Genomic DNA, 121,896 nt, shown 5'->3' with positions numbered 1-121,896 from the left:
TTCCTGATGAAGGGCTTATGCTCGAAACGTCGAATTTCCTGTTCCTTGGATGCTGCCTGACCTGCTGTGCTTTAACCAGCAACGCATTTTCAACTGTGATCTCCAGCATCTGCAGACCTCACTTTTTACCCGAAGATTGTTCCCTAACCCCCCGAGTTTCTCCAACACTTCTTGTTTTGATTTCAAATATCCTGTGTTAGCTCTTCGCCTCTGGCAATCACCCTCTCATAGAATCGTAGCCATTCGGCCCACCCGGCCCGTTCTGGTTGTTTGAAGCCCAGAGCCGGCTTTCCATTGGTTCAACTCTCGGCTCAGCCATTGTGATTGGTGTACGATTCATGATGACTCATCCAATCAGCGAAGGCGCCCTGTAACCCGGAGCAACGGTTTTTCTCCCGACGTACGCTCAAAGCTTTGGCCCACCTTTCCTCGCATGCGGTCGACCTTTTGATTAGTTTTACGGAGCAAACGTTCATATAGAAGCCTGTATCGCTTTTGAATAAAAAGTAACGTTTCCGCGTCGATTGGAAACAGTTTGTTTTTTTAAAAAATTTCTTTCGATGCAAAAGAAATAACAACGGTGTGTAGTCTTGAACTTGGAGGTTAAAGGTCGGAATCAAAATGGCCGCCCTGGCAGACGGCGGTTTGAGAAGGCGCGTTGGGGGGAAGCGGAGGGGCGATGACGACAGAGCGTGAGTGTTGGCCCAACCGCTGGGCGCGAGCTTGAGGTGTGGGTTCCAACAACCGGCGCCCCTCCCCCCACCGAAGGCTCAGAGCAATGAGAAGCAACGGTTGCGGGGAGCCGTGTGTCGCTTAACCCAGAGTTGCGAGCGGTGTGCGCGGCCCAGCTATAGACATGAACAGGAAGAAGGGAGACAAGGGGTTCGAGAGCCCGAGGCCCTATAAATTATAAGTATCTTCCTTGTCTTTTTTCCTCGGTGTAACGCGTTTTTTTTCCTCGTTTACGCGAGCGCAACTTTATTTCTTCCATCGCCCCCTCCCCTGCATAACCTTCCCCACAATCTCCTTTTCCCGATAATGCTTTGGCCAGATGTTGCAGTTCGAAATGAAGGCTGCAAGCCATCCAGCAGCACAAGATATTCAACGGGACTTGGAGATTTCGGAAAAAGAGCTCTTGAATGGAAGAAAAGCTGTGGATATAACTGAACCAAAGGGATAGTCTGCCCTTCAGAATATTGCCCAGATCGGTCTTGGAGGAATTTGAGTAATAACAGCAGTTGGCAATTGTGCATATAGAGTCTTTAACTTAGTAACAAATTGACCCAGTGACATGAAATACTAAAGGAAAAGGTAATGCTAGTCTTTAAGAGTGCCTTGAAAGAAGACAGGGAGGTTTAGGAAGATAGAGCTTTGAGTGAGCTCAGATTTACAGGATGCTGCATTTTACGAAGCCAGTTGTTATGTTTGGAGGTATCCTAAGCAAAGATGAGGGTGAGAACTGGTTATTGTATTTGAACGTGGACCTCGATTCAGTGGGAAGTGTGGAGCTTGATTTAGGCAAGTATAGTGTAATATCTTGTGCTGTGAAATTCTAGAAATAGCTCAAGTTTTTGAAGGATTTGATGAGGTGAGTGTTGCTTAAATTGATACCGCAATAATGAAGCTGTTATGAATGGATATTCATCTCTAGAGGTGGTAAGGTAGGAATGTAATGGGCATTTTAGTTTTGAGCCCTCAGATTTACCCTGAGTGAAGAGCTAGGGTATATCCATATTTGATAGTTTTATTTAATTAGTGCTTAGAGCAGAATGTTGTGCTAGAACTCTGATAGATTGAGTGGCAGAATTTTGGCAAATGGAATTTTAATGCAGAAATTTGGGAAACTTGGGGTCTTAACAAAGGAGCTAAGAGTACTTTCTGGATCATAAGGAGTTAGGATCTGAAACAGTAGGCAAAGTTCCATGAGGAACTATGGAAGAGGGTTTTTAAGTGGAACATAAATGTTGGCAAGGAATGGTTGAGCCAAATGACTTATTTCTGTTATGTATTCTGAGTAATGTTGATGCCATGTAGAGAAATCAAAAAAGCTAATGACAGGGTACAGCAATGGTTAGACTTAGAAATGGAATATGAGAAGGATAAATTGATAAAGTAAATAGTAACCTTTATCTAGAGCTAATGTACAAATGGGTGAAAGTGATACTGCAGTTATTTAAGTTTCTGTTGGCTACATCTGAAGTGCTGTGCATGAATGGATTGCATCCAGAAAAAAACCCTGTTTTTGAGGTGTGTTAGATGTAACATGAAGGTAACAATCTCAATTAGATCTAAATCCATCAGGGATTATGGTCTGAATACAAGGACAGTGAAAAATTGAGGATGGATGGTCTGCCCCTGTTATATAGAACACTTCAGCCCTTGATGTTGTGCTGACCTGTGAAACCAATCTAAAGCCCATCTGCACTTACGAAATTGGTTCCAATGCTATGTGTTGAACACTGTTAATTATCAAAACAGTGACACAGAATTCATTTTATTCTATGCTTGGAATATGTGTTAATTGCATTCACAACCTCAACATTTGGGAGTAGATTAGGATATGTGGTCAGCATGGATGTGTGGGATTTAAGAGTCGTCTTCTGAGCTGTACATTTCTATGACTCCATGGCACACTTTGTGGCATAACTTTAGAATCATGGCTGCAATTGGTGGGAGTACGCTTACCTCTTAATCAGAAGGTTGTACTGTATACAGTACTGAAGTCTCATTCCAGAAACATGACCATGTGACAACTAACTTGCACCATAGGATCTGCTGTCTTTTGGATAAGATCAAATCATTATGGAATTCCTACAATGTGGAAGAAGGCAGGCAGTTCAGCCAATCGAGACTATGTCGACCCCTCCGATGAGCAGCCCACCTAGACTGATCCACTACCTGTCACCCTGCATTTCCCATGGTCAATCCACCTAATCAACAAATCTTTGGACTGTATGAGGAAACTGGAGGAAACCCACAGAGAATGTACAAACTCCACACAGACAGTTGCCCAAAGGCGAAATTGAACCTTAGTCCTGGCACTGAATCTGTGGTGCTAACCACTGAGTCACTGTACAGCCCAGATGTTTAAGTTGAGGTTCCACCTGCCTTCAGGTGGGCACTATTTTGAAGAGTTTGGTGCCCAGGTGAATATTTGTGCCTCAACCAATGTCTAAAAACCAAATTTGATCATTGTTTCCTTTTGTGTAAATTGATAGGCATGTTTTCTATACTACAGCACTTTAAAAGTGAGTGCATGAAAGGCACTTTATCACTGGAAGCTATTTTATAATCTGGTAATTGTGCAAAAAAAGATGATTTTCATTGGAGAACCCTGCAAATACTGACCCCTTCCTGTGGACCCCATTTCAGATAAAGCCAGTTACCAAAGTGAAAACGGACTATAGCATGAGCCTTTAATTTTACTAGTATGCAATGAGAAGTAGTTTGGAGAAACAGATGAGTTTTTGAGATGTTGATTGTAATGTACAGCATGGGTGTCTCCAGGGAGATAAATCTGATATTGTGAACCAATTTGAAAACCTATGGACTAAAGCCAAGAGATGTAAGACCACCTTTAGTCTGGCTGGACTCCAGGCAGAAGGATTATTGGGAACATAAAACTGAATTTTCAACTCTTGTTTTTGTTCGAAAAGGGTCTGTGTAATGTAAGATTTGAATAGCGCTTCGAACTTGGGTGAAAGCATACGTGCATAGAGCTCTGTTCTCCTCAACCAGCAACGTGCACTTGGAGGCATAGCATGGAGCACCCCAGTATATACTAATAAAGAAGTTTTGTGTTTTCACAGCTGTTCTTTTTTGGAGAAATTCATGTGTTGCTTTAGAGCTTTCAGCATTTAGTTAATTATTACAGTTCATATTTGTAAAATAGTGTAGGAAGATAGCTTTGAAGTTAGTGTCAATTTAAAGGGCGTCTTGTGCACAAGCACAGAACAATACTTTTGGTCATTATTGGGAAATGTTGATACCTTCCTAGTGTTTCTCAAAAGCTGGAAACAAAAGTGAAAGTAGTCCAGTAATCACGTGGAATGAAACTGAAGCATATTTTCTTTTGTATTGCTTAATGCTCCCGACAGTGTCGATCAGTTATAAATTCACATCAATCTGCTGTTGAAAATATTTCCTCATGACTTTATATAACAATTATAAAATAATTTTATATATTTTTTAAAAAGTGGATTGATATTTTACTGTTTAGTTAAATTCCGTAATGGGTTGGATGCCAGGTTCAATATTTCCTTTGTTGGAATTTCTGTGAATTATATTAACGTTGCGCAGCCTTGTGCTTAAAATACGACTTCACCGCTTCTGTGCATATGTCAAGATATTACTGCATCTTCAATGTCAATATGAATTAAACTCTGCAGAATGTTAGGGCTGTCATTTAATGCTGTGAGGGTCCTGTTAATGGGATTACTTGTTTCTAATTATAATTGGAATTATAAATTGAATGTTTGTTGTACAAATGCTAGAAAGAGCATGCGACCTTATTCAAGTAAAATTTATTTGTTTAACTGATTAAACTGATTTAAAAAATTTTGTTGTGGATTCTTGCCAAAAGTGAATAAATTCATTATAGTTTATGTAGATTGGGAGTTTACCTAAGTATGTAGACCACTAATATGTAACCACCAATACCATGTTCATTCTACCTAACGTATGAGCATAAGAAACAAATTAAAACTTGATCTTGATGGAGTGTAAGTTTTAGTCATTTATTTGACACATTCCGTTTAGGAAATAACTCAAAACTACACATTTTCTTTGAAATGTAACTTGATCAATATCTGTTAAACAACCTCGTATCTAACTTGCAATTTCAAAACTCTGTTAACCATTCAAATACTCATTTGATTTTTATGAAAAGATGGAGTTTGATTCTGCTCATTCAGCAAGATTGTAAATGCCCTGATATCCACTTGCTCTTCCAACAATTTGCAGTCAAATATAAATTATTGATTAAGGGTGAGAAAATGGTTAGACTGAAAACTTGCTGCACAATACTACAAAATATGACTGTCATGCAGCTTGGGTTTGTCGGCAAGATTGGAGGGAGGACAGAAGCCGGAATTTTAAAAAGGACAATTGCAGCTATTCTCAACAAGAAAAAAAAGGCATAAATTTAAACCCTAGTTTCATTTCTATTTTATTGGTTTCCAATAAATGCCTCGTCACCACTTGCTTGCAAACTCGTTTATCTTTTGAAAAGAGCAATTATTGGAATATCTATAGTGTCTTGGAATTTTCTCAGCATGTACAGCTTAATTTGAGGAACACTTCAGTAGGTGTAAGCCATTCAACCATTAAGTCTGCTATGTCATTTGTTAGATCATGGCTGATCATTCAGTTCACCACTTTTAATGCTAATCATATATTCCTGGACGTAATTTAAGACTCAAATCTATCAATTTAAAAGATAAATGATTGACCTATAACTGCCTTTTGAAGTAGAAAGTTCTGAATATTCGCCACCCGAAGAAATTTCTCAGTTCAGTCTTCAGTGGGTTAAAGGCTGGCAAATCCCCAGGGCTTGATAAGCTGTATTCCAGAAATGGCACCAGAAATATTGGATATATTAGTGGTTATCTTCCAAAATTCTATAGACTATGAAGCAGTTGTTACAGATTGGAGGGTTGCAAATGTAACCTCATGATTATAAAAGAGGAAGATAAAACTATCTCAGATCAATTAGTCTTACGTCAATAGTTGGGATCAACTGGTTTCTTTTTTTTAAAAGGATATTTTCATATTTAGGGATACCTGTAGTCTGTTTGCATCCTTTGGGAGAGGGAAAAAAAGCTTTGCTTAACTCGAACTGATCAAAAGTCAAGTTTCTTTTTCACCCAAAGGGCTAGAACTCAGTGTCTGCTTTGAAAAACCATCAGCTTTGAGGTTTCTTTGGTTTTCAGACATGTGGATAATGGCTACCTGACCTGTAGTGGGAAAAATGCTGGAATCTTTTGAGTTGTGATAACAGAACGTATGGAAAGTATTAACCGGATTGGATAAACCCAAAACGCGCAAAAACAGATTGCTGGGGAAACTCACCATTGCTGTCCATTCTGAATAAGGATCACTGAATTTGAAATATTAATTCTCCTTTCTGTCCACAGAAGCTACCATACCTGCTGACTTTGTCCAGCAATTTGTTTTTGAGTTTGATTTGCAACATCTGTTTTTTTTTAAGCGGATAAAGCGATTAGGAGTAAATCATGTTTAACTAATCTACTGAAGTATTTTGAGGATGTAACTAATAGAATAGAACCAGTGGAATGTGCTGCATTTGGATTTCAAGACCGATTTTGAGAAGGTCTGACATAAGATTTTAGTGGGAAAAATCAAAGCAAATGAAATTAAAGATAATATGCTAACATTGCAAATTGTTTAATAGACCAGAAGTGGAAATTGAGACTAAATGAGTTTTTTTTCTGGTGACACTTGGTGACCATTGTAATAGACACCAGCTATTCACAACAATTGAGGAAGATGCAAGGAGGCTTCAGGGCATTTATAGACAAGTTGAATGAGTAGATAAACATCTGGCCGATACATCATGGCTGTTATTTAAATGATATTATTAAATGTGGAAATGTGAAGAAATCTGGGTGTCCTTGTATGTCAGTCAATGGAAGTAAAGAGGCAGGTGTGGCATTCGATTAAGAAGGCAGATAGTATGTTGGCCTGACATGATTTGAGTTCAGAAGTAGGATGTCTTGCTGTGGTTGTATAGGGTTTTGATGAGTTTGCACCTGGAGTATTGTGTGCAGTTCTGGTATCCCCACCTAAGACACTATATTTGCTGTTGAAGGAGTGCAGCAAAAGTTTACTTGGCTGATGCTGGGGCTGATGGTGAATGAGGACAGATTGATTTTACAGGGGCTGTATTCCCTATATATTTTTGAAGAATGAGGGGATCTGATTGAAACGTATAAAATTCTAACAGGTCCAGACAGACAAGATGCTTGGTAAGCCACTTGGGGCTGATATCAGGAAACATTTATACATGCAAAAATTTACTACCATTGAAAGCTGTGGGGTCAGAGTATGTTTAGGAGAATGATTGTTTGTTAAAGTTTTAGGTAATAAAGGCATCAAAAAGAGAAATTAGGAATATGACATTGAGATAGAGGATCAGCCAAGTTCTTGAATGGCAGAATACTCCTAATTTCTGGTTTGAAGTGGCCAGCTCTTACCCTGTAATCACAAACTATGTCCCTTCATGCCATAGCCGAATTTCTGAAAAATATTACTTTGAGTTTGAACCAAAGGAACAAAATTGTGTTCTGTTCTGTTTTATATATATTTGTAGTTGACTTGTTCTGACCTCCTTTGACTCCTCTCTGGACCATGTGAGGCTTGAACCTGAGCTTTTAGACTGAGATAGGGACACCTCCATTGCATCACAAGCTATTAGTGCTGCTATTATAACCACCCCTCCTCAAATCTAACTGCTTGAACAATGCCAAATAATTATTTAATTTGTTGTCTGAGCGCAAAGTACAATGAACTGTCATTTATTTTTGATTTATGTCTTTATACAACTCACCAGGTCGTCTGCATAAATAATATTAACTTCCAGAGGAAGTCTGTCATAGTAAGTATCCATTATAGTTTTCAAATTTTTACCAATGATGATTTCAGATGGACTAAACAAGAATTTTGTATACTCATGTTTGTAGGGATTTGTGGAGTTGACCATATTCCCAGCACTTGCAAATCTCAATAGAATAAAACTGAACAGCAAGCAATGTCGGATTTATAGAGTAAGAGTAAATGATTTGGAAGCTGCATTTATTTACAATGACCCGACTTTAGAAGTCTGCCACCATGAATCAAAGCAGTAAGTATTACTTTGTAATAGTTTAAGTGCTGAAAGTAAGTGATGGAAAGAAAGGATATGTCTGAAGGGGACAAATCTCAAGACTTTAGTCAAATATGATTTGCTGTTCATCAGATTTAGACAGCAGAAATTTGCATCTTTGAATGTTAACTATTGAATTTTCAGTTTTTTCAAAAAGAACCAGAAATGTTAACTACTATAATTTCAGAACAGCATTAAGATGTTGCACTTTAAAATATCAATTCACTAGGTGTTTATTAAATATAAAATGCATTATTACTCTACTTCTCAATGCTGATTTGTTGGAATATAATTGCTCAGAGCAAGCAGTTCAAGTGGCTTTCTTCATGTCAGCCAGGATAGTAACTTGTTGGCAGGCTGTTCGATCAGAGATGTCAGGCCATTAGAGCCAACCAATATTCTGTTGTCATTGAGGTCATGGATGTGTACGTCCAGCAAGGACCTGTTTAATTATGCCAGAAGCGGAAAAGCAGGTTATTTTAGTGCTGTATTGGAGCCTACGAGGGAACAGGCGATACTGGATTTAGTGTAGTGCAATGAGGCAGACTTGATAAGGGAGCTTAAGGTGAAGGAACTGTGGGAGGCAGTGATCGTAATACGATTGAATTTCCTCTGCAATTTGAGGGGGAGAAGATGGAATCAGAGGTAATGGTATTACAGCTGAATAAAGGCAATTGCAGAGGCATGTGCGAGAAGCTGTTGAATTGACTGGGAGAGGAGCCCGAGCAGGATAGACAGTGGAACAGCAATGCTAGGAGTTTCTAGAATAATTCAGGAGACACAAAAGAGATTCATCCCAAGGGAAGAAAGCATGGTGCAGGGAGGACAAGACAATCATGGCTGACTAAGGGAAGTTGGGGATAGCATAAAAGCATAAGAGAAAGCATATCATGTGGTGAAGGGAAGTGGGAAACCAGAAGATTGGGAAGCTTACAAAGGCCAACAGAGGGTAAATAAAACTAGAAATAAAGAGGGAGAAGATAAATATGAGGGCAGACTAGCCTTTGATATAAAGGAAGTCTGTAAGTTTCTTTAGATATGACAAGGACAAAAGAGAGGCAAAAGTGGACATTGGGTTGCTGGAGAGATAGTAATGGGAAATAAGGAAATAGCTGAGGAACTGAAAATTTACTTTGTATCAGTCTTCACAGTGGAAAATATGAGTAATATCCCCAAAATTTGAGTGTGTGGGGACAGAGTTGAGTATTGCGGCATCACCAAGGAAAAGATGCTAGAAATACTGTGCTAAAGGTCACCTGGACTACATGGAATACACCCCAGATTTCTAAGGGAGATAACTGAAGAGAGAGAGGAGGCATTAGTGGAGATCTTTCAGAAATTGCTAGAATCAAGGAGGGTCCCAGAGGACTGGAAAACTGTTAACGTCACACCTCCCTTTAAAAAGGGAATAAGGTAAAAGATGGAAAATTAGGCAGATTAGCCTAAGCTGGCTAAGATGCTGGAATCCATTGTGATGGATAAAATTTCTGGATACTTGGAAATGTGTGGTAAAATGGGGTAGAGTCAGCATGTTTTCATCAAGGGGAGATCATGCCTGACAAATCTTCTAGAATTCTTTTGTGGATGAGTTTTGAGTACAGGAATTGGGAGGTCATGTTGCAGCTGCACAGGACATTGGTAAGGCCACTTTTGGAATATTGCATGCAGTAGTGGTCTTCCTATCGGAAGGACGTTGTGAAACTTGAAAGGGTTCAGAAAAGATTTTCAAGGATCTTGCCAGGGTTGGAGGATTTGAGCTATAGGGAGAGGTTGAATCGGTTGATTCTGTTTTCCCTGGAGCATCAGAGGCTGAGGGGTGACCTTTGTAGAGGTTTACAAATTCATATACCCATCCAGATGCCTTTTTAAATGTTGCAATTGTACTAGCCTTCACCACTTCCTCTGGCAGCTCATTCCATACACGTACCACCCTCTCCGTGAAAACGTTGTCCCTAAGGTCTCCGTCATATCTTTCCCCCCTCACCCTAAACTTACACCCTCTAGTTTTGGACTCTTCCCATCCCAGCGAACAGACTTAGTCTATTTATCCTATCCATGCCCGTCATGATTTTATAAACCTCAATAAGGTCACCCCTCAGCCTCTGATGCTCCAGGGAAAACAGCCCCAGCCTATTCAACCTGTCCCTATAGCTCAAATCCTCCAACCCCACCAGCATCTTTGAAAATCTTTTCTGAACCCTTTCATGTTTCACAACGCTCTTCTGATAGAAAGGAGATCAGAACTGTACGCAATATTCCAAAAATGGCCTATACACCAATGTCCTATAGAGCCGTAACATGACCTCCAACTCTTATACTCAATACTCTGACTAATAAAGGAAAGCATACCAAACCCCTTCTTCACTATCCGATCTACTTGTGACTCCACTTTCAAAGAGCTACGAACTTACACTTCATGGTCTCTTTGTTCAGTAACACTGCCTAGGACCTTACCATTAAGTGTATAAGTCCTGCGAAGATTTGCCTTCCCAAAATGCAGCACCTCCCATTTATCTGAATTAAACTCCATCTGCCACTTCTCAGCCCATTGGCCCATCTGATCAAGATCTTGTTAGAATCTGAGGTAACCCTCTTTGCTGTCCACTATACCTCAATTTTGGTGTCATCTGCAAACTTTTTTTTACATTAGATTAATTAGTGTGGAAACAGGCCCTTCGACCCAACACTACTAACTAGCTGTCTAATGCTCACATGCAAGTCATTTATATAAATGATGAAAAGTAGTGGACCCAGCACCAATCTTTGTGGCATTCCACTGGTCACAGGCCTCCAGTCTGAAAAACAACCCTCCACCACCACCCTCTGTCTTCTACCTTTGAGCCAGTTCTGTATCCAAATGGCTAGTTCTCCCTGTATTCCATGAGATCTAACCTTGCTAATAGTCTCCCATGGGGAACCTTGTCTTTACTGAAGTCAATATAGATCACGTCCACCACTCTCCCTTCATTAATCCTCTTTGTTACTACTTCCAAAAAAAACTCAAATCAAGTTTGTGCATGGGAAATCATGTCTCACTAAGCCATGTTGACCATCCCTAATCAGTCCTAGACTTTCCAAATACATGGAATCCTGAGGGACAGGATGTACTCCAATAACTTGCCCACCACCGTCAGGCTCACTGGTCTATAGTCCCCTTGCTTGTCCTTACCACCTTTCTTCTGTGTGGAGTTTGCACATTCTCCCCATGTCTGCGTGGGTTTCCTCCGGGTGCTCCGTTTTCCTCCCACAGTCCAAAAATGTGCTCGTTCGGTGAATTGGCCATGCTAAAATTGCCCATAGTGTTGGTGAAGGGGTAAATGTAGGGGAATGGGTCTGGGTGGGTTGCGCTTCAGGTCGGGGTGGACTTGTTGGGCCAAAGGGCCTGTTTTCACACTGTAATCTAATGTAACTAATCTAATCATGAACAGTGGCACCTCCAGTCTTCCGGCACCTCACCTGTGACTATCGATGATACAGATATCTCGGCAAGTGATCCAGCAATAACTTCCCTAGCTTCCCATGGTTCTAGGGTATACCTGATCAGGTCCTGGGGATTTATCCACCTCTACCCGTTTCAAGACATCCAGCACTTCCTCTTCTCTAATATGGACATTTTTCAAGATCTCACCATCTATTTCCTTGCATTCTATATCTTCCATGTCCTTGATGTCTTTGTAAAAACCTTCAGATTCTACTTAACTTTATTTGCCAAAGCTATCTCATGTCACCTTTTTTGGCCTCCTGGTTTCCCCTCTTAAATATATTCCTACTGCCTTTATACTCTTCAAAGGATTCCCTTAATCAATCTTGCCTATGCCTGACATATGTTTCCTCCTTTTTCTTAACCAAACCCTCCATTTCTTTAGTCATCCAGCATTCCCTATACTTACCAGCCTTTCCTTTCACCCTAACAGGAATATACTTTCTCTGGATTCTCGTTATCTCATTTCTGAAGGCTTCCCATTTTCCAGCCATCCCTTTACTTGCGAATATCTGCCCCCAATCAGCTTTTGAAAGTCCTTGTCTAATACCATCAAAATTAGCCTTCCTCCAATTTAGTACTTCAACTTTTAGATCTGGTCTATCCTTTTCCATCACTAAACTAATAGAATTATGGTCACTGGCCCCAAAGTGCTCTCCTAATGATTACTCAGTCATCTGCCTTGCTTTATTTCCCAAGGATACGTCAAGTTTTGCACCTTCTCGAGTAGGTACATCCACATATTGAATCAGAAGAATTTCTTGTACACACTTAACAAATTCCTCTCCATCTAAATCCTTAACACCATGGCAGTCGCAGTCTATGTTTGGAAAATAAAAATCCCCTACCATAACCACCCTATTGTTCTTGTAGATAACTGAGATCTTACAAATTTGTTTCTCAATTTCCTGCTGACGATGAGGGGGTCTATAATATGATCCCAATAAGGTGATCATCCTTTCTTATTTCTTAGTTCAACCCAAATAACTTCCCTGGATGTATTTCCGGGAATATCCTCCCTCAGTACAGCTGTAATGCTATCCCTTATCAAAAATGTTACTCCCCTCCTCTCTTGCCTCCCTTTCTGTCCCTCCTGTAGCACTTGTATCCGGGAATATTAAGCTGCCAGTCCTGTCCATCCCCGAGCCACGTTTCTGTAATTGCTATGATATTCTAGTCCCATGTCCCTAACCACGCCCTGAGTTCTTCTGCCTTCCCTGTTATGCCTCTTGCATTGAAATAAATGCAGTTTAATTTGTCAGTCCTACTTTGTCTCTGCTTTGTCCCTGATTGCCCTGACTGTTTGTTTGACTCGCTTCTGTTCTCAACTGTACCAGTCTCAGATTGAACTCTTTCCTCACTCTCTCCATGGGTCCCACAACCCGACCTTACTAATTTAAAACCTCTCGAGCAGCTCTAGCAAATTTCCCTGCCAGTATATTAGTCTCCTTCCAATTTAGATGCAATTCGTCCTTCTTGTACAGGTCACTTCTACCCTAAAAGAGATTCCAATGATCCAAAAATGTGAATCCTTCTCCCATACACCAAATCCTCAGCCATGCATTCATCTGCTCTATCCTCCTATTCCTGCCCTCACTAACTCATAGTACTGGGAGTAATCCAGTTATTACTACGCTCGAGGATCTTTTTAAATTCCGATCTAACGCTCTGTATTCTCCCTTCAGAATCTCATCCTTTTTCCTTCCTATGTCGTTGGTTCCAATGCGTATAATGACTTCCTGCTGGTCCCTCTCCCCCTTGAGAACATTTGCACCCTCTCTGAGACATCTTGATCCTGGCACAAGCGAGGCAACACACCATTCTAATTTTTTGCTGCTGGCCAAAGAAACATCTGTTGTGTCTCGGAGGGTCCCCGAACACAGATGACCTCTTGGAACCCGATGTACCCCTCAATGCATAGAGTCAGCCTTGATACCACAAAGTTGGTTGTTCATGCTACATTCCCCTGAGAATCCATCACCCCCTACATTTTCCAAAACAGCATACTTGTTTGAAATGTGGATGGCCACAGAAGACTCCTGCACTACCTGCCTGTGTCTGTTACCTTTCCTGGAGTTAACCCATTTATGTGACTGTATCTGCAACTTTTCACCCTTCCTATAATTGCCATCCATCACATCCCTTTGCTCTTGTAAATTCTTAATAGCCTCTGACTGTCTCTCCAACCCATCCATTCGATCTGATAGGATTTGCAACCAACGGCATTTATTGCAGATGTAATCCTCACTAACCCTTAAACTCTCCCTCAACTCCCACATCCAACAAGAAGAGCATATCATTCTACTAAAGGCCATTTTTGCTTGTTTCAATCTACAGACCCAGAAAATAGCCTTGTCTTGTTCCTCTACAAAGCACTGCTCCAGGCTAACTTAATACTTATGGCTAATATTTTTAAGTTTAGTCAAGAGACATATCTCAATGAAACATATAATCAAGAAAGAACCCACTCTACTCACTACTGCAGACTTACTGCAAGGCCACACTTAAATTATAGACTGATCTATTTCTGTGCTGTGACCTCTCCCAAGCAGGTTCCTCCAAGATTAGTTATGAATTTCACTGTTTGTTAATTTTCCCAGACGCACTTCAATGTCCAGCGATACATGAATTCAAACAACAAAGGCAGTAACTGTTCACTACTGTGTCAGGGAGCAGTTGTTATGTCAGAATATATGGAAGTTTTGGTTTTGATAAAACAAATTCAGGTATTTACTATGACATATGCAATGCAAGGATGTAGATACTCACATGTCCAAGTTAGTGAAACCTAGTGTTTATGTACAAAAAGGCACATATAGTATTTGCTTTTGTATCTTGGCATTTCTTGTAATTCAATAGTGAAACAAGATTCTACAGTTTGCAGATTCTTGGACAGATTCCTGGGTACGAAATGGTGCATGTAGATTTAGCAGAAGTATATTAGCCCTAATGAATTAATTTGAAGTCCGTTTTAGTAGGAATGGCTTGACTAGATAAAAACAAATTATTTCTCCCATTAGAAGTATTTAGAAGTTAAATCTGCTTGTGTGCTTTTTCTCTGATGGAAATTCAGAAACTGTTTCCTCCAGAGACAGTTCTTCCATGTAGCACCGAGTACTGAATAAACTAAAAGCTTCAAGGATAAGCTTGATATTGGGATATGAATTGGGGTACAGATCTACCATAAGCTAACAAAATGGAGGCACAGGTTTAATGGGGAAACTACATATTAGTGTTCCTTTTGAAAGAAATAATTTAGATACTTTTGCCACAAGTCATATTATCAGAGGATATGTTTCTGTCATCTGTGTACTTAATTTTTATACAATCCATTCTGCTATAACTTGCATTCTTCAATACAAATAGTCTATAATGCGATTGACGAATTTAGACCATTATTTGTAGAATGTGAATTTTCCTTCTCTGTATAGGGTAAGGTCCCATTGCTTTAAATGGTGCTGCTATTACTTGATTTTCTTATGAGGGATTGCATGGGAACAGAATTATTGCGTACATCAGGACAGTCTGTACTGTGAATAATTAATTTAAAAAGACTTTTGCTCATGTAATTTTTTTATCACATTGGATATTTTCTAGTGCTGTACTACCAATAAATACTTGTGAAAGTACAGTTACTGTTGGAGCGTAGGGGGCACAGCAGCTAACTTTTACTTGACAAAATTCCACAGATAACCATGCAATAATTTCAGGATTTTTTGTGATGTTGAATAAGGTATCAATATTGGTTAGGATACAAGGGATGACTCCCTTGCTCTTTTTCAAAGTAGTACAATCAGATAATTTACTTCCCTCAAAATAGCCAGATGAACCTTGGGTTAATGTCTTGCTGGAAAGATGCCACCTCTGAGAGTGCAGTGCTTCTTTAATACTGTACTGGAATGTCATTCTTGATTTTTGTACGCAAAATAATTGGAATGGTGTTTGAACCCGGAATCTTGTGATGCCATAAGTAAACGCAACTGACACACAAAATACAAACTGTTCTCTTTGCTTCCTAAAATCAACAAAGTTTATTAATGAAATTAGTTAGTAATGGCTGCAAATAAGATTAATAAAATTTGATCATGAAGGAGCAGAAGTAGACCAATTAGCTCTTGGGTATGTTAAAATATGGAATACATCAATTTTCTTTCTTCCCTTGGATTCTAGGCGGAATCTTAATTATTTTTCCAATGCCTATGCGGCAGCAGTCAGCGCAGTTGACCCAGACACAGGAAATGGAGAGCTGTGCATCAAAGTCCCATCTGAACTATGGAAACACGTTGATGGTAATTATAAGTGCATGCTGCAAAGCAAAGTGTTCAGGATACAGGCAATCACTTAGAACTCAGATTGAATTCAAGTTCTAATATGGCAAAGTTATTAAATCTATGAACTTCTGGACTAATAACCAAGTTACAGAGTCATACAGGTTGGAAAAAGAACCTTTGGCACAACTTGTCCGTGTCAAGCAGGCATCCCAATTTGACCTAGACCCATTTGCAAGCTTTTTGCCCATACCTCTCTTCACCCTTCCTATCATATACCCATCTAGATGCCTTCTCCGATTCCTTGTTCCATACATGCACGACCTTCTGTGTGAAGATGTTATCCCTTTTTAAATCTTTCCTCTCTCATCTTAAACCCAAACTTCTAGGTTTGCATTCCACCACCCTAGACAGAATACCCTGGGCTATTCACCCTATCTATGCTCCTTATGATTTTGTAAACTTTTATAAAGTCACCCCTCAGCTTCTGACACTCCAGGAAAAAAGCCCCAGTCTATTCAGTCTCTCCCTATAACTCAAACCTTCCAGTTCTGGCAGCATCCTTGCAAATCTTTTCTGAACCCTCTCAATTTAACAACATGAGGTAGGCAATAGCCTTATGGTACTGTCACTGGCCTATTAATGCATGTAATGTTCTGGGGACCCATGTTCAAATCCTGACATACCTGAGTTCAATAAAAATCTGGAATTAAGAATCTAATGATGACCATGAATCCATTGTCAAGTGTCTGAAAAACCCTTGTTTACCCTATCCCAAAAGTTCACTAATGCCCTTTAGGGAAGCTTACCTGGTCTGACCTACATGTGACTCAGGTCCACAGCAATGTGGTTGACTCTTAACTGCCCGTTGGGGCATTGAGGAGAGATGATAAATGCTGCTGAGCTGGTGACACCCTCATCTCATGAATGTTTTTTAAAAAAAAACTCTGTAGAATGGCAACCAGGGTTGTATGCAATATTCGAAAAGTGGCTTCACCAAAGTCATGTGCGCAACATGACCAATGAAGGGAAGCGTGCCAAATGCTGCCTTCACCACCCTGTCTACCTGTGACTCCACTTTTGAGGAACTATGCACCTGCACCCCTAAGTCTCTTTGTTTGGTGACACACCTGAAGACCCTAACATTAAGTGTATAAGTCCTACCCTGGTTTGCTGTACCAAAATGCATCACCTCACATTTATCCTGGCTAACTTGTAACTCTCAAGCACCTTAACTGAGCCATCACACCTCACCCTAACATAATCAGCCTTCTTCCTCTTGACAAGAGATTCAACTTCCTTCGTAAATCACAACTCCTGCGCTCGACAGCTTCCTCCCTGTTGAGCCGTACATACTTATCAAGGACCCGCAGTAGCTGTTCCTTGAATAAGCTCCACATTTCAATTGTGCTTATCCCCTGCAATTTCTTTCCCCATGCTAAATTTTGCCAAATTGCCTTTCCCCCCGATATAACTCTTGCCTGCGATACATACCTATCTCTTTTCTTCACTAAAATAAACATAACAGAATTGTGGTCACTGTCACTGAAGTGCTCACCTCCCTCCAACTGTCCTGCATGCATTGGACAAAAACAGACCCGTCTACTTAACTGTAGTGTCCCTGGTCAATAATTGGAAAGTTAAAGAGCCCAAAATAATTACCCTGTTATTCTCGTTCCTATTGAGGATCATCTTTGCTATCCTATCCTCTACATCTTGAACTATTTGGAGGTGTATAGAAAACTCCCAACAGGGTAACCTCTCGTGTTTCGAATCTCCGCCCATACTACCTAAGTAGACAAGTCCTCAAACGTCCTTTCTGCAAACTGTCCTTAACTAACAGTGCCACGTCAATTCCTCTTTTACCATCTTCTCTGTTCTTACTGCAACATCTAAATCCTAGAATCAGCAATAACCATTCCTTTCCTTTCCCTGCTCTACCCATGTCTCCAAAATGGCCACAACATCAAAATCCCAGGTACCAACCCATGCTGCAAGTTCACCCACATGATTCTAAATGCTCTAGACACTTTAAACCAACTTCTTGCTTGCTGGCGCCTTTTTGCGATCTTGAAATCTTTGTTCTGACATCGCTACTCTTAACCTCCCATATACTTGAACTACAATTTCGGTTCCCATTTCCCTGCAGAATTAGTTTAAACCCATCCGAAGAGCATTAGCAAATCTTCCCCCAGGATATTGGTACCCCTCTGGTTCAGTTGAAAACCATCCTGTTTGTTGAGGTCCCACCTACCCCAGAAAGTGCTCCAAATATCCAGGAATGCAAAACCCATCCTCCCTGCACCATTCCTGTGGCCCTGTGCTCAACTCCCCTCTCGCTGGCAACAAACCAGAGATAACAATTGTTTGTTCTATCTCCAAGCTTCCATCCTAGCTCCCTGAATTTTTGCCTTAAATTCCCATCTCTCTTCCTACCTATGTCATTGGTGCCTGTGTGGACTTCGATTTTGGGCTGCTCTTTCTCCCCTCAAAGATCCTGAAAACACGATCAGAGACATCACAAACCCTGGCCCCTGGGAGGCAGCACACCAACAGTGAATGTCTTTCGTTCCCATAGAACCTCCTGTCTGTCCCCCCCAGCTATAAAGTCCACAGGAACCAATGCTGTGCTCCCCTTCCCCCTTCCCTTTTGAGCAACAGGGACAGACTCTGTGCTCCCTGAAGTGGTTTTCGAGGACCAAGAGTTGGGTGCATTTTCCACAGATGCAGTCAGCAGCGACACTACTGGTGACTCTTACCGCCCACTTTTTGCTGGAGGAACATTGAACTCCATTCCCACTATCCTAAATTCCCAACGAGACTACTGAAAAACTCAAAAGAAAAGAAACTAGTCACCTTACCAATGTGATACACAGAACCTTTTTTTTGGTTAGTGTTAAGTGGATGCACCTTGAATAACCATCTTAACTTTGTGTTATCCATCAACTTGGCTATAATACACCTTCCTCATTTCCATCTGTCTGTATCTCTCTCGCACATCAGACACACAAACCTTATCCCAATTTTCTATCTTTTTATTACCTGTAAAGTAATACAGCAGAGAAAGAGGCCCCTCAGCCCATCATGCCAACCAACAAACACCAGACTATTTTAATCTTATTTGTGTTGTTTTGGCTCAAAGCCAACTATGCCCTAGTTTAAGTGCTTATCCAGTGTTCCTTAAATGTTGCAAGACTACTTGCCTCCACCACTATCTCTGATCGCACTTTCCATATTTCTACCATCCTCCGGGTGAAATTTGTTTTCTCCAATCTTCTCTAAACCTCTTAAACTTGTGGTTTTTAGACACATCTGGGGAAAAGATTCTCACAGTCTGCCCTACTTATGCCACTCATAACTTTATTAAGCCTAACAAATACTCTATAATATTGCAAAGGACTTAGCTATTCCTTTTTATTTTCTATAATACAGGAGGAAGCAGAGATGCTGCTCCAGCTCCCTATTCCTTTTTATTCTGTGTCCTGGCTAATTAAGACAAATCAACTTCACCACCCTGTCAATCTGTGCTGACATCTTCAGAGATCTATGGACTTCTACACAAAGGTCCATGAATTCCTCTGTAGTCTCAGGACCTGCCATTCATCGTGTAAATCCTTTCGTCATCAGACCTTCCAAAATACATCACCTCTCACTTATCAGGATTAAATTCCATCTGCCATTTCTCTGCCCAGTTTATCAGCTGATCAATATCAGACTGTAGCCAGTGACCATCCTCCTCACTAACAATAGCACCAACAATGTTCATGTCACATACAAGTCATTTAAAGTACGTAACAAACAGCAAGGGTCCCAGCACTAATCTCTGTGGTGCACTGCTGGTCCAACCATGAAACAACCTGCATTATCACTCTCTCCTTCCTATATGCGATCCAGTTTGCCAACTTGCCTTGGATCCCATGCACCCTTATTTTTTGGACCAGCCTTCCATGTGAGACCTTGTCAAAAGCCTTACTGAAGTCCATATGAACCACATCAAATACACAACTGCCAATCTTCTATCCATGCTAATATGCTATCTTCAACACCCAGGGTCTCTTATTAAGTAGCCTATTGCATCTCAAAAGTCTTCTAGAAATCCAAATATATTTCATCCATTGCTTCCTCTTTAACTATCCTGTTTGTTACTTTGAAGCAGTCTAATACATTAGCTAGGCATGATTTCCCCTTCATGAAACCATGCTGACCCTGCTTCACTATATTATATTGTAAGACTGTGCTATTAAAACCTTTATAATTGGCTATTGGGAAAATGTTGGAGCCTATGTTAAGTTAACTGCCCATAAGTTATCTTTTTTCCTGTCCCTTCTTTTTTGAGTAAAGGTGTTGCATCAGCATATCCAATACTGTAGCATTTTTCCAACATGTAAATAATTGGCAAATGTACAGTGGGGGTACATTTGGAGGAAAATATTTCAACAGTTATTTTGATCTGGACTACACTCTTTGAATATATGTTAGAATGAGACTTGATAGTGGCTTTGAAAGAGGGTGTAGAAAGGAGAACTTTACTGTACTGTACTGAAGGAGCAAGGGTTTGGAAGTGAAAAGCATTCTCAATGTGTCGACACTGACTTGTTTGGTAAAATGCCATCCTTCCATGCGGCATGCTTCTGTGTCAGCTTGGCTCAAGTAGTAGAATCCATGTATTTGAGTGAAACACTGCTGGCTTTGAACCCACTCCCAATAATTGATTTCATAATTGATAGCATGTTACTGAAAATTCAGTCTTTCAGAATATGTTTTTAACTTAGGAATAGAGTGCTTAAGTTGAGTTCATGTGAAAGAAAATGTGGTGCTGTTATCTTGGTTGCTATGTGTCCCACAAACAACATTACCAAGATGAGCTGAGGATTTATCTAATTTATGGGACCTTGCATGCACATTATTGTTACATTGCCTATATAACTGCATGGCTGCATTTCAAAAGTAATTAATTGGCTGTGAAAACAAAGCATCAATCAGAATGTTGCAGACACTTAATTGATCTTGCCAAATATAAAATAAAAACTTCGCCAAGGTTCTTTATTTCAAGGCTGAAAAGCATTTTACTTTAAGTTTAATCCATGCTTGCTCACTAGTAGTTGAAATTATCTTTCAGTAAAGGGGCACAGTTTCACGAAGAATAAAGCAGCATGTATTGCTCCCACGTAAAATGGCACGGTGTAACAAGGTTTAGAACTGTAGCCTCACAGCGCCCAGAACCCAGGTTCAATTCCAACCCCGAGTGACTGTGAAATTTGCATGTTCTCCCCTTGCCTGCGTGGGTTTCTACACATTGCTCCAATTTCCTCCCACAGTCCGAAGATCTAAAGTGGCTTGCCTGTGTTAAGTTGCCCCATAGTGTTCTGAAATATGTGGTTAGTTGGACCTAGTATGGTAAATGCAGGGTTATGGGGATAGGATGCTGTTCAGTTGGTTGATGCAGACTCGGTGAGCCAGATGGCCTCTATTTGCATTATAGGGATGCTGTAGTTGTATAATTTTTATTTCATCTACTGTGACCAGTGCCATAGGAAACTTCATATTACATTCAAAGTATATCTTTAGCATGCAGTTCTTATCAATTACATATCTCACTGCAAATTGATATCTCACTTTAAAAGCAGCCATTCGGAATGCATACAACCTGATATCCAGTTAATCTTAAAAAAAAATGCAAGGTTCTTGACTTGGTCGTTTCTATTAGAAATGGTGAGCTATTGCTTTTTTTTGTTCTTCTGACTCAATTGTCTGGTCTTTTCCTCAAGGAGAGGAATCATAGAGCAATATATGTAGAAAATTGTCCAAATAATAATTGACTTCTGTCTGTTCCTGGGTGTGTATTATTCAGATTATCATGCTACATGAAGTGTCTAAACTGTGATATGAAGACCAGTCAGGTGGACAAGTGCCTTAACACACTTGCCACATATGGTGTAATCTTTTGTCATTCTGTGTTAGTCCATTATATAAAAAATTTGATAATTATGCTGATAATTAAGTTGTAACCTACAGTTGTTCAGTAACGTACTGTCAATAATTTTATCTTTGGTATTATTAGAGATGAAAGTTTTGAAGGTATATATTGAATTTTCCTTGGACCAGCCAAAAGGAGGGCTTCATTTTGTTGTGCCCAATATGGAAGGTAGCATGGCTGAGCGAGGGGCGCATGTCTTCTCCTTTGGTTATGAAAACTCTACAAGGTGAGTAAGTTGTTCGAAATCTTATATGCAAGGGCATTTTATTTTTAAAGCTTGTCTAATTATTGCTATAATTACAGACTAATAAAGCACTATGCAGTCTTTTCAAAAGAGCTGAAAAGTTAGTCCCATTCCCTTACACTTTTATCATATCTCTCTGAAATTTTCCAGTTCAAGAATTTAGGCAACACCTTTCTGAAAGTAATTTAATTTGTTTACACCACTCTTTGAGTTCATAATGCATTCTCCTCATCTTGCTTTCACCTTGTCTTGCAAATATATCAAATTTGTGTCTTCTGGTTCCTGACCTTTCTATCACTGATATTACATATGCTTGTTTAATTATTATAAATGCCCTTCAAAATTTTAAACCACCTGAATTAAATCTGCCTTATTTTTTAATTTAAAATGACAAATAGTTGCAGAATATGATTTTAAGATCTGAAAATCACTTTTGTCAGGGGGAGAGTAGACTTTAAGATACTTGAAACAAGAGGAGGTGTAATTACTTGAATTACAGGGTTGAGACCTTTTGAGCTCGTTATCCAACAACATAGGTGTTAAATCCACAATTTGGGGTTCCTTGGAGAAATGCTGCAGTTTAGGAAAGGAGAGCATTAAGTTGATGCAGTGACTTCTGTGTTGAATAAATTTTGGTGTTTGAACTACTTGAAGGGAAGAGGATCTACAAGACTTTTGACAGCTTATGCCTTTGTTTGTGATTTGCAGATTTTGGTTTCCCTGTGTTGACTCTTATTCTGAACTTTGCACTTGGAAATTGGAGTTCACAGTTGATGCTGCTATGGTGGCAGTTTCCAATGGAGATTTAGTGGAATCTGTTTATACCAATGACATGAGAAAAAAAACTTTTCATTACATGCTGACTATTCCAACGGCAGCGCCAAACATTTCTCTTGCTGTCGGTCCCTTTGAAATACTAGTTGATCCTTACATGCATGAGGTAAATTGAGCAAAACTGTATTTGGTTTGATTGTTTTGATCTCTACTTTTATTCCTCTTTTTATACTTAAAATCACAGCAATCACTTTTTAAATTATATTTACTGCTAAATATTTTGTGTTTATATTTGGAATTTGTGTGAATGGTTTAAATTGCTTTATTTAATGCATAAAGTACATTGATAATGTAAGTATCTCCATTAAGCTTGAGCAAATGTTTCTGAATCGATCCAATCAGCAAGCAATGAATTATCAGGAAAAAATATTTAAACTTTCCCAGGCCAGTGATTTTTAATCCAATGGCAATTGACCTGCTTGGTCGATTGTATCGATAACTTCAGAGAGTTGGACAGAGAACATCAGATAAGAAATTTTCTATGCCATGCTCAGGCCTGACAGAGTAAAATAGTATTTTATAAATTTGCCTTTGAAATTAGAAACACTTAAAAGCTACCACACCTTAATCCTATTTGGTGTCCCCCATGAGCTCCTAAAAGTGTGTAATTAAAAGTCAACATCCATAAAATAAGATCAAAGTGTCATACTTTTGAATATTTGCTACACGATGATAAATTCAATTACTGCAGCCATGAGAAATCTGAAACTTTTAACTTAAAAATAATCTACATGGTGAAAATTTTCAGACAGCAGTATGAAACACATTTTCAGTTACTAGCAAAATGAGACTGAATTGTAATGTCTCTCTTTATCTGCTGAAGAGTTTGTAGGTTTAGTGGTAGGAGTGGTTATGGTTGTTTTCATGGCAACTGCTGTTGTCTTGATTGTATAAGCTAAAGAGGACATTGGTTGACTTCATATCATGCTGTTTCTTTAACTCAAAATACCAATAACATGCTGCTGTGTAATTCAAGATTTTTCTTGGAATGCATTATGTTTGAAGTACTACTCTATGATACTGGCTTCCTTAAGTTTCATGTCATCTTTGATTGTCAGTAAAGTACAGCATTGTGAAATCTCCTCTAGGAACTTTGAGAAGGTTGTTTTATGAACTTGCTTTATATAGCCTTTCATATTAAGAAAATCATAATTAGTTTCAAGTATTTATGATCTAATTGCTGTTCCAGTCCCCTCTAATTCTAGGATTAAATAATTATATTTTAAAGAAAACATTCATGTTATGCCGTTCAAAGAATGAACAGTTTTAGGGTCCTGTTCAAGCAAAAAGTGAGGTCTGCAGATGCTGGAGATCACAGTTGAAAATGTGTTGCTGGTTAAAGCGCAGCATGTCAGGCAACATCCAAGGAACAGGAAATTCGACGTTTCGGGCAAAAGCCCTTCATCAGGAATGAGGAAAGTGTGTCCAGCAGGCTAAGATTAAAGCTAGGGAGGAGGGACTTGGGGGAGGGGCGATGGAGATGTGATAGGTGGAAGGAGGTCAAGGTGAGGGTGATAGGCCGGAGTGGGGTGGCGGCGGCAGAGAGGTCAGGAAGAAAATTGCAGGTTAGAAGGGCGGTGCTGAGTTCGAGGGAATCGACTGAGACAAGGTGGGGGGAGGGGAAATGGGGAAATGAGGGAACTGGAGAAATCGGAGTTCATTCCTTGTGGTTGGAGGGTTCCCAGGTGGAAGATGAGGCGCTCTTCCTCCAACCGTCGTGTTATGATGTTCTGGCGATGGAGGAGTCCAAGGACCTGCATGTCCTTGGTGGAGTGGTAGGGAGAGTTAAAGTGTTGAGCCATGGGTTGGTTGGTCCGGGCATCCCAGAGGTGTTCCCTGAAGCATTCCGCAAGTAGGCGACCTGTCTCCCAAATATAGAGGAAGCCACATCGGGTGCAGCGGATGCAATAGATGATGTGTGTGGAGTTGCAGGTGAATTTGTGGCAGATATGGAAGGATCCCTTGGGGCCTTGGAGAGAGGTAAGGGAGGAGGTGTGGGTGCAAGTTTTGCATTTCCTGCGGTTGCAGGGGAAGGTGCCGGGAGTGGAGGTTGGGTTGGTGGGGGGTGTGGACCTGACAAGGGAGTCACGAAGGGAGTGATCTTTGCGGAACGCTGATAAGGGAGGGGAGGGAAATATATCCCTGGTGGTGGGGTCCGTTTGGAGGTGACGGAAATGACGGCAGATGATACGCTGTATACGGAGGTTGGTGGGGTGGTAGGTGAGAACCAGTGGGGTTCTGTCCTGGTGGCGGTTGGAGGGGTGGGGCTCAAGGGTGGAGGAGATGCGGTGGAGGGCATTGTCGATCACGTCTGGGGGGAATCTGAGGTCTTTGAAGAAGGAGGCCATCTGGGCTGTACGGTATTGGAACTGGTCCTCCTGGGAGCAGATGCGGCGGAGACTAAGGAATTGGGAATATGAGATGGCGTTTTTACAGGGGGCAGGGTGGGAGGAGGTGTAGTCCAGGTAGCTGTGGGAGTCAGTCGGTTTATAGTAGATGTCTGTGTTGATTCGGTCGCCCGAGATAGAAATGGAAAGGTATAGGAAGGGGAGGGAGGAGTCTGAGACAGTCCAGATGAATTTGAGGTCGGGATGGAAGGTGTTGGTAAAGTTGATGAACTGTTCAACCTCATGGGAGCACGAGGCAGCGCCGATACAGTCATCGATGTAGCGGAGGAAAAGGTGGGGGGTGGTGCCAGCGTAGTTGCGGAAGATGGACTGTTCCACATATCCTACGAAGAGACAGGCATAGTTGGGGCCCTTGCGGGTGCCCATGGCAACTCCTTTAGTTTGGAGGAAGTGGGAGGATTGGAAAGAGAAGTTGTTCAGGGTGATGACCAGTTCAGTCAGTCGAAGGAAGGTGTCAGTGGAAGGGTCCCTCCTCCCTACCTTTTATCTCAGCTCCTGTTCAAGCAAGTCTGTTTTAAATTTTAAAATTCTAGGCTGGTGATTAAGAAGTGTATAATAATTAGCCTGCTGCATTGTAGCATAGTGTGTTCTTTTTGCTTAGTCAATAACCTTAAGTTGAGTTTTTATTTTTTTTTCTTCATCCTATTTGCCTATTAAAAGTTAAGAATTGCCTTCTTCTATAACATTTTAGTTATGTTTTTAGTTCATATTTTTTTCAGGCTTAAAATGTTACCAGTCGTGATTTTGAAACTGGGATAGATATAAGTTTTTTTTAAAAAAACATGTAGTTGAATGAAATATTCGCAATAACATAGGAGTGCAGCATGAAACGGCATCTCTTTTTATCACTCTTGGATCAGAGTGTGTTGACAGTAGTGTCCATATTAGTGTTTCCACTAAGTGGGAATTGGTCACTTGCTGAGAGCAGGTTAGCTTCCGAGAAAGGCCAAGAAATGTCCTATCACTTTTGGTCGTTTTTGCATCAGAACATATTTCTATTTCAGAACATGTTGTAAATTGTCTTTAAAAGTGCTATAATTTAAAACATACACATGGGGGCAGCAACGTGTGATGGATGGGAGGTGCTTACATTTAGATATGGATGAATTAAACTGAGTACCTCAGTTCTACAAGCAGTTTTGAGCAGTATGTGCTGTATAATACTATGATATGAAAACTTAACACCTTTCTGTTTTGAAAGTATCCATTTATCATGTAAGCTGTTTTGTTAAGACTGAACAGAAGTATTTGAAAATAATTGCCCAGATTACAGATTTTGAAAATATTTAAGAAATGACATTGTTGCATATTTCTTCACAAAACATTTTAAGTCCCTCAAAATCTTAAAAATATTGATGTTCAAAGAGTCTTGGATTTCCTTCGTCAGAGATGCTCATATTCTCTGAGTGAATATTTATTTTTAAAAAAAGCACCAGAAGCCAAGAAAGCTATGATGCAATTACATCAAGCAGTTACGAAAACAAATTGCATCTTGGCCTTTGTAGCAAGGAGATCAGTCTATAGGATTAAGTCTTGTACAGTTGTGCAGGGCTTTTGATAAGATCACACCTGGATACTGTGGTCTACATATTTAGGAAAGGTTATCCTTGGCAATCGAGGCATTACTCTGAAGGTTAACTGGACTCCTCTCTGGGATGTCAGAGTTGTCCCTTGTTGAGATGTCGAATAAATAGGGCCTTTATTCTCTAGTGTTTGAGTGGTTATTGAATTAATTCTGAACAGACTTTGTAGGGCAGATGCTAAAATGTTGTATTGGCTGGCTGGCAAATAAACGACACTGGCTGTGTGGGGGTGTGATAATTGAGATGAGAAATGTCTTCACTGAAAAGGTTGTAATACATCAACTTAGCAGGTTGATGATGCTCCCTAGTTGATTATCTACAAGACTGAGATTTTGGTGTCTCTGGACATCAAGAAGTATGAGGACTGTATGGTACTGTGCTGATGGTGCTATACTGTACGAAATGGAGGAGATGGCTTGATGGGCCCTTTGGTCTACTCTGATCTCTTATGCACCTAACCAGAAATAATTTGTGTCACCATGCTGTGTTTTAACCTAATTGTAAATTGAATACTCTGTAATGTAATTTAGCTTGTTACATCACGGCATAAATCCTCCTGCTTAATTTTAAACCAGCCGCACAAGAGATTTATCCCGTGTAATAATCTGAAAATTTGAGAGGCCAAGAACTATTTCAAGCAAAAATTAACAACTTTATTTCTTCAAGTATAACATGGAATAATTAACTAACAACTATTTACAATTCCTTCCTCTAACTTAACTTTTGCTTCTCCTTCTATAATACTAGTTCAATAAGATTCCTGATTAAGGCTTACCAGAAATTCAAATTTTCAAAACCAGCCAGATGTTGAATCTCGTCTTATATCCTCCTTGGTTGTCTTTTCCTCTTAGGGATTTCTGTTTCACAGGTTACTGATCGATAAAGATACCTTTTAAGATAATTATTTTTTCCGGGCAGTCTGCAGATGCCAGTGGCTTGGCAGTTCTCCTCCCAACTATTCAATTTTCCCCGATCTCATAACACCCCCCCCCCCCCCCCCCCCACATCAGATTGTGTCATTGGCTTTTAAGATTGTCAATATACTAAATTCAAACTAGATTGGAGTTTGGTATTTTTGGGGTATAATGTAAACTGATTGGCCTAATTCAAATTTGTTTTGTTGTCTCCAGGCAACCAGCTAATAGAGTTGTTCGACCAAATGTTACATTATATCTTGTTCAGAACACTTGGTGCTGAGTCAGGTAGTTCTGCTAGCTTTTAACTCTCTTAAAGGTACAGTACATCGACATCATCTGCATAACAAGCTTCAGAACATTCTTTGCTGGAAGTCTTACAAAATTGTTTAATATGTTAAGAGGAGTGAAATCTGATACAGTTACTGGCTAAGTACAAGAACTTGTTTGACTAAAGTTGAGTCATAATGGAATTAATTCCTTGTAATGGAAGTTATATGCTGGACAAAACTTGATATATTAATGAATTCAATCTGATTCGAAATGTTTTATTGGAATGAGTGTTTCATATTCTGATGCCTCCTTTTCCAGGTGACACATTTCTGTTTACCTCAACTGTTGCCTCTCCTAAAACACACCACCTCCTTTCTGCATGAGATTTTTGAATTTTATGAAGAGATTCTAACCTGCCGATACCCCTATGCCTATTACAAGACTGTATTTGTTGATGAAGCCTTTGTAGAAGTAGCTTCGTATGCATCTATGAGTATTTTAAGGTGAGTCTCCATTTAGAAAATACCTTCGTTCAGAAGTATTGAATGAGGTGTTGTCCCACAGTGGGCTGCTTGAAATGAGATTTTCAAGCTGATTTCAAATATTTGTGAACTGCAAATTCAAACAGAAATGCCAGAAGCTCATGAGTAGAGTGTTTGCCTGCTTGAAACTTGGTTTTGACGCAGGTTGCTGGGTGAACAGTAAAATGGAAAAATCTAAATTTTTTTTAAACTATGGTGTGACAGTTAAGGAAGCAGTTTGAAGTTTTAAATGGAGCATGCAAGTCACCTTATGCATTTATTGTTGAAGAGACACTCACTAGAAAAATACCCAGAATTGCTGATTTCATCCACACCTTGCTGAAGAAGCTGATTTTTAATAGCGTGGTAATAGAGGGGTCAACAGCCCAAGTTAGAACTTTAGATTGAGAACTGGAAAAATCGTCAGAGGGTGAGGGGCATCAGAGTATGCCCAAGTCTTGTCCTGGTGACATCAACAGATTCTATCATAGATACTTTGGGAATAATTAGGAGCAGAAATCCTGGATTTTCCTTACTGAAACAGTTGTAGTCCTTTAGCAATGTCTCAATTGTCATCAGCTAACTGGGCATCTTTTATAGACTCAACCAATGATTTGTAGGATCACTAGAACAATATAGGGTGTTTAATGAATTGAGCCATCAGGGTAAGTCTGCTTGTAAATCTTTGTGAAAGTTAAATTTGAATGACACCCAAGTTTGAGATTAGTTTTCAGGACTTTTGAATGGAAGTCAAGCGCCACGATAACTTCTAACTCTCACCAAGTTGTGCTCAAGTTTCTTAGATTTCTTAGAGTTGAAAGTTATATTCAAACCATCTAACTAAATGTACAATGAAGAAAAAATAAAGTCGAGGATTGACTACAGGTGTTTCTGTCCCTGGGGAGAAATGAATTTGTGGCTAGTTTTTAGATGTTATCAAACTAAAGGTTCAGATTTTCTTAAATCTCAGAAATGCTGAGCTTCAATTTGATCTCCACTTTAAGAAATTAGTTCCTCAAATTGTAATTCAGTAAAGTGGGTAACAGTTAGCAAGTAAAAATAATGACTTATTCAGATTTTTAAAAAATAAAATTATGTCATTTCGTTTGATAGTTGGGGACTATAAGCCCTATTTCAGAAAGTAAGTTTTTTTTAAACTATTTGTCTCGATGGTTGAGAGGGATAGTTTCCATGAGTGCTGCTTGCCTTGCTACCTCATCCAAGTGGTCACTATTCTATATCTGGAGATAATGAGGACTGCAGATGCTGGAAAGTTAAGAGTCGATAAAATGTGGAGCTGGACAAAGCACAGCAGGCCAAGTAGCATCAGAAGAGCAAGAGTCGACGTTTTGGCCAGGACCCATCAGGACTGGGGAGGGAGAAGGGGACTGAGAAATAAATAGAGGGAGGAGGGTGGGATGGCGATAGATGGATGCAGGTCAGGAGATTGAAATTGCTCAGTGGAAAGAGTAGAGCGGATAGCTGGGAAGGAAGATGGACAGGTCAGGGGGCTGGGGCAGACAGGCAAGGTTGGATCCCAGCCTAGGGCTGTAATTTTTTTTATTCTTTCACAGGATGAGGACATTGCTGGCTAGGCCAGTATTTATTGCCCATCCCTAATTGCCCAGAGGGCCATTAAGAATCAACCACATTGCTGTGGGTCTGGAGCCACATCTGGGCCAGACCAGGTAAGGATAGCAGTTTCCTTCCCTGAAGGACATTAGTGAACCAGATGGGTTTTTCCAACAATCAACAATGGAATCATGGTCATCATTAGACTTTTAATTGCAGATTTTTGTTGAATTAAAATTCTACCATTTGCGGTGGCAGGATTTGAACTCTGGTCCCCAGAACATTATCTGGGTCTTTGGATTATCTGTCCAGCGATAATACCACTAGGCCATCGCCTCCCCAGTACTAAAGGTTGAGTTGTAGATGATTTTCTTTGTCTTTTCATCTGGGATGAGGTGGGTGCTGAGGAGATTTGGAAGCTGGTGAATTTTATGTTGAAGCCATAAGGTTGTAAGCTTTCAAGGCGGAAAATGAGGTGTTCTTCCTCCAGTTTGATTGTGGCCTTATTTTGATGGTGAAAGAGGCCCAGGATGGACATGTTGGGGAGTGGGAGAGGAGTTGAAGCGGCTGACAAAAGAAGGCCACATACAAACTGGGGGAAGACCACCTCATCTTCTGACTTGGAAGCTTGCAATCTTATGACCTCAACGTAGAATACATGGCTTCTAAATTTCCCCACTCCCCCACCTCATCCCAGATCCAGCCCCCCCTCACTGTCCGTCTCCACAGCCTGACTTAACCTAACCTGTCCATCTTCCATTTTCACCTACCTGCTCCACTCTTCCCACTGACCAATCTCGATCACCACCTACCTACATCCACCTATCACCATCCCATCTACCATTTCTCAGCACCCTTCTCTCGTTCCGCCACCCCCCCCCCCCCCGTCCTGATGAAGGATCTTGCCCAAAGCATCAACGCTCCTGCTTTTATGCTGCTTGTCACACTGTGCTTTTTCCAGCTCCGCATTTTCTCATCACTATTTTATATGCGATGATCCTAATTTTAATCATGTTACTCATCAATCCAAAGGTTGAGTTGTAGAAGATTGTCTTTTCATTTGACGCTGTGGCTAGATGTATTGAGATTAGTAAACTTATCACAAGCTTATATTGAAATAGAGGTCTTCATATCCTTAATGACTCACTGCCATAATCAGTGAATAACCTTAGCAGGGATGCAAAGATAGGTGGAGTGACAGTGTTGAGGGATTGGGGAGGGTGCAGAAGGACTTTGGACGGGGTAGGATATAGGGCAACGAAGTGGCAGATGGAAAACAATATGGGGAAGAAAAATTGACTTTTTGTACTTTGGTAGCAAGAGCAGAGTCATAGCCTATTTTCTAAATTGGGAAAGGCTTCAGAAATCTGAAATGAAAAGATACTTGAAAGTTGTTGTTTAGTGTTCTCTTAAGGTTGACATGTAGATTCAGTTGGCAGTTCAGAAGGCAAGTGGAATGTTAGCATTAATTTCAAGATGGCTAGAATAGAAGAGTAGAGATATACAGACTCCAGCAGTACAAGTCTCTGGTCAAACTGAATTTGGAGTATTGTGAGCAGTTTTGGGCCCTGTATTTAAGGAAGGATGTGCTGGTGGTGATTGGGCTGCAGAGGAGGTTTGCAAGAATGATTCCCAAGATGAAGGGCTTGTCATTTGGTGCAGTTAAGGATTCTGGATCTGAACTGAGTGGAGTTTAGAAGGATGTGGGGTGATCTCATTGAAACTTGCAGAATATAAAGTGGATTTGGAGATGACATTTCCGCCAGTCAGAGAGGCCAGGACCTATGGGCACAGCCTCAGTGAAGAGAGCACTCGTGAAATGAAATGAGGAATTTCTTGAGCCAAAGGATGGTTAACCTGTGGGACTCATTGCTGCAGAAGGCCATGGAGGCCAAGTCATTGAATGTATTCACAACAGAGTGCGTTTCTCAACTCAACCATGATTGAATGGATTCTGGATTAGTGGTGCTGGAAGAGCACAGCAGTTCAAGCAGCATCCAAGGTGCATGATTGAGTCTGCTCTGCCATTCAATGAGCTGAGTGGCCTAATTCTGCTCCTATATCTCATGGGCTTCTGGACTTGGCTGAAATCTTTGTGCAGTCATATGATACACTCGTCTCGAGCCTTTTACGAAGAAGGAAATTGAGCCATTAAAAATAGAGCTATGCTAGTCTCTTTCACACAGGGGCAAAACCAGTTAATATAGGATGAACAAAAATGCAATTGGCCAATTTGAAAATATATTAGTGTTCTGTGAGAATACTCATATTTGTTTTACCTTTTGGCTAGGGAATTATGTATGCTATGAAGAAGGCAGGCAAGTTATTAATTAAACAAAGCAGAAAATGGTTATTACAGTACAACTAACTAAGGACATCACTGTATGATCAAGCATCTGACCAACGTTATTAAATTCTTAGTAGTTGATGTACTGTTTCGAGATTTTGAGTGCTTTTAAAATATTTTGCATTCATTGCCAATTCTTCTTCTGTTGATTGTGGTCACTACTAGCTGAAAAGCTCAGAGCACTTGGTCTTAACTAAGATAAAGTTGATTAATGGATATTGCAAACATTGAATTTGCAACAGCTAAATAACTGCCAGTTATGTTATTATACAGTGTAAGTTTAAAGAATTAATATAAAAGGGTTGGCAGGCTTCAAGCTTTCAGTTGATGAAATACAGAGTCAGCCTTGTTAACATTTGAACTGAATTTGTTACCTTTAAAACACTATTTGTTTTGACTAAATAAAATCTAATGCTTGCCTGAAAACATAGTCTATTTTCTCATCTTTCATTTAGCACAAACCTTCTGCACAGTGCCATGATTATAGATCAGACGCCACTTACCAGACGGTGTTTAGCACAAGCTTTGGCTCAGCAATTCTTCGGCTGTTTCATTTCCAGAATGTCATGGTGAGTATATAAAATGATGAGAACCAAGGGCATACACCATAAATTTACAATACTGTAAGTTTTATGTAGACTACTCCAGCACAACAAAAACTTTTACTAGGGTTTTTTTAAATAAAAATCATAATGAACAAACTGTGAAATTAGTATCAAGATCAGCTTGATTGTGTTGATGACATACTTGCCTCGGAGATAAAATGTTATGGGTTCTCATCATCCCCATTGCTGCCATCGCCGCCACCACCACCATGTGCATCAGCTACCAGCAAGGAAGTTCTAGAATTTAACACCTTGTCTGCCTGTTCAAGTCAATGTAACAATGACATAGGACTTTTCAAAGAAGTTCTGGGAATACTCCTGTTCTAGTGTTATGAGCCCTTTAGAAGCTGTTAACTTCTGAAAAGAGATATGAAATTTCCAGAGACTGATGTGCAGACTTTTATAACAAAATATCATGTTCTAAGACTTTTACTGTAACAAGCAAAATAAAATCAACACAAAATATTATTTAATGGATCACGAAGATGCTAATAAACAGAGGATGTTTGTCCTTTAACACAGGTAAAAATGTATGCCATGTTTCAATAATATATCAAAATTTGGTCTTCTGTATTGTCTCAAGGCCCTTGTGGTTTCAATATGATCTCTTCTGCATGCCAACTAGGGTATTATGTAACTAATCAATGTAAAGGATGAGCCATGGATGTGCTTCAAAATAATTTAATTTTGTGCAGTTTGGGATATTTTAGAATTGTGAAAGGTGTTTTATGGTTATAAGTTCCTTCTTAATTAAATATTAAGATTGAGATTTGAATTCACAATATTTGAAGGTAGTAATTCAAAACAATGCTCTAAATTCTACAATGTTTGAGATGGCTGCATTTAATATAGTATAATGACATCTCACTTGTGATTCTGAGTGCATGGCCAATTTTAAAATAAAGACAGAAAAGACACTCAAGATTGGAAAGAGCATGCAATGAGAGAGATAATATCAGGTCCGTGGCCTGAAGGTTCTAAAGGATTACTTTTGACAGATTATTGCGAGTCATTTCAGATTATTTTGCATGTCACATTTGAACAATCTTTCAAGTGTTCAAACTGGGTTTAAAAATTTGTGTGCACAATGATATCTGACATGAACTGCTTGTTGCCCTTTTTTTTTCCCTGTATAATTTGTTTTATTATCTTTTCCCAATATTACTAACAAAAATTGACAACTCCACCATTTTCAGGCAACTGCCAGCAGTGCTATTTAGCTGGATGTGAGTGACTCGATGATTTACCTGCTTTCATTCACTGTTGGAAAACCTTGTTTCTGCTTTGTGCTTTCCCATAACTCTCAGCACCCTATTCTGTGGTGGTACACATATTCAAGTTTTAGTATGTAGAATGGCTGTCATCCCTCCATGTACTAAAGCTGTGCATTGACCTTTGTCCATGACTAGGCAAAATGATGATCTCACTGCTGCAGTAAAATTGTTTGATGGCAGCCCTGTTTGTATCATTTGGGTGCTTATCCAATTTAAAGTTGTAAAGTTATAAATAATCATTCTGAATCTATGAAATCATCTACAATTAACAAGCAAAATATTTTACTTCCAGACTGTATGCTGAAATAGTACTGGATGCAATGCCGACTGGTATTTCCTTGAGGATAAAAATTATTGTTACATTTAAAGAGGGATACTATCAAAACAGACTGTGCTTGGTCACTAGGCATGTTTAAAGAAAACTTAGATGGATTATGTGTTCAGTCGATAATTTAAGAAATTAGAACTTTAATTTATTTTGTTTGAATGTTTACCTGAAGGATGAGGGAAGAATTTTCTGATGAGCATGCACCTCAATACAGACGTTGTCAGGCAGGAAACAACGCTTTGAAAATTGCAAAGGAAATTGAATACTGAATGAGTTAATTGAAATGAAACAAAGATTATTTGTGATAAAGAGTGTGTTTTGTGTTAAAGATAGAAGTGACATGGGGAAATAATTTACACATTGTACTTATGTAGCTACTTTCAGCTTGGAATAACTTGTTTTCCACAGAAGTCCAACTAAAAGCAAGTATAAGAGCAAATGAGTTTTGTCTTTAAAGTCTTATTTTTTTTCATTGCTTATGCCACATGTACTATATCTATAACATACCTTGTAAAATTGTTAATTAATTGCTTCTCATTATGTATGATGCAAGTGCTGCATGGGAAAGAGCTTCTTTGTTGCTTTTGATACGTTTGTAAACCTGTCCATAGTGGTAATTTTCCCCCTAATTCATCATGTTAAGTATTCAGTTGAAAACTTTGATTATTTATTTTGCACCACATCTGGCAGTTAGGGAGAAATGCAGTATTTTTGAAAATTGGCATAGTCTGTAAACTAATTTTAAATTTCTTTATCCTTTAGTGTACTATCTTTCCAACTTTGTTTTTGCAGGTCAGATGAATGGGTGTTGAAGGGGATCTCTGGATACATTTATGGCCTCTGGATGAAAAAAACATTTGGCGTTAATGAGTACAGACACTGGATTAAAGAGGTAGCATGAACCACGCTGGTAATCCTATTTGAGAGTTAGCTTTACTGTAAAAATAGTGCCAGCTTTATTGTGAACGAAATGAATATTGATTTTGGAGGTGCCGGTGTTGGACTGGGGTGGACAAAGTTTAAAAAAATCTCTCAACACCCGGTTATAGTCCAACAGGTATATTTGGATGCACTAGCTTTCGAGGTGTTGTGATTTTTATGAAGTGAATATTGACACTGATGAGTTCATGACCTCTAAATCAGCTGACATTTGTGGCAGAACATAGAAGTTAATTTTAAAGTAAAACTAGTCAATTTGAAGTGTTTGTATGAATTATGGCAATCAATTAATGTCTAAATCTACAGCAAAGCTTCACAATAGCATGAGCATTTTGCTACAAAATGCAACTTTTAAAGGATAGCCACATAATAAAAATCATGCCTGCAGAATTAATCTGTGTTTTATGAGTTCCAGGCAGGCAAAATATCTAATTAATTCCGTTCTGATCAGGTCTTCAGGTGTAGCTATACACTGTCAATTATGCATGAAAACCAAATTATTTAACTCATTAAGAACTAGTTTAAAAACATAGATTTTTTTTATGTTTAAACATAAGCATTAAGAGTAGAGTAGATCATATGGGCTGTTGAGCCTACATTGTCTTGTAGAAGATTATAGGTAACCTCTGACTCACTCTGTTGGTTTGACCTATCTGCCTAAGCATTGATGCTTTCACTATCCAAAAACCTGTTTGATTTCAAATATGTAATTTTTTTTTATGGGATGTGGCAAGTCCAGCATTTATTGTCCATCCCCGATTGCCTTGAAGAGATAGTGAACTATCTTCTTGAACTGCTGCATGTCAAGTGGTGTAGGTGCACCCACAATGCTGGCACGAATTAATAAAATGCAAACTGTAATGTTTAAAAATTAACACTGGCTTTCATGAAAATAATGTTGTAGATATGGCACTGAGCTTAAAATGTAGATGTCATGAGTTTAAGTATCACCGCAGTAAATTTTAAATTGAATTCAGTAAATATTGTAATTTTTGGACTAGCTTGTTTCCATGTCAATGGTCAGCATGGTGTTATTCTTTTCTCTCCATACCTATGTTAACTTACAAAAATTACTTTTTTTAATTTTAGTTTTTTGATGCTGGTGCACAAATTCATTCTGCATGATTTGAAAAGGTTCAAGAGAACATGGGTTGCGTACCTTAAAATTCCACTGCACAGTGGCAAAAATGTGTACCATTTACAAGATGCAGAATGTCAATTTACCAGGGTTTCTTTGATAGCGGCTTGTGAACCTGTGATCTCTACCGACTAAGGATAAGTAGGGTTCAGCAGGGTTACTATACTAGACAGGGCACATTGGGAGGAAATTTCAAAGCTTTGAACTCACCCATCCAAAAGCAGTAGTAAATGTTTGACGACTAAAATCTGAGGTGTACAGGGGCCAGGGTTCAGAGAATACAGAAAATTGTTTATAATGGTTGTACAATTAATTTTGAGGAGATGAGGCCAGGATGAGGTTTGAAATGGATGAAAAATTTCAACGCTGAGGACAGAACCAGTGAAGGATGACTTGGGTGATGGATGGATGGATGACTTGGTTTTAAAGGCAGATTGAGTTTTGAATGAGATTACAGCCAAGAGATCATTGGAGTAATTACATTTGGCAGTATTAAAGAAAGAGCTGAACATTACTTAAATGGGGGAAAAATTGCAGAAAACTACAGCACAGTGTGATTTGTGGACCCCAGTGCATAAATCACAAAAAGCTAGCATCCAAGGTCTGAGGTTAATAATGAAGTCAAATGGAATGTTGGCCTTTCATTCCAAGGAATGATATATAAAATGGGCAAATCTTGTTAAAACTAAACAAGGCGCGAGTCAGGCTACATCTGCAATATTGTAATCAGTGTTGGTCCCTTTATGTGGGGAAGATACACTGGCATTGGAGGCATTCCAGAGAATGTCCACTGGGCTGACACCAGGTATGGAAGAACTATCTTAGGAGAAGAAGTTCGGCTTGTACACTTTGGAATTTAGAAGATGAAGAAATATTGAAATAAACATCCTTAGAGGTTGTTCTTTCTTGTGGAGAGAGTCTTGGACCCGAGGTCATAACCTCAAAGTAAGAAGTCATTCATTTAAGATCAAGATGTGGTTACTAAGGCTACTGAATCTGAAATTCTTTACTGCAGAAAGCTGTCAAGGCTAGGTCACTAAGTATATTAAAGGCTGAGATAGACCAGTTTTTAATTTCTGAAGGGAATCCAAGGTGTGGGTGGAAGTCACAAAAGTGGAGTTGATGGTGATCAGATCAGTCATGATCTCATTGAATGGTAGAACAGTCTCAATGGGTTGAATCACCACCACCTGTTCCTATGTCTTGTGAATAAGGGGCTAAGCAAACATAAATGTTTTAATTTTCATCAAAGGACAATATTTAAATGATCGACTAAATATGTTTGTAACTTATAGGAGCTGGACAAAATAGTGGAATATGAATTGAGAACTGGTGGAGTTTTGCTGCATCCCATATTTACAGGGGTGAAAGAGAAAGAAACGTGAGTGGTCTCCTATTTGTAATTGCCTGCTATGATAGTTCTTTATCGCTTTCGTTTTCAATCTGTGTTCTCTCCTTGAAATGACTATATCAATTCAATTTGGTAGTGGTTTACAGTACCTGATTATTATCTGGACTATAAAAAATTGACTTAAGTTCATAGATCCAAGAAAGCTGACTTGTTGTATGTAGATTTCTGCAAAGCATTCGTAGTTGCTTCAGTCTGTTTTATCAGTTAACACTGATCACAATGATCAAAAGCACAGAGATATGTGCATTTGTTATTGATTTTAGTTTCACATTTTTGAAGCTTTATTAAAAAAAAACTAACTCACTGAGCCATCAAGCTGTCATAATCTTAACAACAATTAAGGGACACTATCATGAAGAGGATAGAAGGTTGAGATGGGTTAGGGTGGGTGAAGGGAGGGGTAATGGAGTTGCTGGTTGTGGGCAGGGATGCTATGGGTTTGCTGGTCACAGAGCAATGGGTTGCAGGTTGTGGGTGAGTGCCGGGGGAGCTAAGGTTCATCACAAGGCACAAAGGCGAGAAAGTAGGAAGGTGATTTGGGAAGTGTTTGGATTTTAACAGTCTGGTTAAAACAGAATAGCGAGGGTGACCAGGAGTGGCAAAGGTCAGTTAATGGGGGTGGGGTGGGGTAGAGAAAGTCCCAGGGAAAATGGCTGTTGAGGGTTTCTTCATTGCGGAGGGTAGGCATTGGAAGGAAAGGGTCAACTTGATGGGGTTTCTTAGAGTCTGAGGATTGAAGTCAGGCAGAGATGCACAGAGGAGCATGTGCAGTTAGCTATGTTCTAAGTTGCAGGAGGACGGGGGCAGGTGGAGCACTGTAAGTCAAAGTAGTAGAGGTGTGGGCTAGTGCAAATTAAGGGAGGAGGGTCATGGGTAGGAGGTCAGTGAGGTGAGCGGGAGCAACCCTGCCTGAGACAAGTGGTTGGTGAAGAAGGGATGATGTTGAAATTTGTTAGGGAGACTTGGGTGGGAGGCAGGTCGTTATGGGTCACTGGCAAAGAAAATAGTGCTGTGTTGCGGCTGGCAGAAGATGGTATGGTATGCTGGAGAGGATGTTGCAGAAGGAATTGAGGAATAGAGTTCAGAAGAGGCATGTTTACTTCAGTGCGAAAGTTCCAGTTGTAAACCTTCTACACGTGGAGCATTTCCTTAGAAATGTGAATGCTATTAGAAGCTGTGAAATTACAAGTTCTCAGTACTGAGAGTGCAAGAAGATTCCAGAGATTGAAGCAGAGGAAATGAACTGGAGAGAATCAGTTAACTCAGATCTTTAAGTTTGGTATGAAGAGAATTTCTCTTGACTGAGAATCTCAGTAGCAGATGGTGTTGGGAAGTGAGGTGAGACCTTTCCAATTGTATTCTGTATTTGTGCAGCTTTGTTTGTTTCATAATGTTCACTTTTGTGTATAAAGAAAGTTTGCAGCCTCATGTGACTATGCTTCAGTGACTGAACCATATCAATTAAAATGAGAAAATCATCGAGCAGGGCAGGTTTCATTCTACTTATCAAGTAATGCTGTAAGCAGGGATCATAATGGCCCGGTACAGTGAGATTGTTTGCTAATTTTAGGGCCTCGTGACCAAAAGGTTGGAAACATTCTGATTCAACCTCTAATGGATGAGCAATAGAAGGAACAGGTAATTGGGGACAAAGCAATTTGGTCTTCCAAATGTTCAATTGGAGGAAATTTCTGCCAGGAAATACTAGATGTCATGACCTTTCAGTGGAGAAATCAAAAGTAGCAGTGGGATGAGCTTCATCAATGTATATGTGATTTCTGCAAACACATTCAAAGGATGACACAGATGGGAAGTGGATGGCCGAGGGTAAACCTCTGGGTGCTGCAAGAGTTAATGATATGAGCGATGGAAAATAAACCATTACAAGTGATAACAACCGAATGTTATGAAAGAGTAAGTATATACTGTACCTTTTGAGAGAGAGAGGAAGCTGTCAAGGATTTACAGAAGCACATAGTGTGCTGAAAGAATTAAAAATGTAACATCTGGTTGACACAAATAACTGGTGATGTGTTGCCAGGGAACAAAAACAAATTTAAATTCAGCCAATCAGTTTAAATTGTGCCCCAGTTATCAAATTTCGATCAAATTTGAATTTTACTGTTTGGGATGACATCAAACCAATGAAATTATCTGAATTTTGGCATATAAAATCAGACATTTTTGAACAGTTAGGGGCAGGACAGCAACAAACACAAACAAACAGACTACTTGTCAAATAGTTTTCTGAAATGTACCTGTCTATAAGAAATTTGTGCAGCAGAACACCAAAGTCAACCTAGAGGAATCTACAGAGAATGTTCGGCATCCGAAGACTATACCCGGGTTTGAAATTGATTTTTGCTGTAAATTTAAGAGTGAATTTCAGACCGGTGTTTTAGAGTTGCAGGTAAAAGATCGGTTTAGAAAAAGGAGTTGTAAATAGGAGTTGGTTAACTGTTCTTTTATGGACTTAAAGAATAAAATTGTTAATTTTTACTTTAAATAGTGACCTCTGGGATAGTTCTTTGCCTTTCGAAATTTAACAGATTACGGTGCGAAGTGAGCTTCTGTGTGTCGGGTTTAAATTGGCAGAAGGGTTTACATCGTGTTGTAACGGAAAGAACATCGGATGCTGGAAATCATAAACAAGAACAGAAATTGTTGTGAAAGCTCAGCAGGTCAAGCAGCATCTGGAGAGAAATCAGTTGCTATTTCTGGTTCAGTGACCCTTCCTCAGATTCAATAGCTAGAAAAATGTCATTTTATATGCAGAAGATAGGGTGGGGGGAGAGGCTAAGGAGTAAACTGGAGTTGGAATCTTCTATATATAAACTGACATTTTCCTAGCTGCCATCCCTTCTGAGGAAGGGCGACTAGACCTAAAATGTTAATTCTGATTTCACTGCACAAATGCTGCCAGATCTGCTGAGCTTTTTCAGCAGTTTCTGTTTTTTGTTTCATTACAACTGATAGATACTCTGGCTCCTAATTTCAATTAGATGCATAAGAATGGAACGATGAGTAAAAAGCAACCCTATCCACCAACCTGACAAAATAGAAAAGCTTTGGCATTGAGGATGTAGTCAACCATGCAAGTGACTGCAAACATATCTTGAAGGAAAAAGAGAATTTTCCTGTGTCACACAGAAACTACTAAAATTTGTGCTCTTTATTGATTAGACCTGAGCTGTTTTTCTTGTAATTTCCCCCAACTATCTTTTGTTTTCCCTTCTCTATCTCTCTTCCTTTACTTAGTGATTTAGCTCACACATGAATTGTTGCTTGGATGACTGTCCATTTCTGTTCTTCACTTGATCTTTCCTTGCTTGAGCGTGCTCATTTTGTTTTTTGTGCTCATTTCTGGTTTGTGCACTTAATTTGTTTATTTTCAAACTTACTATAGCACATAGTAAACTAATGAACTAATTATAATCTTGCCTTCAGACACAGATGACATAATTATTGTCGAGCATAGTATTACATTCACATATGAACACATTTGTTTTTTAAATTTCAATGTTTTATTCAGTTTGCCGCTAATTTTGCATCTCCAGTCTGGAGGTAATTGCTCATGTTTAAGTTCAATTCCACATGCACTGGGCGGTCATTCAAGTGACAGTTCGTATGTGAGCTAAATGGGGAGGGAGAATCAATTTACTTCTCATCTGTGCCTACATTTAGGCATTTTCCAATTGGGTCATTTTCATTGTATTCAGGAATGAGGGCTCTTTATATTTTAACTCAAGACTCCTAAAGCTATTGTGCTTCTAACCACTTTACTGCCTGAGATTTCACTACATGAGCGAAGTCTAGAAATAGAATTTGGATTTTTTTTTCCTTTATACCAAATCAGATACTTTGAATATTTACATATTTAGATTAATTTTGTATTAAAGACAGTGTTAAATATAGTGCATAGGTGAATTTGAAATGGAATACACAATGAATATTTGGTTCTCCTAATTTATATGGAATTCATGCTGTTGCTTGAAACAGTGACAGTGCTTTTACATCTTTTTTTTCAAATCCTTACAGACCTGCTCCACATTTGCACTTTTCCATTCGTCATCCTCACACATTGTCCTGGAAGTATTACAAGATGTTTCAATGTAAAGCCCATCTGGTAATGCGACTCATTGAAAACAGGATCAGCATGGAGTTCATGCTTCAGGTTTGCAGTAAATGTATCCCTTGAAAGTTGTTTCCTCACATTTGAACTAGTTCACCCTGAGTTTTGACTTCAGTTTTTATACTTAGTTGTTTAATTGGGAACATGGAAATTTGGCCCATGGCAGGATGTGAATCACCTTGTTTTGTTTGTGGTAGTGAAAATTGTTTTCTCTGACAGTGTTTTCCAGCTCCTGGCCCATAATTGGTTATGGTGCTTCAAATACTTTTCCAAGTTCATTTCTCAATATGAAAAGATTTTCTACTGTATCATCCTGTCAGATGGTGAATTCTAGAACCCTATCAGCAACTGGATAAAAATGTTTCTCAACTGTGCTTAATTCTTTGACCAATGAGTGGAAATTTGTGGGTCCCTGGTTATGGCATCTTAGGGACTTAGGTGGTTGTTCTTATCCACTTTATGCCCTTCATAATTTATCACCTAAATAAATCTTTCCTCCGTCTCCTCTGTTTGAAAGAAAACTGCCACAACCAGTCCAATTTATCTTCATAATTAAAATTCTCCATTTTATAGTGAAGCCTCACTGCTGTTATATATTTTCATATTGCAAATGAAGGAAAGTTTTCACTTAATCACTTTTTCTACTTAATCTTAAACCGTATATGAATATTCATTGTTGAAAACAACAAATGCTTGAGATCACAGTGGGTCAGATGGCATCCATGGAAAGAGAGCAAGCTAACGTTTCGAGTCGAGATGACTCTTCAGAGCTGAAGTGTGGAGGGGGAAGGATTTACACTGACCCACTGTGATCTCCAGCATTTGTTGTTTTTAGTACAGATTCCAGCATCTGCAATAAATTTCTCCTACATTATTGATATTCGTTCTAGGGTGCTTCTATTTGTCCACTCTTCTCAGTATCCCACCGTTTATTATGTATTCTTTGTCTTTCTCTCCCTCCCAAATACTTAATTCCACATTTCTCTGGATTGAATTCCATTTGCTGTTTTTCTGCTCACCTAATCAGTTCAGTCCATCTGCAGTCTATCACACTCCTCTTTGCTGTCAATGAAATAGCCAATTTTTGTGTTATCTACAAATGTCATAATACTCCAAAACTGTAGTTTAAAATCTTCGATATAAATCACAAAAAACAAAGGACCTCATACAAAGCTCTGACTGGAAATGGCCAGAAATTCAGCTGTAAACAATGGCCATTTGCTTCCTGCTAATGCACTAATTTTGCATGCAACTTGCCATTTTTTCTTTGGATTACATGAGTCTTCTTCTTAAACAGCCAAGAGGGTCTTGTTAAAAGTCTTGCTAAAATCGATGCAGACCATGTCCACTGTGCTGCCCTTTTTGACTGTCCTTGTTAGCTCGAAAGAAAATAACTGAGTTAGCCAAACATGTGTTCAGTCATCATGGCTATTCTATACTCAAATCCTCTTTACCCATAATTGACTTATGTCCTTTTACAGCTTTTGCTTAAAAAAAGTCCCTCTTGCAAAATTGACTTGACCCAGCAATTTCAACATTTTGATGGAGAATGTTCTGGATATTCTTTATTTGGGGAAAGTAGTTCCGCATTAAATTCCGAATTACCAAACTGTAAGGTTATAATAAATTTGTTCTGGGTTCCCACCAAAAGCAAATGTTTCATGTATCTACCCTAATTAATTCTTTAGTCATTTTAAATACCTTTTAGATGAAGCCCTCAAATCTCATAAATTCAAGGGGATGCAAGGCAAGGTTTTAGTACCTGTTCTGATAAATATACCTGCACTGTAGCTCTTCCAAGGCTTGTAATTGTGTGAATGGAAAATTAAGTTCCTCAGTTCCTCCATAGATTCTAGTCCCCAGTATTAAGAGATTCTGATTTGTTCGTTCTCAGATCCACTTCCCCAACTGAACTGTAATTGTTAACTGGCATGGGGTGAAGCCATGCAGAATAGCAGCAATCTTTTCCTCCAATCCCCTGCAAGCAAATATGCTTGCAAAATGTTTCTTCATTTAGCAGACCAAAGATAGCAAACATGAATTCTTGGATTGTACTGACTTTTACCTCCCAAGTAATCACAATCTTTAAATTATATTTTGATGTTTACAAATGCAAAAGGAAAATTTCAATTTTTAGGACGTTTCACAACCCCAGGACTTCTGAAAGGGCTTTGGTTTGAAATATTTTTGAAATGTAGCTATTTGAAATGTCAGCAACATGGCAACAAATCTTTACACAGCATATCTCATAATTAGCAGTGTGGTAATGATGAAATCATGTGTTTTTGTGATGTTGATTTGATGGATTGACGTTGAATCAATTGTTAGGGTTAACTCCTTGGGTGTGTCTTTTGTCATCCACCGATAGCAGATAGGCCCTTGTTTTGAGCTCTCCTCTAAAAGAAAGCACCTCCATCTCCATTCTAACTGATTAAAGACTTAACAGCCATCTAGGTTGGTTCAATACATTCACATCAGTTGAATGACCTTTTGATTCTTGTCTGATGTATTCTATCTCATGAGCTACCTGAAGAAGGCGTGGGGCTCTGAAAGCCTGAGGTTTCAGATAAACCTGTTGGTTATAATCTAGTGTGATTTTTGACTTTGTCCTCCCCAGTCCAACACTGCCACCTGTATATCACTAAAAGTTAACACCTAAATCTCCACTTTTTAGTGGAATATTAGAAGAGCATGTTAAGCAGTTATCTGCTGATACTACTTTAATTCGGAGTCAGCTTCTTTTTATGGTAATAGTAGAAACGTATTGAGGTAATGGTAGACTTTCAAGAACTAAAATTTGAAGTTTCTAAGTTTATAAATGTATTTGCCACGTAATATAAGGCTGTCCAACAACATTTGTTCACTGCTTTAGGTCTTCAACAAACTTTTGAGTTTAGCCAGTACTGCCTCATCACAGAAGTTTCAATCGCACATGTGGAGCCAGATGCTACTTTCAACAACTGGATTTTTAAAATCAATTTCGAATGTTTCTGGAAAGGATATTCAACCTTTAATAAAACAGTGGGTGTATCCTTTTGAGATTTTGTTACTTCTCCAAAATTTGAAATTATTATCAAAGTTTGGATGTAGGTTTGCTCGCTGAGCTAGAAGGTTCGTTTGCAGACTTTTTGACACCATACTAGGTCACATAATCAGTGAGCCTCTGGGTGAAGCACTGGTAGCATGGCCCGGTTTTTATGTGTTTAGGCTTCCTTGGGTTAGTGATGTCATTTGCTGTGGCAACATCATTTCCTGTTCTTTCTCTTGGGGGTGGTAAATGGGATCCAAGTCAATGTGCTTGTTTATAGAGTTCAGATTGGAATGCCATGCTTCTAGGAATTCACTTGCGTGCCTGTTTGTTTTGTCCTAGGATGGATGTGTTGTCCAGTTGAAATGCTGTATGTAAGGACACTAGTGAGAGTGGGTCATGTCTTTTTGTGGCTAGTTGATGTTCGTATATTTTGGTGGCTAGTTTTCTGCCTGTTTGTCCTATGTAGTGTTTGTTTCAGTTCTTGTAAGATATTTTGTAAATGACATTAGTTTTGTTTGTTGTCTGTATAGGGTCTTTCAAGTTCATTAGCTGCTGTTTAGTGTGTTGGTGGGTTTGTGGGCTATCATGATGCCAAGAGATTTGAATAGTCTAGCAGTCATTTCCGAGATGCCTTTATAGGGGAGTGGCTAGGGGTTTTGTCTGCTTATTGGGATTTATTGCTGAGAAATCTGCAGACTGTGTTCATTGAGTACCCATTCTTTTTGAATACACTGTATAGATGATTTACCCCTGCTCTGTGTAGTTCCTCTGTGCTGCAGTGTGTGGTGGCTCGTTGTGCAGCTTCATTTGTGGGTGTAGAGATGATTGCTTCTGTAGTTCAGTACTTGGTCAGTATATGTTGTTTTCCTGTAGACTAACAAACACATTGACTTAGATCCCATTGTCCACTCCCTGAGAAAAAGAACAGGAAATGATGTCACCACAGGAAATGACACCACCATCCCAAGGAAACCTAAACACATGAATAGAAAGTGGGCTATGCCACCAGCACTTCATCCGGAGTCTCACTGATGATGATATTACCTGGTATGGTGACAAAATGTCTGCAAACTAACCTTCTAGCTCAGTGAGAAAACCTACATCCAGAAGGTCAACCTGAGCTGCAAATCTTCTCAAAACTTGAAAATCAAATTTTGTTCTGGTCATCATGATTGTCCTTTAATGTTGCTGTTTTAGCGTGCAAATCATCTCATTTGTTCCAGATATTTCTACAAACTACAGACCCACAGCTCTCCCCACATGTTATGGAATATTTTTGAGTTGTTAAACTCATGTCATCAGTTCAGATGTAGGTATTGCACAAACTTGTGTGGATTTTCTTTTACTAAATTGTCAAATTTACTTGAAATTGTTTCATTCATGAAAAAATCCTTAATTATATGCACTAGTGACCAGAGTGGTGTTGTGAAGTTTTTTGGCAGCTTCGCATTTAACAGAAAACGAAACATCTTGGAGTTGGAACTGAAGCAAGATTGTACTTCTTTGGGAACTCAGAAATATGTGGTAAGGATCATTGAAACTCAGTTTTATGAATGCAGTCCTGATCTTTCAATTTATGTGGAGACCACCTTAGGTTGCAGAGTATTCATAATGCACTTTTTCAGTTAAAACTATTAGAGTTATAGACTTCTGGATCTAGTATATGTGTGAAATTTGATGGATGAATTGTAAGTAAACCAATCATTGCACGTCTGGCGAGGTCTCTTGCAAAACTGTATTATTGGATCATTTTCACAAACGAGGTAAATATTCAAACAATTCCTTCCTTTAACCTAATTAGGCCACTTTTTCACATTTTTAAAGTGTTATTAATTCAGCTATCTTCTAGAAGTATTTTAATTGTTCATTCTTAAATAAAATATAATTTGTCCTGCCAAAGTTTTTCTTCTTTTTGCAGGGACCACTGAAAGTGACAGTCCAGGAATTAGATGGATCATTTAACCACACACTACAAATTGAAGAAAACAGCCTCAAGCATGATATTCCCTGCCATTCCAAGAGCAGACGGTAGGTATTTGTACCTTGGGAAATAAAATGTCTGAGCTAAAATAGAGGTTAAATTGTTTTTTGTTTTCATTTGGAGCAAAGAGTTCAGTAGGATTTGGTCCCTTTGTTAGAGGTTGCATGTTTGAATGGAAAGCGCATTATGAAAGGTCTTTCATGACTGTAAGAATATCCATAATTAGAAAGAGTAAGGCAGATTTTTACTGCCTTAGAGTATCATAAAATCAGTTAGTGGTGTTATTTCTGACTTAATCCAAAAACTAATAATTTTTAAAGAAAATGTTGAATCAGGCTCATTCATTTCCAGATTTTCTCCAGTCAGCATAGAATGTCTGGAAAATTATGTACTGATGATTAGTTGTCGAGGTAAGCAGGTGATAAAGGAGTAAGGGAGGATGAAAGGGCTTGTGGGTTGGAAAATTGATTTGTATGTGAATGAAGAAGAAGTGGATCATGGACAAATGAGGATGAGACTGAGGTTGGTATGGCAGCAATTTTGGGAGTCTGGGAGGTACTGAATGGAAGATGCAACTGCCTGGTAGGGATGAAATTGAGATAGTATGAGAGTGATGAAAGAAATGAGATGTGTATGGCCTGAGAAGAATAATGTGGGAAAATGCAATGGCATCTAACATAGACTTAAAGAAATACTGTCGCAGTACAGATACTAATTTCACTGTAAATGTTTACAAGTCTGCTTACAAATTTTAGAACTATTTGTAAAATATTTTTATTCTAATACTCCATTGTCATAAGGCTGTTACAAATACAATAGAGATGTGAAATTGTGTAACTATTGACCTCAGAATGTTTAATAGTCGCAGGGATCTGAAGATTATATTCCTTTATGTATCTTTTTACCATTCCATTACTCTACAGCCTCATTGGATTCAAGTATATTCTTTTGCTTCCTTTTGACAAACAAAATTGGTAATCTTACATTTTATTGGTCATTTTAAAAATGCATAGCAATTGTTTTTGAAGTTTATGAAACTAAGATTAAAAATTTTCAAGATTTTGTTCAAGTTACCACCTTGGTGAGTTCAGTGTCCAAGTTTTATTTTGATAAAATGTTGATCCAAATAAAAGTTAATTAATTCATTTAGAAATGGTGTTTAGTTTCAAGATTTTATATTTTGCTGGCAAGCGAGCACGTAGGTATTTGTATTTTCTGTAAGTGTTGTGCAATGAGAGCAATTCAGTCTTTCTCATCTGCTGATCTGTTCCTCAGTCCATTTACCCATCGTGACCCAACTGATCTTATTTAGTGATTTATCCATTCGAAAGCTTGAATTGATCAAGAATCCAGATCATTTAGGGGCAGTTACCGTTTGAATCCTAATCCTAATCCAAAATAAATCTTGTGCGTAGCCAAACTCCCAGTAGAACAGTGTCCTAGTACTATTTGTTCTTATTGTGTAATAGTGCAAACAATCTAAAATGTTATTTGAATTATTTTACATGGTGTGTATATAAGATATTGCAAATTTCAGTTATTTTATATAAGTTAATTACCATTGAGAAATCCATATATCTGCAACTGCAACTGATTGAATGTGAAAATAAGATTGATAGATTTTGGCAATTAAAAATAATGGGATTTTGATGTCTGGGAGTTGTTTCAAAGGTAGATTTTTAAAACCAAAAAAATAAGATGGCTTATTCATGTTGATCTGTTGGTAATTTTAATTGAAAGTCATTATTCTTCCATTTAGGAATAAGAAAAAGAAGATTCCGTTATTGAATGGAGAAGAAGTGGATATGGATCTTTCTGCTATGGAGTAGGTCATTTTCACTTCTCTAAAGTAATTTTTATCCAGTGAAATTACTAACTTTAGGCATCTTCTGTTATTCAGAAAAATCGTACTTATACCTGACAAATTATATTAAAGGAATCTATTCAATTTGCTTTTTGTAGTGCTGATTCCCCATTACTGTGGATAAGAATAGATCCAGACATGTCAGTTTTGAGAAAAGTGGAATTTGAGCAGGCTGATTTCATGTGGCAGTACCAGCTCCGCTTTGAGAGGGATGTGGTTGCACAGGAGGAATCAATTCATGCTTTAGAAAAGTTTCCTACTCCAGCATCCCGGCTAGCACTAACAGATATCCTGGAGCAAGAGCAGTGCTTTTACAAAGTCAGAATGCATGCTTGCTTCCGCCTGGCAAAGGTGAGCTACAAAGAAATTCTGTAACTGATTAAGCAGTATGACTTGTTGAAAGGCTGGGAAAGAGGCTTGTGTGTTGGGGGTTCCTAAGAAACTGACTATATTTCAAAAGAATTACTTTGTCTCTGAAACCTTTAAACGTCCTCGGGCTGTGAAAAGCATTATCTACATGCAAGCTCCTCTTTCCTTTGTGTGAAGAATTCTGTGGTTCAGTGAAAGATGGAGCATGTGCTTAGAGTCAGAGATGTACAGCATGGAAACAGACCCTTCGGTCCAACCGTCCATGCCAACCAGATGTCCCAACCCAATCTAGTCCCACCTGCCAGCACCCGGCTCATATTGCTCCAAACCTTTCCGATTCATATACTTATCCAAATGCCTTTTTAAATGTTGCTATTGTACCAGCCTCCACCACTTCCTCTGGCTGCTCATTCCATACAAGTACCACCCTCTGTGAAAAAGTTACCCCTTAGGTCTCTTTTGTATCTTTCCTCTCTCACCCTAAACCTAAGCCCTCTAGTTCTGGACTCCCCGACCCCAGGGAAAAGACTTTGCCTATTTATCCTATCCATGCCCCTCCTAATTTTGTAAACCTCTGTAAGGTCACCTCTCAGCCTCCAACACTCCAGGGAAAACACACCAGCCTGTTCAGCCTCTCCCTTTAGCTCAAATCCTCCAACCCTGGCAATGCCTTTGTAAATCTTTTCTGAATCCTTTCAAGTTTCACAACATCTTTCCAATAGGAAGGAGACCAGAACTGCATGCAGTATTCCAACAGTGGCCTGACCGATGTCCTGTACAGCCGAAACATGACCCCCCCCCACCCCCCCCAACCCCTGTACTCATTACTCTGACCAACAAAGGAAAGCATACCAAACTCCTCTTCCACTATCCTATCTACCTGCGACTACTTAATGCTATGATTCTTCCTGTGATATTTCTGAAAACAGTATTGTTTGATTCTATGTTAATGTTGAAGTCTCATTACCTATTTGTTTTCGGATTTGCTTATCAAGCTGATTTCTTTGCAAATTTTTAAAGCAAATCGAATATTTGTGTTATCTGTCGACATCAGAAAGTGAATATTTCTCAGGAGAGTGATGTTATATGCACCTTTTTGATGATTTCTTTATAACAATCAGCCACCTGACCACTACCTGTTCTAAAATGTCACTTTTGGCTACATGTTGAAATGAATTTATTCTGCATTGATTTGTTTGGTTGTTTCACAGTCAGGTCTTTTTTGACCTTTTAACACTGCAGTGGTCTCTCTTCCAATTCCTGTTCTGTTTCATCTGGAGAACTTAGCTTTCCTGTTCCCCCTCAGTGACATCATCTAAAAGCAGTTTCCAGAAATAAACTGACAGTGCTTAACTCTACGTGACCACTAATTATGACTACCCTATTGCTGCTGTTAGTTCAAAATCCATTTCTGCATGAACAAAGCTTTCCTGCACCTACTCACTGGAAGGACTTGAAGTTATTGCCTTTGATAATTGCCACGAGCTTCATCCCTCCCACTGACTCCATTCCTCTCTCTGGCAATAAAGGTTGAATCAGGTTTTTGCAACCTTAATGTCATTACTAACCTGATTTGAGTTTATGGCCACGTGCCTAGCTTAGACTATTTGTTATGTCAGTTATCTCATTCTATATCAAAGGTTATCGTAACTTGAGGCTTCAAGTAATCCAATGCACGGTCTCCAAAGTTCTGCCCCCTTCAGCCAAAGCATTGCTTCCTGTTTCCTAACTCACAGCAAGTCCTGCTTGTCCATAACCATATGCTTACTAACCTGCATCGACTCCTTATTAATCAGTCGAAAACGATGGCACTGGAAAAGCACAGCAGGTCAGGCAGCATCTGAAGAGCAGTAGAATTCACGTTTCAGGCATAAGTCCTTCATCCCATTATCATCTTATCTCTCCATGCCCTTGTCCCTCTCAGTCTTTGTAATCTCCTCCAGCCCTAGAACCCTCTAAAGTATGTATACCTGTCCTCCTGTACAGTCTGATTTTAATTGCTTCATGCTTCGCAGTTGCATAATCTGCTATCTGCTGCCAAGATCCTAAGTTGTGCAGTTTTCTCCTTACACCTCTACACTTCTCTTCCTCTTCCTTCCTCCAAAATGCTCCTTAAAATCATACTCTGAACAAGCTTTTTGTTTTTGTCCAATATCTTCTTACATGATTTGGTTTCTAATCTTGTTTGATAATGTACCTGTAGTACACACTGGAAGATTTATTGAATTTTGGTGCTTTATGGAGAGAGGTTTCTATTAGTCTGACATTTTGTCAGTACTTTACTGACACTTAAGATGAAATTACCCACCTTGTGAGAATTTCTACCTGACGAAAAGTAGATCCCGCTGTAATTCACTATCCAACCCCTTTATGATATTTGGGAAATCGTCTCAATCAGGCATCAAGCAGTATATCTGTAACTTTACTATTTGAAGGCATAGGTGCTCAACAGAGCTTAGTGTGTGGTTAATGTCTGATTTTGAAATTTAGTATCTTGCAGAGCTAGAATGGTTAGATTAATCCACAGGTTTCTCAACTTGCATGTCAAAGACTGGCTGTCTAAGACCGAGAATTCAGCCTCAAACAAATAGTCTGCGATCAATCAGCCTAGGGTCCAGCAGTGTAAATCATTGTTCATTTAGAAATTGAAATGTGGGCACTCTCATTAGGCAATACTTTAAATTTTTGTATGTTGTCTGGAATTTTTCCTTCAGATTGCAAATGCAATGGTGAATACTTGGACAGGTCCTCCAGCCATGAAATCACTCTTTACACGAATGTTCTGCTGCAAGAGTTGTTCAAACATTGTTAAGACCAATAATTTCATGAATTTTCAAAGTTATTTTCTACAGAAGGTAACCTTTTTTAATAATAATCCCACTGTTGTAGAAGAAATTAATTACTTGTGTTAATGAAATGTTGGTGGAGATATTTTTCATTGCATAAAATGCCACCATTCACTTTCTTTGGTGAAATTATTCTTTCTGTCTGCCAATTCTGTCTTGGATTTGCAGTTTTTAATACCTCTTACGATGATGCTTATTTCATTTTGAATATGACACTGATCCAGAAACTGAACTCAACCAGCTAAATAGATATTGTGGCTTCAAAAACCAGGATTTCTGATGTAAGTATCACACCTTTTGTTTTCCCAATGCCTTAACAACATCTACAAGGCACGAGTCAGCAGTGTGATGGAAAACTGTCCACTTGCTTGGATGAGTGCAGCTGCAACACCACTTAAAGAGCATGACACCACCAAGGGGAAACCTGCCTCCTTGATGGGCATCTCAACCTCACCTTCAACATTCACTTCCTTCACTGCTGATGCACAGTGGCAGCAGGGTGTACCATCTATAAATATTGCACCAAGTTCCCTCTTAAAATCTTCTAAACCTATGACTACTGTGTAGCAGAACAAGGCAAGCAGATGCATGGAAACACCACTGCCTGTCAGTTCTCCAAGCCACACATCATCTGTTGTTTCTTCACTATCATTGGGCCAGAATCCTGGAGCTACTTTCCTAATAGCACTGTGGTATTACCTACTCTCCAAAGACCACATTGGTTCAAGAAGCTCACTGCAATTAAGGATGGACAAGAAATACTGGCCTCGCCAGTGTTGCCTGAACAAACAATAAAAATAACTTTGCATTGTGCTTCTAAACTGCAACTTTTGATGAAATGTGGGGAGCCTTAAGCACTGATTTTAAGGAAGTTTTGAAACATTTTACACCTTTGTCTGTTGTGTATTATTCTGACTGACAATTGTCTAACCTGTCAAAGTTAGCTCTAGAAGGAATAGCAGAATGATTTTCATAAAATAATAGAAAAATTGCAACACAGAAAAGGGCACTTGATCCATCATGTTTGCATCAAATGAAAAACAAGCCCTTGAGTCTAATCCCAGCTTCCAGCCTTGTCCGGAGCCTGCAGGTGCAAATGATTTAAAGGTTTCTATATGAATAGCCCTCCAACTTTCTGGATGAAAACTTTTTTTCTTCATTTCTTCTCTAATCTTTCTATCAATCACTTTTTAAACCTAAGCTCACTGGCCACTTGCTAAGGAAGTAGAACCTTCTCATTAACCTTATCTAGGTCCTTTGTAATATTGTGATTTTAATTAAATCCCTTCTCTGCCTATTTCTGTTCCAAGCAAAACAATCCAGAGATCTAATCTTTTCACCAGAGTTTCACTTTCCTGTTCCCTGGCAACATCTTCATTAATCTATAATGCTTTCTGTAATTCTTTCTGTATTGAGGTGGCTAGAACTCCACACATGACTCAAATTGTAATCTGTCTAATGATTTATACAGTTCTAACATAATCTCCCTGCTCTTACAATCTACACTTTGACTAATTCCCTGTACCTTTCTTACCACCTCATTGACCCTGTCCTGCTATTTTTCGGGCATCTGCAGTCATTCACTTTGTTTCCCCTGCACCACTCCACATTCTGTCATTAGTTGTGCATTTTTTTTTATCTTTCTTGACAACCCCAAATGGATTTCCCCCTCACTTTTCTGGGTTGATTTCCACTGAAAGAGCATGCCCATCTGATCTGTCCATTGATATTTTTCTGTAGTTTGTAGTCTCCCTCCTCAATAACAAGCATGCAGCTAATTTTTCTATCACCTGCAAGCTTCTTAATTATGCATCCTGCTTATACTTACAAATCATTAACATATACTACAAAATGCAGGTGACAGTGCAGAACTCTGTAGAATCCAACTGGCAACAAGTCTCAAAAACACTCCTCAAACATTACTCTGTTTTCTGAAATGAACAAACTTTGTATCCCGCTTTCTATAGAATCCTGGATCCTCTATTTAAAAACCAGTCTGTATAGAACTTTTTTCAGATGCCTTGCTAATACCCATGCAAACCACATCAACTACATTACCCTCATCATTCCTCCTTGTTGCATCCTCAAAAATATTTAAGCAAGTTAATCAGACCGGATCCTTCCCTAACAAATCCATGCTGACTACTTTTTGTTTCATCTCTAGTTTTTGACAGTTATCCTGTCTTTCAGAATTTCTTCCAATAATTTGCCATGGTGAAGTTAGTTTAACTGGCCTGTAACAATTTAATCTATTTCTCAGTCCCATTTTTAAACAAAGGGGCAACGTTGGCACACCTTCAGTTGCCAGTACTTACACCTATTTTTAGTGAGGTTTGGGAACTAGTGGTCAGATCTTCCAGCATATACCCTCAGCTTCTTTTAACAGCTTTTGGTCTGTTTGGTTCTGCTTTGTGATTTATCCATTATTAAGGATGCTTATCAGTAATATTTCATCCCTCCTTATATGTATCTCATCCATTACTTCTCGCTCCTCTTTAACTGCGATATCTACACATCCATCCTTGTAAAATCACGCAAAGTTTTCATTAAGAGCTATATCAATATCTTTTGTCTCTACACATTGGTTACGTTTGTAGTCTGTAATTGGCATTGCTGTCTTTAGTTATTCTCATTATTAATGTAGTGATAAGACTTTTTAGGTTCACCTTGATTTTGTTGGTTAATGTTTTTGCTTTCTCTTTGCTTTCCTAATTTCCTCTTTAATTTCGATCTCCACTGTTGATACTCCTTTTCTAGTGTTTATTTCTTGATGTTGAACTTGACCTTGGAAGCTCCTTGACATCCAAGGGGCTCTAGATTTTCTTGTTACACCATTTTTTTTGTGGAAACCTGTTTACTCTGAAGCTGCCCACTGAATGCCTCCCACTGCTCTGTCAGTGATTTGTGTTAAAGTCAGTGTTCATGGTCCAATTTTGCTAAATCAGTCTTTAGTTTAGATTAGTTGGCCATGCCCCAGTTTAGTCCACTCAGTACATTTTTTCTATAAATATGTTAAAATTATGTTATGATCACTACAACCAAAATGCCTTTCCTTCTACTTGTCCAGCTTAATTTCCTAAGACTAAGCCTAGAGTTGCGCTCTGATTTGTTGCAAATGCTACTTTCTGGCCAAATAGGTTTTCTTGAATGCATCTCATGAATTCTGCTCTGGTTATGCTAAAACTATTTCAGTAAATTGAAGGAGATGCAGCATATTTCCAAGTCTGGGTGGTAAGAGTCTTGGAGGAGAAATTGCAGAGGCTTGAAAATCCCTTTTTTTGTTCCTTAGCTTAATCCATATCCTAATCAAATCCTTAGTGTTGAATTGATTAACTTTATACTATAATCATCCCACCTCAAAGTTGTGATTTGTTTACTTGAAATTGCTATTCACTTAACATTTTTAACACCCCTCACCAACTAATATGAAATTGAATAGGCAGGCCTTTGGATCTACCATTCATATTCTTCCTTAATTCATTTTTTAGTAATAGCATGATATAATAGTAGCATTCAAAGTTCGGGAGAAGATTTGTAGCTCGGGTGCTCGTTGTTGTGATTTTGTTCGCCGAGCTGGGAATTTGTGTTGTAGACGTTTCGTCCCCTGTCTAGGTGACATCCTCAGTGCTTGGGAGTCTCCTGTGAAGCACTTCTGTGATCTTTCCTCTGGCATTTGTAGTGGTTTGAATCTGCCGCTTCCAGTTGTCAGTTCTAGCTGTCCGCTGCAGTGGTCGGTATATTGGGTCCAGGTCGATATGCTTTTTGATTGAATCTGTGGATGAGTGCCATGCCTCGAGGAATTCCCTGGCTGTTCTGTGTTTGGCTTGTCCTATAATAGTCGTGTTGTCCCAGTCAAATTCATGTTGCTTGTCATCTGCGTGTGTGGCTACTAAGGATAGCTGGTTGTGTCGTTTCGTGGCTAGTTGGCGTTCATGGATGCAGATTGTTAGCTGTCTTCCTGTTTGTCCTATGTAGTGTTTTGTGCAGTCCTTGCATGAGATTTTGTACACTACGTTGGTTTTGCTCATGCTGGGTATCGGGTCCTTTGTCCTGGTCAGTTGTTGTCTGAGAGTGGCTGTTGGTATGTGTGCTGTTATGAGTCCTAGCGGTCGCAATAGTCCGTCTGCCAGTTCGGAAATGTTCCTGATGTATGGTCGTGTGGCTAGTCCTTTGAGTTGCAGCATGTCCTCGTTCCGTTGTCTTTCCCTTAGGCATCTGTTGATGAAATTGTGTGGGTATCCGTTTTTGGTGAATACATTGTATAGGTGTTCTTCTTCCTCTTTTTGCAGTTCTGGTGTGCTGCAGTGTGTTGTGGCCCTTTTGAATAGTGTCTTGATGCAACTTCTTTTGTGTGTGTTGGGGTAGTTGCTTTCATAGTTCAGGACTTGGTCTGTGTGTGTAGCTTTCCTGTATACCTTTGTGCTGAAATCTCTGTTCGGTGTTTTCTATACCATGCTGATGCACAGTGGCAGCAGGGTGTACCATCTATAAATATTGCACCAAGTTCCCTCTTAAAATCTTCTAAACCTATGACTACTGTGTAGAAGAACAAGGAAAGCAGATGCATGGAAACACCACTGCCTGTCAGTTCTCCAAGCCACACATCATCTGTTGTTTCTTCACTATCATTGGGCCAGAATCCTGGAGCTACTTTCCGTCTAGGAATTCAAAAGGACCACAAAATTCAAAATGCCGGAGGAAAGATCACAGAAGCGCTTCACAGGAGGCTCCCAAGCACTGAGGATGTCACCTAGACAGGGGACGAAATGTCTGCAATACAAATTCCCAGCTCGGCGAACAGAATCTCAATAATAGTAGCATTTTGTATCTGTGCCTTCAGCTATCTGTGTATTTACTCTTTGTCTTGAAGTAGATACACTTCAGCACTGCCAAATTTTATTTATCTCAATTAAATTTACTCTTAATACATATCTCCCTGTTAAACTAGAAAAAATGTGACTTATCATTTCCTCAGCTCCACAATCACTTTATTACTTTGGAAGTGTAGTCCTCCTTTTCGAGGCTATTAGGCAACCAATTTGCACAATCAAATAAATTTGAACTAGATAACTTGCTTCAATGTTGTGTAAAGAATTAATGGTCAAAATACAGAGCAACCTGACTACTCTTGAAATGTCTTGAGATCTTCACACCATTTAAATAGGAATATAGTGTCTTGGTCTATCGCACCATCCATAAATCAACTTCACTGACATCACCATTGTCCCAGAGGGCCATAAACTGCTCTTTCATGTGTGAGAGAGAGACAGACAGACAGGTAGACAGAAAGCTGGTGGCAAGTTTAACCTTTCAGAGAAGGGGTTGAAGCACGAAGATCTCAGTGATTTTTCAGTGAATTTTAAGACTAGATTTTTGGAAATGAAGAATTACAATCTCTTAATGAATGAGACAACATCTCAATGAATTTTGGTGACCCATACATTTGCTAGTCCCTCAGGTATTTGATCACTGTTAATCATATTTACCTTGTATTAATTCTGAATGTTAGAGAGCAAGTTGTGTGTCTGTTATAGATTATTTTACTGCTCTAAATTTGGAAAGTAGTTTAATTTGTTGGTTCAAACCCATGGAATCTTGAGACTTCTTTTAAGTATTTGGAATGCCAAACTTTGACTTTAAGCAAAAAGGAAATTCATCGGTATCTATCCAGATTATAATGTTAAATTTAGCAGCCTTGTAACAAATGTTAGATTCATTTTTCTAAGCACACTAGTTGTTTTCTACATTTAAAAAAAATTGCTGTGAATTATTTATTACTAGAGCATGAAGGTCTTTCCAGAAACTTTTTGTTTGTCACATTTTTTAGAAACATAAGGAAGTTGACCAATGAATATTACCGTTTCACAGACCATGCCTGTTGCTATGGCTTTGCTGCGGGATATCCATAACCAGTGTCCCAAGGAAGTATTAGCCTTTATTTTGGACCTCATTAAATACAACGACAACAGAAAGAATAAGGTAATACATCTTTTGAGCTTCCATTTTGTATTCATTCATGGGAAATTGGTGTCCCTGGCAAGGCTGGTGCAGCTTTAATTATTTTTTTTCAAAGGTGGTGGTCTCCTTGAACCTCTGCAGTCCTTGTAGTTCAAACACACACAAACTACTGTTCTATGGAGATTTTCAGAATTTTGATCGAATGACAATGAAGGAATGATTACATATCTCCAAGCTGAGATGGTGTGAAACTTAGGAAACTTTGGAGTTGTGGTTTTCAAATATGCTCACTACTGTTGTTCATTTAGGTGGCAAAAGTGATGAGTCTGAAAGGAATTGTTGACAAACCCTTCCCAAATAGCTGTAATGCATCTTGTAGATGATAAGTAATGAAGCCATTGGTGGAAATGTGACCAAGTTAGCAGATGAGATGCCAATCAAATGGGTTTCTTTATCCAGGACAGTGTCAGACTGCTTGTGTTGATGTAACTGCATTTCTCCAGACAAGTGGAAACTATTCCATTACATTGCCTGACCTGTACCTTGTTTTTAGGAACTCAATTAAGTTTTTTGCAGGATACCAGCTTCTGGCCTACTTTTGAAGCCACAGTATTTGTGATTTGTTTGATTAGAAACTGAACTAATGTTGACCATGGGGTAATATGTAGAATTTCATGTTTGTAATTTTTATTGTGAAGGAAGTGGTTAGATTGTCACTAGTCACTGGTTATTTCTGATGTTTGTGTGGTGCAAATCTTACTTGCCACTTAGCAGCCAGTGAGAATATTGTCCACGCCTTGGCAAGGACTGCTCCATTATTATGGAGTGCCAATAAACAGCTTTGCAATAATCAACTGACATAATACTTCTGAGCTTTCGGTGGAAGAAAGGTCATTAATGAGAAAGCTCAAGATGGTTGCATCTAGGGTGTAGTCCTGAGGAAAGGTTCAGAGGAACAACAAGAGCAATGTACTGGAGCAGAAATGATTTGTTTCTCAACAGTTTTACTTTGTGCTCTGTATGAGTTCAGTGAGTATACTTTTTCCCTCTGATTCTTATTGACTTTAGTTTTGATGTGATACTTGGATCTTGGTCAAATGCTTTGATGCCTACTCATGTCAACTCCAGAATTATCATCTTTTGACTTGTAAAAGTATTTTTAAGTCACTGAGCTGAGTGGTTCTGACTAAACTAGGTATCAAAACTCAGGTTATTAAGTATCAGAACATAGCTCTGTCAGTAATACCTTGCATAACTTTGGTAATGAGAGTTGAATGATAATTGACTGGAGAAAGATAGTCTTATGTTTTGTGAGCAAGACATACCTAGCAAGTTTCCAAATTTAGTTAGATGTTAACATTGCACCTGTACTGGAATAGCTTGATTGGAGACTTGTCGAGCTTTATTGTGCAAGTCCTCAATATGACATCTGGGACGTTGTTGGTTTCTTTACCGAATGCAGTACAGTCTGTGACAGCACATGGAATGAATTGAATTGGTCAATATTAGTAACTGTGATACTAAGGATTTTCATACATGGCCAAGACAGGCTTAGCAATTAACATTTCTGCCTAGGACAGTTGCAAATACATTATCTCTGTCTTTGTACTCTCAATCCTAAAATTGAAAGATTTAGAAAGAAAGGGTAGCAGAAGGGTTATGATAATTCAGGGACTCAATTTCACATCCCATTATGGCAGGTCAGGAATTTGAATGCAATTATTTAAATAAATCTGGAATTTAATTGAAATAACACTAGCAGTGGTCAACTGCCAAATATTGCCAAAAATCCACTTCGTTAAATTCCAGATTTATTTCAATAATTACATTTTAAATTCCTTATCTGCCATGGTGGGATTTGAAATCGAGTCCCTGAATTAACATAACTATTCTGCTCCAGTTCTTTCTAAATCTTCTAGTCTTTGGAGTTGAAGATTTTGATTTTTTTCAAAAAAAACTGTCATGTCAACAATGCCAGCTAATGTTTCCAAGAAATGTACAGAAAGTTAAGACTGTTTTTGATTGTAAGATTGTCTTTTCACCTGGTTTATTTTAATCGTTCTATTTAAAATTGCTTCAAGTTTTCAGACAACTATTATCGTGCTGAACTTATAGATGCACTTGCCAACTCAGTGACACCTGCAATTAGCATCAACAATGAGGTTCGAACGTTGGACAATCTCAATCTTGATGTTCGTCTAATTCTGGAAGAGATCACCCGATTTCTAAATATGGAGAAACTGCTTCCAAGTTACAGAAATACAATAACTGTCAGGTACTCCTTGATAAATATTTACAAATCCAAATTAACTTCATGTCAAGTTAGTTGGGAGTCCTGTTCGTAGCCATTAGTTTCAGCAGTAATGATTTGGTGAAAATCTAGTTACCTGTGCAATGGAAGATGGTAGGAATTATCGTTTTCATCCCGTCTGCGTTTTTAACAAAGAAGCACCTGAAAAATTAATGGACAGAATTCAATGAAATCTGGTAGACGGCATGGGCTCAGGAAGAACTGATTAGTATTTGGCAAAGATCTGAATCCTGATGTTTTTCAAAAGATTCTGATAACATCAGTTGTGGCAATAGACTTTTTGATAAAGAATATTGGGATTGTTTAAGTTGTAATATTGAGTTTTTAGAATACAGTGGCTTGTCTTCGGTGCTGTGATTTGCCATTGTCAAAATATGAAGAGAGTTTTCAGTGCACATTACTAGATGTGGGTTAGTGTGAAGACTCCTTAGTGAGAGTGAAGCTTTGAATGAGAATGTTTTTAGCTTTGCAGTAGAGAGCATGGACCAGATAGGCAAATACTTTGGGGAAGAAAGCATGTGTAATAATGTTGAGTTAGTTCCAGCATGCTGGAAATATGTGCTTTTCTGAGCACCCTCTCTCTTTCTGTTGACTGATTCTTATTTTGTTAAAACAATCTATGGATGCATCAGTTGAATGTTTTCTGCTTTTTATTTATCTGTGATAGCATTTAATGAAGTATTATTAAATGCTGCTTTTGCCCACTGTGTTATGGCAGCAGAATTTTGAATAACTCTGTTACAATCTTTTATTCAATTCACATATCTAAAAAAATTCTCAAATTTCATGTAACAAAAAGACCATGTGCATCCTTGAAAAATTTTTAAAGGACAGCTTCAGTAACTTACAGCACTCATCAATTCCAAAATTCAAATCCAGCATTGTGATTGATCCTGTATGCTTTTCTGTTTTGTTTTATTTGTAAACAAGCTTTTATTTTTATCCTTGGGTTAAGGCCAGCAATGATCAAAAAGGCATGGCGAAACATATTTCCAGGCTGTCTCTCAGCTACTTGCCCCTTAGTTTTCCTTTGTCTCATCCATTTTCAACCCCACTCTGACCTCATTTTGACTTTTTCACTTTGAAGTGCAAGTGGGGTTATGACTTTAACCATATGTTTTACCACTCTGTTGCACATTTCCATTTTATCCACTTCATATAATGGAATTCAGTTTTGTTGTGTACTTCAGTTGTCAGACCAAATACCTTCTAATTTTAATGCTCCTAATGGCAATTTATAGAAAAGAGCTGGCCTCTCAACCCATGGAACTTCAGTTAGAAGTGTCCAACGCAAATTATCTGCTGTCGTCATATTTCACTTCAGGTTTTTATCTTTTTCCCTTTCAAATACTTGCTTATTCTTGTAAGTTGAGAAAATATTTGAACCAGTAGCTGTTTCTGGTGAAGTATTTCATGCATTAATATGTAATAATTTTCAGACTGTTCTTCATTCATCCAGTGATCCTGATTTTCTGCCTTTCTGTTAACAAATTGGCAATAAGCATTATTTACCCTCTTGAACGGTTTGGATTTGAGGACTATGTTTAAAGCCAAAAGACCTTTTATGGCCTTTTTACCTGAACTTTTTAAGGACCTGATTTGCATCCCCACAAATCACTATTGTACCTTTCTGTTAACCAAGTTACTAATTAGAGTATTCCTTTTTTTCCACATCTTTGCAAAATGTACTACACATTTTCTCTGCGTGAATTTGCACCTGATACCTGTCTAGTCACAAAACTCTAATTTCAGCATCATTATATTACTATGCTCATTATTTTGTCCTTGGCAAATGGAAATATTATTTAACTTGTGTATACATCAACATTATATGAATGAAAATTAAACAATTCTCAGTGTAAATCAAGAACATACTATTTGTGATATCCTTGCAATTTGAAAGAATTTGGTCTTTCATGCAGCTGTTTTCCCTTTGTTACCAAAGCTCTTATGTTATCTTACTATGAAGCTAAAAATACGTATTAATAACATTCCTATAAACTTAGAAAAGCACAGATAAGAACGAGGCTTATGTTTGCTGGAGGTAAACAATGTTTAAGATGTGTATATGATACTGTATATAATGTGAAGTTCAGTAATTTAGCTGCAGCTCGAGCAACCCAAGAGTGACCAGATAGATGACTGGTGAAGTTTGCAGTTTAGCGTTTGATATTATAGCAGGGCTAATTGATGCCCCAATTAGAGTAAATGTTCATGGCTCTATCACTTGATGGCTTGTGGCCAAACAGACAACACAGTTATTTATGTTGATGAGAATACTAAGGAGCTCCAATATATATTACCAGAATATACAGCAAAACTCTATCCTTGATATTCCTGTTTTTCAGGCCTATTGCTTATCCACACTATTAACAAATGAAGATTTTTTTTTCATCAGTATCATTGCTGACTGTTCTCCTGCACAAGTTAATTTTGCATACTTCACTCAGCTACACTGGTTACCTATTTACCAACACACTGAATTTGCTAGACCTTTCTAACCTATTCTTATAATAATCTATGCAATCATCTACAAGCTTTTAATCTTCTACCCCCACAGCTTCAGTTCTGCTCTTGTTTGTTCTTCTACCTTCTCACATGTTAGCTTCAGAAAATGGAAACTTAGTTGTGTCATGATTGGGAACTGAATAAACTTAACTGCCTCTAGATATTCACTAATAGAATTCAATCCATTGTTGAACCACAAAGAACATAGAGGCTTCAATATTTTTAAACAGTGCACTTGCTTTGTTTACATTGCAGTTGCCTGAAAGCAATTCGGGTGCTCCAGAAGAATGGACATATTCCCAGCGATCCATCACTTTTCAAATCATACGCAGAATATGGACACTTTGTTGATGTTCGCATTGCAGCTTTGGAAGCAGTTGTGGATTATACGCAAGGTTTGGTCTTGATGTGTGACTACATTTGAATTTTAATATGGTGCCTTTTCTCGTGTATCCTATGTTATGGGAAGTTAGGGAGGAAATTGCAGAGCCTCTTGCAGTAGTATTTGTATCATCTATAATTATGGGTGAGATGCTGGATGTTTGGAGAGTGACTCATGTTGTGCCTTTGTTTAAGAAGGGATGTGAGGAGAAGCCTGGGGACTTCAGACCTGTGAGTCTGACTTTGATGGTGGATAGGTTGTTAGTGATTCCAAAAGAGAGGATTTGTATGCATTTGGAGAACCAAAGAATGATTAGGGATAGTAAGTTTGGTTTTGTGTGAGGGAAATAGTGTCTTACAAACTTGATTGAGTTTTCTGAGGATGTAACCAAGAAGATTGATGAGGGCAGAGCGATAGGCATTGTTTACTTAAACTAGTAAAACCTTCAACGAAGTTCTGCATGGTAGAGTAGTTAGTAAATTTGGATCACATGGGATTCAGGATGATCTTGCAATTGAATATAAAATTGGCTCCGTAACAAGAAGCAGTAAGGGAGGATAGGTTTTTTTTGGACGAGAGGCCTGTGACCAGTGTTGTTCCACAGGGGGTTGGTACTAGGTGCATTTTTGTTTGTAATTTATATAAATGATTTAGATGCAAATATAGAAGGCATGGTTAATAGGTTTGTGAATGATACCAACATTGATGGTGTAGTAGACAATGAAGAAAGTCATTTCACATTACAAAGAGACCTTGATCACTTGCGTCAATGGGCTGAAGAGTGGTAAATGGAGTTTAATTTGAATAAATGTGAAGTATTGCACTTTGGTAAAACAAGCAAGGGTAGGACTTGCACAATGCAAAGTAGGGCCTTGGGTAGTATTGTGGAACAGAGACACCTCTGGGTTCACTTATGTAATTCTTTGAAGTTTGTGTCACATATAGATAGGGTGTTAAGATGGCATTTAGCAGACTTACATTCATTGCTCAGACCTCTTGAGTTTCGGAGTTGGAATAGTTATGTTGCGGTTGTACAAAGCATTGGTGAGACATATTCTGGAGTACTGTGTCTAGTTCCAGTCACCCTCTTTTAGGAAGGATATTATTCAGTTGGAGAGAGTTCAGAAGAGGTTTACCAGCTTGTTGCCAGGAATGGAAGGTTTGAATTATATGGAGATGCTGCACAGGCTAGGACTCATTTCACTGGAGCATAGGAGATCGAGGGATGACCTTCTAGAAGTTCATAAAATCAAGAAGGATATGAATAAGGTGAATGGCAGGTGTCTTTTAACTCGGGTGAGTGGGATTTCAAAACTAAAAAGCATATTTTGAAGGTGAGAGGAGAAATCTTTTTTTACATAAGGGTTCATTTATGGAATGAACTTTCAGAGAAAGCGGTGGATATGGCTATAGTTACAATGTTTAAAAGACAATTAGATAAGTAAGTGAGCAAGAAATGTTCACGGGCAGGCAGGTGAGACTATTTAGTCTGGGATTATGGGCATGGATTGGTTGGACCAAAGGATCTGGTTCCATGCAGTATAACTGTATGACTCAATAATACAAAATATTATCAACATTTAACAGTGGAAGCTTTGTGTTTTGTTTTCGATAATCCAACATGATTTTATCAATTAATTGCAATACAGAAACTTTCACTTGTAATTGTGACTTGCATATATCCTTTTTTGTAAATGTACATATTAACTTCAGGTTTTGTTCGACCGTAATTCTTTTCCACTGAAATATCTCACTTAAATCTTATTAAATGCCACCATATGTCACTTTATTAAATGCCTTTAGGATATCCAAGTTCAGTATATATATCCCGCCCCTTTTTTTTGTTTGTTTTATCCGTAGCATTGTAAAAAAAAAAGAACACTCAGATGCTTTTCAGGAGAACAGCTTGATCTAGATTTCAGTTCTCACCCTGAACTTTCAACTGGTGTTTTGATGAAAGGCAGAAGCTGGGTAACTTCTTCCTTTCAGCAGGCTGTGGCTGACTGAAATCCAAGCCATCTCCAAACAAAACCCAATTCCTCACATCCATAACACCAACTAGGTGGTAAGTGAGTCCAATCTTCAACCATGTGACTTTCAAGAAATGTCTCTTAAGTTTGCCATTGTCCTTTCAATTGTCTGTTTTCAAAAGAAGGTCCAGCATCCAGGTGCACTATTGTTCAAAATCCTTCAACACGAATCCTCAAAAGAATCTTCTATTATAATACTCCACTCTTTCACTCTCAAACTCAAGGTCATTTAAAATTGTCCCCTAATTTTAGTTTGCTTCATGTATTACCTTGTGCTCTTTGACTTACATTGGCACCAATTGAGAAACTAATAAATTTTAAAATTCTAATTCCATTTTCAGATTCTTCCATGATCTTGTTACGTCTCTAACTACTTACAGACTTACAACCTTTTGAGATATCAGTGCTCTTCCATTTCTTTCATCTTATGCACCCCAATGTTCGTTATCTCAGCATTGCTGCTGACTATCTAAATTCAGAAACTCAGCCTGAACATTGTGTCACTTTTCTGTGACATTGCTTTAATCGGATGTATTGGATTATGCTTTGAGATATCTACGCTCATTTTCCCATATGGTGCACTGTGAAAATTTGTTGTTTTAACATTTTTCTGAACTACTTTTTAATAGTAGTTAAGTATGCTCTGTATTGTGCATATTTTTTGGCTTCGTGTCGAAGAAAGCATGTGTTGGCATTGTAGGGTATGCAGAGGATGTTTACCAGAATGATTTTAGGATCGAAGGGCTTGTCATGAGCAATTGAGAACTCTGGGGGGTCTGCACTTAGTGGAGTTTAGAAGGATGAGGTGGATCTCATTGAAACTTCATAGTATGCTGAAAGGTCTGGATAAAGTGGAAGTGGATAGAAATTGTGTTTACTCTGGATCATGTTGACATAAGGAGGTAAGATGTGTTGGGTAGTTTGAAGGATATTAAGGTGGTCAAATCCCCAGGACCGAATGAGATCTATCCCATATTGCTGAGGGAGGCGAGAGAGGAAATGGCTGGGGTCCTGCCAGATATCTTTGTAGCCTCCTTAAACACTGGTGAAGTGCCAGAGGACTGGAGGGTTGCTCATGTTGTCCCCTGTACAAGAAGGGTAGTAGGGATATTCCAGGAAACTACAGATGTCAGTAGTGACAAAGTTGCTGGAGAAGGTACTGAGGGATAAAATCTGTTTATATTTATATTTATTTATATTTTGAAAAAAGTGGGCTTATCAGTGATAGGTGACATGATTTTGTGCAGGGGAGATTGTGTCTTACCAACTTAATAGAGTTCTTTGTGGTAGTAACCAAGTTGATAGATGAAGGAAGGGCTGTAAATGGCATATCTGTGGAGTTTAGTAAGGCACTTGACAAGGTTCCCCGTGGTAAACAAATGGAGAAAGTGAAGTCACATGGTGTGCAGGATGTTCTGGTTAGGTGGATAAAGAAAAGGTTGAGATGCAGGAGAAAGTAGTAGTTGAAGGGAGTTTCTCGAAATGGAGAAAGGTGACCAGTGATATTCCACAGGGATCAGTGCTGGGGCCACTGTTGTTTGCAGTATACATAAATAATCTGGAAGAGGGCATTGTTAGTCTGACCATTAAGTTTGCAGATGCCACGAAGATTGATGCTGTAGCAGAAAGCATAAGTTGCTGTCAAAGAATACAAGAGCATATAGAAAGACTGGAGAGTTGGGCAAAGAAGTGGCAAATGGAGTTCAAACTAGGCAAATGTGAGGTGATGTATTTCGGTAAATCTTGAGTGAACAATACTGTAAATGGAAGAGCTTTGGGAGAAGTTGATGAGCAGAGAGATCTGGGAGTTCAGGTCCATTGTACTCTGTAGGTGGCTGTACAGGTGGATAGAGAGATCGAGAAGGCACATGGTATGCTTACCTTCATTGGATGGGGTACTGAGTATAAGAGCTGGCATGTCATGTGAAAATTGTACAAGACTTTGGTTCGGCCGCATGTACAATACTGTGTACAGTTCTGGTTGCCACGTTACCAAAAGGATGTGGACGCTTTGGAAAGGGTGCAGGGAAAGTTTATGAGGATGGTGCCTGTATGGAAAGTGCTAGCTATGAAGAGAGGTTGGTTGATTAGGTTTGTTTTCATTAGGAAAAAGGAGATTAAGGTCTACAAAATCATGAAGGGTATCGACAGGGTAGATGGAGATAAGCTTTTTCCCATGTAAGGGATTCCGTAAGAGAAATCACGCATTCAAGGTGAGAGGTGAAAGGTTTGAGAGATACACGCAGAAAGTACTTCACACAGAGGCTGGTAGCTACCTGAAACGTGTTGCCAGCAAAGGTGGTAGAGGCAGGCATGGTAGATTCACTTAAGGTGTGTCTGGACGGATGCAGAGGGATACAGATGCTTAGGAATTGGGTGATCAGTTTAGACAGTGGATTTGGATCGGCTCAGGCTTGGAGGACCTAAGGGCCTGTTCCTGGGCTGTAAATTTTCTTTGTTCCTTGGATGTGGTTCAGATGTTTCCAGTAGTAGAAGTAAGGACCAGAGGGTACAACCTCCGTGAAGGCACCACCATTTAGCACTGAGATGAAGAATTTCTTCAGCCAGTGAGTAATCAATCTGTAGAACTCGTTGCCATAGAAGGCTGTGGAGGCTAACGTGGTTGAGAAATATATCAGAGCTGAAAAATGTGTTGCTGGAAAAGCGCAGCAAGTCAGGCAGCATCCAAGGAACAGGAGAATCAGCGTTTCGGGCATAAGCCCTTCTTCAACACATTTTTCAGCAACATGGAGATCATGTTGCAGATGATCTCCCACATCTGCAGTCCTCACTTTCTCCTGAGAAATATATCAGCCATGATTGAATAACTGAGCAGACGTGATGGGCCGAATGGCCTAATTTGCTAATTCTGCTCCTGTATCTTCTGGTTTTATTGTCTGTTAGTTTTCAACTGTTTTCGGCTACCCTTGTGTGTCGTATCCATATCACGATGTGAGTACTGGTCAAATGACCCCATTATCTATGTCGAAATTAAATCACTCAAGCTGATTTCTACGTATTATCTCTAATGAGTGTTTCGAGTTGCTTCCGTTTAAAGGAGTACGTAAGAATATGAATTGAATTTTGCATTAGAAGAAGAGCCCTTCAAGAAAAGAGCTATGCCGAACATTTGTATGAACAGACAAAGCTAACAATCGCGAGCCCCTCTTGACCACTGCACTATTTCAAATCATCCAAGTTGCCAATAATGAATGCTACTGGAATCTATATTTGACACTTTATAAAAGTTGTTTTTTATGAAAGTTTTAATGCTGCTAAAACTGTTTCCTGTGGCATAGTAGAAAGTTCAAAAAAAGCAAATAGCAATAGAAAAGATGATATGTTTGACCTACAAGCTGAGACATTTTGTGGAATTGTAATTTTATAAAGGTGTAGGTTTCTATTAGTTTTTTTTCATGCACACTTTTAAAAATCAAATTACTGGCTGTTCTTTTGAGTCTTGGTAAATCATGATTTTACAGACATATTTTACAATTGTCTCTGAAACAATATGCTTTGTGTTTACTGTTTTCTGAGTTTGAATATTTTGTTTTTGGTATGTCCGACTTTTAAGTTCTTCATTAAAATTTCCCCTCAGTGGACAGGAGTATTGAAGAATTGCAGTGGTTGCTAGATCTTGTTCAGAATGATGCTGTGCCTTACATAAGGTGAGTCTTACTAAACCGGTCCTATATAAATCTGTAATCTTGTGGTCTAAACCAGGAAAAATGTTTCTTTAACATTTCAATGTGATTTTGCTTTATAACCGAAGTATTCATCAAAATTATGAAATATTAGCAATAGTGTGGATACATTTTATCTTCTAAGCTATTTATTTATCAGTTCATTAATATTTCTCCTTAACCCACAGTTTTCATTTGTATGCAAGATAATCACTTTTTTGTCTTTTTTAAAAAATATGTTGTGTAAGATTTAGATTTCACTTTACTGGAGTGGGGCCAAAATGGGAGTCAATTCAGTTTCTATGAGGACTGAGAGTGGGCTTGAAAAACAAAGTATGACTGAGTTAGCGATCAAATAAATGTATTGTTACAGTATGTTCTGGCCTGACTGGTACTTTTTCATAGTCTGCAAAACAACAAAATAGAAAAGACCACATTCGGACAAGTGAATGCTATAACCAAACTGAAAAATGTAGAAGTGAATTGCTTAGAATGTGACGCTCTATACATGAGGGAGTCCAGCCTGTAAGTATGTCCTTGAATTTCTAGGTACCTGAGGTTTCAGTTCCTTGCCACATTCATGCTTGGAGCTCTCTATCTTCAGCTTGCTGATATGTTCTATTGAAGCTCATTGTTAACTTGAGTAACAAGCATCTCAGATTTCAGTTCGCAATTTTGTAGGGTCCCCGACTCTCCATTGAATTTAATAATTCAATTTATTGCCGATTCCTGTGTTTTGTTTGCTTCTCTTTAGCTGTTTTTGGTTATTCTCTCCTGTTCCACTCTGTGTTTTTGATTTCAAGTGGCAGCTGTTCACTGTTCAGAATTGTTATGGTGAAGAAGGAGGCCCCTTCAACCTACCATGATTACATAGTCACTCTTAGCATCTCGACTTTTTGTTAATCTCATGCCTCTTCCCGTAATCCTGTACTTTGTTTCAATTTAAATTATAATCTAATAATCTCTTGAATGCCTCAATCCAACCTGCTGTCTCCTCAACCTCTGACAGTGCATTCCAGTTATTAACTACCCACTGTGTGAAAAAGTTTTTTTTCTCACTTTGTGTTTGCTTCTTTTTTAGAGTACTTTACAACTGTGTCCTCTTGTTCACAATTCTTTCTATGATGAATGATCCTGTAATTCATTTTCCCTGGTCATGTCTTTCATTTTTTTGCTTTATTCCATTATCACTCCCTTTGACCATCACTTTGACATCCGTTTGACTCCATTCGCCATCAACCTTTGTGTAACTTAACCTCTTTGCCTTTTCATTTTATCAAAGGTTTTCCTTTTTGTTCTTTGTCCCAAGCCCCCTCAATTTCACTTGCTTAAGTGAAAATTACTTGACCTGAAACCTGAACTCCGTTTATGCATTCTGCCAAACTATTTTTTTTAGCACTTTTGGTTTTAGTTCAGTGGTTCATTATCAAACTGTTTGAATTTCCTAATTATTTTTCTAAGCTGTGGTTCTCTTTGAGCAGTCTCAAGACCAGCAAGCACTATGGAGCTATTCTGTCCTGTACAATCCAGCCTTTTATATATATGCTGGTTTGTTGACTGGTCCATCCAATTACTGTAGCTTGTAGAGTCATAGAGATGTACAGCATGGAAACAGACCCTTTGGTCCAACTTGTCAATGCTGACCAAATATCCCAATCCAATTTAGTCCCACCTGCCAGCACCAGGCCCATATCTCTCCAAACTCTTCCTATTCATATAATCATCCAAATGCATTTTAAATGTTGCAATTGTACCAGCCTCCACCACTTTCTCTGGCAGATCATTCCATACACGTACCACCCTCTGTGAAAAAGTCTCTTTTATATCTTTCCCCTCTCACCCTAAATTTATGCCCTTTAGTTGTGGACTGCCCCACCCCAGGGAAAAGACTTTGCCTATTTATCCTATCCATGGCCCTCATAATTTTGTAAACCTCCATAAGGTCACCCCAAGCCTCCGACGCTCCAGGGAAAACAGCCCCAGCCTGTTCACCCTCTCCCTATAGCTCAAATCCTCCAACCCTGGCAGCATCCTTGAATCTTTTCTGAACCCTTTCAAGTTTCTAAACATCTTTCTGATAGGAAGGAGACCAGACTTGCATGCAGTATTCCAACAGTGGCCTAACCAATGACCTGTGCAGCTGCAACGTGACCTCCCAACTCATGTTCTCAATACTCTGACCAATAAATGAAAGCATTCCAAATGCCGCCTTCACTATCCTACCTACCTGCGACTCCACTTTGAAGCAGCTATGAACCCGCACTCCAAGGTCTCTTTGTTCAGCACCACTCTCTCGGACCTTACCATGAAGTGTATAAGTCCTGCTAAGATTTGCTTTCCCAAAATGCAGCACCTCGCATTTATCTGAATTAAACTCCATCTGCCACTTCTCAGCCCATTGGCCCATCTGGTCGAGATCCTGTTGTAATCTGAGGTAACCCTTTTCGCTGTCCACTACACCTCCAATTTTGGTGTCATCTACAAACCTTCTAACTACACCTGTTCTGCTCACATCCAAATCATTTATGTAAAGGACAAAAAGTAGTGGACCTAGCACCGATCCTTGTGGCACTCCATTAATCACAGGCCTCCAGTCTGAAAAACAACCATCCACCACCACCACCCTCTGTCTTCTACCTTTTGAGCCAGTTCTGTATCCAAATGGCCAGTTCTCCCTGTATTCCATGAGATCTAACTTTGCTAACCAGTCTCCCATGGGGAACCTTTTCGCTCGCCTTACTGACGTCCATATAGATCACATCTACTGCTCTGCCCTCATCAATCCTCTTTGTTACTTTTTCAAAAACCTCAACTCAAGTTTGAGACATGAGTTCCCCCCCACACAGCCATGCTGATTATCCCTAATCAGTCCTTGCCTTTCCAAATACATGTACGTCCTGTCCCTCAGGATTCCCTCCAACAACTTGCCCACCACCGACAAGGCTCACTGGTCTATAGTTTCCTGGCTTGTCCTTACCACCCTTCTTAAATAGTGGCACCACATTAGCCAACCTCCAATCTTCAGGCACCTCAACTGTGACTATCAATGATACAAATATCTTAGCATGGGGCCCAGCAATTACTTCCCTAGCTTCCCACAGAGTTCAAGATGTCACCATCTATTTCCCTACATTCTATATCTTCCATGTCCTTTTCCACAGTAAATACTGATGCAAAATACTCAATTATCATTTATCCCATTTCCTGCAGCTCTACACAAAGGCCACCTTGCTGATCTTCGAGGGGCCCTATTCTCTCCCTAGTTACCCTTTTGTCCTTCATGTATTTGTAAAAACCGTTTGGATTCTCCTTAACTCTAATTGTGTAAGCTATCTCATTGTCCCCTTTTTGCCCTCCTGATTTCCCTCTTAAGTATACTCCTACTGCCTTTATAGTCTTACAAGGATTCACTCGAGCTCTCGTTTTTTTTCCCCATAGCCTTCCAATTTTTTCTCAAGTATTTATCCAATTCACATTTCAAAAAGAAACAAACAATTGCAATGATAAAGCACTTTCATGACTTGCAGATAAATCAAAATACTTGCAGCTAATGAAGCACTTTTAAAATGTAGTAATTACTGTATAATGTTGGAACATTGATCTAACTGCACTATCCTTTCAGGCCATGCATCGAAATTCATAATTAATTGTTCGCAGATTTTTACTCCTTTGTTTCCTTTGGCTTCTTGGCTGATTCCCCTTCCTGTTGACAAAATCTTTCCCCGTTTTTGTCTACTGAAATATTTCATGATTTTAGTAAAGAACTATTTAACCTTCTCTACTCTAAGGGAGCAGCCTCAATTCTGAGGTCCTAATCCCCTTAATTATTCTGGTAAATCTTTTGCATCTTCTCTAAGGTGTTGATATCCCTCCTGTAATATGGTAACCAGAACTGTACACAGCACTCCATCTGAGACTGTACCAATGTTTTAGCATAACTTTCTTACTTTTTAATAAACCTCTCCACTTGTCCTGCCGTGTTCAAAGGCTGGTATATATGCCTCTAATCTCTCTGTTCCTGCATACTTTTAAAATTATAAAATATGTATTGCCTTGCCGCCTTCTTCCAACCATAGTTTATTCCTTCACAGTTGTTCATTTCATCTGCCTATCTCTGCTTTCTTCAAGTCATCTTGTAGCTTTCTGATATCATTACCACATTATAGGAAGGATTTGATTGCATAGGAGAGGATGCAGACAAGATTTACCAGGATCCTCTTTGAGCTGGAGGGTCTGGGCTGAGAGTAATAGATTGGATAGTCTGGAACTGTTTTCCTTCAAACAGTGAAGATTGACAGGGGGTCTGGTAGAGCTGTTTAAGATATTGAAGGGCATAGATAGGGTGGGTACGAAAGTATTAACAGAGGAGTCAGTAACCAGGGGACATAGGTTTGAGTTAAGAGCTAGAAGACTAACAGCACAATTAAGAACTTTCCTATTCAATTCCAGGAGTTTGGTGGTCAAGTTACAAACTCTTGTAACAATATTTAGATAGTCACTTATGTTATCTTGACTTCCAGCTTTTGATCCAAAGTCCGAGAGATAGTGCTTCGTGTAGTCAGATCTTTGTTGACTGCGACAGACAGGATGGGCTGATGGCTGCATGTCTGTGCTGTAAACGTAGAGGTGATATTTCTAGTTTTCATGTCATCTTTTAACTTCAAAATTGTGCTCTCTATACCTGAGTACTGCATTGTAGGGTCATGGAAACATAAAAATTTAAAGTACAGAGAAAAGTTCTTGGGATCATTGCGTCTGCACCGGTCACAATTAACCACCAACTATTCCAATCCTGTTTTTTTGGCTCATAACCTTGTATGCGTTGGCATTGCCAGTCCACATCTTAATACTAAAATGTCATGAAGGTTTTTTGCTTCTACCACCCTGACACCTTTTCCTCCCATGTCCCTTTAAACATTTTGCCTTTTACCTTAAAATACATATTAAAATGAGCAGAGCTACCAAAACGATTGCACATTTCCTTTCAACCTGAAAAACAATTGTTTACTGCTTTTGTGAAATGGCTTTTTTAACCCAATTGGCTTTGGGTATGTGGAAAAGGGAGTTTAGGTATTTTGCCTGTACCATTTCCATTGTTCTATTTTTGTCAGTTATGATCACTGCTTGCTGTTATCAAAGTAAAAATGTCTGCATATTATGCTTTTTATTGTGTTTCTTTAAAGGATCATTCTTTAATGTGCTGTTACATTTTGAAAATGTTATTTTGGTGGATGAGTAGTAACTTTTATTCAGTGGGGTTCCGCAGGAATGAGTACTGGAGCCATAACTAGGACCACAATATATATTAATGACATGGAGGAAGGAAGCGAATGTACTCTAGCTGAATTTGCAGATGACAGATTGCAAGAGGGATGTAAACCTTCTTGGGAGGTTAAATAAATCGGCAAACTATTGGCAAATAGAGTAGAATGTGAGAAAATGCAAAGTTCATTTTTGAAGGGAGAACAAAAGAACATTATTACTTAAATGGGAAAAACTTGCAGAAGCTGCAGCAGTAGGGCTTTAGGAGTACTTGTGCACAAAAATATAGAAAGCTAGCACATAGATACAGCAGGTTTCTAATTTTAAGGGAGTGGAGTATAAAAGGAGTGAAGATTTATTGCAATTCACCAGGTGCTGTTGAGACCACATCTGGAGTGCTGTGAGCAGTTTTTTTTTTCTCAATTATTTAGCGCAAAATATCCTTTTACTGGAGCTAGTTTCAGAGAGAAGGTTCACTAGGATGATCCCTGGTAAGGAGGAATTGTCTTATGAGCCAAGGCGAAGCAGTTTGGGACTCTATTCAGTGGAGTTTCAAGCAATGAGAGACGGGGGACGCTGAGGGGATATTCTTCCTCAGAGACAGTCTCAGAATAAAGTGAAACAAATTTAAGACAGATAGTGAGGCATTTTTTAGGGTTGTGTCTCTTTGGAACTCCTTACCATAGGGAGCTGTGGTGGCAGAGACCTGCATATGTTTACGGCTGAGAGAGATTCTTCACCATTAGAGGAATTGAGGGTTATGGGGAAAGTGCAGAAATGGATATGAGGAATATTTGATTCGGCTCTGTACTGTTCTATTTTGCCTTTTTCTTTCTGACGCCCAAGAAGGATTAAATGCAAGCTTCATTGTTTGGAAAATATGCTCTTTGGGTACAAGTATAATTTTTAAGCATTTTGACGAAGTCACTTGCCAAGAGAAGAGATAAGCTTTTTGTTTCCAATGAAAGCATCTTTGATACATGTTTGATAGCTTTTTCTTTCAAAAAAAATGAAGAGACTTCTGTTTATGTGGCTTATCCCCGTCATTTTCTCAACAGTATTTCTTAGCCTGGTTGATTCATATGAAACATTCAGCATCAGTGAATCAGGCCAGGTATGCTTTTATGCCTTTAGAAGCTACGTTGAATAATTAGTAAAATCTGTTTTGGATTATTTTGTTTGGTAATAAAAGGTCTACTATAGTGTTCTGTTACCTTCCCAAGTTAAAGATTGTCATTCGATGCGCTTGATAAAAATAAAGCCAAGGTAAATGAGAAGGATTTCCGGTTAATTTTCTGGAAATGCTAGTTTTCAGTTATTGAAAGAGTTCAATAACAAAGAGATCAAAGGTTTGTCTACAGTGAGTGGTTTGAGGCTGAGTTAACTTCTCAAGCAAAAGAAACTTTATAAAAGAAATGTATAGAAAGTGGACTTAAAATTTTGTTTATTTATTCACTCGTGGGATGTGGATGTCGCTGGCTGGCCAGCATTTATTGTCTCTAGATGCCCTTTTGAAGGTGAAGGTGAGCTGCCTCCTTGAACCACTGCAGTTCATCTACTGTGCTTCGACCCACAATGCCCTTGGGGAGGGAATTCCAGGATTTTGACTCAGTGTCTATGAAGGAACGGTAATTTATTTCCAAATCAGGATCGTGAGTGCCTTGCAATTGGTGGTATTCAAGTGTATTCGCTCCCCTTGTTCTTCTTGGTGGAAGTGGACTTGGATTTGGAGGGAGCGGTGTAAGGATGTTTGGTGAATTTCTGCAGTGCATCTTTTAGATAGTGTACACTGTTGCTGTTGAGCATTGGTGGTGGAGAGAGTGGATGCTTTTAACAGTTTTAATATAGGCATATAATAATGTGGAGGGTTATTTTTGGTTAATAGCAAGTAAGGCATCAAACGAGAAGTGGTCCAGCTGCCACAATCAAAGATAATGGATCTCTCAACTAAACGCCTAGGTTCACTGATTTTAGTAATAATGATTTGTTTTCTGTTATACCACCATTTTCCATTAATATTCTTGCAGAATATGCTTATTAAAATTTGTTTCCATTCCTATGATTCGGTTGTCATGGATACATCTAAATCCTGTTGTTTTATATATTACAGGCATAAGGTTTTGAGTATGCTCAATAAAAACCCACCTTTCACCAAGAATACAGACTCTCCACTGTGCAGTGAGGCCCTGGTGGACCAGCTCTGGAAGCTAATGAACTCAGGTATATTTAAAATCTCTAAAGACTATTAGCAGTTTCTATCATCGGATTATCTTTTGTGATATGTTTTAACAAACAATTATTTAACATAAGAGTTTAAAATAAAAAACAGATGATATGTGTACTTGAAAGTATTTTTTATTTTTAATCCGATTAGAATGCTTCATATAATATTAATTTGTGATCTGTTGTGCTTATTTGGTGCTAAATTGAAGTCGAGCCTGTGCATGTAATAAACTGTATATTTAAAAATCATGCATTGTAAAACTGAAGTTTTCAATCTTGTTTCTGATTTTTTTATGAAAGTGGTTTGAGAATCTATCCGTTGATTCGCACTCAAACGTGTACTTTGATAATTGCTGTATTTAAGCTTCAAATCCAACTAAAATAGTTACTTGTACAAAATACAGCAGCATTTCTTTTCAGTTTTGTGTTCTTTTATGATGTTTTGCTTTGTTTTAAGCCTCAGCACAGTGGCATCAGTGGAAATTTAAAGCCATTGACAGGTTATTTTTAGGTCATTCCTTCAAAATATGACAATTTATTTCTATTCTACAAATTTGAGTATTTTACAAGAATTGTATTGTTTGTGGTGTTTCTTTTGTTCAGACTTATTTTCAGAAAAATTATTTCTACAGTTGCTGTAAGTGTGTTGAGTTCATGGTCTGGCAGTAAAATGTTTTTTTAAAACTCATTAACTATGATTTCTGATATGCTCAATAAAAGTGTCAGCCATTTAGGGCGCTAGAAGTTCTGGCTAACTTTAGTTTTTATAATATTATGCTATGCAAGTCTGTTCCAGATGTTTTTTCTTTCAGTATAGAGACTTTCAACTTGAAGGACATAGTTGCTTTGAAGTCTGTTTGACTTTAGAACAGACTATTTGGTTTGGTTAATAGTTTCAGAGCTGTACAGAATTATAATCTGAGATGTAACAAAGAATGGGTTTTGATTTTTTTTGTAATGTCAAAGTAGAACCAAATGTATTGTCATGTTTTGGGAACAGACTGAATTAAGAGTTTGGGAAACAATCGTGACAGACTGCAACTTCTTTAAAAATATTAATTGGTTGTAAGAATTATTCTGTATTGTAGTTGCTATGTAAATGTCAGGTAACTTTAATATCCACCCATAGAAGCTACTATGCGTAGCCATATGCTGAGGTGGAAAATTGACCCAAATTTTCAGTAGTTTGGTTGTATAAAAACCTTTGATTATAAATAACTCTCCATGTGCAGTTGCAATGATTACAGCAGTATGGTTATATGGCCTGAGAGATTTCTTTGTAATACAGAAAACATTTGTACCCAAGACAGGTGGTGATTCTGTTTACACTTTGAATCCAGTTTATCAGTGTTTCTGGTTGCTGTTACAGCCAATATGATTATTAGGTGAAGTAATTGCTTCCTTCTTAGAGTCACTCTTGATTGTACCCTCCTTTTAAAATGTTTTAACTCTGTCTTTCTTACCCACAGCAGGAAGGCGATTGAAAGAAAATCATAAACTGAAAAATAACAATACATACAACTTTGCACTTTTTGAAAAATTATTTTAATGGTCTTCTGTCAGGCTCTGCACAACAGTCAAGACAGGTAGATGAAAAATCTTGATGGAGTACATGTTTTGTTAGGAGAAAGTGGAGACTGCAGATGCTGGAGATCAAAGTCAAGAGTGGGGTGCTGGAAAAGCACAGCAGGTCAGGCAGCATCGAAGGAGCAGGAATGAGGCCTGATAAAGGGCTCTTGCCTCAAACGTCGATTCTCCTGCTCCTCTGATGCTGCCTGACCTGCTGTGCTTTTACAGCACCCCATACTCGACTCTATATGTTTTGTTAGACTGGTGGCATTCAGTGTTGAAGCCAGATAGTCAAGAACTTGCATTTTGAAAAAATCTTTAGTTAGACCTCAGCAATAGCACATTTTATGGTGTTCTCCTGTTGATTTTCTTTCTACTTATTTCACTTGAATGTTTCCTGGTTTTTGCTGTTTGTACTTGTATGAAATTCACGTTTGAGGACTTCGGGTTTGTCGATGTGTATTACATTTGATCAGTATGAAAACAAAATCTGTTCCAAAAAGTTGCAAGATGTAATTTTAAAATAATTGAAATACTAATATTAGAAATTTGTGCAGTGCTGTGATCCATGATTTGGCAATTGGCTAATAACAGCAGTTCTGTTCATGCAAGATATTTTGCATGTTCAGATTAAGGAATTAGAATGTCGCTCCATGTAAAATTGACCTGAAATAATAAAATATTGTATTTTAGAAGTACTAAAATGACAATATGCCTTTTTATTCCAATATTTTGGCATAACTTTTTATAACTTTTATCACTTGGAGGTCGCCACTGAGGATGTTACCTAGCCAGGTAATGAAACATCTGGATATCAAACCTGCAGCTCAGTGAACAAACCTACATCCTAATCTTTTATAAAACTAAGCTTAATAATTGATACTAAATTAATAAATTTCAAGCTGTTTGTGAGGAGAAATAGTTCCAGAATGCATCAATAATAATCCAATTCTTATTGAGTGGTTATGCTTGGGAGGGAAAGATGGCATTAAGGGTGCGAGATGTACATGCCCACTGAAAATAATAACACAAGTATGCAAAAGTTTGAGGTAAAATGTGGGTAATAATCAGTGGGTCAGGCAGGACCTGTGGAGAGAAACTGAGTTAATGTATCAGTAACTTCTTTATAACTGAAGAACGGTAGAAATGGAATAGTTTTCAACGAGTAAAGGCTTGCAGAGGGAGAAGAACAGAAGGCGAGTCCTGTAATAGCTGGAGGGCAGGAGTAATTCAATGACAAAAGGACTTATTGTAATGAGTAAACAAACAGTGTTACTTACATGAGCTATATAAGGCTGGATAACAATTGTCCAGATGCAAAGTCAACAAATAATGAAAAGAGAAACCATGAAAACAGACTGAGTGGAGAGTATGTTATGATCTAAAATTATTAAATATAATGTTGAGTCCAAAAAGTTATAGACTCTGAATCAAAAGGTGAGGTGTGATCTTTTGACTTTCATTGTAGCAGGCTGAGGGTCAGAATGGAAGCAAGGTGGAAAATTAAAATGATCATGGACAAGGAACTAGTCATGTCTGTAGGTTGAACTGCGGTGTTGTGCAAAACAGTCATAGAAGACCCCATAATGAGAAGGAAATACAATATCATATCTTGAAAGCACAAGTAAATTATTGTTTTATTTGGAAGGGGTGTTTAGGGCTTTGGATGAGGAGAGACAGGAGTTAAGTATATAGATAAAATACTTTGTGTGCATGCAAATTTGCAAAAGGAAAATACAAGGAGGGAAGCAGGGAGTAGTGTTGGGGCTGACTGAGGAGTTCACCAGAGAAATGCTTTCAAATGGTGAGTGGAGCGAAAGGGAAGATGTGTAAAGTGGCAGAAATGGTGGGCAACGATTCGTTAAATGTGGATACTGATAGGGTATAGGTTGGGAGCAATTAGAACCCTATCTTAAGGAGGGGAAGGGTTGTGAACAAAGGTTCAGGGGTGGGGGGGAATTTGGCAGCTGTTGAGGAGGACTTCTTGGTTGAAGAGAAAGAGGTATCAAAAGTGTTAATATAGAAGGTTGCTTAATTGAAACTGGTGTAATGGAGTTTAAAATGCTGGGAAAAGAATCTTCAAAGGAAGCAAGTTGTGAGAAAATGAAGTCAAAGTATTTGTGGGAGTCCATGCCAAGTTATGAATATCAGTCAGTTATTTAGGATTACACATTGAAATGAAGATAGAAAATCAAGGAAGGGAAGGGAAGGGATGAAGTTAGAGATTGCCCAGGTTAAGGTATAGCTTATATCATTTTGAAAAGAAAATTAACTTGCCAATAATTTGGTTTTATTGCTGTTAGGAATACTTGTGGAGAAAAAAAGCAAATAAGTCCATGACAACTGATTAGAATATTAAACACTGAGGAAGAAGGGCGTGCCTAATTAATATTGCAGCTTTCATTTGTACTGTTGGATTACAATGCTAACTGCAATCATTCTTCCTCAAACTTTATGAAATTGTAATGGTTTTAATTTCTCCAGCTTTTATTATACAAAATGAACATTCTGAATTTATGATTAATATTTAATCTCTGCTTACTAATTGGTGCAAAGCTTCGCATCAAACATGCTAGTATTTGCTAATTTGGAGAAATAAATTGCAGATATTTTTATGCCATTCATAAAGAAACATTCGTAAGGAGCCAATAATGTGCTCCTGGTGCTGCGACAACCGCAGAAATTAATTTCTGTTCCTGCACCCGGCTGATCACTTTCTCCAGTGATGCATCATCAGCTGCTTTGTGTGTGTCCAACAGCACTTGAATTCTCAGTGCCAGCGTTCAGTTGATTGGCCATTGTTTATATGATCAGAGTTGCTTTGGTGTATCAAGCTCTCTCTCAGAAATTCAAAGTTGAAGAACTTGAAAGAACTTGGGCAAATATGAAGAATGACCTGAGTGTACTTAGCATTTCTTGGATGTGAAGTTCCCAGCTGCTTTTGTAACTCAATTTTTAAAAATATAATTCTTTGCACTTTCTGCTAGGCAACTGCACCAACTGACAGAATCAACTTGCTGTGCCAAGTTTGGAGCTTTCTGCCTCTGGAGGAAGAAAGGGCAATTGAGAGGAACCATCGAGATGTTCCTTTTCTCTTGAAAATTTAAATGATATTTTTGGGGCCTCTGCAAAATGATGTTCATGATTACTTCTAGGCTTATTACCCGAGCAAGCACTTAGCCTCAACATGCAAACTGAAAAAAACCCAGCAGATCCAGTCCAACTCCCTTGGCAATGTTTTCATGACTAACCTTTGGCCACTGGCAGGACAGCTCCAACAGAGACGTCAGTACTGTGTGGTATGGATTTTGGTAGGAATGCAATGCTGGGAATTGTTGAGATTTGATTCATGCAGTCACTGTCTGGATACAGAATAAATAATTTCTGATTGAGATGATGCGAAATCTCTTCACTTGAAGGGTGGTAACCTATGGAGTTTTGCACCATAAAAGTTTGTGGAGGCCAAGTAATGAACGTATTTATGAAAGTAGTAGATTTCTGGAGTACAAGGCATCGTTGGATATGAGAATTGAGGAGTATGGCTTTGAGATAGAGATCAGCCATGATTATTTTGAGTCAAGAGCAAATGCGATGGGCAGAATGACCTATCCTTTCATCCATTTTCTAAGTTTTAACAAATATAGGTAAGCAAACATTGCTGACGACCAGCTTCTTGAGTGTTGTTGGAAATGTGCACTCCAGGCATCTAGAGACTGACTTGCAGGTAGCCTGTAGGCTTTTGGGAGTTGAGGTGTTTTAATTGCTGGAAGTTTCTGAACCTCTTAGTTGCTCTTTTGGTTATTTATATGGGTTGTCCTCTTCAGTGTGTAGTCAGTGGTAACTTCCAGGATGTTGATTGCTGAAGCCCCAGCTCCTACAATGATAATGATGGTTTGATTTTCTCTCATTGGAGTCGGTCTTTGCTTGTTACTTGCTACTTGTTGGCCAAAAGCCTGGCTATTATCCAGTCATTGCTGTGTTTGGACATAGACAATTCAGAACCTGAGGAGTTGTGCAGGCTACTGAGAATTGCACGATCATAAGCGAACACAATCTCCAGCATAGCTCAGCCACAGCCATTACTGAAAGAGCTGACTGAATTCTGTTATCCACTCAGCCTGCTGTGGCTGATGAGAAAACCAATATGAAGGAAGAAAATCCTTGAGCATATTATTACATATCTCCCCGTTACATGTTAAGAGTGACAACCAGGCATTATTTGTGAAGCCAAAGATCCTTCATATTGAGGGTACTCTCCAACGTATGCTGTTGCACAATCTGTGCGCTAAATTAGGTAGAATTAGAACTAATAAAGTTATACAGTTTGCGTGTGCAGCACGGAAACAGACCCTTTGGTCCAACTCTTCCATGCTGACCAGATATCCCAACCCAATCTAGTTCCACCTGCCAGGACCCAGCCCATAACCGTCCAAACCCTTTCTATTCATAGACCCATCCAGATACCTTTTTGAAATGCTGCAATTGTACAAGCCTCCGTCACTTAGTCTGGCAGCCCATTCCCCACTCCCACACACTACCTTCTGCGAGAAAGAAATTGCCCCCTCAGGTCTCTTTTATTTTTTTTTTTCCCCCTCACCCTAAACCTGTGCCTTCGAGTTCTGGATTCCTCCACCTCAGGGAAAAGACCTTGTCTATTTACTGCATCCGTGCCCCTCATGAGGACTGCTCAGTGGTTCGCGCTGCTACCTCACAGCGCCAGGGTCCCAGGTTAGATTCCAGCCTCGGGTGACTCTGTGTGGAGTTTGCACATTCTCCCTGTGTTTGCGCGGGTTTCCTCCGGGTGCTCCGGTTTCCTCCCACAGTCCAAAGATGTACAGGTTAGGTGAATTGACCATGCTGAATTGCCCATAGTTCAAAGTTTGTGTGAAGATTTGTAGCTTGGGTGCTCATTGTTGCCCATAGTGCTAGGTGTATTAGAGGGAAATGGGTCTGGGTGATTTACTTTTCGGAGGATTGGTGTGGGCTGAAGGGCCTGTTTCCGCACTTTGGGGAATCTAATGATTTTATAAACCTTTGTCAGGTCACCCCTCAGCTTCCGAAGCTCCAGTGAAAACAGCCCTAGCCTATTCAATCTCGCCCTGTAGCTCAAATCCTCTAACTCTGACTACGTCCTTGTAAATCTTTTCTGAACCCTTTCAAGTTTCACAACATCCTTCCAATAGGAAGGAGACCAGAATAAAATGCAATATTCCAGCTGTGGCCTAAACAATGTCCTGTACAGCTGCAACATGACTTCCCAACTACTGCACTCCATAGTCTGACCAATAATGAAAAGCAAACCAAATGTCACCTGCCCTATCCTATCTAATTGTGACTCCACTTTCAAGGAGCTATGAACCTGCACTCCAAGGTCTCTTTGTTCAGCAACATTCCCTAGGACCTTACCATTAAGTGTATAAGTCCTACTAAGATTTGCTTTCCCAAAATGCAGCACCTCCTGTTTATCTGCCACTTTTCAGCCCATTGGCCCATCTGATCAAGATCCCTTTGTAATCTGAGGTGACCCTCTTCACTGTCCACTACACCTCCAATTTTGGTGTCTTCTGCAAACTTACTAACTATACCTTTTATGCCCACATCCAAATCATTTTTATAAATGATGAAAAGTAATGGTCCTAGCACCAATCCTTGTGGCACTCCACTGGTCACAGGCCTCCAGTCTGAAAAACAACCCTCCACCACCACCCTCTGTCTTCTGCCTTTGAGCCAGTTCTGTATTCAAATGGCTAGTTCTCCCTGTATTCCATTAGATCTGACCTTGCTAACCAGTCTCCCATGGGGAACCTTGTTGAAAGCCTTACTGGAGTCCATATAGATCTATTGTCTACTGCTCTGCCCTCATCAATCCTCTTTGTTACTTCTTCAAAAAAGTTTGTGAAGCATGGCTATCCCTAATCAGTCCTTGCCTTTCCAAATACATGTACATCCTGTCCCTCAGGATTCCCTCCAGCATCTTGCCCACCACTGACCAGGCTCACTGGTCTCTTGCCCCTGGCTTGTCCTTACCACCCTTCTTAAACAGTGGCACCATGATGGCCAACTCCAGTCTTCCGGCACCTCACCTGTGACTATTGACGAACTGTTACGACATGGCGGTGAACATCTCTGTTAATAAGCCAACCACCCAAAAAAGCTTATCTTGTCTCACAATCTGTTAAAATGAGTGACAGAACTCCCAAATTCCAGTATTTAAAGAAAATGACATCAACTTATTTTTTAACTCTAAAAGTGAACATTGGACAACTAATCACAACTAAGCCCCCTTTCTCTTAACTGCTTATTATTTGCTTCCAACTCTAACAATATATTGTTCTAATAAGGCACCTGTTAAAATTACATCCTCTTGATTTCAAAGCCACACAGCCACTGTCATCTTCGGTCTCCATAAGACATAGGAGTGGAAGTAAGGCCATTCGGCCCATCGAGTCCACTCCACCATTTAATCATGGCTGATGGGCATTTCAACTCCACTTACCCGCATTCTCACCGTAGCCCTTCATTCCTTGAAACATCAAGAATTTATCAGTCTCTGCCTTGAAGACGTTTAGCGTCCTGGCCTCCACTGCACTCTGCAGCAACGAATTCCACAGGCTCACCACTCTCTGGCTGAAGAAATGTCTCCGCATTTCTATTCTGAATTGACCCCCTCTAATTTTAAGGCTGTACTCACGGGTCCTAGTCTCCCCGCCTAACAGAAACAATTTCTTAGCGTCCACCCTTTCCAAGCCATGTATTATCTTGTAAGTTTCTATTAGATCTCCCCTTAACCTTCTAAACTCCAATGAGTACAATCCCAGGATCCCCAGCCGTTCCTCGTATGTTAGACCTGCCATTCCAGGGCTCATCCGTGTGAATCTCCGCTGGACATGCTCCAGTGTCAGTATGTCCCTCCTGAGGCGTGGGGCCCAAAACTGGACACAGTACTCCAAATGGGGCCTAACCAGAGCTTTATGAAGTCTCAGTAGCACATCGCTGCTTTTATATTCCAACCCTCTTGAGATAAATGACAACGTTGCATTCGCTGTCTTAATCACGGATTCAACCTGCATGTTTACCTTTAGAGAATCCTCGACTAGCACTCCCAGATCCCTTTGTACTTTGGCTTTATGAATTTTCTCACCGTTTAAAAAGTAGTCCATGCTTGTATTCTTTTTTCCAAAGTGTAAGACCTCGCATTTGTTCACATTGAACTTCATCAGCCATTTCCTGGACCACTCTCCCAAACTGTCTAGATCCTTCTGCAGCCTCCCCACTTCCTCAGTACTACCTGCCTGTCCACCTATCTTCGTATCATCGGCAAACTTTGCGAGAATGCCCCCAGTCCCTTCATCCAGATCATTAATATATAACGTGAACAGCTGCGACCCCAATACTGAACCCTGTGGGACACCGCTTGTATCTGGCTGCCATTCTGAAAAAGAACCTTTTATCCCAACTCTCTGCCTTCTCTCAGACAGCCAATCCTCAATCCATGCCAGTAGCTCACCTCGAACACCACGGGCCCTCACCTTACTCAGCAGCCTCCCGTGTGGCATCTTATCAAAGGCCTTTTGGAAGTCTAGGTAGACCACATCCACTGGGTTTCCCTGGTCTAACCTACTTGTCACCTCTTCAAAGAATCTAACAGGTTTGCCAGGCACAACCTCCCCTTACTAAATCCATGTTGACTTGTTCTAATCCATGTTGTCTTGGTCGTCTTCTGGCTGAAGATCTCCCTGGGTCATTTTCTTTTTATTACAAATGTTTCATGTGAAAAGGTACCTTTTGAAAGTGTGTTTCCTAATTTATTGGGTTTTTCTTAATGACCATTGCTCTCTCCGCAATGTTCAAAATATTTGTATTTTTATATTTCCAATATCCGATCGTCTCATTGGTTCGATGTTGGCAAAACAATAAATTCAAACTCAATTGGGTTTTAGTATCCTGGGGTTAATTTAAATTGGTTAAATTTGAATTGTTGTCAAAATAGCAACCAAAACTCGGGTCTCCATTTCACAGCCAAATACTACATATTTTCAATTTTCTAGTGCACTCTGGGACTGCTATTTTGTCACCACAGGTGCTTGTAAGCTCTCAGTTCAGAATAGCATTCACTCTCTCTTAAAGGTACAGTACACATCTTCAGCTTCATTACAGAACTGATTTAGCACCTCAAATTTGGGCACTCCTCCTGTGGTGGTGTCAACATTGTATTTAATTACAATACATAACCTTGCGGCCTGGATATTCGTCAACCTACCATTGCCATCAAGCCAAGGAAATCAACTCTAGTTCAGTGAAGACTGCAAAAGACTGGAGCATGAACATGCATAGCTAAAAATGGGGATTATGATTGTGTACTTTGCAGGCCCTTGATATCCTCAGTGAATCTTCCAAATTGTGTTTAATGTGAGAGTACCAGCAGAGGTGGTGGCACAACAGCATGTAGTTGGAAGGGAGTAGCCATATCGTTCTTCAACATTGAATCAGAAGTCCATGAAGTCTTGTGGCATTGGGGCAAACATGTGTATGGAAACCTGATGATTAATACAGATCACTCCCCCCTCAACTGATGAATCCATTGTCATTCATGTTGAGCATTTTAAGTTATTCTGATGAAACATAGATGCCAAACAGTAAAAATGTCACATGATACAACTAACCAGTTTGCAAAACAACAGATCCAATCCAAGTTTTATAACTTTACCACATCCAATCATGAATGGTGGTGAACAATTCAGCAACTAACTGGAAGAGGGGATTCTACCAGTATCCCAAACTGCAAACATGGCAGAGCCCAGCAAATCAATGCAGAAAATGAGGCTAAAGCATATACATCCATCTTCAGCCAGGATTGTCAAGTTGATCCATCTCTGCGTCCCCTGAGAACCCCAAAAATCTCTTCAGCCAGGTTGATTCACTCCACAACATATTAAAAACAACTGAAGGCAGTGGATATTGCAGAGTCCATCAGCTGTTGGATCTTTTTGGCAATAATACTGAAGACTTGTGCTCTTCAGCTGGCTGACCTTCAAACTAAACTGTTTCTGTGCAGCTACAAGACTGACATTTACCTTGCAATGTTGAAAATTGGTATGCCTGTCTCTCTGCAAAAATCTAACTTCGCCAATTACTGACCTATCAGTTTACTGCTGCTCAGCAGCTAAGTGATGAAAAGACTTGTTCAATGGTGTTATCAAATGGCATTACACAAGTGACCTGTTTACTGATTCCCAGTTTGGGTTTTACCAGGCCAACTCAACTTCTGACATCCTTACAGCCTTGTTCCAAACATGGGCAAAGGGCTGAACTCCAAAGGTAATTACACTTGACATCAAAGCATTTCTTAACCAACTGTGGCGTTAAGGAGCCCTTTTACAGTTAAATTAGTGAGACTCCCAAGGAAATCCCTTTGGACTTACCCAGGGCAGTGTCTTCAGCCCAATTATTTTATCAATTACCTTTGCTTGAACATAAAGTTAGAAGTGGGGACAATGTCCACCGCCTTTTACCAACTTTCAAATACTGAAAGAATCCGTCTTTCCTGCAGCAAGATTTGAACAGTGTTCAGGCTTCGACTGATCAGCGGTAAGTATTATTTGCACCACACAAATGCCAGGTAATGACGATCTCCAACCATTTTCTCATGGAATTACCATCATTGAATTCCCATGCCATAAACATTTTGGGAATTACTATTGACCAGACCGGAACTTGGCCACCTATAGAAATACTATGGCAGGAACAAGTATGAGACATGACCCCAACTCTCCAAAGGCTTGCCAATATCTACAACTTGCAATTCAGAAGTGTGCTGGAATACTGTCCTTATCTTGTTGAGTGCAATTCTGACAACACCCAAATAACATGCCAATCATCACTAAGTAGCTCACTTAATTTGTAATTCTCCAACCACTTTGTACATTTACTTCCTGTGCAACCATGCAGCAGTGTGTACACCTAACAGAGTTGTGATGACTCCTTCAACAGCACTTTATAAACTAAAAACCTCTACAACCTAGACCGACAGGGTAGCAGAAATCTTGGATATAATCATCCGGAAGTTCAGCTCCAGTCTCTCATCGCATTGACTTAAAAATTGCTATTTCTTTACAATTGTTTGATTAAAATCTTGGAATTCCAACCCAAAAAATCAGAGCTCACCAGCTTGAGGGCATGTGTGGGACAGGCAATAAATACCAGTGAGTCTCGCATTTCAAAAATGAAGGCAAGAAAGGCTCTTTAGGCCATTGACTTAATAGGTAGACCAAATGTGTTTGTGGAGCACAGCTAAAGATCTAATGGGGATTGACTAATGCAAGGAAACTCTGCTTCATAAAATGGAGAAGGAATGCTGCTTTTATTGCATATGAATTGCAAAGAACTGTTCGGAAGCAAATTTCAAATAATGTATCTTTGAATTAAGCTAATGACATAACGCTGTAGAGTTTGCGACCATCTCAATTTTGTTGGTGTGTTTCTGCCTTGTAACACAAACCAGACTTTCAGTTATCCTGTATATAGGGCTATGGGGTCTCATTCTGCTCAGAATAAGTGGGCCAGCTGGGATTTATCAGGGGCCTCTTGATCTGTGCTGTGATTATTACTGTACAAAGTCTTCCAGATTACTAATGCACTGTTTCACAACACTTGGCTCGTGAACAGAGCCTTTCATACAGACGTCATTATTTTATGGTATCTTCTTGCAATGAAATGGATTTATTTTTTGCTTTAATTTAATGTTGAAGATTTAATGAGTCTGTAAAGGTTATTAGGAGACTGTTGGCAATTTACTCTTTCTCTGTGTGCCATATAGATTATTGATTACAGTTGAGTATATCCTTGGCTTCAGTGTGAATAAATACCCAGTTTTGATAAGTACTAAGAAATAGCATTTGCTGGAGCTTGAGGAAATGTCCCTGCATATGAGAGCCATTGGTTCTTAAAATTATAGCTTCTGTAATTTAATTCCATGTTAAAAATTGAAATCAAAACAATCCAACGAAAGATATATTTTGTTAAATTGTAATGCATGATTTCACATTGAGACTGTTGAAATATTTTTATTATGATAGTGAATTGAGTTTCATTTCCGTTGCAATTAATTTTCCTAGCTGTTGCTGTGAAATTATGGGACGAGAAGTTGTGTTTCGTAGTGGCTTTAGAGTTCCAGGATGGTGGCTGTAGCATGTGCACTTGTGGCATAAAGCATGCCAAATGCCATTGTGTGGGTTTTCCCACTGTCTTTTGGAGGTAAACAGAACAGAAATGTAACACTGGTCAACTTGCAAAGCCGACTCGATGATAGTACTGTAATTTTACACCTGGCTTTCCCCTCAAATTTGCACAGCTGAGGATGTTTACGTAGCAGAAAGTAGTCTCCACAAGCACTACATAAAGGAATCAGCAGCTACTTAAAGCTGAATTGCTCGTTGAATTCTGGCCATTGCTACAATTCTATACTTTTGTGGTGCTTTCTGTAGTTGTTTCAAAACTCTACAAAGTGCTTTAGCAGATGCTGAACATTGAGTTGTTCTGAGGTGGATTTATCAATTGGCTTGAAATACAACATGATTGGGAGAATGAACAGAGTTTGAAGCTTCTAGGATTTGGAGGAGAGATAGAGAAGGACTTTCTGCTCAGGGTGGGGGGGGGGGAATTTTCTTACTTAGTAGTGAGGAATGTTGTGTAAGATGCCTGCTTCACTAAAGAAATCTGAAAAAGATTAAACCCCAATAGCTATGGGAGTAACTACTGATGAGCTGTGCATCACTCTCCTTCTAGGTTGTTGCTTGATGTAATAGTAATATTGGGCAGTTTGGGTCCACGGATATATTTGGAACGTACAGAGGCTGTCGGTTGGAAGAATGTGTCACATTCGAATCAAAACATTAACTTTGTTTCTCTTTCCAAGGATGCTCTGAAACCTGCTAAGTTTCTCTGGCACTTTATTTTTATTTTGTTTTACACTCTTTTATCAGAGAGAGGGAAACCTGAAGGTTTCTTAAATTGAAGCTTCCATTTCCTCAGAATGCAGTTGGTTGTTTGCACATTCCCTTACTTGTCTGTGATCATAAGCAGCATAATGTGCATTTCAGTTTCTTGTAGCTGGCATGCAATAATGTATTAGCCATCTGTTGTGGCTATTGTGTTTTAGTCACTGTGGCAAACCAAGAGATGAGTACTGGGTGATAAGGGCCTCAATGACTCCAGTTTGCAACTGAAGAAAATGAGAATAACAAGAAGCAATATGTTCAATGGGTTAGGAGACAGGAGAAATTAAATTGCAGAAAAGCCTCCATAGTACAAGCCCAAAGATATCAGTAATGGAACAAAATTTGAAATGCTGTTTATTCGGAGGTGATGTGTATGGCAGTGTTACGACAAGGAGTAAACCTCCCTTTGCTAATTTAAACCCAACACTCAAAAGAGTCACCCCGTGCTGTAATCTGTGAAAACTGGAGAAGCCAAGAGCTATTTAAAGTAAAAACTAACAGCTTTATTCCTTAAAGTATAAAAGAGAGTAAATAACTCTCAACTATTTATAACACCTAGCTTTTACTTTCCTGTCTCTAATTCTAGTCTGATAAAACCCCTGATTAAGATTGATGAAAATGCAAATTTCAAATCCAGGCACTAATGAATCTTCCAATTGTATCTTCCTTTATATATTTTCTTCTTCTCAGGGATCTTTGTTTCGCAGGTCGTTGATAGGTAAAGGTACCTTTTTTAAGAGAGCTGTGTTTCAGGCAGTCTGTATTTGTTGGTGGCTTGGCAGTTTTCCTCGCTAACTGTCCAATTTTACCTGGTCTTATTCCCCAAAACATCAGATTGTTTCATTGGTTTTTAATATTGTCAATATCCTAAATTCAAACACTTTTTTTGGGGGGGGGGGGGGGGGGGGGGGGAAATATCATTTAAACTGGCTGAATTTGAATTTGAATTGGTTTTTTGTTTCCAGGCAACCCAGAAACTGCTAGCTATTCTGAACCAAAAGTTACATTGTAAATTTTCCAACACCCTGTGTGCTCCTCTAAGTCCTTCAATTCTTATGAAGGTGTAGTAGTGTACTATACCTTTAAAACAGGCAGATACTTGACGTACAAACACAGAATACAAGAAATAAAGAGTGTAATGAGAGAAAAAAACCAAACCAGTTGAGGAAAATGAGAAATGCAATGGGGACAAAGTTTATGATCTAAGTTTTTTGAGCTGAATGTTGAGTCCAAAACATGCCCAGGGAAAACTGAAGTACTGTTCCTCTAGCTCAAATTTAGCTGCATTGGAATACAGTAGTTCAAGGATAAAGTTCATTGTGGGAATTGGTAGAGAATAAACATGACAGAACCTCAAGCTTTATGGGATAGTGAGGTCATGATGGCAGACTGACTTCATCAAAACTGTCCGTGTTTGGTTTTCTTCAATCTCGAAGATGCTAACCGAGCCCTCAACTGCTCCTCCTATGACAAGCGTTTTATCTCCAGGATCGTTCTTGTAAACTTTCTCTGGATCACCTCCAAGACCAGCAATTCGTTTCTTAGTATGGGGCCCAAAACTGCTCAGAATATTTCAAATGCTATCTGACCATAATGGTGGTGGACGGAATGTGAGTTACTCAGTGCAGAATTTCAAGCTGCTTACTTGTTACGGTATTTATTTAGCTTGTCCAATTTGGCTTCTGGTCAGTGGTAACCCCCAAGATGTTAGATGTTCAACAGTGGTAATGCCACTGAAAATCAAAGTGTGATGGTTGGATTATACCTTCAAAATTATCATTACTAGGAACTTGTGTGTTGTGGATGTTGCTTGCCACTTCATTAAAACACACCTCATTTAATAATAATAGCTGAACTCTAGCAGTTTATTGAAAAATAACAATGTCTTCATGATTGCTTAATAAGAATTTCAAATAAGTAGAGGATTGAAATAGAACTAGCTTCTTGACTAGCTCGAAGCAGATAACTTTAAATATAAAAATATTAAAAATGAAAGTCTACCTTCAGAAAATAAGCTATTGTGCATTTTTATTTCACTAACACTGAGAACTATGTAACTGGATTCAAAGTATAGGAGACAAGTACAACTTCCCACCATTCTGCTTTGCAGTGTTGCACAACAACCCAGCTGAAAACAGGATCCCAGCAGCAGGTTTATCCATGCAGTAGGCTCCACTCTCAATGCACAGAATCATCATGCTGCCATTACTTTAGGTTTCTATGCCTTTTACATGTCAGTTGAAATAAGTGATGTTTGTTTTGAAAATCAGTGCTGCAATTAATTGAAAGCATCAATGATTTTTAATTCACTTAAAGGCACTTCCCATGACTGGCGACTTCGCTGTGATGCAGTGGATGTGTACTATACCTTGTTTGGCCTCAGCAGACCATCTTGCCTTCCTCTGCCAGAGCTAGGTCTTGTGCTCAACTTGAAGGAAAAGAAGACTGTTCTAAATCCTATTATTATACCTGAAACGGGAGCAAGTGGACAAGAGACTGTAGGCAATGCAGGCATACATGGATTAATGTCTGGCTTCCAGATTAATGTAAGTAAATAACAGTATTTTGAAACAATTAATTTGATGCTGATTCAATTCTTTTCAGTCTGTTTGTTACTAAAACATCTGCTCAACTAATATTGTCTTCAATTCAAAATTCTCGTCCTTGTTCCAAATTGTTCCCCAACGACTAGTTGTCTAGACACCAAGTTCTGAGTTTCCCTTCATTCTGCCTTTATAGTAGCGTTGTGAAGTCTTTCCTGTTCGACGAAGTATTTGGTCAGCTGTTCCTTGTGAGGTCCATTATTGGATTATGTTTGATAAAGTTTCTCTGAAATGTTATGGACCAGGCTAGACCCCTCAAAACATTAAGTAAATAGCCCAGACCCTAACTTTTCAAGTTGTGTTAAGCAGGTGCGTGATGCAGCTGGCCCAACCACTTACTTTTAAACAAAGCAGACTTTGTTTGCAAGATTACTAAATAAAACAAACAGAAGAGAAAATATAGATTAACATAACTATTTAAAATCCAAATGGACTCTATCGCAACTTAATGATGCTGTTCCAAATGCCTATAACAGTCCCGATAAACACCCCATTGGCAAAAAGGTAAAATCAGACAAGGGCTCTTACAGGAGAGAGAGATGACAAAGAGTTTTAGCATGGAATCTCCTTCCACTGTAGCTGTTTCTTTGGATTTCCCCAGCTTAAACTGGCCACCAGTTCTGAACAGCCAGACTGCTGAAACCAACAACCAAACTAAACCAGAGAGAAACTGAGCTGGGAGAACTGGCCACTCCACTTTCATTGTACAAGTTTTTTTTAAAACTTGTACTGCCTCAGGCAAAAAGCTTCTGTCAGCTATAATCAAATTGACCCTTAAACCCATCCAAACCAGACATTTCGGAACTTCTGCATTTATGATCCTCTCAAAAAAAAGGACAGAATAAGCTTGTAAAAAGAGCAACATTGTCACAGAAGCTCCATATACATTTAACTGTATTGTATAATATAAGCTAATTATGTATTTACTGGACATAATTTAAAACAATCAAATCTATTATTTTGTTGCAATGAGTCTCCTTTATTCTGGAATCAGATAGCAGGCACAATTGAAGTGCAGTGGTTTCAACTATTTAATTCTCATTCATCTCCTTCCCTCCAGAAAATTAAGTCATTATAAATATTGTTTACATCAGAATTAAGGAAACTCCTACAGATGCTGAAAACCTTGATCAAGCAAGTTTGATCTTTACATAGGTGTGGTTGCAGGCTAAACTAGTTGTGCTGGAACGTTTGAGGTGATGCTCCTTCAGAACAGGTAGTCTGATCTGTGAGGTCATCAGGTTGTAGCATTAGTAACTTTTTTTAATGTTGATGCTACAAAATAAGATGCTACAGAGGTTTGCATTCTCTGACAGAACCACTTTTAATCCAAGACTCTTGCCTTCAAGTTAGTTCTGTTGGAGATTTTTCTTTTCATTGTCAGATTTTCAAGAAAAGTTAATGAGATGAAATTTTTAATTCTAAATATTTGCTTTATAGTGAAACTTCTAATCTGGAAAAAGAGTAAATCATAAATCTTTACCAAGTCATCTTCTAGAATTTACCTTTTTTTTTCCTTTCCTGTGGCCATCAGTTCTCTGTTGTCTTTCAAATTGGCAAAAATAAATTCAGCATTCCTCAGTCCATTGTGAAAATGATAGACCTCTCTCAACTTGCCTTAAGTTTCAAACTTTTGCTCCATTTGCACATTGTCTAACTCACCATAAAGTTTGGACTAGTAATTGAGTGCAACTATCTTTTTAGTGACTGCAATAATGTTCCTACATTTCCACTAAACTCCTTGATTTAAAATGGGAATACCCCAAACTTTTTTCAAGCTGGCAATTATAGAACTTGGAGTGTACCAGTTGATCGAGAGATCCACATAATCGATGTAAGAACACAGTAATAGAAATATAGTGCAGAAGGCATACACATCGTTGCTTTACTTAATTTACAGCAGATCACTTAAATAATAATGCAACTTTGCCTTAAATAAACTTTAGCAGTAGAGAACCACCTAACTCGCACTTTCAGCTGACTGTTTGGACATCGGGGAAATCAGTTTGAGAGTGCCAGTTCATAAGGTGCCTTTTTAAAACATGGTTTGCTGTATTTAGAACTATGGAATAATTCCTGAGGATAGAGAATCATTGGAATTGTAGTTTTGAAAAGTTCCTTTCAATTTCTCAATTCTCTTCTTAATCAGTCTTCTGCTATTTATTTTTCTTTCCATTACCTAATTTTATTCTAATTGACCCTGTTTCCTCTTCTCATTCGTTGTTCATTTCAGTCCTTGAATGTCATTGGTTAAGGAGATCATCTGTTGGTCCCAAATATTGTTGTCTGTTCTCACGTGCAAGAAGTTTCAGTGCAAATTAACATCAATGTATGAGAGGTTAGAAGACTAATTCCATTGGTCATAATGTGATTTGCACCCTGAAATTGTGAAAGATGTTCTTCCTTTCTTGCAGTATAGCAGCAATCTATGATGAGTTTAATCTCCAGATGTCAACCTTAGCTTAGTAGTGGCCCTCCAACTCCAAATTAGTCTTACTCAAGGTATTTCACCTAGTCTTGTTTGATATCTGTCTTTAGTACTGGTTAATTGTTGCATTGACTGATGTGGCATCTCTCAGATTAGATATCTGTCCTTCTTGCCCATTAAATTTTAATCCATCACCACAACGATCACTAGTATAGCTAGTCATTTATCTCTGTCATTTGTGAACCCTGCTATGTACAGATTGGCTAATGCGTGTCCATTCATTTTGGAAATGAATGAATATTAATGTACTACGTTGAGAAGTAGTTGAGAAGATTCTGTAGGAAACAAGAAATCAGAAACAAAAACAGAAATTGTTGGAAAAGCTCAGCAGGTCTGGCAGCATCTATGGAGACAAAAGAGTTAACATTTTGGGTGCAGTGACGCTTCTTCAGAAGGGTTCTGAAAAACAGCCACTGGACCAGAAATCTTAACTCTGTCTTGTCTGTGCAGATGCTGCCAGCCCTGCTGAGTTTTTCCAGCAATTTGTTTTTGTTTGAGAAGTTTCTGTGGCCCTGTAAGAAACTATATAAATGTTTGTTTTTTTTGTTTCCCAGGAAGAGGAGCATCTTACCAAAGATTCTGCATCCACTGGGTCTGCAGTTCAGCAGGGCATAAAGAGAAAAGCTGAGACCCCACTTGGTTCTCCATTGGAACCTGGGCAGGTTCTGGAGAAGGATGAAGATAATAAGGTTAAGCTTAAAATCAAAGTAAGGGTATTCTCTTAAATCATTCCAAATACAGTTTCTAGAAAATGGAGAACTCGTCAAATTAACCTAAACTAAATTGTTGGAAATGTTCAGGTAAGGCAGCATCTATGGAGGGAGAAGTGGATTCAATACTTCAAATGATTCAGCTGCCATCCGAACTGGAAGTTTATCAGCTTTTAAGCAGTGCAGAATAGCAATGTAGGGAGATCTGTGATACGCTGAAAGGCCAGAGTGGTTAAGTGATAAATTTGTGATATTGCAAGGCAGAAGGAGGCAGTACTGATACAAGCTTGAAAACAAATGATGGGCTTAGAGAAGATACAAATAGTTGCAACAGAATGGAGAAAGAGGCAAGATACAGGGAAAATGTTCCTGAGGAGAATGTGCTTGTGGATCAGAAGTGCAATGAAAGAAATGTGCATAGATCCTGAATGCACTCATCACTTTGCCAGCTGTATACCAATAAGGGATTGTGTCCCAAATACCAGCTCACTTAACTCCCTTTCCAATGGCTCAGGTGCCACTAGAGATTAAATAGTAGTATTGTTTCTAAGTTTTAAACTGCATTTTGAGGCAGGAATATTGTAAATTGGCTAAAAGCAAAATGAGACCTCGAACTTGTATTGAGCTTTGTCGAAACTATCTGGGAGATGATTATCAGTAAATAATAACTTAGTTTGCATCTACTTTACAGCTTTTTTTCCTTCACTCTACTTTTTGTGTCATCAGAAAACCTGAATGTTCTTTATTGAATATTTATCTAAAATGAATTTGATATAAAATATAAATAGCTGAGGCCCAAGCACTGATCCTTTCTGACCTGCTAAAGTGAAAATACCTCTTATTCCATTATTGTTTTCTGTTCCATGAGCAGTCCTCATCCCATTAACCAATAACTCCTATGTGATACATTTTCAAATGCCTTTTGGAAGTCAAAATATACTTCATTTGCTATGTTCTCTTGCCTATTCCTGAAAGCTATACCCAAATAATTTTAGAAAACATTATTTTCCTTTCATGACACCATGTTTCTTAGTGATCTGATTTTTTTCAAAGGGCTCTATCCCTGTGATCAGAATTCTAGAATTTTCCCTTGTATTGATGTTAGGCTAACAAGTTTATGGAAAGGGACAGCTTGGAGAAGGAAAGAATTGAGTAGAAGTTGTTGTATGAGTACTTTGCCTTTAGGAGACTTCATCTTTAAGAACTCCAGCTACTGTATATAAGACTGCAAATCCACTTACCAGTCAGTTGTATGCAGATTGCACTTGCATTGAAAGCAGTTCCTGTGCTGTGATATTTATTTTATAAATTGTGTTTTACCAATTTAAGTAAACTAAGCCTCCTAGCTCGGAGTGATTCTTAGAGCAGTATCATCAATCTGACATGACTGGCAGTTGGGTTGCTGTTGAGCACTTTGCAACAACCAAAGTCTGAAGGATCCACAAAACACTTAGAGAAGCAGCATAAGGAAATCTGCAAAGTAACAAAAAGAAAATGCTGTAGAGCAGTGAGATTAGCTTTTAATGAATTATGCCTTTAAGAAAACAGGATGCAAAAAACCCCAGAAAAATTGAACGACTCGGAACTGTGTACATGAAGCAGAATTGCATTGGTGCTGCAAAAAAGTTGTTTCGGAAGTTAAAACAAACGTCAGATCAGGGAAACAGTGTTGAGGCCTGGCAAACTCTAATTGAAGTTGGGAATTAAAGTTTAAAAAGTCAGAGAGCCATTTTGAAAAGAGGAAAATTCCACTATTCTCTAAGATAAGAGAAATCATGAAGATTGAATGGTCTCAAATACTTGTTCTAAGAAATGTCCTTTAGAGCTCTGTTTGAATTGAATATGTTTAAACTTTCAAAAAAATTTAAAAACAGTAGTTCTTCCTTTCCCCTCTTCCCCTACCCCAACCCCAAGTCGAAAAAGTTTTTAAAAATTGTGCGCAGAATGTTTTAGTAGCCATTTAAGGAAGGTCAAAGGCATTTTGTCAGAATGTCTACAAAACCTGAAGGTTAATTTGGGATACAGCAGACTTCTTTTGAGTTTTAAATGTTCATGTGGATTTCAGGGAGCTATGGTTTTTAGATTTTGATGTGCCCAATACAGAAAAGCAAATAATTCAGGTTCGATTACCAGTAGGATTTAAGGTCCGTGTGGATTTAATGTGTAAGGAGTAACAGCTGAGGAACCAAAAGACGCGCAAACACATATGGATTACATTAAAAGACCAATTGGGACTCGTTGAGTTTCTGTATTCATAACTAGAATTTGTGTAATTTAGAAACTTCCAGAATCCATAGACCACTTCATGAACAGATACAATGGAAAGAAACTTGGTGATTTCCCAAATGAGGATCTGACAAACAGAACTGTTCAGTTACTGATCACAACTATGGAAACTTTCTAAAATGATTTGTTACATAAACTGCTGCATGAGCAAATAACAAGATACTACCCTACAAATTCTGAAAAGCATGTACCCATAGTGGGAAGACATGAAGAACTCTACAAATATAAAATTCTTGATCCGTAATGATTCATCGGTTCCATGAGCAAGTACAATTAATGTGCTTGGGTTGTGCAAATGTTTTTGGGATGTGGTCAGTACTAAATCGGCAATTGCAGATATGTATACCAGCATGCTGTGACACTGCACTAGTTGCAATGCATGAAATTCTTCAAACATCAGAGCCTGACAGAAACTGCAGCACACTATTCAAGAAACACTTGCAGAACTGAATACCAAAGAAGAATGGAACACCTTACTTTCATGTGAATGAGTGGACCTAAAATCTCAGCTGTCTGCCGTGGAATGAAAAATGAAACTTTGAGATCAAAGCCGGAACAACAAGCTCAGAATAAGTTAAACTTGAGAATACATTCTCAGAGATGAAGAAGTCTTTGAGGGCTACCTCCGTTCAGTACACAAATGTGAGCAAATAGTTGAAAGAGCAAGAAAAGAAGCAGGATGAACCATATATTGAGTCGTCAATCTAGTGCAAATATTACCACTTTATGGGAAGATCACCAGCAACTAACGTGTATTACAAATCAGGTTCAGTATGAGTAGCTGCAGAAACATCTAGCTTGAATCCAAAGCAATGCTGGAGGGATGACAGATGTATAAAACAGATGAATACATAGTGCATATGTATAAGAAGCTGTCTTCATTTCAGAAATAACTGGCAGCAATGCTGATTCTCTCATGAGAGAAATTGAGCAGCAACACAAGAAACCAAACAACTCCTAGAGCAGCAACTAGAAGAGGTCTAGGTTTCTAGGAAAACATTGAAGAATAAAACATATTGATAGACAGGTACATCAGACTGTATTATAAATAACTGGCTCCAGATAAATTCTTCATTACCACAAGTTCTCAGCATTTCAGTAAACTACCTCTCTGGATGTAGGTTTGCTCGCTGAGCTGGAAGGTTCGGTTTCTAACATTTTGTCACCATACTAGGTAACATCAACTCCAGATGAAGCATTGGTGGTGTGGCCTGCTTTTTATTTGTGTTTCGGTTTCCTTGGGTTGGTGACGAATTTCCTTTAGTGATGTCATTTCCTATTTTTCTCAGGGGGTGGTACGTGGGATCCAAGTCAATGTATTGGTTGATAGAGTTCCAGTTGCTATGTTATGCTTCTAGAAATTCTCATGTGTCTCTCTGTTTCGCGTGTCCTAGGATAGATGTGTTGTCCAGTTGAAGTGGTGTTCTTCCTTATCTGTATGTGAGGATACTAGTGAGAGTGGGTCATGTCTTTTTGTGGCGAGTTGGTGTTCATGTGTCCTGGTGGCTAGTTTTCTGTCTGTTTGTCCGATTGTAGTGTTTGTTACAGTTCTTGCAAGGTATTTTGTATTGCAAGGTATTAATTCACTAAAGAGGAGGAAAACAACAACAACAAACTGCCATTCCTAGATGTCGCAGTAGAGAAAACAGCCAATGGGGAACTTCAAACCAGCGTCTACAGGAAACAACACATACAGACCAAATACTGAACTGCAGAAGCAATCATCCCAACATCCACAAACGAAGCTGCATTAGAACATTATTTCAACGATCTACCACACACTGCAATACAGAGGAACTACGAAGAGCAGAGGGAAATCACCTATATGGTGGATTAAAAAAGAACGAGTACCCAATGAAAACAGTCTGCCGACCTCTCAGCAGCAAACTCAAGCTGACCAAACACGTCCAGAAACCCTAGCCACTCTCCCCTCCATCAAAGACATCTTGGAAATGACTGCCAAACTACATGGGTTGTGGGCATCGTGGTAGTCCACAAACTCACCAACACACTAAAACAGCAGCTAATGAAATTAAAAGACCCTATGCAAACAACAAGCAAAACTAATGTAATTTACAAAATGCCTTGCAAGAACTGTAGCAAACACTACATTGGCCAAACAGGCAGAAAACTAACCACCTGGATACATGAACATGAACTAGCCACAAAAAGACATGACCCACTCTCACTAGTATCTTTACATGAAGGTGAGGAAGGACACCACTTCGACTGGGACAACACATCCATCCTAGGACAAGCCAAACAGAGACGCGTGTGAGAGTAAACTTAAAAACGGGCCATACCACCAGTGTTTCATCCAGGATCTCACTGATGATGTTACTGAGTATGGTGACGAAACATCTGAAACAAAGCCTTCCAGCTCAGTGAGCAAACCTACATTCAGAAGCTCAACCTGAGCTAAAAATCTTCTCAAAACTCGCTAACTACCTCTCTATTATGGTAACTTACGGACTGACGTTATTGTAAATATTTAAATTTTCTTTTACAGAGGAGGGAGATTTTTATGCCTTGAAAAGATTTGACCTTGTAAGAACTCCAGGTGCATATAGCTGCAACTCTGCCTCCATGTTAGTCTGACTTGTTGGCAACATATTAAAACCAATTGCTCCGCTGTAATATTTGCTCATAACTTAGTGTATTTTACTGTTTTAAATAACCAAAATGAAGTAGCCCTGTGGACTGATTACAACAAATTTGTAATGACTACATATTAGCTATTTAATATTTTAAAAATCTTATCATACAAAAATTGCACTGTGACATTTCTGCTTTATGAGGAAGTTATGTTGAATTTTTATTTTATTTTAGTTTTCTAATTCTCAAGAAGATGAAGAGATTGATATGGACTCTGTTCATGATAGTCAGGCTTTCATTTATCACCAGTTGAACATACTTGAAAGACCATCCACTCCAGGTAAGACCATCCACTCTCAAGTTTGTACACTTACTGTGAGAAAATGGAACCAATTGGGGCACAGAGTTGGAGTATCCAGACATATTTTTTGGATTAGACTTCGGCCTAACAAGTCCACACTGACCCGCCGAAGCGTAACCCACCCAGACCCATTCCCCTACATTTACCCCTTCACCTAACACTGTGGAACAATTCAGCATGGCCAATTCACCTAACCTGCGCGTTTTTGGACTGTGGGAGGAAACCCACGCAGACACAGGAGAATGTGCAAACTCCACACAGTCAGTCACCTGAGGCGGGAAATGAACCCAGGTCTCTGGCGCTGTGAGGCAACAGTGCTAACCACTGTGCCACCGTGCCGCCCACTGTTTGTATGATGGCGCGTACTTATTGTGTTACTGTTTTCGATGAAATCACCAAACCATGTCACCATCATTGACCAGACCTTCAGCTTTATGACTTAGTTAGGGACCAGAAAAAGTTTGTTTAAAGTAATCAAAAGTTAGGATCCAAAAGGTTTAGTGAAGGAGTAAAGATAAGAGTCCATGGTTTTGAACAAGCAACAAATTAAATGTGCAACTTATTTCTAACATCCAGAATTAACATGTGGTAAACCTGGGTGATACAAACAACCCACAGTGCACATTAGAAATCACATGCACAACTCTGATCCCATAGATTTCTCAAACTCCTTCCAGATGTTAATTATGTGATGGATCAAGTTTCATTAAACTTCACAAAGGATTGCAATTCTTTACTTTTAAAGATCTGGCCTTAACTCCTCTCAAAAGCCCCTCCATCAGGGCGTCCTCAGGAACTGCTCCCGCTGTAGATCACGCTCCTATCTTGGGTCCACACTTCATTAGAAGTCCAAAAACTGCATGCAGGTACATATTTACAGGTATGCTTCCAGCCTTTTGACAATAGCTAACTTCTGTAAGTTGGACTTTTCTTGTGCTTTCGCTGAACTCTAATCTTTCTAATTGCACCATGGATTGGATTAGATTAGATTCCCTACAGAATGGAAATAGGCCCTTTGGCCCAATGAGTCCACACTGACCCTCTGAAGAGTAACCCACCCCAGACCCATTTCCCTCCAACTAATACAATTTACACTATGGGCAATTTAGCATGGCCTATTCACCTAGCCTGCACATCTCCGGACTTTGGGAGGAAACCGGAGCACCTGGAGGAAACCCATGCAGACACTGGGAGAACGTATAAACTCCACACAGACAGTCATCCAAGGCTGGAATCCAACCTGGGTCCCTGATGCTGTGAGGCAGCAGTGCTAACCATCGTACCCCCCCAAATACTTTTCAGCCCTTGATGACACCCATCTTTTTGTAAACCACCACAACTTCCAGGACTATTCCTAACATCTGACTGCAATCTTTAACTGATTACTATCCTTGGAACAGTTTGTCTGATTTTTAACAGCACAAAAATATTCAACTACTGTTGACTTCATTTTTCAGAAAATAAATGTTGCATAATTACCTTTTATGCAACATAACTAAAAAGCAGCCCTATAAACTTGGATTCTATTTTCCATTCCCCTTGACACACTTACTGACTTTCAGTCCCTTCAAAAAAGTCTTTGGACTCCTCTCCAATGAGCCCTGAACTCACCTCGATGATCAATTTGAAAACCTCACAATAAACCCCTCCTCTATTATTGCACAGAATTGAATGGACTAAATCTAGTACACTGGGCACTACTTGTACCAGAAATTTTATCAATCCCCATATTGGTGGTTGGCTCAGTACAATATGAACAATCGATGTAACTAAAGGACTTCATTGCGATTGTCTCTACAGTTCACTCATTGTCATATCTATGGTCAGGAACTGAAATACATGAAAAGACAAACGTTTTAAGCAGAGGCTTTTAAGAAAAAAAGCAAGTTTGAAAAGTAAAACTAAATCTGCCAATTAAATATAGAGGTCAGCATATTATTGACAAATATGTGAAAATGTACACATTTGTTTCAATATCAACTGTCTTCAATACAAGTTCTTGAACAAGTGCTATCAAGAATTTATGGTATGACCATGAAGTACCTTGTCAGTAATTAATACTTGAATATTGACTTTTAGTCCAAAAATGTACAGATTAGGTGGATTGGTCATGCTAAATTACCTGTAATCTCCGGAATGTGCATGCTTGGTGGGTTAGCGATAGGAAATGCAGTGTTATGGGAATGGGTAGGTCTAGGCGGGATGATCTTCGGAGAGTCTGTGTGGACTCAGCGAGATGTATGGCCTGCATCCATGCTTTAGGGATTCAGTGATTTTTGTAGTGATTATGCTACTACCTATCAATGTCCTCCAGCACAGCACATTGTAGATCAGCTGCAAAGGCTACAAAAATTGCTGTTAACCAGTCATAGGAAGTTGTATGAAGACCGAAAAGTTGGCATGCCCTTAGATTAAACTGCCTTTATTCAGTACACTTGAACTCAACAACACTATGTATGTATATGTATGCACAGGTCTGTATGTCCATCCATATATGTTATCAATTGTATTGAATGAGAGTACAAATGTATATAGATACACAAGCTTTCATATTTATAAAATAAAAAGCAATGCGGGTTTAAAAAAGTAATTGTATGCCATTTTCATAGGAAAAGAAACAACAACCATAGACAATGCCATGAGTTCCAGTTCAGCTGCTCCACTTCCTTCACTTGGCAAAGAGTCCAGTTCATCGAGACATGGGGAACACCACCATCACCACCACCATGAACACAAGAAAAAAAAGAAAAAGCATAAACACAAGCATAAGCATAAGCACAAACATGATGGGAAAGACAAAGAAAAGGACTTGTTTACTTTTACAAGCAGCCCAGCTAGTGGGCGGTCTTTAAACTCTCCATCAATTTCAGACTAAATTATATGATGAACCATCTAATCAGTTCAGTATATCAAATATTTTCAGAAGTAAAATATAAGGAAGACTACTCCTGCCCCATTGTTTTGTCAAACCTTGGCTTTCTATGGAAGTAACTAAAACTGTTATCAACAATGATCAAAGTACATGTATAATGGAATTTAAGCCTCATTCCACTTGTTTGATGTGTTTAACTAACTCACACTCACAACTGCTGATTTGTACAACTGGCAATTATTGCTGCTTTCAAACTGTTTAAAATAAGCATCCTTCCCCCACCCCACCCTTCTAATTAATCTATGTAAGCATATTTTCCTAACGTTTACTGGTCTGCCAGGATCCTTCTTTACATCTCTCACTGATTTTGTGCCTGTTCAAATTTGTTGGGGGTGCAATGGTTTTTCCAAGTAAAATCTTGTATATAACAAGCATAACTAAAAATGATCATGTTGTACAAAAAAAGGTAAAGCCTGAAAATCCTGAGGATCTGTTGTACCAAAACAACTGGGCCTTGGGTAAGAATGCAGCTGAATCCCATATATAATGGTGAAACTCTTGGGGTTGTCAACAACCTTCCTGAATATATAAATTTGATGTTCTGAATGGGACAGAATTGGAAACTGGTTGTGGAAGACAGAGTGGAATCCAGGTGGACTAAGCTTATTTTCTAATCTTTTTCAAATAATGCATCTCCGTTTCACAGTGAGGCCTATTGAGTGAAGCTATCACTGCTCACCAGTGTAGATATGCACTTACTGATCCATCTTCCTCCATGATTAAGTAGCAAATTGTTTTTTAAAAATTTTAATGAGTTTACTGCCAACTTATTTTGCCTTTTAGTAGTTGCATATCGTTAGAAATTTCACTGGGATATTCTTAACTAATAATGGCACAAATTATTTTAGTTGCACCAAAGAACTTATGGTACAAGGTATTTTAATAGACAATGGTTGTATTTAGTCTGGTTTGATCAGAACTCTGGTAATAACTTTGTGTAATAAAGGTTTGTCTTTAGCTGTTATAGTGTCTGTTACAAGCAATTGTTTTCTTTTTTTCTCATTGGCTTAATGACTTGTCTTTCTCATTGTTCAAGCACTTCATATTTTTCATTAGGTTTGTGTTTTTCTTAATTGTTTGAGTCTTTTTGTACAAACTTTCACTGTAAATTTAAATTTTTCTCTTCAATCATACTCAAAAATATCCCCCAAGCACAATCCTGCAAAATTTATATTGCAGCAAAACGAATTCTGTCTTGATACAGCTACAGCAACGGGTTCTCCCCTCCCAAACTATACAGTCTGTCTGCCCTTTTTAAACCAATGAAAGCTCCAATTCCATGTTTTCCTGACTTTGTACAACAGAAACAAACATGGTACATTGCAAAGCTCTCTATCAAGACCTTTACCCTTCAACTTTACTAGCAAGATATCCTATAATTCCCAAACACTAGAGATTACAAACTCTGTCAATTCGGCACATGTTCACCACAGCTGAATAGGTTGTGGAATTGGTGAATTACAACAGAGATGATTTAAGTTTTTTACCTAGCTGCTTACTGCAGAAATATCAGGGTACAAATTACTTGACAACTGGCTCTAAAGTAGACTATATATGACCAACAATGAAAGGTCTAATAAAGTATTTCTCACTTTTACACTGCTTATTAACTTGCTACTGTATTTTAATATAGCTGATACTTTTATCAGCTATATTAAATAATTATTGAAGGTCATAATTTCTGCATTATAATATTTTGCACAGCCCTGCTAATTTGGGTATAGCTTTACTGCGTAGTGCATCTAAAATACAATGAATTAGGTTTTTTATAATCACAACACAGGCATTTTCCATGTAAACCTAGTAAAGGTAGAAGCTTCAATTTTGTACAGGCTTCTGTATAGCAATACATATAACTTTGTAATTTTTTTCTTGTACAGTGAAGTTTTGAAAATGTTTATAAACTCCAGTTTGTGTATAATTTTAAGAAACCAATGCATTTGTTTAGTACGTTACAAAGTTTTTTGTGAGTACTAACATAAATGCAGTAAATATAATTAATTAGAAAATGATTGTTTTTAAAGTTCATCTATAGTTTTCATACTTGTTCATAGTGCTAGGACATAGTTTGTGAATATTATATAAATTTTACTTTGCACAAGTATGTACTTTCCATTTATAATTCTGATGTTCTGCTCCTACAGAAATCACCAAATATTATTTCTAGTTATTTTTTAAAATGTATATATTTGGTACAGTGTTTTTTCAATGTATTTGTTATAGTGTTGAGTTCTCAATAATTCAAAAATAATTTAAGACTATAGGACAGCAATGTAACAAATATTTCTAATCTTAAAAGTTTATAGACACCACATTCTGTAAAAGTTTGTCCCCCCTCGAGTTAAAGCTATCTTTCTTTTATGCTGTATTGTATACTCATCTCTTGAAAAATAATCTGATTTAGAAAATATTGTTTAAACAATCTTAAGCTTTACAAAATTGTCTTCTCCATAAATTTGCCTTTGAGATTGAAATGCTAAATCTTCAGATTTCAAAATTTGTCTCCTATTTACTTACAACATGAGGATGTATTAGTCCAAAATTTCTACATTCTGGGCTGGTACCAGATCTTAGAAAGGCAGCAAAAGTTGCACATCTTTTGAAAAAGTAGTACAGTTACGAAAAGAAATGCTGAAGATTTAGCATGGCTTCTCTCGCCATGATAAACAAGATGCTTAAAAGTCACAAATGCATGCTTTAGTTTATTTTGATACAAGTGATTTTAGTTTTACCAGCCAACTGTTCAGAGGGTGGGTCAATCCAAACATGTGAATTTCTTCAAATGTGTGTTTGGCAGTATTTTTTTTTAATGTTGTTTAAACTTGTTTCATCTTAATCTTTCTTTTGGATTCGTTTACAACCTTACTGGTTATAATAGATTATTGTGGCATTTGTGTATTCGTAGTCAGGCCCAGTGCTTCTGTTGACTTTTTTAAAAATTCCATCTGCTCAGAAATCATGTCTCATACTTGTTTACTTTTTTGAGAAAATATGTTTTCATAACTGATGTAAAATCAAGCTTGTCATTTGCTTATTCTTTTATTTGTTAATAAATTTGTCAAGAGTAGAAATTTTGGTTGTAGTGTGTCATTGTTCTGCAATGTTCCAATGCTGAGGAAAATCTTTGAAGATACGTGATAAACTCAGTAAGTCAAAATAAAGTGGATCATTTTTGTAATCCCTCATAATCTGTAGATACCCAAGTAAATGACAAAACCGTCTGACTTTGAGAGGAGGGCTTACTTCCAGGATATGAACCAGGAAAAATATATCTGGATAAAAGAGTGCATTTTTAAAACATTCCTTTTTTAAAAAACTGGATCAAAAAGAACTGCAGAAAAGTCGAGAAGGACATGAGGAAAGCAGGCAGGATACGGACAGAAAAAGTTGAATACTGACAGAATAAGCATGAAGCACACTTTGCATAAATGAAACGCAGGTGGCATAATAAATTAGGAAATGAAATTGGATAGATAAAATAATTTATGGAACAGTATACATGATGTGTTCGAACCTTCCTTGTAGATGCATAATTCAATTAGAAGAGCCACCTCAGACAGAAGCAGAAAAGCAAGTATGTAGACAATTTTCACAAAATGACAAGAAAGGTGGGGGGAGTGGTGGTTTCAACTCCTCTAACATTTACTGAGGTAGTCAGTGTGAAATGTTTAGGAGTAAAGATCTTAAAATGCTTTGAGGAGAGATTTTTAAACCTGCATGTAGTAGGCCCTACAGAGGGGCAGGACTGGGCTGGCTTTTCGGTAATGAAGCTGGGCAAGTAGTTGAAGTACTAGAGGGGGATCATTTTGTAGATAGCAATCATTAACTCTACTGAATTAAGATTATATTAAGGATGGGCCTGAAGTGAATGTTCTAAACTAGGGGGACTTTTTAAAAAAAAATGTGATCAAGTAAGATTTGGTCAAAGTGGACTGGAAACAGGTACTTATAGGTAATTTCATATCAGAACAATGAGATGCATTCAAGAAAGAAATAGAATACAGGGCCAACATGTTTCAATAAATATAAAGGGTAGGACCAACAAATTTTGAGAACTGTGGATATTAATGAATTCACAGGATTGGGCAAAGAGAAAAAAGGAATGTATTGGCAGATACTGAGTGCTCAGAATAGCAGATGTCTGAGTATAGAATGTGCAAAGGGTACTTATAAAGACTGCATGAAAGAATAATAGCAGATAAAGATCTTAAGTTATTTTACAAGTACATTACAGGTTAAAAAAAACAAGGGAAAGCGTAGGAACTATTAAGGAACATAGAAGCTAAAGGTGAAAATGTGTTGCTGGAAAAGCGCAGCAGGTCAGGCAGCATCCAAGGAACAGGAAATTCGACGTTTCGGGCATAAGCCCTTCTTCAGGATTCCTGAAGAAGAGCTTATGCCCGAAACGTCGAATTTCCTGTTCCTTGGATGCTGCCTGACCTGCTGCGCTTTTCCAGCAACACACTTTCAGCTCTGATCTCCAGCATCTGCAGACCTCTTTCTCCTACATAGAAGCTAAAGGACCTATATAGAGTTTTGAAATAATACATTGTGAGAATGGTGATAAGAGTATAGAAATCAGGGAGAGGGACTGATTTAATTAAAGAAATTAGCATAGACAGGAGGTTCTGAGTGGTCTGACAGCCTTAAATTTGATAAAGCTCCAGGGTTGAATGAAAGGTGTTGAGTGAGGCAGGAAGGAAGTAGCACATGTACCAACAATGTTCAACTCTTTTCCTGCCATGAGAGATGCTGGAAGGCAGCCAACGTGGTACTGTTCTTTTTAAAGAAAAGGGAGGAAAAGAGGAAGCAGGAATGTACGGGTCAGTTAGTGATGGGAAATCAATTCTGAGGGACCAAGTCAATCTGCATTTGGAGAGGCAGGGATTAATCAAGAACAGCAAGGTTTTGTTCAGGGGAGGTCATGTCTGACCAACATGGTTTGATTTGTTCAAAGAGGTGACAGCAATGGATTTGACCTAGTTTGCTCAGACTTTAGTAAGGCTTTTGGTAAATTCTCACATGGGAGACTGACAGTGATCATAAGAACCAATAGGATCCAAGAAAATTTAGCAAATTAAATGTAGAATTGGCTGTTTGGTAGGAAGAAGAGTGATTGTTGCGGGTTTTTTTTTGTGACTGGAATCCTGTGTCAAATGGAGTTCTGCAGGGATCAGTGTTGGGGCCTTTCCTGTTTGTGATATATATATTTTTTATATATATACTTGAATATAAATGGATGGTCAGTAAGTTCGTAGATGATCTGAAAATTGATAGGGTGATATAGATGGGTTGATCAACGCCAAATTAAATTCCATCCAAATAAGTGAGAGGTGATGTGCTTGGTTAGGACAAACAAGCCAAGGGACTAAAAGAAACAAAGCAAGACTGTGGATGGTGAAAATCAGAAATTGCTGGAAAAACACAACAGGTCTGTTAGGAAGAGTTGATGTTTTTGGTCCAGTGACCCTTCTTCAGAAGTGATTGTAGCTAGGAAAAGGTTGGTATATTTGCTGAAGATATGGTAGGAGTAGGGGGAAAGGAGTAAATGATAGATGCTGATGAATTCCAGAGAGAGAGAAAAAGCAGTTGTGTAGACAAAGGAATTGGTAAATGTCAGCCTGGCAGAATGAATTGCTGACAATGAGTTGGTTGTGGTGGCAGCCCATGTGATGACAAGCCCTGGTGTATGGGGGGGGAGGGGGGGGTTGGGGTGAGGACATAGGAGGTGGTGTTCGGGCCCTAAAATTATTGAATTCCATATTAGAATCCCTACAGTATGGAAGAAAGCCCAACAAGTCTACATCAACTTTCCAAAGAGTAGCCCACCCTGACCCGTTCCCCTACATTTAATCCCTGACTAATGCAGCCAACCTACACATCCCTGAACACTGGACAATATGGCGTGGTCAATCCAACTAACTTACACATCTTTGGATTGTGGGAGGAACCCCAAGCAGACACTGGGAGAATGTGCAAATTCCATAAAACAGTTGCCTGAGGCTAGAATCAAACCTGGGTCCCTGCTGCTGTGAGGCAGCAGTGCTAACCACTGGGCTACCGTGCTGCCCAAGGAGATTCCATTGACATTTGAACTCTGCTCAGTGCAGAGTGTTCACCATTACACAATGGAACCCAGGGGCAGAAAGTTGCAGGATTCCCAAGCGGGCAATCAGGTAATTTTCTTCTAGTTTGCACTGAGCTTTGCTGGAGCACTGCAGCAAGTCTGAGACACGGTATTGACCAGGGAACACAGGGATTTGTTGAAATAACAGGCAATTGGAAGCTTGGTCATTTTTGCAGACACAATATGAGTGTTCTGCAAAGCAGTCACCCAGTCTGTGCTACTTCTCCCCAGTACAGAAGATAGCATAGGGTGAGCAGTGATTATGGTAGACTAAATTAAGTGAAATACAGGTAAATCACTGCTTCACCTGGAAAGTAAGTCTGGGACTATGGAGAATGAGGAGGGAGAAAGTAAATGGGCAGAAGTTACACGTGATTATGTGAAAAAGTGCAGCAGCGGTGGTGATGTTGAGGCTGGAGGAGGAATGGACCAGGCTGTCTCAAAAGTAACGGTCCCTGCAGAAGACTGACAAGGGAAGGGAGAGAAATATGGATCTGGTGATGGCATCGCACTGGAGGTGGCAGAAATGGTGGCTAATGAACTTTTGACGTGGATGCTGGTGGGATGGTAGGATGAAGGGGGACCCTGTTACAGTTCTAGTAAGGGAGAATGGGGTGAAGGCTGAGGTGTGGGGGATACGTCAGATCCAGTTGTGGGCTCTGTCAATCACTGTGAAGGGGAGTCCTCAGTTGAGGAAGAAGGTGGATGTGTTGGAGGCCTCTTTGTTGAAGTTGATCTCATTGGAACAGATGCAACAGAGACAAGAGAACTGGGAGAATGGAATGGAGTCTTTACAAGAAGCAGGGTGTGAGGATGTATTATGAAGGTAACAGTAGGTTTTTAGTGGATACTGGAGGCCAGCTGATCCCCAGAATTGGAAACAGGTATTGAGGAAGGAAAGGGAGGAGTCAGAGATGGATCAGGTAAAGATGACAGCAAGTGGAAATTGGAAAAGAAATTGATAAGTTTTTCTAATTCTGAATGTGAGAGGGAAGCAGCACTGATGATGTTAGAGGAAGAGTTCTGGGTGGGAGGGGGTGCGCAGAGCAAGACTGGAACAAGGAATGTTCTACTTACCCAACAAAGAGACAGGCATAACTGGGGCTCGTAAGGTTACCCATGGCCACACCTTTGACCTAAAGAAATTGGGAGGAGTTAGAGGAGTTGTTGTTCAGAGTGAGGATGAACTTGGCTAATGCAGGAGCAGGCTGGTAGCTGGGGACAGTTCAGGCCTTTTTTCCAGGAAGAAGCAGAGAGCACTGAGACCATCCTTATGAGGGATGGACTTGTAAGGGGGATTGCATGTCCATGGTAAAGAAGAGTTGGCTGAAGCCCACAAACTATTCTGAAATTGGTGTAAAGTGTCAGGAGAATTGTGAACTTAAGTGAGGACGGACTGGACAAGGGGGGACAAAAATCAAGCAAAGGTAAGAAAAGATCAGTTCTGTGGGGCAGGAGCAGGCAGAAACAATGGGTCTGCCCGGACAGTCCTGTTTTAGGAAGGAAGTAGAAGTGGATTATGCGGTGTTGGGAGCCTATGAGCTTGGAGGTAGTGGCGGAGTAGATCACTGCATGAAATGTGGACACTGACCTGGTATTCCATGGTGGGGTCGTGGTGCGGTGGACATAGGAGGGTGTATCAGGGAGCTGATGCTTAGCCACTGCAATGTGGAGATCAGTACACGACAACGATAGTAACATCCTTGTCAGCAGACTTGACTACAAAGTCAGGGTTGGACCTAAGAGCACAAGGTGCAGTCAGTTCAGAAGGAAATAGATTGGAATAGGCGAATGGTGCAGAGAATTTGAAGCAATCGATGTCACATTGACAGTTCTCAATGAACAAATCAAGTACAGATAAAAGGCCAGAGGGAAGGGGAGTGTTAGAGGTGGGCGAAGGGGCTTGTGAGATTGGGAGAGAGGACTCTTCCATGCCTACTTCTTTGGAGAAATTAAAGGACCCTGAAGAAGTGTTCAACCCCATGTGCCTGAAACTCATTAAGGTGGGAGTGCAGGGTTATTAAACTGAAATCTTTCCTGAGTATAGAACATTCAGCATCAGAGAGCAGAAGGTTAGAAGGGATAGTAAACAGATGACAGGAGGTGGAGTTGGGAGACAGGATGGAGTCAGAGGGAAGGGGAGGGGAGGAAGGTTCCAGAGGGGCTTGGGTACATTTTGAGTTGTTCCATTTTGTGTTCCCATAATGCCTGAAAATAAAAAGAAAATTTTTCTCGTTAGAACATTGAATGAGCTGGAGAATGAAATGTAACTGAGGGATAGGGTAACTCTGAGCCGGAGGCAGTCACTAAGAGATGTAATGTGGCTATGCAAGCAAGTTTTGGCAAGTACTTTGTCAAACACCAGGAGCGTCAATGAAAGTAATGACAGTGAACAAGAAAAAAGAACGGCTATCCTGGTGGAAGAGGAGCAGAACAACTTCAAGCTGGAAGAGATGTAAAGGTGAGTTAAACATTAAACAAAGCACCAGGGAAGCCCTTTTCCTTTTTGAAAAGCAACTTGAAACAACAACATGAAAACTTAAGTCTCCAGGTACTTGCATTGTTGCCATTACAGTGGAAACAAGGTTATAGCAACAAAATCAGATTCAGTTCTTTTCATTCCACAACCCAATAGATCTGTAAACCGTAAATGCCTTTATGTACCTGTCAGTATTAAATACACCTTCCCTCCATCTTAACTGTGTTTTGTGTGTGTGTGTTTGTTGTCACATTTTTGAAAAGGGTAGTAATAGATAATAAAGTTCTCTCGCTCAAGAAAACCTGGGAATTGGTTCACCTGAAATTTTGATTCATTTAATTGAAATGTGATAGTGACATGCTTAAAAAAAATATTGTTGCAACTGACTGTGGCAAGATTTTAAAATGTCCTTCCTTTATCTGGTCTTAACACCAACCAATGTGGAGAAGGTCCATTTGGGAAAACACTGAACATTGAGAATCTTCAAGCGTAAGCAGAGATGAAGTATCTCAAAGAGAGTACACAAGCCTCCAAAGTGCCTAACCCGTCAAGTGTTGCCTAATATTCATACGGGCAGAGTCTCCAGAATGCAGATTAGACTTAACAGCTATCACAGTACCATGAGAACTGGAGAGCAAGCAATGCTTGACCCTGAGAAACTGAGAAAGAGAGAATGATGAGCTTTATCTAATTTAAATTTATTTTGTACTTAGTACTAAACATGTACAATACTGTGCACTATTCTCTCTCGGAATTTGTTTTCTAGACAAGCAATATAGAAAAGTACCTAACTCCAGTTTATAAGTTGATTCTCTGATTCCCTTAAAGTTGTTCTGCAAATTTAAAGAATCAGGCTAGGACTTAACATGAAAAATTACTGTATGTAAGTGTGTTTGAACAACAGCAAAAATTGATGTTTTTAACTATTGATTTCTTTTTGAGCACCGGATTTTCATCCCAACGTTTTACCTTATTGCACTGCTCACTGTATCTGACTCTTTAATTTGGCCGTGCAAAGGTGTTTTATTTTACAAGAAATGATCCCCCTTTACTGGATTCCAAGCTTCTGTTTTGTTGTATTTGGTCCCAGTAAACCACAAGAGGTAAACTGTCTGGAAATCTTTGGCAAATGCATTGTAGAATTTTTGACCAAACAACCTTCTGTTCCTCTTTTGGATGGCAAGTCCATACATTTAATTTGACAAAGGTTTTAAATTAGTGTTTAGGAAAGGCAACTACTGGTTTTAATTATTTGACGCTTTGATGTATGATGTTTATAGGATTAACAGAAGCAGGATATAGTTGCAGAGAAATTTTCTTCCACCACAAAGCAACTTGCATCCAACCTGATTCAGTGATTCTTTTGAACAGTCTTGATGAATCTTTTATTTCAGAGCTTAAAAATCCCGTGTGACTGATATCTGCAAGCACTTACTTTGTACATATATTTAATGTTTTCTTTAAGCATAACGGTTTGTCCGGGAGACTTAGGATCATTGTCGAAAACCTGAACTCAATTTGTAAGCTTTGCTAAATGTTTAACTGTTTCACAGGTATTGGAACTCTTCCTTTGAACACGTGAGAATCCAATATGATTGGATGTTTGAAATGGTAACACATCAATATATAATGGCGAAATCTTATAAAATAGCAAAATAGATGAATGGATCCTTCAGCTTGTCTAATTGCAAGGAAAAAGCAACATTGGCAATGTTACACAACAGTTACATATGATCCTTTGGACAAAAGTGTAGACACCCCAATTTGATTCTTTTAAAAAGAGACATGTCCTAATGAGAAAGGTTTTTGTTGATATTATTGGTGTTGGTTTCAGACAGTTATGCTATCTCAAGTATTAAATAGGTTTCCACATGGTTTCAATTGGAACAAAAGTTCCATGTGTTAAAGCTAACATCCTGTCTTTCAGATCTCTTCCCTACTCTTTTTTATAATTCAAGCAGTGTGAAGGATGTAGGTATGCATTTCCCTTCTGAATCCATTTGTGAGTGGGAGGAAATCAGTTTTCTTAAGGATACATGGGCATATATGATCTTGAACTGAACAATGGATGTGAAGAAAACCCATTGTATAAAATTTCAACCCTCCTCTAAGAGCCCCAGATATGCACTAACTAATTGAAATGAGAGAGTTAATGAGGTGAATATTTAATTTATTCCTCTGCTTTGTCAATCTCAGTACCCACTCGATGAAAACTAAATTGCCTTGTATAGTGATTCAAATAAAGGCCAGATGGATCTCATCGACTATGAGATCCTTGATAGGGAGTTGTTAAACTCGGCCAATCTAGGAGCCCTGACTGACAGAGACAAACAGGATATTGAGAAGGTTTCCTCAGTCTAGGAACTGGCTTTGAGCTCACTGGTCACAGCCCATGTACAGTGCAGATGTAGATAAAGTTAAAAATCACACAACACCAGGTTATAGTCCAACAGGTTTATTTGGAAGCGCTAGCTTTTGGAGCTCCACAACTACCTGATGAAGGAGCAGCGCTCTGAAAGCTAGTGCTTCTAAATAAACTTGTTGGACTATAACCTGGTGTTGTGTGATTTTTAACTTTGTTGACCCCAGTCCAACATCTGCAACTCCACATCACGATGTAAATAAAAGGTAACTTGGTGATGGGATACTGGCCTCTGTCCAGTTATTTCAGGTAGCAACACTTCCACTGCACCATAAGAATCCTCACAAGCATCAGAAGTGTGCAGTTTCTTCTCCAACGTTTTAAAATCTCACAAACCTGTATAGATATTTTCTAATTAACTTGTTTGGAGACATTGTTACCCACTTCTGGAGCAGATGGAACTTGAACCTAGGCATTCTGGCTCAGAGGTAGTGACATTACCACTGCACCTCAAATGATCTCCACAGTATCGTCTATTTATTTGTATAGAGGCAGCAAGAGATAATTGGAGATTAAGCCCTTTGAAGTCTTGTCTGTCACAAGGAAGGATATCAATGATGGAAGTAAAAAGAAAACAAGGAAGGTTCTCCTCAGTCTAGGGACTGGCTTTGAGTTGGCTGGTCACAGCCCATGTACTGTGCACATGTAAATGAAGAGCGATTTGATGCCTTTGTACAGTTATTTCACCTTGCCTATTGACAGTGTGAAGCTAATATGTACATTTGAAAGGAAATACTTGTTTACGTTATTTCCTCATCAGTTTTCTGACAGTACAATCATTCCCTGTCAGTATACTTCCACAATGTATATTTACCTGCTGGTATTCTATGTATGACTGATTTCATGTATTAAAAAACTGCCAGAAGAACCAAAATCAAAAAAGTAAAAGTTTACCATCGATGTCTCAATGTGTTCAGTTTTGACTACACCTCCAATAAATACTTTTATTAGAATACAAATGACTTATCAGAAAACTTATCAGTCACTGTGAAATCTACTCAGTTTTACCAGAGTACCAGAACTTATTTGTGGCAAATGGCATTTAAAAGATAAATGATAACTAACAAGTGATGAAAACTGTCTTAAAAGAAAAGAAAGCAAATTGCTGCCAAATCTCCACAGGTCTGGCAGCATCTTGGGAGAGATATCAGAGTTAATGTTTTGGGTCCAGTGTTCCTTCCATAGAGTGTGTTAAAAGGAGTTCATTATGAATGGCTGTTTGGCTTCTTGATAACTTTGCAATACTTCGGGAAACTAAAGATATGGAATGAGCTGCCAGAGGAAGTGGTAGAGGCTAATACAATTGCAACATTTAAGAGGCATTTGGATGAGTATATGAATAGGAAGGATTTGGAGGGATATGGGCTGGGTGCTGGCAGGTGGGACTAGATTGGGTTGGGATATCTGGTCGACATGGACAGTTTGGACCGAAGGGTCTGTTTCCGTGCTGTAAATCTCTATGACTCTAATTCTGGCTATAATGGCCCTTCCTCTTGTCAGCAAGATAAGCAAACTCCATCAGCAAGATATAGTAATTTTGTAACTCTTGTGGATCTGCTCTTACTCACCAAAGGATTCTAAATTCTTAGGTCTGCAGAGAAAACATATTGTAAATAATGTTGCAATGTTGTAACATCAATATTTTGTCTTGTGCTTCTTTCCTTTGTTCTCCCCTCATGTTGGGATATAATCCATTGATACTCTGTGACCTCCAATTCTTCAACCAAGTGTATGAATATTCCCACTGCAAACTAGTCTATCACAGGAGACATCATTGCTGAGCCTGAGTCAATGATGGCAAATAAGACCAACATCCCAGCAGTGCTAACACTAACTGTAACCCTTTTCTAGGACCCTGAATCTTGAGAGCTGAATCAGCACAGTTCAGAGCCCTGTCTATAATTCTTATTAATCCTCTAATTTGTAGGATTCTTTTGTGAGTCTTTGCAAGGGCAGTAATCAGAAATGCAAGCTTTGTACTCCCCAGTGAGCCAAAATGAGCTGAACTGCAACCTGGGCTGAAAAGAAAAGAGAAAATGCTGGAAAATCTCAGCAGGTCTGGGAGCATCTGTAAGGAGAGCAGAGCTGAAAACGTCAGCTCTTTTCTCAAAAAAAAGACTCGAAATGTCAGCTCTTCTCTCCTTACAGATGCTGCCAGACCTGCTGAGATTTTCCAGCATTTTCTCTTTTGGTTTCAGATTCCAGTAATTTGCTTTTATCCTGTGCTGAAAAGAAATGTGCATGAAGAGAGCTGTTTTTTTATACCATTCCTTAAAATGAACCTCAGTCATGTTTAGGGTATGATTTTTAAATTTTGTTGCTCACTTGTAGCTTAAAAGCCAAACGTTAAAGGATATGTTTACATTCTTCTATCATTCAAACTTGATATTCTTTCATTTATTCAGTAACCATGCTGTTGGTTGTTTTACAAGATTTAAATAATTATAAACCCTTGAATACCCTTTTAAAATGTTATTTTGTTTCCTCTATTTTTAAAGGAGATTAGTGGTTGGTAGGCATGATATGCCGAACTGAGTTTCCTAAGATCCCATGGTTAGTAAATACTTGAATTAGTAAAACAAACCCTCTAAATCAACAGTAATGAAAAAAAAAGACATTAACGTGCATTGGAGCCTTAATATACTTCTGCAACATTGGTCTTCAAACTAATGTCAAAGTTTAGATCTGAGATGAAGGTTTAACATGGTTGGGACCTATGCATATGAGGTCAGAGGTAGATTCTGAACATGTGATAATATGCAAGTACACAAGTACTCAACCCTTTCTTCTGAATTGGTCTCTTTGCAAATTGTTCTGATGAGTGCACAATCAAAATTTAGTCAATATGTATCTTTTTCCAGCAATACTCAAATTCATTTGTAAGGATGCATAATATAATTGTTTCCAGATGTTCAAATGAGAAAAGTTAAAAATAAATCCATGAAGATGCTTTGTGTAGAGCAAACTGACTGAAGAAAGCAGTTATTTTGAATTAAGTAAATGTGAATTCAATTTATTCTGAATTAGGAAAACTCTTCTGCATAAACAGAGCATTATGTAGTGACAAAATAGCAACAAGGTATGTTTTCTTTCACTTCCTCTCAGCTGGATATGAAACTGGCAGCATTAATAGATTGCTTGTGTGTTACCAAGTAGCGAAACTTTGTGTCTTCCTTTCCAGAGAAAAGATTGTGTTTTTAAATTCATCAAACAAACGTCTTGTTTGGCTGAATTTCACAGCTTCGCCAACTATTTTGAACTAAGCTAAATCTATGTTTAATTAACTGTGCATCATAATTCCAGAACAGTTCCCTCAATGCAGTAAACTTAAGTAACACCGAAAAGGGATGTGCTTAATGTAGCATGATAGATTTGGATCATGCAAATACATCTATGTATCTGACGACTGAATTCAGTCTGCAATCAAGTTTGCAAATGGAATCCAAAATGATTATTGTAAGTAAACTATTAATCTCTTGCCCTTCGAAACTCTCTGTAGCGTTAGCGACGCTTGACTACATCATCTCCAGCTAGTATGACTGCTATTTTTTTACACTCCTATTTTCTTTTTCTTTTTTTCTCTCAGAGTAAGCCAAACCTCTAACACTCCTGTTTATTTTTATTATCATGTTTTAACCCCCACACTACCGCCTAACTGGGGTAGCGCTTATACTTTCCCCAGTACCCATATTGTGTGTGTGCAGGTGCGAGACACAGTGAAAGACACAAGGTGTACAAATCTTTATTCAATTTCCATCACCAGGACGAAAAGAAACACCAATCATAGATTAAGGGTCATCTGCAACACTCTCTTGTATCTCTTTTGTTTCTATAAACTGCTTCTTGCAGCTTCCACATATGTACTGAAAACATCTAGCTGGACCTCAACAGCATCTCTATTGAGGAGAAAGTGAGGTCTGCAGATGCTGGAGATCAGAGCTGAAAATGTGTTGCTGGAAAAGCGCAGCAGGTCAGGCAGCATCCAAGGAACAGGAGATTTGACGTTTCGGGCATAAGCCCTTCTTCATTCCTGAAGAAGGGCTTATGCCTGAAATGTCCAATCTCCTGTTCCTTGGATGCTGCCTGATCTGCTGCGCTTTTCCAGCAACACATTTTCAGCATCTCTATTGACCCCTCTACTACCCCTAAGTTAACACTTTGCTCATTCAACATTTGATTTGCAGAAATTTGGTCCAATTAATTTCTGGGAAAATTGAAACCATTGCTTTCCGTCTCCAGCACAAATTCCATTCTAGTCACTAACTTTGTCACCGCTGTGACTTGGAAATGTCATTCATATCATTATCGGCACTGTGGCATCTCTACAGAAAAGGCTACCTCTGAAAATATTAAGCTTATAGTGAATTAAATGAAACTGCCATTGATGCTGGTGTGTTAGGGAAGTTTTTTTTTAATTCATGGGATGAAGGCATTGCTTGCTAGGACAGATAAGAGTCAACCACTTTGATGTGGATGTGGAGTCACATGTAGGCTGGACCATGTAAGGATGACAGTTTCCTTCCTTAATGGACATTAGTGAACCAAATGGTTTTTTATGACAGCAGACAACATTAGATTCTTAATTCCAAATATTTATTGAATTCAAATTCCACCATTTGCTGTGGAGGAGATTTGAACCTGCGTTCTCAGACATTACCTAGGTCTCTGGGTAAACAGTCTAGCAATCATACCACTAGACCATTGCCTCTCTATTGTAGATTTAGGTAAAAGGCTTCCAAGTTTCCAGTGACTAATTCCTATATTACATTTGCTGGGGAGAGCTCTAATGAGAAAAGCACATACACTCTGACTATGCAGAGGGTTATGGGTTGACATGAGTAAATTCAGAAGAAAAACTCATTCAGAGTGTACATTCAAGTAAAACAATGAGAAAGTAATGATAACAGTTTTAATGAAGTGGTTGGACCTAAGTATTGGCTAGGTCCCTTACTCTTCCTTGACATAATTACAAGGCCTCATATAACATAGAAATTTAAAGGCAGAACTATCAAAATAGAACGCTCTTTCAGTACTACCCTAGAAATTTTGCCCCAATCTCTGGAATGAAAATCGGTGTCACAATTAACTTAACAGTAAGAATGTCCTCACCGAGCCTTGGTTGACGCAATGTGATAAAATCCCTATCTCATGTTGACATCAGATTTAAAACTCTGACAATGCAATTCTAATTGTATGATGAATCTTGGCATGGAGTTTGAACCTATTACCTTCTGAGTCTGAGGAAAGAATACTGGTAATGGAGGCAAGCAACTACATTACAATCACCAACATGTAACTTGAGGATATGATTTTTGATTTTCCTTTTTGTGCAATTTTATTACAGAAACTGCTTTTGGTTTGATTTCCCTGCCAACTTGCTCCTCTGTTCATTAATCTTGAGATCATTTATAAACAAGTCTCTGATCTTGCCCACATGCACTGATCATAAACCAGCACTTCCAGTAAGATATAATGGTCGATGAACCCTGTCCAATTTTTCATCTTCTTAAACCAAGGATGCAAACCCAATTGTCACACCCTCTATTCAGCTGCAACTGAAACCAATTAATTTTACAAAATCTGCTTTTAATTTTATCATATAAATGAAAAGTTCTGCATTTTGCTTTTGAATGTTTTGCAGTCTTTATGCCAATTTTCGATTACTTTCCCTTAGCTGAAGCCAGCTGGACATAGTATAAATGGAATAGATTTCCATTAGTTCTCAAATTTGGACTTGTATTCAAGTTTTTAGCAAACTAGTCATCTTTCAAAGGGACCCCCCAAAACTAGCGCTACAAAAATGAATGATAAAAGATGGTGTAATTTGAAGGTTTATGGGAAAGTGATTTAGAAATGGCAAAGTACAATATGTGCCTGTTAAGACAGTCTCTGGTACAGCGGTGCAGCGTTATGAATAAGATAATAAGTAAAGGCTGCATAGTCAGGAGACTACATTTGAATGAGATGTGGACTGATTGAGTAGCAAATTAGGCTCATGCAAATCAAGCTTTATGTAATCTACATTCCAAAATGTGTTAAAAATTCATCTGATTTATCATACAAGTAAGGTTGACCAACAATTGTAAGATTTATTAAGTTAAAGCCAAGTAAAATAAAGTTAATATGAGTAAACCAAAGTAAAGTAAAATTAACATAAGTGAAGTCAAGTTAAGGCATGGAAGGATACCTTGGTAATATGGAATGTGTGTCCTCTCATATATGGGAAGTTGTGGAAGCTTTGGTGATCTGGATGACCACAAATACAGGAAGTGTTATCACCTGCAGAAACTGGAGTTTCTGAGCTGAAGTCATGGTGGCACATTGTAAGACTGACAGGTGGAGAGTGCCTTCAGAAAGGAGGTCATATTGCAGGCTAGGAGCACTGAGGCAGAAAGGGAATGGTTGACTGCCAGGCACTCCAAGAGAAACGGTCAGTCAGTGCAGAAAACCCCTGAGGTCCCACTTACTATTTGATTTTCCATTTTGGATACTAGTGCGAATGTTAATTCCTGAGAGGAGCATAGCCCTAGCTGTGGCACCAAAGGTAGCTGAGGTGTACAAGAGGGGCAGAGTAGAAGTGATAGGGATTAATTAGTTCAAGGAAAAAACAAGCATTTATGTGATCATAGATGTGACTTCAGGATGGTTTGTTGCATCCCTGATGCCAGGGTCAAGGATGTCACAGAACAGCTGCACAACATTTTTCTCAGGAAGGATGAATAGCCAAAGATCATGGTCAATGTTAGTAT

General features: G+C 38.9%; 1 protein-coding gene across 3 annotated transcripts; it reads left to right on the top strand.

The window, feature by feature from the left end:
• The first annotated feature begins 419 nt into the window (after nucleotides 1–419).
• taf2 (TAF2 RNA polymerase II, TATA box binding protein (TBP)-associated factor) lies at nucleotides 420–105,088 on the top strand. 3 transcript variants are annotated; one of them, XM_060822831.1, is made up of 26 exons: nucleotides 425–910; nucleotides 7,562–7,615; nucleotides 7,701–7,861; nucleotides 15,534–15,652; nucleotides 21,693–21,834; nucleotides 22,561–22,792; nucleotides 28,183–28,367; nucleotides 32,760–32,873; nucleotides 35,304–35,403; nucleotides 37,884–37,969; nucleotides 42,038–42,173; nucleotides 45,004–45,158; nucleotides 46,572–46,686; nucleotides 47,081–47,190; nucleotides 48,903–48,968; nucleotides 49,106–49,358; nucleotides 52,091–52,231; nucleotides 58,091–58,201; nucleotides 60,262–60,455; nucleotides 63,255–63,394; nucleotides 69,010–69,079; nucleotides 76,467–76,576; nucleotides 92,461–92,690; nucleotides 95,790–95,942; nucleotides 101,061–101,166; nucleotides 103,797–105,088. In XM_060822831.1, the coding sequence occupies exons 1-26, from the start codon at nucleotides 857–859 to the stop codon at nucleotides 104,060–104,062; spliced, it is 3,603 nt and encodes a 1,200-aa protein (XP_060678814.1). In that variant the 5' UTR covers nucleotides 425–856; the 3' UTR covers nucleotides 104,063–105,088. The 3 variants fall into 3 exon arrangements, with proteins under 3 accessions (XP_060678817.1, XP_060678815.1, XP_060678814.1); XM_060822832.1 differs by lacking the exons at nucleotides 37,884–37,969; nucleotides 42,038–42,173 and having other exon boundaries at nucleotides 424–910; XM_060822834.1 differs by lacking the exons at nucleotides 92,461–92,690; nucleotides 95,790–95,942; nucleotides 101,061–101,166; nucleotides 103,797–105,088 and adding an exon at nucleotides 78,049–78,408 and having other exon boundaries at nucleotides 420–910.
• The last annotated feature ends 16,808 nt before the right edge of the window (nucleotides 105,089–121,896 follow it).

Source organism: Hemiscyllium ocellatum, chromosome 4 (genome assembly GCF_020745735.1).
Source record: "Hemiscyllium ocellatum isolate sHemOce1 chromosome 4, sHemOce1.pat.X.cur, whole genome shotgun sequence".
NCBI lineage: Eukaryota > Metazoa > Chordata > Chondrichthyes > Orectolobiformes > Hemiscylliidae > Hemiscyllium > Hemiscyllium ocellatum.
This window is presented reverse-complemented; position numbering and strand designations above follow the sequence as displayed.

Coding starts and splice junctions, on each gene's coding strand:
- taf2 (XM_060822831.1), top strand. CDS start 857: ATGAACAGGAAGAAGGGAGACAAGGGGTTCGAGAGCCCGAGGCCCTAT. Junction 911..7,561: donor GCCCGAGGCCCTATAAATTA/TAAGTATCTTCC, acceptor TGTCTTTATACA/ACTCACCAGGTCGTCTGCAT. Junction 42,174..45,003: donor GCATGGAGTTCATGCTTCAG/GTTTGCAGTAAA, acceptor TCACTGCTTTAG/GTCTTCAACAAACTTTTGAG.